Raw genomic sequence first — 144,179 nt, 5'->3', positions numbered from 1 at the left:
TCATTGAAGTCCAGTGGCAAGACAAAAGTCAGAAAGACTAGTGATGGCCCAGGATGCAATGGATGACCTTGGCATCTTCGATATCTGATTAAGCTCCATGTGCTCCACAGTACCTGCTTAAGTCACCTTCATGGTCGGTTGGAACAAATTGTTTTCATCTGGTCATTCTGCTAAAGAAAGTCTTGCATGCTTGGGATAGATATCCTCCTCACAGGGTAGGAGGCTTGTTTAGCCCTCAACTTTGTTTAGCCCATCTGCCAAAGTTTTATTTATAGTGTTATTGGGTTGTGGCCACTGTGCACGCTATAGTTTCTTGGAACCATAAGTGAAAGTTGGGTAAGAAGTGGACATCAAAGTTGGATGAGTTACCCCTGAAAAGAGTTTGGCAAGCTCTCACATAGCAGGTCTATTCCTCTCTGAACACCCAATATACCTCAGAGATATGAGACTTAGGACTGAGTTGATTATGATGAGATGATTCTAAAAAATAAAATTAGATAGGGAGAGTTAAAATACAGCAAATTGTCTCAAACAAAAAAGGTATAAATGGAAGAACTGTTATAGTAGAGGGGAGAGGGGATGAAGGGAAGTCAGTGTGAATACCTTATTCTCATCAGAATTGGTTTAAAGGAGGAATAACATATACATCTAGTAGGGTATAAAAGTCTTTTTAATTTACAGAGAAATGGGAGAAGATAGGAAGAAGGAGAGACTCTTAGAAGAGTGTGCAGATTAAGGAGGCAGTAATCAGAAGGAAATTAGACTCCTCAGGAGGGACAGTGTAAAAAAACGGGGGGGGGGGAGAAGCTATAAGGAAAATAGTAATTGTAACTAGTAATTGTAACTTTGAGTGTTACTAGGATGAACTCACCCATAAAACGGGAATAGATAACACAATGGATCAAAACTAGAAAATGACAATATTTAAAATTGAGAAACATGTACAAAGTAAAATAAAGGGTTGTAGTAAAATTTATTAGCTTTCTGCAGCTATTAAAAAAGCAGGAGTAGCAGTTATAATCTGACAAAATTAAACTAAAACAGATTTAATTATGATAAACAGGGAAGCTACATTATGTTAAAATATACCAGAGAAAATGAAATAATAGCAGTATTAAATACACATGCATCAAAAGCTTTGGCATCCAAATTTTTTAAAGAAACAGTAAATGAGTTACAGTTAGAAAAAGATAGCAAAACAATAACAGTGGGGGGACCTCAGTCAAATCTAACCAAAAAATAAATGAGAGTTGTCAAGGAGATTAATAGGTGTGTATTGGCTAGATATGTTTGGGCAGCTAGCTGGTGCAGTGGATAGAGCACCAGTCTAGGAGTAAGGAGGACCTGAGATCAAATCAGGCCTCAGACACTCAACACTTACTAGCTGTGTAACCTTGGTCAAATCACTTAACCCCTGCTTGCCTCACATCCAGGGTCATTCCCCAGTCATCCTGCTCCATAATTGACCACTGGACACAGAGAACTGTAGAGAACAAAGTGAAGCTGGTGACTTAGTATAGCACCCTCCCTCACTCAAATGCAACTCACATGATTGTCATGATATCACCCCCCTGATGTCATGATCTTCTTTGAGAAGAAGGAACAAACATCATCATCAGATGTACTAGATATCTGGAGAGAACTGAATGGGAATAGACAGGAATATACTTTTTCTCTGTGGCACATGGAATCTTTATAAAAATTGATCATAAAAACTTTATAGTTAAATACAGAGAAGCAGAGTTATTGAATGAAACTTTTTCAGATACTAATTCAGTAGAAATTGCATTTAATAAAAGACTATGGAAGCACAGAATATAAATTAGATATTAAATAACCTAATATTTTTAATTAAAAGGTTTTTAATTTAAGACAATAGGGTTAAGTGACTTGCCCAAGGTCACACAGCTAGGTAATTATTAAAGGTCTGCGGTCAAATTTGAACTCAGGTCCTACTGACTCCAGGGCCAGTGCTCTAGCCACTTTGCCACCTAGCTTCCCCCTAAATAGCCTAATCTTAAAGAATGAGTGGGTTAAAGAACAAGTTATAGAAACAAATCATTTTATTAAAGAGGATGCTAATGAGATAACATACTAAAATTTATGAGATGCAGCAAAAGCAATAATCAAAAGAACATTTATATCTCTAAATGATTAAATCAATAAAATAGAGAGGAAGCAGATCAATTAGGCATACAATTAAAAATAGAACAAATTAAAAACTCCAGTTAAACAACAATTTGCAAATTCTAAAAATCAAGAGCGAGATTAATCTAATTGAATATAAGAAAACCATTGAATTAATAAATAAAACTACGAGTTGGTTTTATGAAAAAATCATTGTTTAAATATGATTAAAAAGAGAAAGAAGAAAACCAAGCCATTGGTATAAAAAAATGAAAAGAATAAATGTACCACTAATGAAAATGAATTAAAGCAATAATTAGATATTATTTTGCTCAATTTTTACACCAACAGATTCAACAATTTAAATTAAATGTAATATTACTTACACAAATATAAACTGCCCATATTAACAGAAAAGGAAATAGAATACCTAAATAAATATATTTTAGAAGAAGAAATTGAACAGGGCCATAAATGAGCTTTCTAAGAAAAGCATCAGGACCAGATGGATTTATAAGGGAACTCTATGAAACATTTAAAGATCAACTAATTCCAATATTAAATAAATTATTTGGAACAATAAGCAAAGGAAGACTACTACCAAACTCCCCTTATGCAATAAATATTGTGCTGATATCTAAACCAGAAAGAATAGAACACTTTCACTAATGAATATTGATGCAAAAATCCTAAATAAAACACTAGCTAGAGAACTACAACAATAAGTCACAAAGATTATACATTGTGACCAAGTGGGATTTTGTACCAGGAATGCAGGGCTAGTTCAGTATAAGAAAAAACTCTTAATATAATTGATTATATCAATAATAAAACAGTCAAAATGATTATTTTGATTATATCAATATGATTATATCAATAAATGCTGAAAAATCTTTTGAGAAAATGCAACAATCAATTTTATTATAAATATATGAAAGCATAGTTATAAATGGATTTTTCCTTAAAATCATAAGAAGTCATTTATCTTAAACTATCAGCAAGCATTATCTGTAAGGGGAATAAGCAAGAAGCCTTATAAATAAGATCATGAGAGAAGCATGGATGCCTATTATCACTAGTATTATTCAATATTGTTTATTTGTTATTGTTTGTCCTTTATTCTCAAAGAAGACCGGGACATCAGAGAGATGATGCCAAGACAAGTAAGTACATGAATTAGATTTGAATGAGGAGTGGCTGTGCAAGGTTACTAGACTCATTTTCTACTCCTAAATTATATGGATCTAGTGGTCAGTTTAGAATCAGGACAACTGGAGTTGTCTCTGGATGCTAAATAGTCAGGGTTAAATGACTTGCCTGTGGTCATACAGCTAGTAAGTGTCAAGTATCTAAGACCACATTTGAACTCAGGTCCTCTGACTCCAGGGCTAGTGCTCTATCCATTGTGCTATCTAGCTGCCCTTTCAATATTATACCAGAAATATTAGCAACAGCAATAGGAGAAGAAAAAGAAATTGAAAAAATCAGAATGGGTAATGTGGCAATAAGCCTCTTTTGCAGATGATATGATGGTGTCCTTAGAAAATCCTAGAGATTCAACTAAAAAGTTAATTGAAACAATTAATAATTTTAGCAGATCAACAGGATATAAAATAAAACTGCATAAATATCATTATTTCTATATATCATTAACAAAGCCTTGCAAGAAGAGATAGTAAGAGTTAATTAATTTAAAGTAACCATAGACCACTAAAAATAGTTGGAAATATGCCTGCTAAGCTAATCCTAGGAACTATATGAACACAATTATAAAATACTTTTTTATAAAAGCATTATATTTAAATTTGGAGGAAAATATTAATTGTTCATAGGTTGGCAGAGACACAAAAACCAACTCTATTGAGCTACAAAAAATAATAAAATTCATTTGGAAAAACCAAAAGGTCAAGAATAACTTAAGAATTAATGAAAAAATGTAAAGGAAACAGTACCTAGGTCTTATGCTATATTATAAAATAGTAATTATCAAAACTATATGGTACTGGAGAATGGTGGATCAGTGGAATAGAATTAATATCCAATATATAATAGTAAATAATTATAGTAACTTGGTGTTTAAATGTAAAGACTTAAACTTTGGGGATAAGAAGACATATATAATAAAGAATAATCAGGAAAAATGGAAAACAGTCTGTCAAAGACTAAGTATAGACCAATATCTTAATACCATTTATCAAGATAAGGTCAAAATGGTTAATTGACCTAATCATAAAGGGAGCTATTATAAATAAATTATAAGGCCATGGGATTTATGGAGAGAAGAAGAATAGGAATAAGCAAGATATAGCAATATGAAATATGAAATGGATCATTTTGATTATGTTAAATTAAAAAGGGGTTGTATAAATAAAACCAATGTAGTCAAGATTAGAAGGAAAGCAGAAAACCAAAGAAAAAATTTTAGACAGTTTTTCAGACAAAGGACATATTTCTCAAATATATAGAGAACTTTGTCAGATTTATAAGAATATAAGTTATTCTTCAATTGATATATGATCAAATGATATGAATGGGCAATTTTTAGAATAAGAAATCAAAGTGATATATCACTATATGAAAAACGCTCTGTCATTATTGATTAGAAAAATGCATATTAAAATAACTTTGAGAGACCATGGCAAACCTATCAAATTGAATAAAATGATATAAGGGGAAAATGATAAGAAGGAGTTGTGGGAAAATGGGGACTGATTGTTGAGTTATTCAGTCATATCTGACTCTTTGTGACCCCATGACTTGTCACACAAGAGGTGCTTCACTATCTCTCAAACTCTGTTCATTGTTTCTTTGATATCATCTATCTATTTCATTTTCTGCTGTCTCCTTTTCCTTTTGCTTTCAATTTTTCCTAACATCAGGATCTTTTCCAATGAATCACATCTTCCTATTATGCGGCCAAAGTATTAAAGCTTTAGATTTAGCATTTAACCTTCCAGTGAGTAGAGAATAAAGAATTAATTTCTTTAAGTATTGACTGATTTGATCTCCTGGCTGTCCGAGGGGCCTTCAAAAGTCTTCTCTAGCACCAAAATTTGACAGCACTGACTCTGTTACACCCAGTTTTCCTTATAGATCAACTCTCACACCTACATATTGCTACTGGAAAAATCAAAGATTTGACCATATGGACCTTGTCAGCAAGATGATGTCTCTATTCTTCAGTATGCTGTCCAGATTTGTTATAGCTTTTCTTCCAAGGAGCAAGTGTCTTTTAATTTCATGGATGCAGTTGTCATTTGCAGTGATCTTTGAGGCCAAGAATATAAAATCTGACACTTCCCCTTTATTCTCAGTCTATTTGCCAGGAAGTTATGGAACCAGTTTCCAAGATCTTGGTTTGTTTGGTTTTTTTTTATGTTACGATTCAAGCTAGCTTTTATATTCTCCTCTTTCACCCTTATCAAGAGGCTTTTAACTTCTCCTTTACTTTCTGCCATCAGAGTGGTATCATCTGCATATCTGAGATTTTTCATATTCCTCCCAGCAACCTTAATTCCAGTTTTTGAGTCATCCAGACTGACTTTGCACACAATATATTCCACCTACAAGTTAAACAAATGGGGGCAATATAGAACTTTGTTGTACTCCTTTTCCAATCTTAAACCACTTGGTTCTATGTTTGATTCTAATTCTCTTCTTCAGAAAACAAGTATTGATCTGGGACTCCCAACTCTTTGCCTGTGGGCTGTGTTGTGATCCACATAGTCAAAGGCTTTAGTGTAGTCAATGAAATAGAAGTAGATGGGGTTTTTTGATACTCCTCTGTTTTCTCCATAATTCAGTGAATATTTGCAATTTGGTTTCTAGTTCCTTTCCCTCTTCAAAAACCAATCTGCTCTTCTAATAATTCTCAGTTCATATATGAAGCCTAGTATGCAAAATCTAAAGCTGAAATTAATAAAATTGTATGGTAATTTGAATATTACTTCTTTAGGACTGGGAAGTAAACTGATCTTTTTCAATTCAGTGACCACAGGAAAAGGAAATGCAGATTTGGAACACTAATATACTGTTGGTGGAACTGTGAATTGAACCAACCATTTTGAAGAGCAATCTGGAATTATGCCCCAAAAGTCATAAAACTGTATATACCCTTTCACCCAGCAATACCACAATTAGGTCTGTTTCCCAAGGTGATCAAAGAAAAAGGAAAAGAATTTATGTGTTTTAAAATATTTACAGCAGTTCTCCTTGAACCAGAACTAGAAAATGAGGGGTGACCATCAACTGGGGAATGACTAAACAAGTTGTGGTATATGATTGTGATGGAAAATTACTGTACTGAAAGAAATGATGAGCAGGTTGATTTTTAGAAAAACCTTGCATGAAACAAGGAAGAATGAAACGAGTACTACCAAAAAAAAAGAACATTATACACAATAATAGCAATATTGTTTGATGAATAACTGTAAATGACTAAGCTAGCCTGAGGAATATGAATATTCAAATCAAGTACAAAGGACCTAAGAAGGAAGATGTTAATCACTTCCAGAGAAAGAACTTATATATATATGGAAATATGTATTGTGTGATTTCACATGTTTATCTGTATGAAATATTGGCCTCTAGTACAGGATTAGGAAGGAGGGAGGGAGAGAACTCAGAACTCAAGATGTAAAAAAATTAAAAGAATAAACATTTAAAAATTTTTCAGGAATGGAATGGAACACTAACCAGAAAGTCTATCTTCTACCTTATGAGCTCTCCCTCCATTATCTTAGTCAAGAGAAAAGGTTTTAGAATTCAACAGAAACTTGATTTTCCCCCCTCAAGAAATCTCCTTTTGTCTTTAAAAGTTGGAATTCAGAAAAGAAACTATCAACGTAAGGTTCAGAAATTCCCCCTACTTGGCCACATGGTTTCTTATTCCACAGCTGCTATCTCTTAGGATAAGAATCTACACTATTGTCTGTTCATGAATGTAAAATTTCAGCGTCCAGGTACTTCTTTCCTCTAAATCTAATGAAACCAACAGTGGTCTCTGGAGAGGAGGTTCTACACTATCCAAAGACTTTGTTTTAAGGAGGGCAGTTAGTGGATAAAGTGAGTAAAGCACTGGCCTTGGAGTCAAGTGTACAGGAATTTGAATCTGTCCTCAGATACTTGTCACTTACTAGTGATGTGACTTTGGACAAGTTACTTAACCTTGATTGCCTCATATCCAGGGCCATCCCCAGTAGTCCTGACCATATCTGACCACTGGACCCAGATGACTCTGGAGGAGAAAGTGAGGCTGGTGACTTAGCATAATATTACATTCAAATCCAATTCATGGGTTTGTCATGGCATCACCTCCCTGATGTTGCGGTCTTCTTTGAGAATGCAGGACAAACTCCGTCATCATTTATTTTAAAGACTGAGCCTCACAACTTGTCCAGGACACAAAGGATACTTACTTGGGTTTAATCCCACTCCAGATAAACTGCTTTGATTGGCACTTTTTCCAATGAGTCAGTTGTCTGTCCCTTCTTTAGGCAACCTGGTTCTCTATTCCCACTCTACCCTATCCCCTTTTGGGGATTCACCATATTGATTCCAGGCTCAATTTGTGTCCACCAAAGCTCACAAATTCCAAGCTCAAGATCCACTAGTTCCATTCTCCAAGGTAGCTCATAAAAGTGCACCACCATGAGCAAACAGAAGATCCTTGAATTTTTAACCACCTAGAGTCTAGAGCTGATCTTGACTCTGTTGCTCTCTGGTCTATGCTCTCAGTTTTCAGCTCTCTTAGGATCTATCTTTCTGAGAAAGAAAATTGACTGTGAAATGCCTTTGTCCCCAAAAGATACATCCATTCCTTTCATTGAAAAATACAAAGTTTAAAACAAATGCTCATTTAAGTTTATTAAGTTGAGAAGAGGACTTCCTGGATTAATCCTCTTAATATATATAGCTCCCTCTCAGGTGCCTCCCTCAATTCACAGGCATATTTTTTAGATTGAATTTCCAAAAGGTTGTTGCTATCCTGGATTTTAGGGGAAATTCCATAGGATTATATTTCTAACAATATCGCTCACCAGCTCTCACTATTGTGCTTCCTTATTAACAGGCTACCAGTAGCTCATATCAAAGAGCTGGTAAGCATTTACTAAGATGGCATAGTAATAATAGTACCTATACAATATTTCTTCTCTCCCTGCCTGAAACCTGGGGTACACTCTCCCACAGATATATGTATCATTTATAGCAAGAGCAGATACAAATGTGGAGGACAATGCTATTGAGACAAACATGTAGAGCCCATATGGCTCAAGCCACTGGCAACAGTAGGGGTTCAAAGTCCTTTCTCTAGTTGTACAGTTCTCTTGAAGCTCCGTGCTAGGTTGGGCATGGTACTGAGGGGTCTGTGTTATTCCCTTGCTACATAGTGTTTGCCTCTCCCTGGTTACCATGTCTTGCTAAGTGGGTTTTTCAGTTGGACCACCTGGAACACTTTCTAATCATAGCTGGCTCTCTTTGCTGCCGGGGATCCTATTCCTCAAAGATAACTTCCTCTCTTGAATGACTGCCTGTGTTTATGGATGTTTAAAGTGAATGTTTCTGCTTCCTACAGGATCTATCCTACTGTGATATCCTACTGGCTGAATAGTTCCTCTTCAAAGCTGCAAGGCTGAGAGGAAGGAAGGAGATTCCCTTCTCTTCTCTTAACCCTTCTTCTCCCTACATACTCCCTGGTTTGTCATCTTTCCTGTTTTCTCTAATTACACTGAAATTTATCCAGGAATTAGTTATTTAAATCTTCCAAAAATCTCCCAAAGGCTTGGCTTATTTGTCACTTTAGCCAATCCTGTTGTTATCTTCTCTGCTTAGACAAGGTATTTTCCTTCATAAAAGAAAAAGGACAAATCTATAATAAATTTAAGGCATCACTGACATTCTGTGATTATATTCTGGGCCTTCTGATGTGGATGGAAAACTTCTTTTACATGCACAACAACTATATTTGATATTGTGGTCAATCCCTCATATTCAGCATTTGTGATTATTGTAAAAAATGTGAGACTTGGAATCAGGCATCAGGGTTCCAGGTTGGCCTTGATATTTACTAGACATGTAATTCTAGAATGATAGATTTAGAGATAGGAAGATTTGAATTTGAATCCTGTCTCAGACATTTGCTCTGTGACCCCAGGCCCATTATCTCAATTCTCTGCCTGTTTCTTCATCTGTAAAATGAAGATTTGGACTCTGTGACTTTTATGACCTTCTGCAGATCTAAATCCATGATTCTATGAACTAAACTTAAGGCTTTTTGTGCAAAAAGCCCTTGAGAAACAGAGAAGAGCATCATCATTATTATCCTTCTAGAGTACAGAACCTAAATATTTACTGAGCTGAGTAAAATAGGGTTAAGTTGTTTGTATCAGGGCAAGGAGCCAAAAATCTCAATTGAGAGGCAATACCTCATAATGGAAAAAAAGCAATGAACTTGAAATCAGAAAGTTTCATAAGATAATAGGATTATGGGTCTAGAATTAGAAAGAACCTTAGAAGTCATCTAGTCCAACCCTTTCATTTCACAAAAGAAAAGTAAAGCCCAGTGAGACTATAACTAGCCCAAGGTTATAGTGATAGTCAATAGCAGTATTAGGATTTGAATTCGGGTCTTCTGAATTTAAGTTCTATAATTTTCTTTTAATTTTTTTCTTTTATTTTGTAATTACATATAAAGGTATTTTCCACATTCATTTAAAAAAAAATGAGTTTCAAATTATTTTTGTTGTCTCCTTTCAAACCTCCCTCAGTTGAGAAAGTAATTTGATCCAGATTATATCTATGCAGTCATGCAAAATTTATTTCCATATTAGTCATGTTGTGAAAGAAAACACAGACCAAAACAAAAACAACAACAAAGAAAAATAAAGATTTAAAAAATGCTTCAATTTGCATTCAGACTCCATCAATTCCTTCCTTGGAGGTGGATGACTTTTTCATCATACATCTCTCAGAATTGCCTTAGATAACATTGTTGAATCCCTTTTCCAGACTTCATATGTTGAGTCCCTTTCTGGACTCCTTCATCTTCCCTGAGTTGAAGGGGCAGGAGACAAGAGAGACAAGAGAGACAAGAGAGACAAGAGAGACAAGAGAGACAAGAGAGACAAAAGAGAAACAAGAGAGACAAGAGAGACAAGTTTCTCCCTTTACACCATGATCTCTAAGGTCTCTGTTTATTTGAGCCAAATGCCAGTGCTTAAATACCTCCCAAGTCTTATTGGCACTTATTAAGAAAAGGCTGTGGTGCTCAAGGACACCAGGTGAAGATAATTTACAGTGCTCTCTCACACACAACAGTCCCCAACAGATCATCATTTTATTGACAATAGCATTCACAATTGATCTTTGTATAATACTGCTATTACTGTTTGCACTGTTCTTTTGGTTCTGCTCACTTCACTTTGCATCCCTTTGCAGTTTTTTTCAGATTTTTTTTCTGAAAGCATCTTGCTCATCATTTTCTATGTTATAATATTATTCCATTATAATCATATATCACAACTTGCTCGGCCATTCCTCAATTGACAGATATACCTTCAGTTTCTAGCTCTTTGCCACCAAATATTAGTCATTTTCCTTTTTAAAAAATAATCTCTTTGGGATACATATCTAGTAGTGGTATTACTGACTCAAAGGGGATGCATAATTTTATAGCCTTTTCAGTATAGTTTCAAATTGCTCTACCACAGTGCTTTAGAGTCCTAGTTTTCACACATTCTCTCCAACATTTGTCATTTTCCTTTTCTGTCATATTATTCAATCTGATAGGTATGTGATAGTACCTCAAAATTGTTTTAATATGAATTTCTCTAATCAATAATATTTTTTCATACAACTATAGATTTCTTCATCTGATTGTATTGATTTCTTCATCTGAAAATTGCCTGTTATCAATTGGGAAATGACTTGTAGTATTATAAATTTGATTCAGTTCCCCAAATATTTGAGAAATTAGTCCTTTGTCAGAGACTTCTATTGCCCCCATTTTCTTTTTTTCCTTCTAATCTTCCTTGCATTGGCTTTGTTTATGAACATCCTTTTTAATTTAATATACTAAAAATTAATCATTTATACATAATAATGCTCTCTATCTCTTGTTTGATCACAAATTATTTTCTTATGCATAGATTTGACAGTTCTCTCCTAATTTGCTTATAGTTTATCACCCTTCATGTATAAATCATATAATCCACTCTGCTATTCATTTCTGTTTTATGGGTAAGTTCATACCATTCACATTCATAGCTATAATGAATGTCTGTCCCTTCATTCTATTTTCACCCACATTTTGTACTTTTCTTTCTTTCTTTTCACTCTGTGAGTCCTTAATAACTGTTTTACTTCTAACCCACTGCCTTCTCCAATCTCCCCTCTATTCTATGCATTCTATCATTCACCCCCTCACCTCCTCTCTTTATTCCTTTCTCCTCCTACTTCCTTGAAAGGTAAAATAGATTTAGATACTCAATGATATATATATTATTGAGTATCTAAATCTAAATATATACTCATTTGAGTATCTCTCTCTCTCTCTCTCTCTCTCTCTCTCTCTCTCTCTCTCTCTCTCTCTCTCTCCAGATATATATTCCCTCTTTGAGTTAATTCTTATGACAGTAAGGTTTCAATGTTGCCTGACATCTATTCCCATTTATCCCTCCACTATAAAAGCTCTTTTGTAGTATTTTAAAATTGTGAGATAATTTATAACTCTTCTACCTCCCCCTTTCCCCTTCTCCCAGTTAATCCCCCTTTCTCATGCCTTAGTTTTATTTTATTTTATTTTTTTGCATACTATCCCATCATAGTCAACTCATACTAATTCCCTTTGTCTTCTTCTAATTGCCCTAATAATAATCAAATTCTTAGGAATTAAATATACTATCTTCCTTGGTAGGAATGCAAATATGTTATTCTTATTGAATCCCTTATAATTTTTATTTCTTGTTTTCTTTTATATGCTTCACTTGAGATTTGTATTTGAAAACCAGTTTTCATATTCAGCTCTGTTCTTTTCATTAGGAATATTTGAAAGTTCTCTTTTTCATTAAATATCTATTTTCCTTCTAAAGCATTACACTCAGCTTTGCTGGGTAGAAGATTATTGATTGTAATTGTAGCTCCTTTGCTTTTGGAATATCATATTCTAAACCTTCCAGTCCTTTAATATAGAAGATGCTAAATTTTGTGCTATCCTGACTATGACTCCATAATATCTGATTTGTTTCTTTCTGACTGCAAGCAATATTTTCTTGATCTGGGAACTGTGGAAAGTGAATATCATGTTTCTGAGAATTTTCATTTGGGGATCTCTTTTAGGAGGTGATTCTTTTAAATTTCATTTTACCTTCAGTATTTAAGATATCGGGGCAGATTTTCTTGATAATTTTTTTGAAATATGAAGTCTAGGTTCTTTTATTTATCGTGGCTTTCAGGTACAATAATTCTTCAATTATCTCCCCTTGAGCTATTTTCCAGGTGAATTATATTTCCAATTAGATATTTCACATTATCTAATATTTTTCCATTCTTTTGATTTTAATTGATTCTTGATATCTGATGTAGTCATGAGCTTTGACTTAGCTAATCCTGATTTTTAAGGTATTATTTTCTTTATTAAGCTTCTGAACCTACTTTTCTATTTGACTAATTCTACTTTTTAAGTAGTTGCTTTCTTCAGTGAATATTTGTAAAACTTTTGTCCATTTAACCAATCCTATTTTTCTAGATATTATTTTCTTCAGTAATTTCTTTTTTAATTTAATATTTTATTTTTTCCTAATTACATGTAAAATCAATTTTAATATCCTTTTATTTTTCAAATTTTGAGTCCTAAATTCTCTCTCTCCCTCCTCTGCCCCTTATTCTTTAGTACATTTTTACACCTCCTTTACCAAGCTTGAGTATTTTCCCCCTGTGATTTATTTACATCACCTTCAATTCTTTCCCTAATTTTCCCCTACCTCTCTTATTTGATTTATGTGAAGAATATGGGGGTGTTTGGCCTGCTCCACATTAATATAATGAGCAGGGTGGGGGAAAATGTATGGAAATAGCAATTAGATTGTGACCCTGGCCAATGATTGGCATGAAGAGGAAGGAATACACTTTTCAAACTGCATATAAGACCCAGTATTGCCATGATTTGGGGTCCCTTTCCTTATAAGAGAGTTGGTCCTTCTTTGCAAAGTTGTATCAATAAAAGACATTTTAATCACTTTGGACTAAGTATTTATAATGGTGAGCCATTGATAACAATTTATAAAAACCCTTTTGAATTCTTGCAGGAATTCTTACTGAGGCTTTGAATATAGCTGTTTTGACATTGTGTTTTGACCTTCACTATCACCATAGTAATTTTCTATTGTTAGGTTCTTTTATTGTAGTTGTTGCTGTTTATTCATTTTTCCAGCCCATTACTTTACTTTTTTATGTTCAACCTTCTTCTTATGTTAAAGTTGGGCTCTCCTCCCAGACTAGGGGACACTGTCTCAAACTTCAGGTTTTTCCTGCTTTTTTTCAGAGCTAGTTCTGGGGTTCTGTACATTTTCAGTTCTTCCAAAGTGATATGATCAAAGGAGAAACATAGTCACTATTCTTCTGACCTGTGTGCTTTTCTGTGAGTGACTACAAGACTCTTTTCCATTTTGGAACTGTTATGGAGTTTTTGGAAGTTGATGCCAATTCAATTGCCCCCAAAATCTGCTGCTGGTTTGCCAGGTGCAGTCTGCACTGGACTGAGTTACCCTCTTATCACAGTGAGACAGACTGTTTCTGCCAATCTTCCAAGTTGTCTCCAACTAGAAAATTGTTTTCCCCTAGTCCTTTTGTTGGTTCTACTGCTCCAGAATTTGTTTTGAGGCATTAAGAATATTATTTGAAGGTGAATTTGAGATAGCTTGGGAAAAACTCTGCTTTTACTTTGCCATCTTGGCTCTGCACCCAAAAGGATAAGAATTTTATGGGAAATGATAAAAAAAATGAGAAGGAAAAAGGGCCTAGTAGTGGAAGATCTCAAACTCTTCTATAAAGTAATAATCATCAAAAAAGGGGATTGATCAATAGAACACATTAAACATATAACATATTTAGTTGCCTAGTTTACAGTAAAATAAATTAATAAATAGCTAAATAAGTCAGTGAAGCTGAGTAGGCCACTAATATACATAAGTAAGCAAACACAATACATTAGTGTTCAATAAAACCAAAGATCTCATCTACTTGTATTCTTCACTATTTCAACAAAAACTTCTATGAAAACTGGAAAGCAATTTGGCAAGATTAGGTTGAGAGCAACATTTCATACATGATACTGGAGTGGTTTTGCCATTTTCTTCTCTGGCTCATTTCACAGATGAAGAACTAAGGCAAAGAAGGTAAAGTAACTTACCCAGGGTCTTACAGCTAGTAAATGTTTGAGGACAGATTTGAACTCACAAAGATGAGTCTCGGACTCTAGGCCCTGCATTCTATTCAGTCACTTAGGTAGAAATTTTTTTAACCATCCTTTTGTTGGTTCTGCTCCTTCAGAATTCATTCTGTAGTATTAAGGTAAGGTGGGGACAGAGAATGGGAAAGTTCAAACAAGTCCCTGCTTTTATTTGTCATCTTCTGTTATTGTTCTGCATATTTTTTTCCTTGCATGCCTATGGAGCACTGCATTAATTCCATCAAATCCTGGAGCTTTGCCATATGCTGTCAATGATTATTGAAAGAAAGATATTTGTCCTCATGATCTCCTTCTTTGTGAAATATTTACGATGTTACCTTTGACATCTCATCCGGGAGAATGTAAACTCTTTGAGGGAAGGTATCATTGCATTTTGGTCTTTGCCTCAACAAAGGTAGCTAGCTGGTGTCACAGTAGATGGAGTTCTCTGCCTAGAGTCAGGAAGAGATGAGTTCAAATCCAACTTCAGGTTTTTACTAGCTGTGTGATCCTAGAGGTTAAGTGTTTATCTCCATTTGCTCATCCCTAAAATGGGGATAATGATAGCACTTACCTCACAGGATTATTCTGAGGATCAAATGAGATAATATTTGTAAAAAATGCTTAGCAGGGGCAGCTAGGTGGCGTAGTGGATAGAACACTGGCCCTGGAGTCAGGAGTACCTGAGTTCAAATCTGACCTCAGACACTTAATAATTACCTAGCCATGTGGCCTTGGGCAAGCTACTTAACCCCGTTTGCCTTGCAAAAACCTTTAAAAAATGCTTAGCAACAGTGCCTTGCATCCAATATGTGATAGTCTTATATTTTAATATATATTTATATTTATGTATACATATATAGTGAATTTATAGATCTTACATACACACACACACACATACACACACACACATATGTGTGTGTGTACAAATAAATGCTCATTCTCTTCTTTTTCCTTTACCATCCAGGGCTACATACAGTGACTTGTGAATAATAGATTCTTAATAAATGTTTTTCAAATTGAATCAAGTTATCCACAGTGGAATAACCATTGAAATGAAGAACTCTTATTGTATAGACTATGAACTTCAGTTTAGATGGATGGGTAGACCATCCTTGAATATATAGTTATTAATATATTCTGAACAAACTATGTAGATGACTGATGAGTTGTACCCAGAATTGAAGAATAGGGAGAAGATTAGGCTTAGTCTTATTTGGGAAACTGGGTAGTGCCTTCAGTAATTCCAAACTCGTCAGTACCGTAAAAATTCAAATCTTTACATCATTATTCTCATGGGAATGCTACGTAACTGTGAATCACAGAACACTATGATCTTGGATGAATCAAAATTAAAACATAGCACAAAGTGCAAGAGAGATGCAGGGTAGGTATAGTGATGATGATTGTCCTTCATTCTCAAAGAAGACCATGACATCAGGGAGGTGATACCATGACAAGCACATGAATTACATTTGAGTCAGGGAGGGGGCTATGCTAAGTCACCAGCCTCACTTTCTCCTTCAGAGCCATCTAGATCTAGTGGCCAGATATGAGCCAGGTCCTATAGATGACCCTGGATGCTAGGCAGTCAGGATTAAGTGACTTGCCCAAGGTTACACAGCTAGCAAAGTGGTAAGTGTTGGATTAAGGTTGGATTCAAACTCGAATTCTCCTGACTCTAAGGCCATTGCTCTATCCACTGCAACACCTAGTTGCCCCAAGACTGGGTGTATGTAATTTGCTCTATATTAACTTTGATGACTTACTAGGATGAAGTAAAATAAATGACATTGATGACAAGTATGACTTTAGTCACTGAGAACAGAACTATGTCTAATGAGTGGAAGATGCCTAGAAGCAGATCTCAACATAAGCAAAAACTTCCCAATCTTAATGCCTGAGGGGAGGGAGGGAGAGTAGATCATCCATTGCTGGAAATTTCAATAAGGTGATTGTAGGTGAAATTCATGGTTAGGTTTTGGTTAAAATAGATGGTTTTTGAGGTCACTTCCAACTCTGAGACTTAATTGAGAAAGCCAAAGTTCTGAGGGGCTTCTTGCTCAAACAACTAGTAATAGACTAGACTCTAGACCTCTTCTGACTATAAATCCAGAAATATTTTTACTATACTTCACTGTTTCTAAAGAATTCTTAGAATTCTCCAATTGAGAAAGAATAATACTCATGGGCCTTTCCCAAAATAAACTTTGTCTAATTGGGAAAAGACATATTTTACTAACTGGGAAAAGACATATTTAGCCAGGTACAAATATTGAGGACTAACAATGCAGAGAGCAGTGTCTATAGAGGTTTAGAATCATAGACTATGATGATAGGAGGAAGCTTAAAGAATCTAGTCCAAGTACCTTCTCAGTGCAGGAATGCTCTCTTCAGCTTCCCTTGACAGAATCTGGACCAGAGAATGAACTGATCAAGACTGTTTATATAGAATTGAGGCTGGACAGATAGCGAGGTAGTACTGTTTGTGAAAATTACTTCTGCTGGTCCCCTCCCCCTTCTCCTTCTCCTTCCTGGTTTCATTGGTTTTCTTCAAGTCCCAGCCAAAATCTCACTTTCTACAGAAAATCTTTTTCTGATCTCCCTTAATTCTAGCACTTTTCATCTGCTGATTATTTTTAGTTTGTACTGAATATACCTTATTTGTATGTAGTTGTTTGCATGTTTTCTTCTCCATTAGACTGTGGACTCCTTCATAGTAGACATTGTCTTTAACCTTTTTTATTTTTTTTTTATTTTTGGTATCACCAGTACTTTTGTATAATGCCCCCAGCACATAATAGGAACTTACCAGATGTTTATTGACTTATTCTCTAGTTCTATTTTCACAACTGGAAGGTGAGGGAGGAGTTTCAGGAGATGGTTGAGTGGATGCTCCATTCAGATTCTTAGCTTATGTCTTTTTCACTTTCTTCCATGTCTAGTAATCTAGAAAGCCCCAGTAAACTGAGTCATTAAGTTCCTGAAAAGGGGAATAGAGAAAATAGAACCTATATCCTGTGGGGGGAAAATGCAGATACAGGGTCGGTGCAAATTTTAGATTTAAAATTTTGGAGCGATATTTCATTTTCATGTCCTAACCTAAATTCAGAACCTGGCCAGCACCAAAGTGGAAATTTGTGCAATATTGGGAGAAGAAATATGAGAATTTTCAGATTGAATGTTCTCTGGTAGTCTGTGGAAATACGGAATCATTTCTTTGGTTTTTATTTTTTATTCTTTAGCGATACCAGAGCAACTTTCATGGGACCTCTTGGACTATGGTCAGCGACTTGAGTCTGGTGCCACCTGGTGGGCCATTTAGATACACTCCTTTGGATAATTAACATGGTTACTATTAGTATAGAATGTTTAAATTAGTTAGCACGAGAGATAGTGGAGCTGGTAGAATTACTACAGTGGCCAGGTGTCAAACACAGGCTCAACTTATATAATATCTGTAACAGGAGAATAATGATATTTACTTAGCTCATGGGGTGGTTGTGAGGAAAGTGCTAGATAAACTTAACTGTGTTATAGAAATAAATGAAATTTAAACTGAAAATAGAGCACAGAATTTAAGAGTTGTATGGGATTTTGAAATATTTGTCCAACGGGGATTTATTAAGGATTTTTTGGGAGTCACTTTGTTCTGGGGATTAATGTAAAACAAAACACCAGGCTATACCTTTAGGGAGCGTATTTCCTATTGGAGGGAATGATATATTTACAGAAAAGTAAATACAAAATGTACAAAGTAGATATTAAGTCATTTTCAAGGAATAGATAGCACACTAGTAATAGAGGGATGAATGTAGACCTCATATAGGGGTTTACCTTTGAGTTGATCCTTGAAATATGCTAAAAATTTTAAGAGGAAGAGTTGAGGAGGGAATGTATTCCAGTCATAGGAGAATGACTACCTATGCAAAGGCATAGAAAATAATCATAATAATAATAATAATAGGCCAGTTTTGCTGGAACATAAAAAATGTGAAAGAGAACAATGTGTAATAAACATGAAAAGGCACAAATTAGCTGATAAAGGCCTTTAAAATTAATTAGGGAGATATTGGAGCTTCTTGAGTAGGAGAGTGACAAGATCAGACCAATGTCATTTTATTTTAGAAATTAAGGTGGAGTCAGGAGGACCTGAGTTCAAATTTGACCTCAGATAGTTAATAATTACTTAGTGGGCAAGCCACTTAACCTTATTTCCTTGCAAAAACCAAAAGAAAAAAAATAAGGAATATCAATTTGGCAGCTACACAGATCAACTGAAGACAGGAAACAGACCAATTCCAAGGATACTACAATTGTCTAGATGAGAAGTGATAGGGCTGGCTCAGATAATATTAGAGCTGAGAAACATTTTATAGAGAAGGAGACAGTTTTAGGAAGAAGCAACTTGCTCAAGTTTACACAGCAAGTCAATGTCAAAACTAATTCTAGAACCCAGGCTTCCTGACTCTCCAACTTAACCACACTCACACACACACACACACACACACACACACACATACAGAAACTCATTGTACCCATTTTTCACACATACATTTATCTGTGAATCACACATACATTGTTCACTCTTACTAATACATTTATTCACAGACATATATTCTCACATTTGTTCTCATACACACAACATATTTATAAAATTCACATCAACTCTTCCCCCCACACTCTCTCTGTTTAAAGTTATATTTCTGGGGTGGCAAGGTGGCACAGTGGATAGAGCACTGGCCCTGAAGTCAGGAGGACCTGAGTTCAAAGCTAACCTCAGACATTTAATAATTACCTTAGGCAAGTCACTTAACCCCATTGCCTTGCAAAAACCAAAAATAAATAAATAAATAAATGAATGAATGAATAAATAAATAAATGAATGAATGAATAAATAAATTTAGGTTTCTATTTAAAGTTATGATTTGATTCCATGCAAAGATTTCATGGGGCTGCTGTGTTACTGGAGAAGAAGTGCTCCTAACAGCATGTTAGCATGTGCCAATTCTTGGCACCAGAAATCACTGTCTGAGCCCCAGTCACCCAGTATCAGCCGGGCCTGGGCTGTGATCTCCGACTCTTGGCTGCTCTTTCTCTCTACTCTTTTTTCTTCTGTCTTTGTCTATGTGTGGATCAGTTCTTTTTTTCTTCTCTTTGTCCCTCTCTTTCTGTTTCCCTTCATCTCTTTTTTAATTTTCATACCTTTTTCTCTTTCTGTTGGTCAGTCTCTCAATGTAGGTATTTTCTCCTTTGTAAAAGAGGGGCTGAGCTAATCATCCTTTCTTTATCCCTTTATTTCTTCATTCCTTTTTTCTTTTCTCTCCTTTTCTTTCTTCCATTCTCCTGCTTTTCCTTCTTTCTTTCCTTCCCTTCTTCATTCCTTTCTTCCTTTCTTTTCCATTGCTCTTTCCCTTTCTTCCTTTCTTTTCCCTCCTTGCCTTTCTTTATTTTTTTCCTTCTTTCCTTCCTTAGTTGAGATTTTTATTCTCTCTTTTTCTTCACAGTCACCCTATTCATTTTCTCTGTTCACTTGGTCTTTGACTTCATTCTGTCTTTCTCTCTCTTCTCCTTCCATCTCACCTATTTTCTTTTCTTTTCTTTTCTTTTTAAGTTTTTGCAAGGCAATAGGATTAAGTGGCTTGCCCAAGGTCACACAGCTAGGTAATTATTAAGTGTCTGACTCCTGACTCTAGGGCCAGTGCTCTATCCACTGTGTCACCTAGCCGCCCCCCCCACTCTTTTCTCTGTTACTGTATGTCTATCTTTCTCTCTGTCACCTTCTTTGCCTCTATGGTTATGTCTCTTTCTTTTCTCTGTTCTTCCTTCTCCTCTTATTCATAACTTCCTCCTCAAGGGTCTCTCTAACTTCATCTGATCTCAATTTCTTCTCATTCCATGTCCTTTCCCTTTGTTTTTCTTTTTCTTCCTTTACTTAGCCTCATTTAGATTTCTAGGCCAAGAGTCACAGTTGTTGAAGCAATGATGTTTCATGTCATGTTCCCAAAGTGTATATAGAAAGATCTGTTTCTTCTTGATCTGTGGAAAGCCCAGTCCTATGCCATTGTCTACATCAGATGGGACAGGCTCCAGGGAGCAGTTAATGGAACTTCTGAGAAGACCTCAGATGATCTAATTCTAGCCCCAACCAAAAGCTATCAATTGGGAAATAAACTACAGGGAGGTCCTCTGTGTGTGTTTGTCTGTGTGTGTGTGTATGTACATATGTATGTACCTCTCTCTGACTATCTCTCTCTCTCTCTCTCTCTCTCTCTCTCTCTCTCTTCCCAATTATAGTAGCTAGCCACTGTATTGTTTCAATATTTCTGTTGGACTTCAGAATCCAATAGAACACCAAAGATTAGAGTATTTGAGAGGTAGAAAGATTATCTTGTCCACTCTTCTCTCTTCCTATAACACTTTAAAGTTTAATTGCATCCATTTTTTGTCTCCCTGGACACATGTCCCAATATCTCTATACTTGAGTTTCTGTGGCCCATGAAAACCTCTAACCAATTAGGTACCCAAACCAATATTTTGGTAATCAACTTTTCTAAACTTAGCTAGCCTGGTTGTCCAACCTCAGACACAACGCCTTGAAACCTTCTGAGCTTCTGAGATAGGATCTGCTAGAACTTGAGTTCCACCAACAGAACCTTCAAGAACTCATCAGAGCAGGACTTTAGTAAAGCACAGGTAAAGCCACATAAATTCAACTCAAGAAACTTTATAACTTTATCTATTTAGAGTATAAGTTCTTTGAAGACAAGGGCTCTTTTTCCATCACTATATTTCTAGAATTGCACAAGAACTGATTTTCTCAGTAACAAGGAGCAATATCTTCACAGTTTTAACTAGTGGTAATAATATCTGCAATTCCCTTCTTCAATCCCATGCCTGCAAGGAAGACTCCAAGAGGTGAAAGCTAAAGGGACAAATGATAAGGTATAAAAAAAATTGTGGGCATTCATTAAGGTGGTTGGAGTTCTGATGAAAAAACAGTTATGGAAGAACTGGTTGTCCTTTCTCCCTTGCCCTACATGACTTCACTTGGGTGTGACTGGCACCTGTTTTTAATCATGTTCTTTTATGTAATTAACTGCTCTAATCTTCTTTGTCATAAATATTTGTGGTTGACTCTATCCCTTGTCTTTCCTTGTGTCCCCTTTTAAGTGAAAAGAGGGCATGGGGTAGCTCTGGGGGGCAATGTAGGAGAAAATGATCTTTACTAGCTCAGGACCCTTTCTAACTTGGAGCAAAAATATGCAAAAGTTGTCTCCTTCTTTAAAACAGGAACTTCTGAGGGCATGAGCCAACTTTTTCCTAGACTGGATTATATTCTTTTCTCTCTCTACTAGTGGGAGGATATTTTGTTCCAACTATACCACAGTAGTAAATACTCTTTTTGAAAACATGACTAAGCCTGGTTGGGTAATAATCATGGTAGAAAGCACACCAGCGGGGTTCTTGAGCTAAAGTATTCAAAAGGCAACTCCCTAGTCCTCAGAGCTAACCCTCAAATTCCGAGGGGACCTCTGAAGACTTAACTTTTGAGTGAGAGTGGGAGTTGGGCAACCTCTCCAGAACAAATATTATAATAAATGGGGGAGGAAAACAGTTGAAATTTATGAAATTCTTAAGGTAGGATAATCCAAACCAGACTAGCAAGCATTGTCTCAGGTCCCCAAATTCTCTTAGTTCTTATCTAGGAGTAGAAAGAAAAGCAAGAGAGATGGTTGATGTTAGTGGTTAGAGTGATGGAATTAGAGTCAGGCTCATATCCCACCTATAATACTAGCTCTATAAGCATGAATGACTTACTTCTCCATGAGATTCACTTTCCTAATCTATAAAATAGGAGTAGGAACACCTTGTCAAAATTTGAGAAGTTTTTCAAAACTATATTCCTGGTAAAAGATTGATTTCTTTAGAGAGTACTCAGTTTTTATATTAGTCACTATACAAGAAGTCAAGACCCCTGAGCATCTCCCCCTTGTTAACGACAAACTCAGGAAGACAATGATCAGGATGCTAAAAGACTTGTCCTGTCAGGAAGAGACAACAGGAGATCAGATAGGACTGTACAAGGATGATAGTCTTTGAGGAGAAATTTCGGCAACTTAATATGCAACCTTCATGGTCAGGTCACAAAGAAAGTTAATAATTTTCCCTATTCTCTGTTTTTGCATAAATATTTCCCCCTCTTTCCAGTTTGAGTGTGGTCATTACCTTAATGGCCTCCAACTATAGGGTAGAGGTAAGATCCTAGAAAAGAAAACTTTAAATATCTAATTTATATTTTTCTGTCAATTTTGTTTTAACCCTATATTTTTAAGGTATTTATAGTTTAAGGGTTCTCAAACTGTAGTACCTTCTTGAGGAGAGTGATATAAAAAGGTCCAGTATGTGTTAGCTATTTAAAAAAAATTAAAATCAAATCTCTAGTAAGAAATTTAGTAGCATCTAGTAATTTTACTAAAATAGTAGATAGAAAACAGTAGCAACTAGGAATGGGAGAAGAACTGTACCAGAGTCAAGTTTCCCAAGATATTTATTTAACCCTCCTTGACTTTGGGCTGGGTAAAATCCTTCCTAACCAGTAACCCCCTCATTCTTTTCCTGTCTTCCCTTTTTCATAAGCAGAAAGTGGTCAACTAAACTCTGCTTTACGATCTTAAATGGTAAGGATACTGCCTCTCAAAGCATTCACTTCCAGTTTTATAGAGTTCCAGTCATCCAAAACCCTGAACCTTAAAGTTGAAAGGGATCTTAGAAGACATCAAGTGCAATCTCTTTATTTTACAGATGAAGAAACTGATGCTCAGAGAAGTGAAAAGACTTGGCCAAGGTCACACAGTAAAAAGTAGAACTGGGATTTAAGCCCAAATGTCCTCTCACTTTCCCAAACCAGTGTTCTTGCCACTAAGACAATCATTGCAATTTTCCTGGTGTAGGATTTTAGATGAATGGATTCATGAATCACTATAATGTCCTTGGGGACAAACTCATGTTTTTATGGTTCTCCTAATTTATAAACTAGGAATGAAAATGATTCTATATGGTTTAGAAAGTGAATGCTACAAATTGCCTCTAGTAATATTTTCCTAATTTTACAGGCATCCATTACATAGTTACTTAGGTCAGAGTTAAATATGGACTCAAACCTGAATCTAAGTAAATAATTCTTTCCTTTGTTCTTTCTGGGAGATAGTGATGAAAAATGCTACACTCAGAATTGGGAAGATTTAGAATTAAATCTTGCCTCTGGCTAGTCTTAACTGTTCCAAACCTAAGTTTCATTCACTGCAAAGTGGGGACAATAATACCTATGCTACCTATTATCAGTTGGGACTCAATTAAGATCACGTGTAGAAGGAAAGCACTTAGCAAACCTTAAAGTGTTTTCTAAGTGTCTGTTATTATTCTGCCACTGCTTCCTCTCAACTACTATGCCTGAAATTGTGCCATTAGACATTCACTTATTTGATCTTGAAGTCTTTTCCTATTGAAATTCACATTTGAGTCTTAAAATTCAGGTATCACCAAATGAGGTGGCAACTTAAATTTGTTTGTTAAATTCAGAATTTCAGAGTTGGAATAAAACAGCTGATCTAACTCTTCCTCCAATCCCTTCTACAGTCCAGCTGACAAGTGATCTTTCGGTCTATACTTGAAGACTCCCAGCAAGACACACCTCCAAAGCAGGCCATTCCATTTTTGCATACTTACTGCTATGAAGAAGTTTTTCCTGATGTAGAGCTGAAATCTGACATTCCCTAATTCATTGATCCTACATCTTTCCTATAGAAACTAGAACCAATCTAACCCTTCTTCCACAACAATCCTTCACATACTTAAAGATAATCCTCATGTTCCTCCAGGTCTTTTCTTCTCTAGGTAAAACATCTTGAGAGAGGGAAATGTTGGGATATGAACTAGGTTTGGGTTCAAGAAATATTTAGGGACAAAAAAGATTTATCACATATTACTTTGATTAGCAGAAGCTAAGGGAAAGAGAAAATAAAGGCAATTGAAAGTGACTGATCCCCTAAGGGCAGCTTCCGCTACTACTTTAACTGCTTCACTATCAGGGAACAAGTAGCATAAAGAGGGAGAGCGGCATAAAGAAGAGAAATTAGGGACAGTTGCAAGATGTTTGCAACTGGGCAACAATCAGTAGGGGGAAAAAGATCAAATTTATATAGGGGAGCAGGGCAGGTCTAAATCCTGAGTAGAGAGAAAGTAAGGATTAGAGGAAGGGGTTGAGGTAATTCTCCCCTTATCAGTGAGTTTACATCTCAGTATCCCTTCTGGTGGTGTAGCCTTTGATGTATAGTTTCCAGGTGGCCCACAATGGAGCTATTTAATCTAAATAACAATGGGATGTAAATCAGATGCCTACAAGATATGCAAGCCAGCACAGATAGAAATGATATTGGCATAACATTTTTCTCTAATATTTTCTCTTCTTCACTAGAATTTAAGGGGGATCAAATGAGATAGCAAATGCAAAACATTTTGTGAAACTTAAAGCACTGTATAAATGTTAGTTATTATTCTAGTAGAAAGAAGCCTGGCTACAAAATTAGAAGGTTTGAGATTGAGTTCATGGTTTGGATAACATGCTGTACCACATTTTTATCTGTTCTGCATTTCTTCATTGCATCTTGGGTTGATGTGAGAATTCTGAGACCTGTTCCTGATCTCTGTAATTCTAAATTCTACAAAAGGTCAAAAACCTTCTTAGAGCATATAGTTATAATTTAATCTCTCTCCTTCACTTCAGGCTAACTAGAAAAAAATCTCTAACCAGTTCCCCAACTTCCTCAAAGGCTACATGCTGTATTCCTTATGGATTGAATTTTGTATAACACTCCCCTCCTCCATTGTGAGTTCTCACTTAAGTCATTAAAAATTATCCCCCTGAGAGTAATAAAATTAAAAGCAAGAAAACCATTGGCCTAATAAATAAAACTGAGTTGATTTTATGAAAAACATCAATGAAATAGATAAACCTTTAGTTAATCTGATTTTAAAAAGAAAACCAAATTACCAGTATCAAAAATGAAAAGGGTGAACTAACCACCAATGGGGAGGAAATTAAAGAGATAATTAAGAACTATTTTGCCAAACTATATGCCAATAAATTTGATAAATGAGTAAAATAGATGAATATTTACAAAAATATAAATTGTCCAGATTAATAGAAAAGGAAATAAAATACTTAAATAATCCCATTTCAGAAAAATAAATTGAAGAAACCATCAATAAACTCTCTAAGTAAAAAAACACATTTTTTAAAAAATACAATAAAATAAAAAATCATCTGCCCTTTGGAAAGTAAATTCCTTTAGGTCAGAGACTGTTTTCATTTTTGGTTTTGTATCTCTACCATCTAGAGCAGTGCCTGCTGGGTGGTAAATGCTTAAAAAATTCTTGTGGATTTGACGCAGAGAATTATGAATGGAGAAAATTTATAATCAGAAATAAGTTCTGTAATCTTTAATGCTGTTATATCTTCTTAAAGGTTTTGCTCTTGAGATGTAAATTGACCTCTTTGTTTCATTATTAAATGTCAAGTTTGTATCCTTTCCCCTCATTCCCAAACCCCAATTTCCAAACTTCTACCTCATTTTGGTGGGGGTGGGGTGGATTTCCCCTTTTGCCTTCAGTGCCCAGATAATGGCCAAGGCTATAAAACCTGAGTTGAACCTTTGCTAGGCCCATCTGATCTCTGGTCCAGTCAGCTCTCTGACTGTCTTTCCCTTTATCTCTCTCTCTCTCTATCTCTGTCTTCATCTCCCAAGCATCCTCTCTTAGCCTTTTGTTATTTACCCTATTCTTAGGTGCTTGTTGACTCTCCAAGAGGAGGAAAAGTTTTAACCTATTTACTTTGGAATAATTTTTTTTATTTCGTTTTCTCTTTTTTTTTACTTTTTCATTTGCATTTTTATTTATTAACACATTACTAAAAGTCTTGTTGTAAGAGTAAGCATGATACCCCTCCCCCCCATAAAAATAAAGAACCTCACAAGAAATAAATTAAAAGAAAGAGAAAAAAAATGTGCTTCAGTCTGTGTTCTGATACCATCAGCTCTGACTCTGGGACAGATCCCATTTTTATTATAAATCCATCAGAGAAGTTACTTCCATATTTTTCCACAGTTGATGTTGCTGCTTGTAATTCCCTCCATCCATTTCTCCCCACTACAAATTATCATAGTTTCTCTCTCCTTTCACTCTTCTATCTTCAAAAGTGTGCTGTGGGACAGCTAAGTGGCACAGCAGATAGAGCACCAGCCCTGGGGCCAAGAGGTCCCAAGCCTATCCCAGAGACCCAGCAACCACCCAGCCCCATGGTCCTGAACAGACCCTCCATTCCCACTACTTTGCAAAAAGTAAAAAAAGAAAATATATTATATCTGATTATCCTATCCCATGATCTACCCTCTCCTCTATCCCCTACATCCCTCCTCCCTTGCCCCCTGTCCCTTTCCCCCATCCCCTTTCTCTCCTTTTTCTTCTATATTTCTCTTCCCTATCAAGTATATATGTTGTTTCCTTTCTGAGCCATTTTTGATGAGAATGAAGGCTCTCTCAAACCCCCTCACCTTCCCCCCTTCTATACCATTGTAAAAGTTATTTCTTGATTCTTTTACATGGAATAATTTGTAATAAAATCATGAGCAGTTTTAAAATCCCAGGGAGTACACGAATTCCTTTGTCTTTCAGTAACCCTCCATTTCTATCTTTAATTGGTGACCCCCAAATCCCAGTGGCTACAGATTGATTGATTTCCCTAATCACAAAATCCAATGGTCTTCTTTAGTCCTTATGCCTGTTCACTTTTCTGTGGATTTTGTAACTGGTGACCACCCCTTCCTTCAGGATACTCTCTTCACCACTAGTTAAAGAGGATCCATGCTCCATGAAGAAGGCAGGTCTCCTTCCATCTCTCTCCCCCCTTACTTTTTTGCTTTGTTCCATGGTAGCCCTTTCATTTTTAAAATTTTTGAATTTAAAATATTCTCCCTCATCCCATATTCCCACCCCTAGGGAGTATTTTCAAATACAAAGTAGAACACTAGAAAAGAATTGTTTATAAAATGATGAATCTCATATCATTTGTCTTTAAGGGAAGCATAAAATAAATTCAACCTGTCTCTTTCAGAATTTTCCACATGTTTGAGTATATCCTTCTGAACATTCTTCTGTTCTCTCACATACACATTTTAAAATGTTTCAATGGTTCTATTCTATTTTCTTTCACCAAAAGTGACTCCCCAAGGCTATTTCCTTCAATCCAATTTAATCTATCAAGGTTCATTATCCTTTTTGTACTCTATATTCTTTCCTTTGAAATCTCACTCACTTCCCTCAATTTTACTACTTCATCTACAATGATGACTCCCAAATCTATCTCCAGACCTGATTTGTCTCCTGTGCTCCAGATCTGCAACTCCAATTGCCTATAGAATATCTTCACCTGGGTTTGTCATTACTGCCTCAAACTCAACCTGTCCAAACTAGGGATATGCTGGAGTTGACTTTTACAAGTCTGTGAAAACCAATTGCTAAATTTTCAGGGTTTTTATTTTTTTGGAAAGATTTTATTTATTTTGAGTTTTATAATTTTCCCCCTATTCTTGCTCCCCCCCCCCCAGAAGACAGTCTGTTAGTTTTTACATTATTTCTAAGGTATACATTGATCTAAGTTGAATGTGATAAGAGAGAAATCATGTCCTTAAGGAAGAAAAATAAAGTATAAGAGATAACAAAATTACATAAAACTTTTTTTCTAAATTGAAGGTAATAGTCTTTGGTCTTTGTTCAAATCCATAATTCTTTTTCTATATACAGATGGTATTCTCCATTGCAGATAGCCCAAAATTGTCCCTGATTGTTGCACTGATGGAATGAGCAAGTCCATCAAGATTGATCATCACCCAGGGTTTTTATTTTTCTAATTATCCTTGAGGTCCAGTACTCTGGACCATTGTGTCTAGCTACTACTTGAATAAACACACAAATAAAATATCTGCTAGATTTTATTGCACAGTCTCTCTGAGACCCAGAAACCTCCAACCCCAGGAATTCTAGGAAATCCACAGGTCCATTTGCTTGGTCCCTGTGGTTATTCCTCTGAGCAGGGAGAGGAATATGCACAGTACAACCCAGTTCAAAATGGAATATGAAAATGATGATGGGAAATTTAGTGTCCTCAGGGAAACAGGGGACTTAAAGATTGGTTTTGTTCTAAGTGAAAAATTCAGGCAGACCATCTGACCTGGAGTTAAGAAAGATTTTTAACTCATAGGTTGCACCAAGATTCACAATGCACTACAATATTGACAAGTTACTAAAAGTCCACAAAAGCTAATAGCAAGGGCATTTAAGAAAGGAAAAAGAGGTAAGAAAAAGAAAACAGTCATGAGGTGTGACTGAGCTTAGACCCATTTGAATCCAGTAATCAAATTAAAAAGGGAAAAGAGAAAAAAGCTTAAGAGGGAGAAGAGAGATAGCAGAACTAGCTTCTAGTAGGGGGAAATGCAAGCAAGACAGGCTGGGAAAGGAACGGTCAAGTTAAAAAGGGGGAAAAGGAAATGAGAAAAGAAGAAAAGCTTGGGTCAACATGGATCTAGTCTCATGGAGCTGAGGCCATATTGGTCCAGTCATGGGCAGATCAAGGTGGGAAAAAGGGAGAGGGAGAGACAGACAGATAGAGGCAGAGAGAGAGAGAGAGAGAGAGAGAGAGAGAGAGAGAGAGAGAGAGAGAGAGAGTTTGCCTATGACTAGAATGGGGGAAAGCAAGATGGAAAAGGAGAAAGAGCTTGATGGAAATCTGCTCAAACCTTTCTGGTGAGTGGGACAAGGGTGGTGGTCAAGGAATGGTTTAGCCCTTGGTTCCAGGTACTCTCCAATGCATTTGCCACAGGGGGCAGTTCCCAAGAAGTGACTAAGACTGAACTCATTGAACCATGTTGATGGCATGTTCTACATACTAGGTATGGGAATTTTCCTTGAGTCCAATGTGGTTTAGGAAATGGAGAGAATGGAGAATGCCCTCCATAATACAGAAAAGCCTCAAAAGATTAGAGCATTCTCTGTTCCCTGCTTCAGTAAGATTGCCTTTGGTTTTAGCAGACTATAGTTTAAAAAAATTCTATCTCTGACACTCCTTATGTGACCTTGGGCAAATAACTTTACCTCTATTAAAAATGTTTCTAAACTTGTCCAGTCATGTCTGATTCTTCATGACCTATTTAGTTGTTCTTTATTACTGAAGAAAACCAAAATGACATCACTATGTTTAAGACAAATTAAGTACACCCAACTATGTTTGATGAGTACAAAATGAACTTGGAATGCTCTACCACAGATTGGACATAAATTGTCCATGTGAACACCTAGAGTATACTCTAAACTTATATATTTCATTTTTCCTTTGAGCTGCTTCAATTCTGCCCTTCTCATGGAGGGCAGCACCCTCACTGAAGAGATCATGCCTTGCTGAACGGTCCTGTGCTAGTGCTTCCCATGCTGCACAATCAATTCCAAAGTTCTTAAGAGAGACCTTCAGGATGTCTCAGTATCTTCTTCTGACCTCTTTGTGAGCACTTGCCCTATGTGAGTTCTCCATAAAATAGTCTTTTTGGCAAGTGTACTTCTGGCATTCTAAGAAAATGACTAGCTCATCATAGTTGCACTCTTTGTAGTAATGTTGGAATGCTAGGTAATTTAGCTCAAGAAATTACCTTGGTGTCTAGTGTCTTCTTCTTCCGCTAGGTGATCTTTAGAATCTTCCTAAGACAATTTAAATGGAAGTGATTCAGTTTCCTGATATGGTGCTAGACTGTCCATGTTCCACAGGCATGTAGCAATTACGTGAGCACAATGACTCTGTAGACCTTCACTTTGGTTATTAGTTTAATACTTCTTTCCCACATTTTTTTGGGAGTCTCCCAAATACTTAGGTACCTCTGGCAATGTGGATGTCAACTTTATTGTCGATGTGTACCTCCCTGGAAAGTGAATTTGTCCACAGTACTCAGAACTTCTTCATTTACTGTAACCAATGGTTCCACATATGGATGGTTTGGGGCTGGCTGAAGGAGCACCTGGGTTTTCTTGGTGTTAATTGTTAGACCAAAATGAACACAAGCACCAGGGAATTGATCCATACTTTGCTGCATCTCAGCTTCAGAGGCTGCACTGAGTGCACGGTTGTCTGCAAACAGAAGATTACGCACCAACACTCCCACTACTTTGGTCTTGGCTTGTAGCCTTTTCAAGTTGGAAATTTTGCCATCAGTGCAGTGGCTGATCTTGAGGCCATGTTCATCCTCATTGAAGCATTTGATAACATGGTTGAAAACATCATACTAAAAAGTATGGGAGCCACGACACATCTTTGTTTCACTCCATTGGTGACTGGGCAATCTCCAGCATCATCCTGGAACTATCTGGAACCCAGGCAAGCATGAAATTGATTTACAATATTGATGAACTTCTCTGGCAAACAAATTTTGATATAATTTTCCATAAACCCTCATAACTGACAGTATCAAAGTCAAATCTACAAACATTGTATACAAATTTCTGTTCTGTTTCTGGCATTCTTCCTGGAATTGTTCTATATCTACTGTTCCTCAACCCTTTCTGAAGTCACATTGGCTCTCAGGGAGGTGACCATCTTCCAGGTGAAGTATCAGTCAGGAGTAATGGTCTCTGGCAATAATCTTACCAGCAATGACTGAAAGAGAAACACCCCTGTGATTGTCACAGGATAATCAGTTCCCTTTATCTTTCTAGAGATGGACAATGGAGGCATCCTTGAATTCTTGGGGGGAATAATCTCTTCATGCCATATAACCTGGAAAATTTCAGACAGCTTTTGGATGAGCAATGGACCCTCCACCTTGTGGATCTCAGCTGGAATATAATCAGAATCAGGTGCTTTGCCACTTGAAAGGAGCCTAATGGCATCAAAACCTCTTCTTCAGTTGGAACTTCAGCTAGGGACTGATTGACTTCAACTTGAGGTAAATGGTCAATGGCTTCTACATTGATTGATGTTGGTTTGTTAAGAACACTTTGGAAGTGTTCAGCCCATCTCTCTAGGATCGTGTCTCTATTGTTAATCAATGTGGATCCATCAGCACTGAGGAGTTGAGATGCACCATGGGTCTTTGGTCCATAAATAGGCTTCAGGGCATCATAAAAGCATTTTGGTTTGTTACTGTCTGCATAAAACTGAATTTCATCAGCCTCCTTACTGAGTCAAGAGTCCTGCATCTCTCTAAACACATTCAGGGTTTTCTTGGCAAAGATACTGGAGCAGTTTAACATTTCCTTCTTGGGCTCATTTTACAGATGAGGACACTGAGGCATACAGGATTAAGTGATTTGCTCAGGGTCACAAGCTATTAAATATCTTGGAGTTGAATTCAGAAAGAGTAATCTTCTCAACTCCAAGCTGGGTATTCTAACCACTGTGCTACCTATCTTCCCATACCATTTAGCTGTTTTGTACCAAATTAGATCATCTCTAAGGTCCCTTCGAGCTATCAATCTGTGATCCTATGATCTATGGAAAACCATAGACAAGAGGAGCCCAGATTGAGTAGGCTCAGAGAGTTGTAATCTGTAACAGTGAAGGGAGCATACACACCAAGGAAACAAGAGGTGTTACAGTGGAGAGAGCACTGGCCCTGGAGTCAGGAGTATCTGAATTCAAATCCGGCCTCAGACACTTAATAGTTACCTAGCTGTGTGGCCTTGGACAAGTCACTTAACCCAATTACCTAGAAAAATCTAAAAAAAAATCATTTCTACTTCAGTTAATTTTGTATGTGGAGCATCTATCTTTCATTCTCCAGGACAAACAGGAGTGATATCTTTTTTTTTTTTTTTGGTTTTTGTAAACCAAATGGCTCCTCCATTTGTTAATTTGGGGACTCTTTATCTTTCCAGGGCTCATTTTCTTCCTCCTAAAATTCTCTTTAACTCTAAATTTGTGATCTTGTGATGATTAACTCCCACATCCAATCATTAAGTGAAAATTAGATATTTATCTATTTCCAGGATGACATGGTCTCTAAGGCCTCTTCTAGTTGTGACACGTTATGATTCTGTGAAGATGGAAGAATATGACTGTCCTTAGGATATACATGCTATTGAATTAGACTGATTAGTGACCTACTTTGGAAAAGGTGCCTTGGAAAAAGTTAGATCTAAAGTCAGAGGAATTAGGTTCCCTACTCTGTTACTTGATGTATGTACAGCCTTGGGCAAATCACTTAACCACTGTAGGTTTTCATTTCCTTAGCTGTAAGATGAGCAGGGAGTGTGGTATGGTTGGAATTTGAACTAGATAGCTGCTAAGGTCCCTTCCAATTCTGAATCTATGATTTAGAGATCCAGTTCTGATTTTGGGAAAGTGCCTGTGACAACCTAATGTCAGTATATCCCAAACTCAATTCATTCTTTCTTTTATTCCTCACCCTTTCCTAATTTCACTTTTATTGTTGAGGATATCATTTTCCTCCCCATCATCCAGGCTTGCCACCAAATTATCATTTTTGAGTCCTCACTCTCTCACCCCTCAAATCCAATATGCTGCAAAGACCTGCTGATTTTATCTTCAAAATTGGGTAGCTAGGTGACACAGTGGATAGAGCACCAACCCTGGAGTCAGGAGTACCTGAGTTCAAATCCGGCCTCAGACACTTAATAATTACCTAGCTGTGTGGCCTTGGGCAAGCCACTTAACCCCATGGCCTTACAAAAACTAATAAATATATATATATATATATATATATATATATATATATATATATATATACATCTATATGTACATATATATTATATCTCCTATATTCTCATATATGTTTGCTGATTTTCTGCTATAATTGTTGAGTCTAACTCTCTTTGTATGACCCCTTTTTTGTAGGGTTTTTTTGGCAAAGATACTGGAGTAGTTTACCATTTTCTTTTCCAGCTCATTTTGAACAGAGCACAGGCAAATGGTGAAATCTGTTGCCAAGCTGGACTTGAAGATCATGCCCTTTGGGACAGGAAAGACTAATGCATAGAATGTTACTAGCCATATGCAAAGAGTACCGTCTTAACCACTCCTTGGGAGTTGCCCCTGTAGCATATGCATTGGAGAATACCTGATGCTATACTCCCTAAGTACCACCCTTATCCCACTCACCACGGGAATGCATTTAGGCAACGTCCTCTGGGGTGGAGGATTTTTTCCTTCTTTGGATTCCTGGCAGGACTGTCACATTTTTTCCCCTTTCTAAGCTAGAACCAAATGCTCTGACCTATGCTGCTGGGGCAATATGGTCCCAGCTCCATGTGGCCGGATTTATGTTGATCCAGGCTTTTCTTCTCTCCTCTTCTTGGCTTCCTGCCAGGTCCTCTTCTTTCCTCTAAGTTCTTTGCTGGATCTATTTTCTTTCTGGCTTATAACTAAGTTCCTTCCTAGACCTATGTTAATCTAAGCTTCTCTCTCTCACTCTCTCACTCTCTCTTTCTCTCTCTCTCTCTCTCTCTCTCTCAATGAAGCTACTTCTTTTTGAGTCTATAACTAACAATAATGACCCAGCTCCAGGGCTAAATCCCATCATTTTTTTATGGCTGTTTTCCTTTTACCTTTCCCTCAGACTTTCTTGTCTTGACCTTTGTTATTCAAATGGTCCTCAAGTAGCTTTTTGTCTCTCCAAATGAATTAAATCTCATGAACTGTTTGGGGTCTGTAATATATATATATATATATATATATATATATATATAAACTTTGCGGGTCTATGAATAAAAATCTGAACTTTTTACACTTCCAGGATCAGATTATGAGTTCCTCACTTAAAGTGCTCTGATCTTTGGGATGGTATAGCCCATTCCCCATCATCAGTTTTACAGATGACAAAACTGAGGCAATCAGGGTGAAGTGACTTGCCCAGGATCACATATGTAGTAAATATCTGAGGCCAAATTTGAATTCAGGAAGATGATTCCTCTTGACTTCAGATCTATCACTCTGTTCACGGTGCCCCTAGATGCTGGCTCTGATTTTACCTACATAATATCTCATATGTGTCTTTCTTCTGACTCTGTCACTATCCTGGTATAGGTTCTTATTACCTCAGTTCTAGACTATTGCAATAACCTTCTGATTGGTCAGCCTGCTACAAGTCACTCCAGTTTATCCTCTACTCATTTGATAAAGTGATTTTTCTAAAGTGCAAGTTTGACCATGTGGTCCCCTTATTCAGTACACACTACTGACTCCCTATACCCCCAAGAGCAAATAGGAAACTCTCTTTAGCATTTAAAGCCCTTTATGACCTGCCCCCTCCCAACATTCTAGTCTTCTTACATCCTGTTCCCCATACAGTCTTTGATCCAGTGACAGTGGCTTCTTAGCTGTTTTTCATTCCAGTCACTGTGTTGCCAACTGGAAGGTCAACTAGGGGCTTGTGAAAGACTGTGTGTTCCTTAAAATGAGGAATGAATTCACACAGCTCTCTGACCCAGGAGTGTGAGAAATTACAGCTTTTATTTCATGTGTTTCTGCAAATGTCTAAGGTAACAAGTATCAAAGTACAGAGATTTGGACAGCAAAATGGGCTAGATTTCCCATAGAATAATATAGCAGCAAGGTAAAGGAAGTGAGTTCCTCGAGAAAGATAGTAAAGTAAGAAAAGAGGGGAAGACAGCTACCAGACCATGCAGCTGAGCTGGTAAGAATAGCAGTATGGCAGAGAGGAAAGTCAGAGTTTTTAAAAGGAGCCTAGCATGCTGTCTGTGTTTGGAGGGGTTCAAGGGGAGGAGTAAGGGTGGTGCTGGGAAGTTGTTAAGGAGTGGCTAACACCTGAATGTGATGGGTGTCAGACATACATCTTAGTGAGGGGAGCAGGACATGGTACATGCTAGAAGATGGGGATGAGATTGAGGTTATCCCTATTATTTCAGTGGATTTACATCTCAGAAGTAGTTGAAGTGATTCTCACCAAATATCTCAGGTGGGTTTGGAAAAGAAATTAAGGCTTTAACATTTTAGTAAGATCTTTGTGGTCAAAGAAACTACGGCTTTTACTTTTAGCAGGATCTCTGTGACCTACAATAGGGCCATCCATCCAGATAACAATTGGATGGAAATCATGAAATGGATATGCCAGGTGAGTATGATGTTTTTTTCTTATTTCCCCTTCATCATTTTCATCTCTTGAATCTAATATTTGTTCCAGGTTTCTTCTTTCCTAGAATTCTCTCCCTCCTTGTCTTTACCTGTTTTCTTTCAAGTCTTAGTTAAAACCCCAATAGAAGTCTTTCCTGATCCTCCTTGTTGCTAATGTCTTCCTTCTAATGATTATTTCCAAATTATCCTATATATGACTTATTTGTACATGGTTATTTGTAGGTAATCTCCTCCATTAGACTTAGTCCCTTGAGAGTAGAAACTATCTTTTCCCTCCTTGTATCCCCTGTACTTATCATGGTGCCTCACCCATAGGGGGCACTTCATGTTGATTGGCTATTTTAATGAATATACATGATGGATGATGGGATGGGAGAGGCTGGAGGCAGAGAAATCATTAAAAGCTGTTCCAGTCATCCAGGGGAGTTGTAGGAAGTCCTGAACTAGAAGAGTAGCTGTGGAAATGAAGGGAAGTAGACAAATAAGAGTTTTTAAGGAATAGCAGAGAGAACTGGATCACATATGATTGATGAGAGAGGAAGGAGCAATAACCTCTAATTCACTGAGCTAGCTTGTTAGACACTCAAAGAGAGGTGTATAATAACAGTGATAAGATGGCAGTATGGCATTAAATGCTATGAGATCTCCATGACCATTTCAGTTCTATCTCCCTAGACTTGATCCTGGCAGAGACCTACCTTAGACTCAAAGAATATCCAAGCTGTCCAGGACTTTAGAGGTCATCTTATTCAGTCTCCTCCAATGATAGAGGAGGAAACTGAGACTCCGAGAGGAAAACTGATCTGCATATAATTACCCAGAGAATTGGTGTTAGAGTAAAAAATTCTGACTTGAAATACAGTTCTCTTTTTTGCCACCTGGCACAGCCCTTCCTTGGTTGTTTTATGGGAAGGCTGGTGGGCTCAAATGAACAAAAATTTCAAATGAAAATCAACAGCATGTTGATTTTGAAAAAAGAATTCTGAAGAAAGTAAAAAAACCTTGGTGATGCTTTATACTCCTGGTTGGAAACTTCCTCAACCTTAGTGCAGACTTGACCCCTGGAGTAATTTTTTTGTTTTTCTCTGGTTATCTTTTTTTATGCCTTAAAAAAGCTGGGACTGGCTTTTTCTCTTACACTGTATTCTGCTCAGCTTCTCCCAAACCAGCCCCATGTGTGGGGGGTATAAATCGGGGGCCATAACCATCAGGATGATTAAATTCAAAAAAAAAAAAAAGAGAAACCCTGACTCCCAAACTGCAACAATACGATTGCAAATTTAAACACACAGACGTCAGGAAATGTTGAAGTTACAGATCTCATAAAAATGTTAATTTGTTCCCATTTTACACATGTTGCACTAAAGATTACTAGCTGGTCTGTTAAATGCATACTTAATAAATACCATATGGAGTGCAGATGAGCTCACTTAGCTCAAAGCTGTTTACATCCTCAGAGAACCTTCCCAATCACAGAAAACCCTTTGCCTCCCTTTCCCTCAAGCATTCCTTATTCTTAAAGAATCTTCTGTAACTCAGAAGAGCATCTTTAATTCCATTCAAGCCTTCTGATACCTTTGTAGAATCTTTTACATTCTTTTAGAAGCTTCTGAATTCTCATCTACACTTCTACAGTCTTGTAGAATCTTTTGAATACTGGAAGAACACTTGGAATTCTCCAAGCTTCCACTGACTCAGAAAAGATTCTGCAGCCTTGTAGAACATTCTAAATTTTCCTCAATCCTTCTGTATTATTATAGAATCTTCTAAACTCTAGATAAATATCAAAATAGAGATCTGACCATGACACTCCCCCCCCCACACAAAAACATTCACTGAAACACCTGCTGTGGTTCTCTATGATCTCAGGGACAAAATGTTAAGTTTCTCAGCCTGATATTTTAAACAGGAGCCAATCTAGCTGCTGAGTAGTTTTCCAGCATCATTTTACTTTTCTGCCCTTTATATTCTTTTGTTCTAGTTAAACTGGTCTTCTATCTGTTGCTTGATGTCACGCCACTCTCTCCTCTGCTGCTCCAGGGAACAAGATGCTCCTCCCAAGTTAAACTCATCATCTCTAATCTCTTCACCAGACAAAATTTGACTAATATTGTCTCCTTCAACCTCCTATGATTGAAGGACTGGAAGGTAGAATATCAAATTCCTCCCAGTTACTTCCTTTATGGAAAGCAAAAATTGGATTTTGACTCATTTCACTCTGCAGCTTTTACAATTCCATGGAACAAGATGCCCTTGTACCAGATACCCCCTGGTTTCTCCTGCCTCCTTTTGTGTGTTATCTTTCCCCATTTGATTGTAAGTTCTTTGAGAGCAGGGACTATCTTTTAGAAAATTATTTATCCAATACCTAGTCCAGTGTGTGGCACATAGTAGGTCCTTAATAAATGTTCATTAGATTGGATTGGATTTGCATTCTATCTCCTGTCTCACTGCCCGGGCCCCCGTGAAGTCCAACTCAAAATGTCCATTAAGTGATTAGGGATATGTGACTGGAGCTCAAGAGAGACTGAAGCTGCAGTCATAGAACTGGGAATACTATGCAAAGAGATGATTATTAATGCATGGAAGTTGATAAAATCATTAATAGAAGGCTGTAGACAAGGAAGGCAGTCATGGAGTACCTTCATTGTTAGGCAGCAGGCAGTCCGATATGGATGGTGAACTAGCAGAGTGGAGTAAGAAGTGGGGAGCTAGACAGGAAAGACAAAGAGACAAAAGAAGGAGGAAAAGGAGGAGAAGGGACAGACAGACAGACAAAGAGAGAATAAAAATCCACAAAATAAAGAGCATCTTGGAGGAGAGAGTGGTCAAGAGGATCAAATACTGCAGAGAAGTCAAGAAGTATGAAGACTCATAACAAGCTATCAGATTTGGCAACTCTGACTTTGAAGGGAGCAAGATACATTGAATGTTTATGCCAGAAAACAAATTATGAGGGGTTGAGACGAGAGAGGAAAAGTGAAGGCAGTCAGTGTAGAAATTTTTCTAGGAGACTGGCTATGAACTAAAGAGAAATATAGGAAGATAGCTTGTAGAAAGGGGGAAAGTCAAGTGAGATTGCTGTTTTTTTTAGAAGAGACTTGAGTGCTTAATAAATTTTCATTATATTGAACTTCAGATTATCTTTGAATTTACAAAACTTTTATAGAAAATTTAAAAATGTCTCCCGAACCTCCATATGTCATAGATTTTTGTTTTCTTCCTCAAATCACTCTGAATTCTTCTTTTCAAACCATTTATAGTCTCCAGGGGCTTCTTGCATTCCCGCAGAGACTTTCTGAATTTCCTCCTCAATCTTCCCTTTTCTTACAGAATTTACCAAATTTTTAAGCCATTTTCATTTTGGCAGAACTTTCTATAGCTCCATAGGAAACTGGGCATTTTCTCTGTAGAATTTTCTAGAGATTTCTTTTTAGATGAAAGTCTAAATCTTCCCTTTCTTGTGAAATCTTTTCTATGTTTCATAAAAATGTCTATATGATTTGATATGTGGAAGGCTTACTATGAAAAACAGGTCAGATAAACATTAAGACAATAAACATTTTTAAGCACCTGTTATGTACCCCCACACTATTCTAAAGGCTGAGAATACCAAAAAAGAAAGCAAAAGGCAATATTTGCTCTCAAGGAGCTCATAGTTTAGTGGGGACTTAACATTCAAACATTTATGTACAATAAATATACAGGATAAATAGGAGATTAATACAAAATACAGAGGGAAAGTATTCACATTAAGATGCATCATAAAAGTAATTTGTTAAAAATGAGATTTTAGCTAGAATTTGAAGGAAGCCAAGGAAATCAGAAGTTGATCAGGAGCAAGAAAATACCAGAACTGGGGATTGCCAGTAAAAATTCCTGGAGACAGGAGATGGAGTGTCTTGTTTAAGGAACAACAAGACTAGTGTCACTGAGTTACAAAATACATGGAGTGGAGAGGAGTAGTAAGGGGTGAAAAAATGGATAAGGTAGAGAGGGTTTAAGGTTATGAAGTCAAATAAAGGATTTCATATTTGATTCTGAAGATGATATGGAGCCAGAAGAGTTCATTGAATAGTGGGAGTGATGTGGTCAGACTTACACTTTAGGAAGATCACTTTGGCGGCTAAGTGGAAGATGAATCAGAGTGGGGAGAAATAAGCCAACCAGCAGACTATTGCAGTTGTCCAGCCATGACATGTTGAGGATATTTCTGTAATAACAATTCTATAATCATACTGAATATTCCATAAGAATGAGGAAGGCAGGAAAAACCGAACCAGTATATGTCTTACCTTAAAATATATCATGTTTAGTAATTACCTACAGTGGTATTTTTATTTTTCTTCTCTGCCTCATTTGACAGTTAAGGAAACTGAAGTAAAAAGGGTAAGGTGACTTGTCCAGGATCACACAGCTAGTAAGTATCTGAGATTAGATTTGAACTCAGGTAGATGAGTCTGGTACTCTACATCCTCTGTACCATGTAATTACCCCTAAGATACACGTATGCTCCTCAAAGGATGCAAAACAGGGGACAGGTAACTGGTGCAGTGAAAAGAGCACTGGTCCTGGAGTCAGGAGGTCCTGAGTTCAAATTCAGCCTCAGACATTTGATACTTATGAGCTGTGTGACCTTGGGCTTGTCACTTAACCCCATTTCCTTGTAAAAATAAATTTAAAAAAGGAAGCAAAATGGATCTTATAAGTAACACTGAGACTTGGTGGGATGAGATTGTTAAAAGAAGGGAGAGTAGAAGATTTCATGTTATGAAGTTATATTCATGTGAAGAAATCCAAAAATGAGGGCAAGGAAGAGGAAGCATGATAGAAAACATTTGACAGCTATTCCCCACCTTATAAGAGACAGAGATGGCAACTGGAGTGCTGAGGAAAGCTTGTCTGCTATTTCAATTCAATGAACATTTATAAAGTGTCTTCTAGTGCTAGTCACTGAATCTAAAAATGATATAAATGAAACATTCCTTGCTCTGAAGGAGCTTCCATTCTATTAAGAAAACATGTCCCTCTTTCAATTCCTTCACAAGACAGAGTACTTATTGCCTAACATTTCGAATGTAGAAATCAATTCCTCTTAGCTGGTGTGAATCAGATCCAGCATAAAATTTTCACTTTTTGATTCCTCCATTTTTAAAGAATGGAATTATCATTAAGGCAAGTCAAAAAAATTAGTATTATTTTTGGTGTATAGAGAAAGGAAGGAATGAAGAAAAGAAAGAAAGGGAAGGGGAGGGAGTGAAAGGAGAGGGAGAGAAGGAAAGGAAAAGAAAAGGGAAAATGAAATAGAGAGAGTCTGAGAGGGGAAACAGAAAGAGATAAAGGGAGGGATTACCTGGATAACTGACAATCCCCATTGCTATTATAGCATGCCTCCATTCACAGTCTGTGATTTATTTTTTGTACTTCTCATCTATTTCCTTGTGCTATTTGGGGGGCCTAAAGTATACTCCATTGACAAGGTACAGGATGCCTTCATTGCCTAGAGATGAGATGGCAATAACATGTGAGAGAGAGAAAAGGTAAATATGCTCCTCTTCTATTTTGGTTTTGCTTTCCTTATCAAGGTGACTGGTTTTTGGATTAGAAAAGACAGAACAAAAAGTAATAATGGAGAAAAGACACAAAAGATCATTAAGGGAACTTATGTATGCTTGATCAGTAAAAAAAAATCACTTAAGTCCAAAAGAATTAGAACTAGGCTGCTGAGAGAATGGAGATGGGATTAGCAGAAATCACTTGGTGACTTTTGAAAGACTGCAAAGCATGGGGGAAATGCTTAGGATTAGAAAAGGGCACCCACTCTATTGCTTTTCTTTTTTAAAAAAAAATTTATTTAGGGGTGGCTAGGTGGCGCAGTGGTTAAAGCACCAGCCTTGGAGTCAGGAGTATGTGGGTTCAAATCTGCCCTCAGACACTTAATAATGACCTAGCTGTGTGGCCTTGGGCAAGCCACTTAACCCCATTTGCCTTGCAAAAACCTAAAAAAATTTTTTTTTATTTATTGAAAACAATGGGGTTAAGTGTCTTGCCCAAGGTCACACAGGTAGGCAATTACTGAGTGCCTGAGGTCCTCCTGACTCCAGGGCCAGTGTTCTACACAACCTAGTTGCTCTCTATTGCTTTTCAAAAAGGGGACAAGAGTGGAAATCTGCCAGTCATAGGCTGCTGATTTTGACATACATTCAGATACAATTCTAGAACATGATTTTAAAAAAATTAATGATTAATTAATAAGATAGTATTTCTGACATTACTAGGGTCATTTCATCTCTCTGAACCTCATTTTCTTTGTAAAACAAGTGCACAATGATCTCATGGAATATTTTTTAGAAGACTTTGAAACCTTAAAAAGCACCACAACGAGGGCTACTGGTATTTTTAGTCATCTAGCAGTTTTCTTTGTAAAGTGTTTGAGTATGGAACATGTTAGCATTTGAAGGAGTCAATTTTAGAAAATCTTAGAGTCTAGAACCTGGAATGCTCAAGCAAAGTACATCTTGGATTAGTGTCTGGGCTGTATTTTCCTGCTGGGTAAAATGAAGGTGACTGAACTAGATAATTTCAAAGGTATCTCCCAAATCTGACAATCTGTGTTCTGTGATCTCTTTCTACCTCTGATATATAGTTCTGAGGTTCCATGAAACATCATAATGTCACGAAAAGAGATCCTGATTCAGAGTTAGAGGAACTGAGTTTGAATCTTAGCTATGCGGTTCAACTAATTGTGTAACCTTGGGCAAGTTATTGAACCTCTTTGGCCCTCGATTTTCTCATCTGTAAATTGAGGTAGTTGGACTAGATGGCCTCTAGGGTACCTTTCAGCTCTAAATATTTGATCCTTCAACTCCTCTAAATGTTTTCCTTTTTAAGGAGCAGAAACAGAACTCTCAGCTCACTGTACTTTGCATCTGCTGGGTTCCAACTCCTTGGATCAAGATGCCTCTATGCTAGGTACCCTTCAGTGTCCACCCTCCTCCAGATGCTTTCCTACCTCCTTTTGTGCATTGCCAGCTTCCCCCCACCCCCAGATTGTAAACTCCATGAAGGCAGGAGCTAACTTTCTTTTTTATTAATTGCATTATTAGGACTTAGGATCCTGTCTGATATCATAGCAGACACTTAATAAATCCTTATTGGATTGGATTGGAGCTCTATTGTTTAAGAGCCTATTTAGGGTTTCCAACATCCTGCCCCTGGAATGATACACTGTGAATTCTTTTTGTATTCCTTTAGGCTTTAAACATCCAAAGGTGGGGTCAGCCTCTCTTCTTGGTACAATCTGTCATCTTCAGGCAGCAAAACCTTCTTCCCTCAGCATCCTTTTCTGGCTCCACAATGTCAGAGAGAGTGGAGATCGTGCGCCCTCTGCTGGATAGTCTTCAGAATGTAAACCTTGAGAGAGCAAAATCTTAAGGAGGTCAGGAGGTAGAGAAATTATCCCCCTATTCCCCTTTGCCCCAGAGAGAAAAACTAGACATACTAGAGGAATGATTAGATAAACTGTTGGAAAAGCTGTCTTAGTAAGTCACATTTTTTTCCTTTTTAAAAAATATTTGCCTTTAAATTTGGTAACTTGTAGCAAGGGGGGGGGGAACCCCCAATACACCAAGAATTCAAATATACAAACATAAGATTTTAAAATATCATAACTGAAATTGAAAAATCCATTATTTAGTTTGCTCAAAAATGACTACTTTTTGTACATTTTTAAAAAAATTACCATCTTCCATTTTAATATCATCTTTTTTCCCCCAATGTGTACCTCTGATATCTTTCAGTCAGAGAGCGATCTCTTAAAACAAAAAATTAAGAAAGCTATTCAGCTATACTGAGCAATGAATACTGATAGTGTTTACTGTATTCCACGCCCATGATTCTCTTCAAACAAAGGAGAAAAATGCATTCTTATATCTCTCCTTTGGGGTGAAGCTTGGTCATTATAATTATACAATGTTCTGCTTTGATTTGTAAAATAAGTATATTAATTTTCATAAGATAATCAAATTGAGACATCTGATTATTAAAGGGAATAGAGTATTAAAGTTGGAGTAAGGAAAACCTATGTTCATATCCTGTATCAGAAACCTATTAGCTATATGATCTTGGGAAAATCACTTCCATTTCTCCTAGCCTTAGTTTCCTCATCTATAAAATAGGAATAATAATAGAAAATGAGATAATACATGTAAAGTGTCTTGAAAACCCTAAAGGATGATCTAGATGCTATTTTTATTATTCTTTCCTCTGTGTTTCCAGGGCCCCTTATAAACTCATCTTGTTCTGTGTAGTTTTTCCTTCAAATTATAGTGCTAAAATTATTATTACAGTTGCCAAAGGGGATTGGAGCTACACTCCATAGTCACATAGGCTATAATACCTGTAATATCTCTTTTTTTCTTTTCTTTCTCCTCCTCCTCCTCCTCCTCCTCCTCCTCCTTCTTCTTTCTTCTTTTGTCAGCAGGCACATTGAGAGTGAACTTTGAAATGAGGAAGATTTGGGTTCAAATTCTGCCTTTTAATAAATACATAGGTGTCCCAGGCAACTCTAAGACTATAAGATACAATATTCCACCAATCAAGACTTGGATTAGAGAAGAGACATGAAGCAGAGATGTCAAGCACATGGCTAGTCTGTAGTTTTATGCCCTTGGCAGATTTCTGCCATATGGATCTGTGGCTTCCAGTAGTTCAGTCAGTTTCTAGAGACCAGAGTAACTTTAATGGAGTCTAAAACTTCAAGAATCCTTTCAGGAATGAGGAGGAGGCCCAGGTCTCAGATTTCTACCCTTTTGGTTAAGACTGAAACAAGAAGTAAGCTTCTCATTTGGTTATACAAGTTATAAAGCCTACTGATAAGACTTGGCAAACCAATGTAGAGTAAGGACCAGGAAAAGAGAGACAGGGATGTTATACCCCCTCAAAAATTCCTACTGCTCTACTTGACAGAGAAAATTTCCATTTCAACAATATTTCATGGTTTGCAAAGCACCTTTCCTGTATGGTGGGTAGTATAAGGATTATTATCCCCATTTTACAGACTGGAAAACTGAGGAGCCTATAGGTAAGATGACTTGCCTAAAGAAACAGTAAGTGAAAGAATTGTGACTCCAAACAGTTTTCCGCTTGTCAGGTTAGTTGTTGACCATTTCATGCTGCCTTTCACAAACAAATCTGCATATTTTGAGAGAACATGGAAGGAGAGAAGGAAGGAGCAAAATAAAAATGATTCTTCCTAAGAAGTTTGGAGATCAGAATTAAACTGTTCCATAAACTTGCTGCAAGACTTGGACAAACTACTACTTTTGTGATCCTCAATTTTCTCATCTTTCTTTTCTTCTTAAAAACTTTTTATTCAAACCAATATAAGATCAAAATAGGTACAGGATTTAGACATAAAAGACAATATTATAAGCAAACTAAGAGAATAAGGAATAGTTACCTGTCAGATCTATGGAAAGGGAAGCAGTTTATGACCAAGGAAGAGATGGAGAACATCATTAAAAACAAACTAGATAATTTTGATTACATTAAATTAAAAGGCTTTTTTGCACAATCAAAACCATTGTAACCAAAATCAAAAGAAATGTAGTAAATTGGGAAACAATTTTTACATCTAGTATTTCTAACAAAGGACTCATTTCTAAAATATATAGAGAATTGAGTCAAATAAATCTATTAAAAAGAAAGCCATTCCCCTGTTGACAAATGGTCAAAGGATTATGCAAAGGCAATTTGCAGATGAGGAAATCAAAGCTATCCATAGCTATATGAAAAATTTCTCTAAATCATTACTGATTAGAGAACTGCAAATTAAAGCACCTCTGAGGTACTTCCTCACACCTCTCAAATTGGCCAGTATGACCAGAAAAGACAATGATCAATGTTGGAAGGGATGAGGGAAATCTGGGACACTGATGCATTGTTGGTGGAGCTGTGAACTGATCCAACCTTTCTGTTTGTTTGTTTTTTTAGGTTTTTGCAAGGCAAATGGGGTTAAGTGGCTTGCCCAAGGCCACACAACTAGGTAATTAAGTGGCTGAGACTGGATTTGAACCCAGGTACTCCTGACTCCAAGGCTGGTGCTTTATCCACTATGCCACCTAGCCACCCCCGATCCAACCTTTCTGGAGAGCAATGTGGAATTATGCCCAAAGAGCAATAAAAATGTGCTGAGTCTATACCCTGAAGAGATCATGAAAAAGGGTAAAAATATCACTTGTACAAAAATATTCATAGCAGTCCTGTTTGTGGTGGCAAAGAATAGGAAATTGAAGGGATGTCCATCAATTGGGGAATGGCTGAACAAACTGTGGCATATGTATGTGATAGCACACTATTGTGCTATTAGAAACCAGGAGGGAAGGGATTTCAGAGAAGCCTGGAAAGACTTGCATGAACTGATGCTGAACAAGATGAGCAGAACCAGAAGAATACTATACAGCAACATGGGGGTGATGATCAACCTTGATGGACTTGCTCATTCCAACAGTGCAATAACCAGGGGCAATTTTGGGCTATCTGCAATGGAGAATACTATCTGTATCTAGAGAAAGAATTGTGGAATTTAAACAAAGACCAAAGATTATTACCTTCAATTAAAAAATGAGTCATTTTATGTACTACGTAATTTTGCTATCACTAATATTTTATTTTTTCTTCAAGAAAATATTTTTTTCTCTCAACACATTCAGTTTTGATCAATGCATAGCATGGAAATAATGTACAGATTACCAGATTGCCTTCTGTTGGAGGGGGGGAGAGGGAAAAGAGGGAGGAGGAAAAAGTGTAAAATTCAAAACCCCACCAAAAAATGATAGGTAGAAACGACTATTGTATATAATTGGAAAACAAATAAAATATTTATATGAAATGTTTATTCATTTTGTATTTGTGGCAAAAAAAAAGCATTTCCATAGCACAGCTCAATAAAAAATGATTGCACATGAAACTGCAAGTCTATTTTGCATAAGTTGCTATTCCATTTAAATAAAGAACAAAGTTATCATGAATTTTTCCCTTTCTTTCTTCCCTCTTCCCTTCATCCTAAAGATGCTTACTATTAGGCACAAATAAATATATATGTAAAATCATTCTATTATATATACATACATACACACACACACACACACCATTCTATATTTCTATTTATCAGTTCCTTCTCTGGATGCAGATAGTGGATAGTGTCTTCCTTCATGTGTCCTTTGTAATTAATTATTTTGGGTATTTATAATAGCCAAAATGACATTCACATTCTTTTTTTTTAATAAGACAATGGGGTTAAGTGGCTTGCCCAAGGCCACACAGCTAGGTAATTATTAAGTGTCTGAGACCAGATTTGAACCCAGGAACTCCTGACTCCAGGGCCGGTGCTCTATCCACTGCACCACCTAGCCACCCCCATTCTTTTTTTAAGAAAGATTTTTATTTATTTTGAATTTTACAGTTTTTACAGTTTCCCCCCATTCTTGCTTCCCTACCCCTACCCCACACAGAAGGCATTCTGTTGGTCTTTACATTGTTTCCATGATATGCATTGATCTCAGTTGAATGTGATGACAGAGAAATCATATCTTTAAGGAAGAAAAATAAAGTATGAGATAGTAAAATTACATAATAAGATAATGTTTTTTTTTTTCTAATTTGAAGGTAATAGTCTTTGGCCTTTGTTCAAAGTCCATAATTCTTTCTCTGGATACAGATGGTATTTTCCATCACAGACAGCCCAAAATTGTCCCTGGTTGTTGCACTGATGGATGAACAAGTTCATCAAGGTTGATCATCACCCCCATGTTGCTGTTAGGGTATACAGTGTTTTTCTGGTTCTGCTCATCTCACTCAGCATCAGTTCATGCAAATCCTTCCAGGCTTCCCTGAATTCCCATCCCTCCTGGTTTCTAATAGAACAATAGTATTCCATGGCATACATATACCACAGTTTGTTAAGCCATTCCCCAACTGAAGGACATTCACTTAATTTCCAATTTTTTGCCACCACAAAAAGGGCTGCTATAAATATTTTTGTGCAAGTAATGTTTTTACCCTTTTTCATAATCTCTTCAGGGTATAAACCCAGTTCACTCAGCCATTCTTTTTTTTTAGGTTTTTTTAAGGCAGATGGGGTTAAGTGGCTTGCCCAAGGCCACACAGCTAGGTAATTATTAAGTGTCTGAGACCAGATTTGAACCCAGGTACTCCTGACTCCAGAGCCGGTGCTTTATCCACTGTGCCACCTAGCCGCCCCCACTCAGTCATTCTTAAAACAAAATTGCTATTTCTGTATACAATGTTATTTTGGTTCTGCTCATTTCACTTTTCATTATTTTCAGCAAGTCTTTCCATATTTTTCTAAGATCATCAAATATATCATTTCTTACAGCATGATAGTATTCTATCACAATCACATACCGCAACTTGTTCAGCTATTCCACAATTGATGGGCATCCCTGCAATTTTCATTTCTTTGCCATGACAGAGTATTGCTACAGTTTAGAACATATGGGTTCTTTCACTTTTTTCCCCAATCATCTTTTAAACATATTTAAAATGAGAATAATAATATCTGCCCTCACTCTCACCTTTGTTATGAGGATTCAAGTGAGATTGTGGTTAGGAAAGGATTTTGCAAATTATAAAACTCTGTGCAGACATGAAGGATTATGAATAATATTGATTAATCATCATCATCATCATCATCATCATCATTACTATCATCATCATCATTACCACCACCATCACCACCAATTCCTGATGTATGTGTTGGACAAGACTTGTGATTTCACTGATATAGTGAATCTCTGCTACCAGCACTCTGCAATTATTTGTGTACTTTTTCCTCCCTTTCTTCACATAATTAGATTACAACTTTTTTGAGGCACAGATTACATTTTTATCTCATTAGTGTGTGCATAAGGCCTTGAACAATGATGGTACTCTTTAAGTATCTGTTCAATTGAATTGACATAGAATGATCTCTTAAAACTCATAATATAGATCTAGGGCTAAGAAAGATCTAAGGGAGGGGCCAGCTAGGTGGTATAAGGGGGCAGCTAGGTGGTATAGTGGATAGAGAACCAGCCCTGGAGTCAGGAGGACCTGAGTTCAAATTTGACCTCAGACACTTAATAATTACCTAGCTGAGTGACCTTAGGCAAGTCACTTAACCCCATTGCCTTAAATTTAAAAAAATTTTAAAAAAGAAAGATCTAAGTGATCATCAGGTTTAATCTTTTAATTTTACAATTCAGAAAAATGGACCTTGGGGAGGTCATGACTTTCCTAAGGTCATACAGATAAATTTCAAAAGGCAAAATTTGACCTTAAGTCCTGACTTCAGAGTCCATTGACCTTCCCCCCATTATATTTCTATCAGTGGCTCCCATTACTCTGAGAGTTCTAGAGCCTTCCTCTGTTCTCTAACCTCTTGGTTAATTGAGTGAATTGAGAGCATTTCAAGGGATGTGATTTAAAGGATCTGGGGAAATTTTACCTGGAAAAAAGCCCACCAGGAAAAAAAGTTGTTTTTCTCTTAAGAAGGATAGGTTATATTGAACCATATAACTCCTTAGACTGGCAGTTGAGACCTTCCATAGTCTGCTCTAAGATTCCTTTCAAATATTAGAGTACTGCCCTTGGAATCACAAAATTTCAGTATTTTAAAAAAAAACCTCAGTGATTTGTCTAGACCCTCTCCCACCTGTCTTACAAGTAGTCATCCAGGTTCTTCTTGAAAATCTTTAGAATTGGGAACTCTGCTGCTTCCTGATGCAGGATAGGTCACTTTTGGATTCTAATTCAGAAACTTCTCTGATTTCTTCAACTACCACCATTGTTCTTAGTTCTGCCCTCTAAGGTCAAACAGGAAATGTCAAATTCCTTTACTATATGACAGTGTTTTAAGTGTTGAAAGCAATGATCATATCCCCCTGAATATTTTCTTCTCCAGGCTAGATACACCACCCCCACTCATTCCTTCAACTTATATGTCCTGGAAGCAAAATCCTTCAGTAGCTGGTTGTCTTCCTCTGGATACTTTTCAAGTGCTCAATATCTGTTTTAAAATATGGTTCCTATAATTAAACAATACTCCAGACAAGATATGACTGTGTCAGAGTATAATGGGACTATAATCACCTTTATTCTGAGCCCAAGATTATAATAGCATTCAATGGCTTCCATATCACACTGATGAATCTAATTGAGCTTGTGGTTCACTAAAATCACCAAATCTTTTCCAGATAAAGTTAGGGTTAGGGTTAGGTATGGAAGTATGTTTTACAGGACTTCACATATATAATTATATCATATTGCTTGCTTTCACAATGGTGGGGAAGAAGCAGGAGGAAGACAATTTGGAACTCAAAATTTTAAAAAATCAATGTTAAAAAATAAATGAAATGTTGATCAGAAAAGTGTGTTTGATTTATTTTCATTGACTTTCAGTAGACCAAGCCAGGACATAGCATCTTCCATCCTAAAAAGAGTAAAAGACAAGATCATCTAACACCTTAAGTCTATAGATGAAGAAAGTGAGGCCCAGGAAGGAATACCTTAGTCATTATCATAAGATTAATTTAAAAAAAAGAGTTGAGTTTCAAGTTCAGTTTCTCTAACTCCAAATTCAATGCTCCTGATTCTTGAAATTATAGCAAGGCATATTTCAACTTGATGTAAATAAAATTCTTAAGAAAGAAAGCTGTCCAAATTTGAAATGGACTACATATTGGAGACCTTTCAACAAAGACTGGATGACTTTGTCACAGATTGTCTAGAACTGATTTTTATTTGGGTACAGTTTGGATTAGAAAACCTCTGATAAGGGTGGCTAGGTGGCAATGTGGATAAAGCACCAGCCCTGGAGTCAGGTGTACTTGGGTTCAAATCCGGTCTCAGACACTTGATAATTACCTAGCTATGTGGCCTTGGGCAAGCCACTTAACCGCCATTTGCCTTGCAAAATCCTAAAAAAAAAATCCACCTCTGATATCCCTTTCAATTCTGAAGTGTTAACATGCCAAGAGCTCTTCTCCTGGGCAATTTTCTTGGTCCAGTTCACTCTCTTCTCTATTACCAGTAAGAAGTTGTCTGTCCTTCTCCTACAGTGGATAGAGCTGTCCATGGTGCTGAAAGACTGTTCAAGTTTGTTCCTGTCCTTTCCCCACTTTCCCACCAGAATTCCCATCATTAACTGCTGGAAGAATATTTGGCCTTTGGAGTTCATTTTTCTGGATCATTTATGCTCTCCTGAGGTTTAAGGCAAGGTCAAGAAGGAAGAGATGAGGTAATCAACCTCATTTAAAGAACATATTGCAGAGAGCAAAGCATAAGAACTTCTCAGTGGTACCTAGTGCCAGAAGGTTTCATTTGAGTGGATCAGCAGCTCACTGTGCAGGCATTTGGACAGAAAATCAAAGGAAGGAATGAACTGCAGCTGCAGATTGATTGTGATTCCCTGCAGCAGCATAGTGGAAATAGCCAGGGGTCATTAGGCAGTAGTCCCAATTGTCTTGACTCCTGTCCTTGACATACTGTATGACCTTAGGCAAGTACCTTCCCCTTCCTTTGACCTCAGTTTCTTACTCTTTCAAGAGGTGGACTAATTGACCTTGAAGTTTTCAGCTCTGGCATTCTATGACCATAGACTCAGATGTGGAGTACTTTCAGAAGCAAAACACCAGGGTCACCAAGACTAGGTGAGATAAATTTGGATTTGGGATCCAGACATGGCAGGTAAGTGTCTTGAAATGGGGGCAAAGGGGATAACTCTATTTCAGACCTATGAAGGACACTCTTGACTGCAGCACACCCTCCCTATGTTTCCAAAGTCTCTGAATAACTTGAGCTCTATTTCTAAGTGTTAGATTTGGGGCAAGTGAATGGTAGAATATGGAACAAAATAAAGGATGATTCTAAGTTGAAGACTGGAATTGCTTTGATAGATCTTACTCTGCTTATTTTCTTCCTTTTTTACCTCTTCTACTTTTCTCCCTCTTCACTTTTCCTTCTTTTTTTCCCTCTTTTTTTTCTCCTTGCTCTCTGGCATGAATCCTTCCTACATCTCTGACAAGAAGTTAAATCAACAGCCTCTGTTTAAATTGCCTGGAAATTGCCAGACTCCTTTTCATTTCAATTTTGGGTAGATTTAATTGTTAAGAAGTTTGTCCTTATATTAAATTGAAACCTGCTTTGATACAATTTCCAGATTAAGAATAGTGAATCTGGAGTTAAGAAAACTGGATTTAAAATCCAGTTCTGCTTTTTACTAACTTGTATGACAATGACTAAGACACTTTACCTTTCTGGGCCTTAGTTTCTTCATCTGTAAGTTGAGGATGTTAGATGAGATGATCCCTTACTTTTGGCAAGAAAGTAGACAGTAGATCAAGGTTTGCTATTGAAAGCCAATCTGAACAAATCCAATATCTCTTTTATGTAATATCCATCTGAGGAATGAATTAGTGTTTTGGTGTGCCATGATGCTTTGCTAATTCATATTGAGCTTTCAGGCCACTAAAACTTCCAGGTCATTTAATATATTATTGTTTAGCCATGACTTCCCTTTATTTTACTTGTGCCCTTATATTTTTTTAACTCAAGTATAGGATTTTTCTTTTGTGTCTACTAAATTTCATCCTATTAGATTTAGGTTGCCATTGGTCTAACTCTAAGTTAATTTTCAAGGAGTGTTACCTAAATAAGGTTTTGCACCTTCTTCTCTAAATTGTTTATTTTTTCAATTCTTTCCTCATGAGTTCTCATTTCCTTTCCCATTATTTTCTGTAGAGGCCTCATTTCATTAAGATGATCTTGCATTTCTTCCAGGAGAGTTTTTGGCACACCTATGATTTTCTTTGAGGCATTACTTGTAGGTGTTGTGGAATTATTTTCTTCTATTGAATTCTGTATTGTATATTCTTGATCATTAAAAAATCAGTGTTTTATTGTGCTTTTTCATTTTTGCATCTTTAATTGTTGAATTTGGACCTTATTTTGGGACCAAGTTAAAAGTGGTATGGGCTAGAGGTAGTCGGTAAGAAGGGACCTATACTATTGATAATGATTTTTAACCTCACAGTGAAGAAGAGATGAAAATTAATCCCAAGCTAACCTGTAGGGTGACTAGTGGATTGTCTATTTGGTTCTATATAAGGAACCCTGGTGGGACCCTCCTTCATCAAAGCCACTAGACTATAAAAATCTCTCTACCCATACAGATGCCATGAGAGCTGAAATTTTATCATTAGAGTTTTTCTCCTTTGGCAACCCTCCACCTTTAGTGCATCTTGAAATTCCAAATTCTTTGAAATGGTCAGAACAATAACCCACATTTTCTAGTGCTCTGTGATTCACAAGCCACTCTCCCTCCAGAACCCTCTGAAGTAAGTTGTGCAAGTTTCATTTTCCCCATTTCATAGAAGAGGAAACTGAAACAAAGATAATATAAATGGAAGATATCAGAACTGAGACTCCACATATTCTGACTCCAAGATTAATGGACATTTTTTTACATTGGGCTTGTTATAGAATAAAAGACCCAAAATTGGGAAAGGATTTGTGAGGTTATCTAACACAATTTATTCCTGAACAGAAATAAATAAGTATACCTCCTACTAATTTCATTTCCAATTCAGTCTGACTCAGACACCTTTGCTATTTTAATCCCTGATTTTTTATCCATCTAGTTTATCCAGTCTTTTCATAAAGTAATATACAATGTCAGGAAGCTCACTACTTTTTGAGATGGCTGTTCTCTGACCTATCTATTTGGGCAGAAACCATATCTTTTTTTTTTAATTTTTGCAAGGCAACAGGGTTAATTGACTTGCCCAAGGTCATATAGTTAAGTATTAAGTGTCTGAAGCCAAATTTGAACTCAGGTACTTCTGACTACAGAACTGGTACTCTAGCCACTTGCCCCTAGTTGTCCCCCAGAAATCATATCTTAATCATTTTTGTATCATATGCAATACATTCCTACTCACAGTAATTGTTTAATAGGTAGTTGTTTAATGAATGAACAAATGATTGACTGAATGAAATTAAACACACTTCAGTAATAGTGGTATAGCAGGCCCTGGAAAGCACATGAAGGAGAAAGAGAAAGGAGTTCCCTTTTCAATAAACTGAGTTATAGACAACCCTGAGTGATAAATGGTGCAAGTATCATCACCTTCATTATAAAGAAGAGGAGAAATGAAGGCATGTCTCCCTTGCAGTTACACAGTTAGTAAGTGGTAGGGCCAAGACTAGAATCTAGGTCTCCTTATGTCTAATCCAGTGCTCTTGCCATTATGTTGTCATGAGGAAGAAGGCATTCTCAAATTCTCTTCCTTTTTTGCCCTAAATCTGACTTGGTATAGGACTGCCCCCAGGGAACAATAATGGTAGAGTTTCATATACTGTGGCCCTAAGTGGGGGGAATATATTCTATCACTGAGCAAATGGGAGAAGGAAAAGTCTTTCCAGAACCCTTCATTCAGTGCACGTCTACTTTGCCTTTGGGTAATGATTGACCCAGGGAACTTTGAAAATTCATTCCAGGCAGCTAGGTACCCCTGGATTATGAGGAAAATACTTTGTAAACCTTAAAGTACTTCAGAAATGTGAGCTATTATTATTATTATGACTATCTTTTGTTAAGGTTTTTAAATTTTGTAAACCCAATAAGGTATTTAGTGAATGCCACTAAATATGTGGAGGAAGAAGAAACAGGATATTGACAGAATAGGATGATGGGCAGAGAAAATTTAATGGGCAAGGGAGGAAAAAGAGAACACTGTCCAAATTAGAGTATATTACCTTTATAATATACTATTATAAAGATAATCATAGCTTTCATTAATATAGCACCTCATATTCATTATCTCAAGTGCTATGAACTTTCCTGGATTATTACATATATTTTTCAGAGAAGGAAACTGAGGCTCAGAGATGGAAAGTAACTTCCTCAGTTTTCTACAGCAGAGGCAGGTTGCAAAATCAGGTCACTCAACTCTGAGTCCAGTATTCTTTCCATTTGACCTTATGTTGTTGATAGTAATGATATTAATTATTTTTGACACCATTGGGAAGGACAGGAAAGGGGCAGGGCCAGCTTTAACCATAAGACGGGGGTGGGGATGGGGAGGAAGAGTTGTCACCAACTGACAATAACCACAACAACTTTATTTTACATATGTTGTATCCTTTGAACTTCACAACCACCCTATAAAGTACTACTATTTTTATTATAATTTTTATTATTGTTTTCCATTTTTATAGGTAAGGAAAATAAGACACAGAGATAGTCCTTTGCTCAGGGTCTCATCTAGTTAGTAGATTAAAGGTAGGATCAAACTTATCTGACTCTTACTGAACTCAATCCAACACACTAGTCACTATGCCAAATTGGATTATAACCAAGAACTGGTATGAAGACCCTAGAGCCCTGGAAGAAAACAGGGTAGCAGAGGGAATTTTAAAAATTATTTCACCTATTTCACAATTTTCCCTCCAATCAGTCCTACACATGGTCCCAGATGATTAGAATAAGTGAAATAATTGCCAATTAATCTTGGGCATGTATGAACATATATTCACGGGCAAATAATCATAATTAATATCCATATTGTGCTCTCAAAAAAAGGACTTGAATTCCTATTATAACTTTAATATTAACTGACTCTGAGAACCTATGCAAGGCACTTTCTCTTTCTAGGACTCAGTTTCCTTAGTTGTAAAATGAGCATAATAATTCTAGTTTAGACTCCCTCATAGGGATCAAACAGTCATTCCTCAAGAATTCATTCAGGCTTATTATGTGCTAGGTATTGTACTAATTGTTAAGAGAAATACAAAAGGAAATAATGCCTGCTCTCAAGGAGCTTATATTTTAATAAGGGAGACAACATGCATGAATATAAATATAAATGTCAATATGAATATAAATAAATATAAATATAGAAATAATCTACTCAAAATGAATATAGGTAATTTGAGGAGGAAGGGCACCAACTAAGGCATTTAAGATAGATTTCAAACTTAGCCTGACATTTAATGCTTTATTATAATCAGTCCTCAACCTATCCCTCCAGCCTTATCTCTTGGTATTCAACTTCACATTTATTCAGCGTTCCAGACAAATTGAACTAATTTCCAATCTTCTCCTTCTATCTTTACCAGTATACCTTAGCACACAAGGCTTCACATGCCTGAAATAGATTCTCTACATTGCATCCTCCTTCATCTATTGAACTTTTCCTTTTTTCAATATGCAGTTCAAAGTCTTTCTCTTTCATGAAGTCTACCTTGATTGTTCTCAGCTATAACTGAATTCTTCTTTTCCAAATCCCTTTGACCAGTCCATTATTTCTTATATCCTTAAGTATATCCTAGACTGTATTGTGCTGATTTGAGCATGTTTCATTTTCTTTAATAGATTTCAACCCCTTTGAAATTAGAGATCATTGGTTTTTTTGCTTTCTATTCTCAGCATGGAGAACAGAGATGAGCATATAGTAGGAACTGAATTACTAGTGTTCAAATAAATGAAAGAAATTATGGGGATGAGATGAAAAGTACAAAGCTCATCTTCACTTTGGGTCCTCCCTTGAAAGGAAAACACGGCCAAGTAGGGATTACTATTTCCACTTGACCAATGGGGAGACTCATCAAGAGTACATGCTGGGGAGGAGCCAAGATGGCGACATTAGGAGCTCTCTGATAAAAACTCATAAACTAAGGACTCTAAACTTTCAAGAGACAGAACCCACAAAGGGACCCAGTGAGGCAGTTCTCCTACTCAAGGTAACCTGGAAAAGAGCAGAAAGGCTCTGCTCCCCGGGGTCAGAGGGGCGGCCCACCAGATGGGTGGCCCGCTACAGCGAAAGAACTTCAGCCTCCTGGAGGCAGCCCCAGGGCGCTGGGAGCCACGGCAGCGGGGGAGTCTCCTGAGCTGCACCCCGGGGAGCACCGGCACAAAGTGGGGGACCTCTGCCAGAGTGAGCACGTGGAGCCCAGCCCTCAGGGCACACAGCAAGCAGCTTGATCTTTCCCCAGCCCTGATCCAGGAAACAGAAGCAGGCGGAGCCGGTAAGCAGGAGCCCCCAGGGCATGAGCCCATTGAGCTGAGGGAGGGGAGTGAAGAGAGAGAGAGACTGCACAGCTCTGTCCTCTGCCCCTGGAACAGGACTCTAGGGCTCTGACCACATTCAGATCCTGATCCTAGTCTAGGCCCCCCCATAGAACAACAGGGCTGCCCCATAGAACAACAGCCCCCCCCCCCCACCTCGGCCCATGGCAGAGGGGGGCGCTTATGTTCATTCACAGACCAGGAGGGAGGACAGAACCTCACACACTGAGACCCTTGTGGGAGTGTCCTAAAAGCTCAGGAAGCACCCCAAAAAACAGGCTTAGGCTGGGAAAATGAACAAGCAAAGAAACAAGAGGAAGACCATTGAGAAATATTTTGCAAATGAGCCCAAGAATGATCAAAATACTCAGTCTGAAGATGAGGAAGCACAAGCTCCTGCAGCTAAAGACTCCAAGAAAAACAGAAATTGGGCTCAGGCTATGATAGAGCTCAAAAAAAGACTTTGAAAATCAAATGAGGGAGTTGGAAGAAAAACTGGGAAAAGAAAGGAGAGAGATGCAGGAAAAACATGAAAATGAAGTCAGCAGCTTAGTCAAGGAAATCCAAAAAAAAAAAATGCTGAAGAAAATAGCATGCTAAAAACCAGCTTATGTCAAATAGGTAAAACAGTTCAAAAAGTTATTGAGGAGAAGAATGCTTTAAAAAAGCAAAATTGGCCAGATGGAAAAAGAGATAAGAAAACTCTCTGAGGAGAACAAATCCTTCAGACAAAGAATAGAATTCAGGGAGATTGATGAATTTACCAGAAATCAGGAATCAATACTTCAAGACCAAAAAAATGAAAAATTAGAAGAAAATGTGAAATATCTCATTGAAAAAACAACTGATATGGAAAACAGCCTTAGGAAAGATAATTTGAAAATTATTGGAATACCTGAAAGTCATGATCAGGAAAAGAGCCTTGACATCATTTTCAAAGAATTACTACAGGAAAATTGCCCTGATATTCTAGAAGCAGAGGGCAAGATAGAAATGGAGAGAATCCACTGATCCCCCCCAGAAAGAGATCCCAAAAAACCAACCCCCAGGAATATTATAGCCAAGTTCCAGAACTCCCAAGTCAAAGAGAAAATATTACAAGCAGCCAGAAGGACACAGTTCAAATATCGTGGAGCTGCAGTCAGGATCACACAGGACTTAGCAGCAGCTACACTGGAAGCTCGTAGGGCTTGGAATACAATATACCGGAAGGCAAAAGAGCTTAGAATGCAGCCAAGAATGAACTACCCAGCAAGGCTGAATGTCCTCTTCCAGGGAAAAAGATGGACTCTCAATGAACCAGGGGAATTTCAAATGTTCCTTTTGGAATGGCCAGAGCTGAACAGAAGGTTTGATCTTCAAATACAAGACTCAGGTGAAGCATGGAGATTGGAGGAGAGGGGGGAAATGTGAGGGACTTAATGAGGAGGAACTGCATGTATAGAAAAATGATACTGATAATATTCATATGAACCATCTCAGTTAATAGAGCAGGTAGAGGGAGCTTTTATAGTTGAAACACAGGAGAAAGCTGAATTCGAAGATAAAATATGGTGTAAAAATGGAGTCAATAGGAAAAAAGGGAAACGGAATGGGAGAAAGAAAAAGGAGAGGGGGAATAGTCCAAGATATTTCACATAATAAGATTTTTTTTATTACAATGAGCTATTGCAATGATATGGAAGGGGGGAGGCAAGGGGGAATGAGGGAACCTTTGCTCTCATCAGAGATGGCTAGGAGAGGAAATATGCTCAATGGGGTATAGACATCTTGAGTAAGAAGGAGGGGGGAGCAGGGGGAAGGGGTGGGGATGTGAAAAGGAGGAGAGGATGGACCATGGGGGGAGAGTGGTCTGATATAACACATTTTCTTTTTTACTTCTTGCAAGGGGCTGGGATTGGAAGGCCTGTCCGGGACCATAGGGCCAGGTGGATTCTGGGCCTAAGGGGTGGTATGGGGGCTCAGGGCTTCTTGGCCCCAGGACCAGGGATCTGTCTGCTGAGCCACTCAGCGACCCTACAGCAGAGTCAGAGTGAAAGGAGAGAGAAAATATAGTACATGGTAGTGGAGAAATAAGAAAGGAGGGAGTTGTGATCAGCAATAGCAATGTTGGAAAAATATGGAGGTAACTTTTGTGATGCATTTATCATAAAGAATGTGATCCACCCATGACAGAGTTGTTGGTGTTGGAACAAAGACTGAAGCACATTTTTTGTTATTATTATTTGGGGCAGGGTGCAGGGCAAGTGGGGCTGGGTGGCCTGCCTGGGGCCACATAGCAGGGTGATCTTTGGGTGTCTGGGGCCGGATTCGGACCCATGTGCTCCTGGCTCAAGGGCCAATGCTCTGTCTGCCACCCAGCCACCCCTATTATTACTATTTTATTTTATTTTGGGTCTTTTTTTTCCTTCTTTTTGGTTTTTGCAGGGCAGTGGGTTTCGGGTGGCTTGCATGTCACATGGCTGGGTGATTATTGGGTTTACGAGGCTGGATATGGACTCGGGTGCTCGTGGCTCCAGGGCTGGTGCTTCGTCCATTGCACCACCTGGCCATACCTACAATTATTACTATTATTTTTTTAATTTTAATTTTTTTTCTCTCCCCTTTACTTTTTTTCACCCAAGCAAGTCTATCTATATTCATGGGGGGAGGGGAATTTTGTTTACTTGTAAACAAGAATATTTTATTAATGTAAAAAAAATTTATACAAAATGAGAATAAAAAATAAATTAAAAATAAAAAAAAGAGTACATGCTTAGTTTAATTGGAATCCTAGTGTTATGACTTCTGTTCCAACCTTTTCTTCCTTTAATTTTTAATTGAATTTTTTTATATTTCCTTAATTTCCCAATCTATACTCCCCCCAATATCAGAGAACTATCTTTTATAGCAATGAATAAAATAGCGAGGTCTGGTGGTGTATGTCAGTAAGCCCCCTGTCGTTGGCTTGCCTGAGGATGGTAGATCCCTTGAGTTCTGGAGTTCTAAGCTATAATAGGGTTCAGCAGCAATATAACGAGCCCCCTAATGAAGGGGGGGGTCAAGTTGTCCAAGGAGTGGTGAACTAGCCCAGATTAGCAATGGAGAGAGTTAGGTTCCTTTAGCAATGGTTTCCTAAATATAGGATCACTGAATTCTATATTTAGAATTAGAAGGGACCTCAGAGACCATCAAATCCATTGTTTTTACTTTATAAATGAGGAAATTAAGGATTAGAGAAGTTAAGTGGACTTGCCCAGGCACATGAATGCCTTGTTGGTGGGACAAAGCCCCTAAACTGGATATTCTTGGGTTTTCACTATTAGGTTTATACCCTGAAGGGATCAAAGAAAAAGGGAAAGGACCCAGATGCATGAAAATATTTGTAGTAGCTCTTTTTGTGATGGCAAAGAACTGGAATCTAAGGAGATACTCATTATTTGGTGAATGACTGCACAAGATATTACATGTAATGGACTACTATTGTGCCATTAAAAATAATGGAAGGGATGTTTTCAGAGAAGTGAGAAGCCTTGTATGAATGGATATAAAATGGATTGAGTAGAATCAAGAGAACAATTTATAGGATATCAACAACATTGTAAAGGCAAGCAACTTTAAAAGACTTAAGAATTCTGAGCACTTTAATATCCCATCATGAATGATGGGGACCAATGATAAAGAATGCTACCTTGTTTACACATAAATGAGGGGGAAAATAAAAATAAAATAAAAATAAAAAATAAAAAAGAGTGCTACCCTCTTCCTGACAGAGAGGAGAAGAATGATATATTTTTGCAACTGTACAATGTGGGAATATGTTTTGTTTGACTATGCATATTTGTTGCAAGTGTTATTTTATTTTTTTCTTCTAAAATGGAGTAGTGGCTGGATGGGAAGGAAAAAATACATTCTTGTTAATTGGAAAATTAATATTTTTATAAATTAAATTAAAAAGTTACTTATCTATATAGCTAGTAAGTCTCCACTTGCATACTCCTCTCTAATTCCATGCTGTCTCAGTATCTAGATTATCAATGAGTTCTTTTCAAGTCAGATATTCTATATCTTATATTTTAAGGTCCTTTTTTTTTTTTAGATTTTTGTTTTGCAAGGCAAATGGGGTTAAGTGGCTTGCCCAAGGCCACACAGGCTAGGTAATTATTAAGTGTTTGAGACCGGATTTGAACTCAGGTACTCCTGACTCCAGGGCCTGTGCTTTATCCACTGTGCCACCTAGCTGCCCCTTAAGGTCCTTTCTTGACCTATGATTTTATATTTTGATATCCCCTCCATCTCTAAATTACATGTTCTAATAACCCTTCCAGTTTTAAACATTTATCTTCTATATTTGAAGGCCCCTTCGAGTTCTAAATATCCCAAAACATAGACAATGGGAAAGAAAGTGAGACAACTATTCTATTCCTGAATCCATCTTTGAGGTAACCTGTGGAACTCAATTACTCTTCCAGGTTTCTAGGATACCAGTCAGTACAATACTACTGATGAATATTATCTAGTTCCACTATGACTACATTTTTGTAAATCCTAAGGCATTATCAGGGGAGGCTTTAGACACTGGAGAAAATAAAAACATAGCATATGAAATATATGAGAGCTGGAAGGGATATTAGAACATGGAAAGTCAGAGCCGGAAAGGTTCTTAGAAAATGGAATATTAAAGGAAGGAAGCACCTTAGAGCTTATCCAGTCTAGTTCTTTCATTTTACAGTTGAGACAAATGAGACATATTTCAAAATGAGAAATGACATGTTTTAGATCACTTGATGTATTAGTTAGAAACTTAATCCAAAACTCAAGTCTCTTAGTCCAATCCTTGTTCAAGATTTCACACTGCAGAATGGTCTACATTTGTAAAGGACAATAGATTCAGAACCAGGGATGTGGGTTCAAATCCCAGTTTTGTCATCTACTTCAATCAATAAATCAATAAAAATTTGCTAAGCCCATTATGCACTAGACACTGTACTTACTTCCCTATATGAAACTGGGTGAGTCACTTCTTACCCATCTGGACTGATGTTTTTTTATGTGTAAAGTGAGGAGAGTGGACTATAAGATCCCTTTCAGTTTTAAATTTATAGTCCTAAGAAGGTTTATTTATTCAGGAAAAAAAACTCAGGCTAATTTCCATTAAAAAAAAAAAAACAGTTCCTCATTGTACACCCTAACAGCAACATGGGGATGATGGTCAACCTTATTGAACTTGCTCATTCCATCAGTGCAACAATCAGGCACAATTTTGGGGTATCTATTATGGAGAATACCATCTTTATTCAGAGAAAGAATTGTGGAGTTTAAACAAAGACCAAAGATTATTACTTTTAACTTAGAATAAAACTTTTAATTAAAAAAACTATTATCTTATTATGTAATTTTGCTATCTCTGATACTTTATTTTTTTCCCCTTAAGGATATGATTTCATTCAACTAAGATCAATGTATACCAATGTAAAGACTAACAGACTGCCTTCTGTGGGGGGTGGGGGGGAGGGAAGTGAGATTAGGGGAAAAATTGTAAAATTCAAAATAAATAAAAATGAACCATAAAAAAATAAAAAACCAGCTCTTGAAAACATATCAATGAAATTAGATTCTTTCCTATGCCAATCCAAATCTTTAAAAAATGATCAGATATCATGTATTTCCTTCATGGAAGCACAGTCCAAGATCTCCTTTGTTTGAAATCAGAATGAATGGTCGGAGACAGACTTTGCCTTAATAGTTTGAACAATTTCTTAACAATAATAGTTGGGATAAAAAATGTCATGGGCCTGGAGGTGGGGAGTTTCCTATCATAAGAGGTCTTTCAACAGAGAAAGAAGGAAAGAGCATTTATAAAGCACTAACTATATGTTAGGCACTATACTTATTGCTTTATAAATATTAGTTCATTTGATCCTCACAATAATTCTTGGAAGTAGTTACAGTTACTATCTGTATTTTTAGAGTAAAAAAAAAGTGAGACAGATATAAGTAATTGATTTGCCTAAAGTCACACACAACTAGCAAATGTTAGAGGCTAGATTTGAATTCAAGTCTTCCTGATTTCAAGCTTGCTGCTCTATCCACCTAGCCATCTGTAGGCTATGTGACCACTTGTTGGAGATGTTTTAAAGGGTACTCTTGTTCAGGAATAGATTAGATTAGTTGATTTCTAAGTTTCCTCTGAAGCCAATGGGAGATTCTGAGAATCTTTAACTTCTTGAATACAAAAAGTTGACCTAAGATGTCTCTGAGGTTCCTTCTATTGTTGTTATGATTCAAAATCATTCAGAATTACATAATCTTATCCACTTGGTACTTCTGTCCTATGTTGTGTGATTAGCTATCTTTCTATATGTTTATAATTAATGTCCCCAAACAGATGATCTATTCTGTCTCCATAATTTCCCCTGAATTGGTCTCCTTATCTCAAATTTTCTTCCACTTTAACTCTGTATAAATATTCCACCCCACTACTCATCCTCCCAGGAAAATTTTAAGTTTCTAGTGTCAACATAGTTTTATTTCTTGATTCAATTGGCCTAGCTTAGGGTCTGGCAGTTAGTATATAGTGGGGATATGATCATATTTAATTGACTTAAACTGCACACACCACATCTTTTCTCCTACATCACCAGAGATATGGATACCTTACTTATTGAAGGTGCTCAACAAATTGTTGATCATTTGGTCATTCAATAGACACTTATTAAGGACCATTTGTGTATATGATCCCATTCCCAGGTGATAAGGCTTTACCCTCATGGAGATTATGATAAAACAGATGTGGAAATAAGATAATTGCAATATAAGATTGGATGTGGTAAGTGCAAGGCAGATGTATTCTGGCTGGTGGACTCAATGAGACCATCTAAGAAAAACCTTTTGTTAATCTGTAAAATACTATAAAGATGTTGAATCTCATTGTCATTGCTATTTAGTAAAAAGAGAACTTTTTTTAAAAGAATAGTATTCAAGTCAGGAGTACCTGGGTTGAAATCTGACCTCAGACACTTAATAATTACCTAGCCATGTGGCCTTGGGCAAGCCACTTAACCCCATTGCCTTGAAAAATCTTAAAAAAAAAAAACAAGAATAGTATTCAGAGGAGGGTTCCAAGAGGAGATGGCACTTGAATTTGGTCTTGTAGAATGAGTAGGATTTCAAGAGGTAAGGATAGATATGAGATGAAGGGATAGTTCATTCCAGTGAATAGGGAACTCAATAGACAAAGGTATGAAAGCTATAAAGTACAGGTATGTTTGGAGAAAACCAAGTTCAATTATTTTTCTAGTTAGAAATAGTATTAAAATACAGTTTATAGATTAGGAAAAGAAATGCTTCCAAAGATCATTGGAAGCTAAGAAAACCCCCTATATCCAATGCAATAGGGAAGGCTGTTTCTTGGTTAATGTATCCCAAGTTACTTCAATCCTTCAAAGACATGTGATTATCTAAGTGTGGCTTCTCCCTTCACAGATGCAGAAACTGTCTTCGGAGTCTTACTGACTCAGTCCAGCTGCTTTTTTCATCTTTGTTTTTCTTTAGTTCAATTTCCATTTCCTCCATAAATATCTGAGACTGGGAAATAAGAGTCTAAATGAGGTGGTGCACCCTGTGAGAGCCCAGAAGAGAGGCCAGGGAGAGCCACTATCCTTGATAATAAGAATTTGAAATCAAAATCTTTGAAAATGGTTTCCTTAGTTTGTCTATTTGTTTAAGTTTCATCCTTAAATTCTTTTGGGTTATCTTTCATTAGTGCATTCTTTCATCTAACTTTCTCACCAGAGCAGATCTCTTTGCAGCTTCTTACAATGTTATTCAAGGTCTTCTATCATTCTTCTGTGAAAAATTTTATGAAACAATTTATATTCTTTGGCTGGAATCCATCTTTCTTCTTGGAAAGTAAACCAAACATTTGCTGACTATGGTGATATTTAGGCTCTTTTGATTTCTAAATTATGGGGAATTGATTTACATGAGTTAAACATCTGTATGAAATTGTAATCATTGTCAGTGTCTTTTCCTCCATCCACTTCCCATTTTCTTGGCATCACTTACTTGCTTAAATAGGCCAGGATTCAGTTCTTTTAATAGCACACCATCCTTTTCTCAGTTTTATTATTTCTAGCATTGTAATAGTTTGAAGATTTTTTCCTAATGTGAAGGTGCTTTGACTGTATTTGGGTAAGTTTCCCATATTAGAAACATGCTGTCTCCTTTTAAAATATAATCAGTAACATTTTACAGTGTTTTCAAGTACTTTTCATGTTTACCATCTTCTGATTCTTTTCTTTAAGAAAGTATTCATAACATATAGGCAGGAGGTTTCTGGATAGTATATCAGTCCTCATTCTCTCTTTACTCATGTTTTTCAACATTTATTTGCCATCTTTCCCTAGTCTTGCCTTTGTATTGAGGTCACTGAATATCAGTTTCTACCTCTGTCCACTTGGGGAGTCATAATCCTTACAAGTGGGTGCTTTATCCAAAGGAATATAAATTTTGATTACTTAAACTTAGCAAGGGATGTTGGAGTTTGGGAGTTAGATTATTTTATCTTCCCTACTTAACTCTTTTATTTCATGTAGTTTTAATTTACGATTCCTAGAGAAATATAATCTCTGGAACATCAGGCTTTGGTAAAACCCATTGGGATTCAAATAGAGCTACTTGACAATGCCTTAAAACCCAAATTACTCTGGTTCTCACTGATCTGCCAATATATAGGTCCCAGTCCAAGTCTCACTTGCTCATTGTTTGACTTTTGATGACTCAGAGTAAGTGTAAATAGCAATTGATTTTGTTCTGACTAGAAATTCTGAGGGTCTTCCCTCCCCAGACTTCCCTCCCCAGATATTTTTGTGAAGGCAGACTAGGTCATTTTTTGCCTCCATTCTTTAGCTACTGAATAGGTGTTCCCTCAGACAAACTAAGATCTAGGAAATACCTTAGTATAAGAAAACCAAGGTTTCCCATTTCATCCAGGTCTTGACCTATGTCTTACCCATAGATTCCTATGACGCTGGAAGAGAGAGTGAAGCTGATGACTCTACATAACTCTGCCTTACTTAGATCTAATCGTTTGCAAGTCAAAAAGTCACCTTCCTGATGTCTTTGGTCCTCTTCCAGAGGAAAGGACAATGGACAACTGAGAATTAAAAATAAATGTTGGTTTCATTTAGAGGGTTTTCCTAGAATTTCTTTAGCTCTCCATCATCTAAAATATATGTCAACACATAAAGTGAGATTATTTTCTTGGTGGTCTTTTTGCAAAATTTTATTTAAATATTGCAATACAAGATTACTGAATGACCTGTGAAATGTTGCCTTGTTGATTGCAATATAAAACCAATTTCTTTATCCACCTCCTTCTGCAGGAAAGCTTGGGAAATAATCCTTGCATTCAATTGCAATATTCTTTTGTCTTTTGTCTTTATTTATAGTTATACCAAGATTGATATGATTCTTTTCCTCTAGGATTATATTCACTTGTTGTCCATTGGGAAAAGATTCTTAGAGGACTAATAATAATGAAGTTAATGCTTATAGAAATCTTAAAAAACTTCTGTTCTTGGCAACTCCAACACTTATCATAATGACTGGTACAGAGTAGATGTTAAAAATACATTTATTGATGACAAACTGATCCTCCATTCTACTGTGATGACTGTCAAATCAAAAGATGGCTTTATAAGCCATTCCTTGTTTTGTGAGTTAGAAATATGGTCAAAGAATAAAATCACCAAGTATTGATAAACATGTATTTGGCTAGGTTGTCACTTGGAAAGTAGATGGTATTTTTCTGTGACCATACTGGGGCCATATAGTTCTAACTTAGTATCACCCAGAGGTTATGACTCTTTGGCCTAGTCTTTGATAATTTAGGTTCATAGCCACACAATGTACCAGAATAGGATCTAGTGAAGAGATTAGAAAAGTGAGAGTATTATTGCCCACTGATAAAGAGAAACTCTAGATACCAATTTTAAATAGTAGTACTTTTGTGATAGCAAGACATTTGAAACAAATTTGATGCCCATCAATTGAGAAATGGCCACATAAATTGAAGTATGTGAATTTAAGGGAATTTTATGGTGTTGTAACAAATGACAAACATGAAAATAGAAGCATAGAAAGACTTACATGAATGAATGATGTAAGGAATTTCTGCCTAAGTATGAACTTGACTAGTTATTTTGAAATTCTCCATCAAAATTCCTAAAATTTGATGGCAATCTCCTCCTTCCTACTTTAGTCTGAGTTGAGTATGGGTAGGATTATGAATAGGAGAATGACTTTGACCTTGCTTTTTGTTATCTTTCTTAGGACCATGGGGACCCAAGACACCTGAAGCTTCTCTCTGGGGCTGTCTGAATGTAAAGACCCTGAACCTTCTTTGTGTGGACCACCAGGGACTGTGGTTATGGCATCTCAGACCCTTATGGGATTTTCCCTTCAGCTTTTTGAGGGCCCCATGGCTAATGTTACTTTGTATTATGCTATGCTGTCTTCTCCTAAGTGCTCCTCTGAGCCCTAACTCAACACAGGATGATAACTCTTTCATTGTGGGGGTACTGGGTCCATGGGAGTGTGACCCCCTTTTCACCAAAGCCCTCCCCCATGTAGCTGCCCAGCTAGCTATCATGAGAGCCAAAAGAGACTTTTTGTTGGAACTGGGCGCCCAATTAAATTATGTGATCCTTGAAGAGGGTTGCAATACTGCCCAGGCCCTGGCTGCTTTTCTCTCCTATAGAGGTGCTGTGTCCACCTTTGTGGGGCCTTCCAATCCTGGCTACTGCCCAGCAGCAGCACTCCTGGGCCAGAGCTGGGGCAAGACCCTTTTTTCCTGGGCATGTGGGGCCCCAGAGTCAGGAGGAACATTAGTCCCAACTTTGCCTTCCACCATCCATATCCTGTTGGCTGTCCTGAAACACTTTGGTTGGGCTCATGTGGCTGTCATCTCCTCTCACCAGAGTGTCTGGATGGACACAGCCCAGCAGGTTACCTCAGCACTTAGAACACATGGACTACCTGTTGGGCCTGTAATCTTTCTGGGGCCTGAAGGTCAGGGAGCTATAGGAGCCTTAAAGCAGCTTCAAGACACAGATAGGTTGAAAGGTAAGTAAGTTTATGGCCTGTTCCCTCAACTATGGTGAAAGCTGTTTTTATTTTGAGGCGGGGTCAGATATCATCCAATTTAATCAGATGTGGATTGTCTCTCAATATTCTGATATAAGCTAGATGAAAATATAATTAAGTGAATGCAAAATATAATGAATGACTAAACCCAGAGACCATATAATAATGACCCAATGACTTATCCTTGTTTCTTCAATCAGCATATAAATCAATGATTTAGATAAAGACATAAATGGCCTACGTATCAGATTTGTGGATGTATGAGAAACTTGGAAGGATAGTTAATATGTAGGATAACAGAATCACAATTTTTAAAAATGTCAATAGCTAAAAGTGACAGACTGAATCTAATTGTATGAAATTTAAAGGGAATAAATGTAAAGCCTTGTACTTGAGTTTAAAAAAAAAAGCAACTACACAAGTACTAGATGGAGGAAACATCAGTCAGTCAATGAGGAAAAGACTTATTTTTAGTGTGCTGAACCAATAATGTAAGATGGACACCAAAAGGCTATATTAAGAAAGATAAGAATTGTGTCTTAAAAAAGGAAAGTGGCAATCTTATTATCTTATAGAGTAGAAAATTTAGACCAAAGAGACAAAAAACTTTCCTAAAATTGTACAGCACATTGGTTGTATGACCAGGACTGGATATGAAGTCTACAAACTCTATTTTTTGGTTTAATACAAAGAATCTCCTCTAAGATTCTTTTACTAACTTGGGTCTAGGAGTTGGGGATGGGGATGAACATTGGGCCTGACACTCTTTGGCCTCTGTTTTGCAGTGGTGGTGATGTGCATGCATTCAGTTCTTGTTGGTGGTTCTGAGCAGGCAGTCCTGCTTGCCCAAGCTCATGCACTTGGCCTGACTGATGGCAGGTATGTCTTCATCCCCTATGATGCACTACTTTATGGGATACCCTATCGCAACCGGTCCTACCCAGTGCTGAGGGATGGTGGTGGCCTGCAGGAAGCATATGATGCCGTGCTGACCATCAGTCTGCAGTCTGATACAACTGACTTCGATGGAGCCTTCTCAGCTGCGAGGAAGAGTGGGGAAATCACTGCTGACACAGAGCCTGAGCAAGTCAGTCCCAATTCATGGGGTAAACTAATAGCAAGTGGGGGGGGCAAGTTCCCCACCGTCTAGACAACACTAGGCTTTCCAGACTCCAAAACCCTAAATCTTACTCTGTGCATGTATGTGTTTGAGTACACCTATATGTGTCTTGCAAGTCAGTGTATATGCTATTTGGTATGTTAACTCCCCTCCTCCTCCTCCTCCTCCTCCTCCTCTTCTCCTTCTCCTCCTCCTCCTCCTCCTCCTTCTTCTTCTTCTTCTTCTTCTTCTTCTTCTTCTTCTTCTTCTTCTCTCTCTCTCTCTCTCTCTCTCTCTCTCTCTCTCTCTCTCTCTCTCTCTTTCTCTTCTTCCCTTCTGGGAGTAGTTTTTTTTCTTTTTTCTTTGATAGAGAACTCACCTTAAAACCAGTGAGACCTGGGTTCAAGACCTGTCTCATACATTTTGCTTTTGTTATCTGGGGCAAATAACTTAACTTCTCAATGTTCTAAGACTAAGTGATTCCTTAAAAATATAAACTGCAGAAATGGTGGTTATATGTATTGGTGGAGGGGGTCCCTATACCAATAAAACAGGTATATAATAAATAAATCATCATTTTTGGTAGGAGCATGTATTTTTTTTCTTTAGGTCTGCTTTCTTCCCCTTTCTATCTCTTTCTAAAGCCAGAGAAAGAGGCTCTTGGTTTCAACTCTCTCTGTGTGTCTCTGTCTCTGTCTCTGTCTCTCTGTCTCTCTCTCTCTCTCTCTCTCTCTCTCTCTCTCTCTCTCTGTCTCTCTCTCTCTCTCTCCTTTTCCCTGTTTGTCTCTACTTGCTTCTGTCTCTCTCTTATCAGATTTTTGGGAAAGGAAGGAAGAGAATGAAATGGGAGCAGGGGAATGAGGAGTGAGGTTTCTAATATTATTTCTGAAAAGAAGAGAGGGATTTTTCTTTCATCCTAAATGTTTTTACTTGTTTTGCCTTTAATCACATTCATGAAACAATTGCTAACCCCATTCATTTAATTCCATGTATCTTTTTCATAACAGAGATCAGAACTGGGATTTAAGGGCAGGGGCTTGAGAATGGGTTTGGAAGGCAAAAAGGGGGAAAAGAAAAGAATAAAAATTTATTTCCTATCTACTATATATAAGGCACTGAGCTAAGTATTATTTACAATTATCTCACTGGTAAAAATTTAATGATGGGGTAGAAGTGGTAATAATGATAATATGATAAAGATAAGAATGGTGGCAGTGATCATCATTGGATGGCAATAAGGGTGTGATAGTGATGGCTGAAAATGACTATAATGTGATGATAGTGATGGTGGCAATAATGATGATGGTGGCAGTGGTGGTAATAATAATGGCTATTGATTACAGTGATGGTGGTGATTATGGCATTTGTAAGATGTAATAGTGATGATGTTGGTGGTGATGATGATAATGATTCTGCAACTGGTGATGATGGAAATGTCTACAGGTATTAGTGATGTTGGTGATAACGATGGGTATTATTGATGATGGTAATAGTTATGGTGGTAGTCATAGTGGGTAATGTTGATGACAGTGGTACTGATGATAGCAATGATGGCAGGGATGGTGGCAATGGGGATTGTTATTGTAAAGGCAATAATAATGTTGTAGATTTGGAGAATAGACCTAATAGTCCTAATGATTCTTATGATGAGATCAGGTCAAACCAACCAAAAAGAATACTTAGAGAGAGCAATGAAGGTAAAGCTGATGATAATGAATGCAAATGACTTGAATCCCTAGATATTTAAGCAACCTAAGGCAGGAAATTTTTTGTTGTTGTCTGTTGGACTAGTAATACTGCCTTTGATCTCCCAGGTGTCCCCACTCTTTGGGACTATCTATGATGCCATCTTTCTTCTGGTGAATGCTCTTAATGACTCCAAGAAACAAGGGGGTCAACTCTCAGAAAACCATCTTCAGGATCATATTATGTGTCTGGACCTGGCTGGCTTTAGCCAGAGGATCCAAACAGATGAGAGGGGAAATAGGTTGGCCAGATATGTGATCTTAGACACAGATGGTCAGAAGAGCCAGCTTATTCCAACCCATTTGCTGGACACATCCACTCACTTAATACAATCACTGGGCAGACCTATTCACTTTCCACGAGGAGAACCACTTCCTCCTGACTCCAACTGTTGGTTTGATCCAGACACCCTTTGCACAGGTAATTCATTTATTGATTCAATGATTCCATTATTCTCTCAACCAGTGTTTATTAAAATGTTTTCTGTATGCACAACCCTATGCTTTATCATACTGAAGAGGAAACAGGAAAGAAAAAACACAATCCTTGCCTTTGGGGAATTTGCATTTTAAATAGGGGACCCAAAATCAACACATACAAGAATCACATACAAGAAACTCATCTAGAAGGATTCAGATTCTAAGTTCTAGGGAGCCTCAGAAGAGGGAAAGCTCATTGAGGATTAGAATAGTTAAACAAAGCTTTCTAGAGAAGGAAATGACTGGGTTAGACCTTAAAGAAGAATTTGATTAAGCAGAGAGACATGATTAGGAAAGTTCATTTCAGGAAGAGGGAAACATAAGCAAAGGGCTTGGGGGGATATATTTAAGTCATTAAGAAGGGAGAGAGTGTGAGAAGTTCTATAAGATTAGCAATTTCTTAGAGAATTATTGAGAATTTTGAGGAAGAAGAAAAAAGCTGTATCAGTCTTAAATATAGGCCACATCTGAATGTAGGTCATAGTCTAATCCTTTAAAGTATAAAAAAAACCTAGAGGTATATACTCAATAACATTATTAATTAGGAGTCATATAGAAACATTATCAGGAAGAAATGAGCGAATTGTTAGATCTTTTTTTAAATGTTGTTTTTATTGGTTTTTGTTTTTATATCACCTCTTCAACCTCTGCAAAAGATGAGAGATATATGCTATCTTCTAAAAAGTTGCATGGGTAGAGTTACTTTCCTCTCTTTCTTTCTACCCTTTGACCCTACTCCTGAGTTTTGTTTCTGTGCTTTGATAGTTTCAACTGAACTTCAATAAGTTAATTGATTATGATGAACTCCAGACTATAACCTTTACCAGGGTCATTGGCATAATATAGGCCTTCAAGATCAAAGATCCATCCATTCCTCAATGATAAATGGTCCAAATGAAGACACTTCTCAAGGGAAGAAATGCAGAATAAAGAAAATGTTTCAAATAAGTAATAATTAGAGAAATGTAAATTAGAGCAATTATGACCATCTTGACCATCAGATTGTCAAAAATGTAGGAAAACAAGCACACAGGAATATTAATGCACTATTGATAGAACTGTGAGTGGATCTGACCATTCTAGAAAGCAATTTGGAATTATGCTTTAAAAGTTACTAAATAGTGACTTAATGATAAAGCTTTTGACCCCTAGATCTATATCTCAAAGAGATAAAAGAAAGAGAAAATAGGTCGAAGCTATAATATGGGAATAATAAATACTAGGATTTCTAAGGTTTAGAAGACCCTTCCTGGGACCTAACCATTAGAATGGTTGATGCTAGAAGAAGACCACAGGCAGATGATTGCATTGGATAGACTCTCAAAGATTCTTCCTTTCTTCATATTTGACATGGTCTGACTGGAGAGTTGAGTATTGAGTGAATTTATTCAATAGATATTCTCTGAGAACATGCTTTCTGCAGGGTCATAAGCTTGGTTCTCTTTGTGTAGGAGGCATAGTTAACTAAGACAAAGGTCCTGCCTTTATGGAATACATTATATAATGACAGATAACTACTTTATAAGGAAGAGTATGATAAGGACCAAAGAGAAGGTCTTGAAAAAGAGGTTTGAAGTTCAGACTAGAAATTCTCTCTTCTGGACTTGGGGAAATTGGAAAGACTGTCTGGAGAACAAGAAAGGGATCAGGGGAAAATTAAGAGTAAAATTCTCTTAAGGGCACTTTTTTAGGCTGTTAAAGGCTTTTATCTGAATCCTGGAATGTGGAATATAAGGAAAAGAATCCTGGTCCAGGTATCAGAAAACCAAGATTCAAGTTTTGGCTAATTATTAGCTATGTGACCTTGGACAAGTCATCCTCCTCATTTACTAATAATCCTTACCAATTTAACTGTTGCCCATAATAGTAGATATCATTAACCAGAAAAATAAAACAAATTTTTTAAAAAATGGGTTTAAAGTCTAAGCTTCATGGCAGCAGGAGAGGAAATAAACAAACCTAAAAGAAGAAATCAAAATCACATAGGAAAATGATGAGATGTTTGTCATTCCTGTAATCTTGTGGGCTATTGGAGTGTACCAAGGACAGGATGGACTAAAATCTTTGTTTTTACAAAAAAGCATTTACTTTATCCTCCTGAACAATAATTCATAGAACATTAACTATAAAAGCATAATAGTACGATAGTAATTGGTCCCTGGGCTGTTTTTCTCTGAATTCCTTGAAAAAGATGAGAATGACATAACAATAACTGCAATAATAACAGCAATAGCAACTGGCATGTTGTTTTCATGATGTTTTCAAAGTGCTTTAGATAATATTATCTTTGAATGTAAGTTTTCTCATCTTTAAAACGTGATCTCTCAGATGCCAGCCACCTTTGATATTTTATATTCTCCAAAGAATAAGATATACAGCTACTATTTAAGGTTTGGGAAATATTTTATTTACATTTTGCAGATTAGCAAACTGAGTTAAATGACTTGCCCAGGGTCTTATAGCTAGTAAGTATCTGAGATACGATTCCAACTCAGTTCTTCCTGATGACAATTTCATCCTTCTTTTCATAATTCTCTTTATGTTTTTAGGTTCTTTTGAGTCCTGACATTTTATATTTTACATTCTAAGGTCCTTTTCAGACATAGTGTTTTATTTTTCCAAGTTGCCTACTAGCTTTGGCATGCCATAGTCTGTTCTAAATAATTTTCCTATTCATTATTATATTAATACAAGATGTCTATTGAACAGAATACTTATTTTTGGCATTTGCACATGGTTACGGTGGAAGAAATCTCCAGAAATAATCAGATCCTTTGGGGGTTAAATTCTGTATAGCTTTTTATTAACATAAGGTTCCCTAAGGGTTAAAACTTTCTACTTTACAAAATTGCTTACTCTTCTTTCCCCTTTCCTCCAAGGCATGCCATAGGCTCATTATACCATATTAAAACATATTAATGTATTCTGATTCTTTCAAACTCTCCCAGGTAACTTCCATGAATTCTTCAATGGGAAAAGGACAACTCTTTCTGCTTAAATGGTTACTTGTCTCCATTATTGACACAACCCCCTTGCAGCCCCATATCTTTCTAGTAAAGTGCTCCCAACCTTGAGATAACTCTTAGTCAAAGAATGTTTCCTAAAGGCATATGACTTTTGACTGATAACAGGCTAGCTGAATTGTAGACAAGTCTGTCAAGAATAGTCCTAGTCATTGATGGGGGATTAACAAAAAGGCTTAATATTAGTTTTTAATTTACATTTTTAAGTTGAAAGCTATTGACATTCTAAAGATTAAAAAAAAGTAGAGTTCACAGAGAGTAAGTGACTAGCCCAAGTCACACAGCTTGCAAGTGAAGGGTTGGGAGAATTTGAATACAAGTCTTCTGACACCAAGTTCTGAACTTTTCTCACTGGACCACAGATACCTTCACTAATTCAGTCTGGGCTTTTACCCACCTTTCCCTTGGTTACTTCTATAACACCAGTCAACTATATCAAAAAATCAAGGACCTATCTTGTTGGTCACTTACGGTCTTAGGGAGTTTCCTGAGGCTGTGTGACTTATTCATGATTATATACCTAATAAGCGTCAAAGGAGGGATTTGAACCCACGATCATCCTAACTCCAAGACCCACCTACACTTTATGCACTTACTTCTTCTCTGATCCTTTGGTTATTATGACAAAACAGGGATTTTTAATCTTGTGGTCTTGGTTGAATGGTCCCACTTCTCTTCTATGGGTTCTGGGTGTTACCTTATGTGGGAGTAGTCCTGAGCAGACCTTATTACCCTCAAGATGTAAGAAAATTGGTGAATGGAACAAAAGTCTCATTTCTTCAGTGATAGCCTCAATGCAACTCACAGCTCTAAATAACTTTTTAGAAAATCCTGAGGGACAGCTGGGTTAGTGCAGGAAGGAAGAGTCTGCACAGTGAAACAGGGTCTGAAAGAAACAGGTTCTCTTTGCTCTACTTTCTGTTCCCAGAGCCAGGAAAGAGCATCTTACCCATAGTGCAGTAGAAACTGCATTACTAAGATTCTCCTCACATTCCCCCCCTCCAGGGACCAAAATAATAGAATGTTAGCAAAATCATCCAATCCAAAATTCTTCTTTTACAGAAGAGGAAATTGAAGCATAGAGAGAGGAGGTGATTTATCCAAGGACACACATTAAATTAGTGGGAGAACTGAACCTAGAATCCATTATCTCTTGACTCCCAAGTCAATGTGCATCATAGCTACTATCACGAGGGCAGCAACTTACCCTCAGATGCAGGTCCAAATAGTCCTACCCCAGTCTCACTTTCTTTGAGCTCTCTATGGATATTCATGACAAATGACAACTCTGTTCTCTGGTCCCTCTGCAGAGGAATGGTCCTTGGTTCCCCTTCTGACTCTGATATCAGTGTCTACCATAGTGCTTGGAGGCCTGGGTCTCATTTACCTCATCAGGTAAGAATTCTCAGAAAAAAATTAAAACCTTACATGTGAAGATTATTTCTTTATCCCCTTTAAAGATCCCTTTTCATCCTCTTCAACATTTGTCTCATTGATTTATATAATGTCAGAACTGGAAGGAATCTTAGGGATTTATAAGAGCCTAAATCAGAGAATTTCAGAACTAGAATACACCTGAGAACTTACAATGGTTTGCTTTTGTTTTTTTGCAAGACAGTGGGGTAAGTGACTTGCCCAAGGTCACACAGCTAGGTAATTATTAAGTATCTGAGGCTGGATTTGAACTCAGGTCCTTCTGACTCCAGGGCCAGTGCACTATCCACAGGGCCACCTAGATGCCCTGAACATGCAATGTTAAAATTGAGAGGGACCTTAGAACACAAGAGAATGTAGCATCTCAGAATATAGAATAAGAAATGTCAGAGTTTGATTTTAGAATACAGAACATAGGATGTTAAAGCTAAAAGCAGCCTTAGAACATAGAATCTTAGATCTGAAATGGATCATAGGACATAGAATGTTAGAGCTGGAAAGAAATTCAGAACATAGTAGAGGACTGCAGAACACAAAAGATCAGAACTGGAAGGTATAGAACACAGAGTATTCGAGCTGGAATGTCTCTCCTCCAATCAGGATGCTTCAGTTCCAGCCTGGAGGAGGCCCCAACAAGATTATACTGACCTTGGTAGACCTCACCTTCACCCATCCTCGACTGAACCAGCGGGTAAACTCAGAAACTCACACAGGGACTCTGGGGTGAAGGATGGGGAGGCAGTCGTGGCTGTCTAGTTGTCCTGAGGAGCTGGTTCTGACCTTTGATCTGGCCTCCCCAGAAACTCACTCTGGACACTCTCAGCAACTCCCGAAGCCCCACAGATGGCAAAAGCCTCAGCTCGGAGATCCAGTCTCCAGGGAGGGCTCTCCCAGTCACCCCAGAGACTTCCAACATGGCCTTGTACCAGGTGAGGCCTCACACATTCCCAATCCTTCAGGGTGAGCATTTGTAAGCAAGACACTTGCAATAGTTTGTGGAGGTAGGTACTATAGACATATTATTGCCATTTCACAAATAAGGAAGCTCAGTCAGGTGAAATGGTTTATCATAAAGCTTTTAAGTATTAATCATTAAGGAGAAAAAAGTAAATAAATAGATATTTATTAAGTTTCCACTATGTGAAAGGCACTAAGCTAAGTAATCAAGTGTTCTACAAATATTGTCTCATAACCCTATGAGGTAAGAATTGTTCTTATCCCCATTTTGCAGCTGAGGGAACTGAGATATACAGAAATTAAGTGACTTTAAGGGTCATACAGCTTATATATATATATCTAAATCTGGATTTGAACTCATACCTTCTTGACTCCAGCATCAGCACTTTAGCCACTAAACCACCTGGCTACATTAATATTAGGATAATAATACTTCAAGAATCAATGATCCTGTCAATATGATTCCTTAATCCACTGATTCAGATCAGACTTCAAGTTGCTATGGCTAAGAAACTCCATCTGATGTGGTGTCCAACTCTCTGGGGATGATCCTTGGGGTTATCCTCTATTCATTGAGCATTCCCTTCTCTCCACTTAACATTCTCTGTTTCATTTTTCTTTCACCTTCCTTAATCATGGAATGAGCATTGCCTCATAAAACAAGACTTTAGCTTCAAAAGGCCAAGGTCTTCTACCACATCCAGGGCCTTCTACAATTATCCTGAACTCTTTCTAACTGCTGAACCCAGAAGGCTCTGGAGGAGACAGTGAGGCTGGTGACTTAGCACAGCACCCCTCACTTAAATCCAATTCATGTGCCTGCCATGGCATCACCTCCCTGATGTCATGGTCCTTCTTAAGAATGACCTAGTTCAGGACATTGTCACCTCATTCCTGTTCTATTACAGTGACTTACTAGATAGTTTGCCAGTCTCAGAATTCTCCATATTTTCACTTGTCTGTCAAAGGGATTTTCCTAATATAAAGGCTTGTTCATGTTACTTTCCAATCCTTTTAATGAGCTCCATTACCTCCTTGTAATTCCTAGGGAGTTCAAGGGTGAGTAGAAAGAAGAGATTTTGTGAAAGTACAAATGCTAAGATCTGGTCTCAGATGGCATAGGTGGGGTGAAGGAGATTGAAAAAGGGAGGATGATTCTCAAGATAGCCATCCCAGGTGATGATTACATAGGTCTTTGAATGATAAGAGTCCTGAGTGCCCAGGCAGGACATATCTTTGGGAAGGTTGGGCCTCATGAACCCTGCTGCTATCCATCAACAGGGAGACTGGGTTTGGCTGAAGAAGTTCAAGGCTGGAACATCTCCTGAACTCCGTCAGAATTCTGTGAAGCTACTGAAAAAGGTACAACTGTGGAGGGGCTGAAGGTGGGAGTGAATGGAGCAGGTATGGGGAAAGAATGCTCAGGAAAGCCTAAAGTCCTGGTCATATCATGGATTTGCCTTTGGGGTGTGTGTGTGTGTGTGTGTGTGTGTGTGTGTGTTTGGGGAACCCTGTGCGTTGAAGGAACTTCTGATGAGAGACAAGGCTAGCTTCAATTACTTTCTAACTTTCTTTTCTCTAAGAAAGTCCTGTTCATGATAGGAAAGTCTGTCTATAAATTATAACTCTCTTCATCATTACTACCAGTATGTAAATAAAGGTCATAGCTCTAGTCTTGAAGTCAGGAAGGCACAGGATCAGGTCTCACTTCTGACACATCCTGTCTGTGGGAGCTTGAGCAATTAACTTCTCAGTGCTATAGACAACTTTCATTTCTCTTTTTTAAAATAAATTTTAATTTTATTTTTGGTTTTTTAAATATCAAAAAAATTCTCCTAGGGTTCCTCCCTTTCTTCTCACCCAGAAAGCCATCCCTTAGAACAAATATTTTTTAAAAAATGGAAAAGAAAAAGGAGAAATCAGCAAAGCCAAGCAATACATTGAAAAAATCTGAAAAGCTAGGTATGTATTCTTTGCAATCCAGAAGCTGAGGCTAGTGAATTACTTAGGTTCAATTACTGAGCTCCAGTGGGCTTAGCCAATTAGGTGCCCACACTAAGCATGGCATCAATATGGTGAATACCCAAGAATGGTGGGACACTAAATTGTCTAAGGAGGAGTGAACTAGTTCAATAGGAAACAAAAAAAAGGTCAAGGATCCTGTACTTATCAGAATTTGATCAAGACTATGAATAACTCCTAAACTTCTAGCCTGGTTGAGATAAGGAGACCCAGACTTAGCAAAAAAGTCTGTAAATATACATAACATTCTATTCTGTGAGTATAGTACTTTTGCAAAGAAATGAGGGAGCTTTAATTTTATATAGTCAAGTTTGTTCATTATAGTTTTGCAGTATTCTATGGTGTTCATTTTGTAGCTGTTCTTTCCATTTACCTAATTGTAGTTATTGTGTATGCTGTTTTCTTGGCTCTGCTTACTTCACTCTGTTCATCAGTTCATATAGACCTTTTCTTGTGCCCCACCCATTCCCACCCTCCATCCCTCTGCTCTGTATTCATTACATAAATCATTTCTTACACCATAGTAATATTGCATTACATTCATTATCACAATTTGTTCGGCTATTTCCCAGTGGGTGAGCATCTACTTTGTTCCCAGTTCTTTGCTACTACAAAAAGTGCCACTATATAATGTTAGTGAAAATTAAGACTGTCTTCTTATCAATGGCATCCTTAGAATATATCTAGACAGCTTTTTAAGAGTATAAGTTTAAAAAAAAGGCAACAACCTGTATTAGTAGAGGGAGTTTCCTCATTTGAGAATTCTTTGTATAAAAGAATTACAGATCCAGTCTCTAGCCCTATCTCTGTGAACAACAGTATTTCTATAAGCATCACCATCATAGGGTGTTCTATTTTAAGTCAGAGTATCTGGGTTTGGATCCTAACTATGAAATACAACTTTTGTGAAATTAAACAAGTCAGTTCATCTTTATAAGTCTATAAAATGAGATTTGGATTAAGTAACCTCTAAGATGTCAATGAACATGAATATTCTATGTCTGTGATCCTGTGGCACCCTCATCATTACCTTCATAACCATTCCTTAAATTAGCATCAACAGCATTGCAATTGTAATAATCATCACTGACTTCATCATCAACAACATTGTTAATCTCATCCTCATTGTTACCTTTGAGAATCAAAAACTCAGAGCAACGCAGAGCTAGAAGGAACCCTAGGGATAAAGAAGGTGCCTAAGCAGTTATCTCAGCTATAACATCCCAGACAAATGCTTAACCAGCCTCCATTTTAAAGTTTCCTAAACCTGTTCTCTATATTCAGTCAAAATCCACCTCACTAAAGCTTCCCATTCACCTATTGTTCCTAAATCTACCATTGGGAGCCAACAAACAAAAATCAAATTCCTTTCCCACAAGGCAGCAATTCAAAAACTTGAATTGACTCCATATCCCTAAAGTCTTCCCTTCTACAGTCTAATTGTTCTTAGTTTTTAAATTGATTCTATTATGACATTCTCTCAAAGTCATTCATGATCTAGTCTTTCATTATGCTCTCTTCAGCAATGTTTTAGTATGTCAGTGTCTCTCATAAAATGTGGCCCTATACTCCCTAAAGGTAGGGTTATTCATTCTTTGTTCTTAAAGAGGACCAGTGCTATCATGGGGAGAAGTCTTGATTTACGTGTAAATTTGATTTAAGTGAGGCAAAGCTGTGTAAGTTATCAGTCTTACTCTCTCCTCCAGAGTCATTTAAAGTCCAGTGACAAGACAAAATTCAAGGTATTTGGTTATGGTCCAGGATGCAGTGGGTCAAAGGTAGGGTAATCAAAACAAAGAACACCAGGCCAGTCACTTTCTAGTTCTGAATGCTCTGCTATTCTCTGGATGCTATTCACATATTAAGCTTTGCTAGCTAGTCATGTGTTGGTTTTTTCACATAAACTGCTTTCTGCTTGTATCTCCTACTGAAATATATGTGTACATATACACATATGTGTATATGTTTCTATATCCATAACTATGTGTATGTATGAATGCATATACATGTGTGCATATAAATACATGTATGTGTGTGTATGTATATAGGTGTAAATAAACCTACTATATGCCAAACACTACGATAAACACTTTCACAAATCCCTCATTTAGATTTTACAACTACCCTGGAAGGTAGGTGCTATAATTTGTCCCCAATTTATCATTAAGAAAACAAGTATCTTAGGTGGAATTTAAAGTCTTGTATTCCCGACTCTAGACCCCTCATTCTATCTACTGCGTTACCAGCTGCCTCAGTTGATTTTTAAAAAATCCAAATATTGGACTATATACATTCATCCCTAAAAACTTTCATCTTATTAACTTGAGTCCAATATCCTCATCTCTGCCATTATATATTTTATGGTCAACATCACTCCCATCATCATTACCAGTGTTTTTATTAGGCAATAGGCAAAGCAAATGGGCATCAAGCTATTAATAAGTGCTCATGATGGCAGGCACTGTACTAAGCACTGGGAATATAAATACAACAAAAAGAAAGGAGTTTTCATTCAAATAGGGGAAAATAACACACAAAAAGGGATCTGGAAAGTTGGACGTTGAGGGAGAAAATATACATATGAGGGAATGGTAGTTAAACTTAAAGATCCATAGACAAAAAGAGAGCAAAGGAAATGAAGCACAACCAGCCTGGGCTCATCTCTAAAATGGTGGCTCCCAAAAGAGTTCAGTAATGGGAGAAGAGGGTAGGCTTGGCAGAAGGATATTCCAGGTTGAAAAGACCCAGTTAATAAGGAAAGTCTGAGGGTAAAAAACTGTAGCATGCTAGACACTGATATCAACATCATTGTCAGTACTTTACCAATATGATGACCATCATCAATAATATAAACATAACACATATAACTATCACCAATGTCATTAGCACAATCACAACTGACCACAAAAATCATCATCAAAAGCACCATAAACACCATTACAATCACCACTGCCATTATGGTTGCCTTTACCATCATCGACATTATTACTAACATCACCATCATCAACTGTCTCCCTCATGATAGCATTTTGGAACTCTACACTTAAACACAATCTCTTTTGTATTTAATAATTAATCTCTTCTACTGTAAGTTCCTTGAAGGCAAGGATCATGGATTTTTCCTCTCTATATCTCCAGTAATGATCCCATCTCAGTGTTCACAATACATGTTTTGTTTCAATTCAACATCGATTTAATGAGCACCTATTAAAGGTGTCCATGAACTGGACTGGTAGCTGAAGATAGAGATGAAGGTCCCTGGTGTGTGTGTGAATGAATGGGAGAATAAGAGAATGAAAAGGGAAAGTAAATACTTAGTGAGTGCTGTTGCATTGGAACAAAATATAAATTGCGTCCTCTGTGCACTGAACAATGGAGTTTTCAGAGCCCTCTCTCCACTAGGGCCATGAGGATCATGGGGAATTATAAGCCAGAAAAGTGCTGAGAAAAGAAGCCAATATAGTCAACAAGGAAAACTAGTCATTAGGAAAATGATGTGGCTATATACTCTCATCAGTGACTCCACTTCCCCTTTTCATCTAGCTTTCCTCCCATTAACCCATGTCCATACTTGGGATCTTCAAGTTCATTCATCTACTGTCCCATTTCTCTTTTCATAGGAGAAAAGTATTTTTATTCAGAGGAGAATTTTATCTTTAAAATAGATTTTTCAGAGAAATAAATGATTACATCAAATTACAAATCATTAATAATAGGTTTTAGATATAAGTGAATGGGAAATTTTTGGATGTGGATGAGGGGTTCGACTGAAATTGGTGTTGTACTTCAAAGACATTGTAGGTCTACTCTCTACATGCATAACAATGGACCCATCAGCAAGAATTGGAGACAGTCTTTCTGTGTTCCCAACCCAACCAAAGGCGAATCCCATTCTTGAGTAACAGTGTGGTATAATGGAAAGGGCTTAAATGTCAAGGGAGTCTTGACTCTGTTGTGAATTTGCTATGAGACTTTGGGAAGTTATTTTTCATTTGGAGTTCTCAATTGCTTCCTGTAACGTGAGAAATTAGAACTAAGGGCTTTTGACAAGTAATAATAGATCTTAGTAACTTTGGAGAAAGAAGTTTCAATTGAATAATAAGGTGGAAAGCCAATCTGTAAGGAGTTAAGAAAAAAAATGAGAGGGGTAAAAGGTAGAGATGCATATTGTAGACAGTCTTTTTAAAGAGTTTAACTATAAAAGGGAGAAGATATGTGAGAGATAGCTAATTGGGCTGGATGGATCAAGAGGGTTTTTTGAGCAAAAGAGACATAGATATGTGTGTGTGGGCAGTAGGGAGGCATCCAGTAGACAGGGAGAAATTGAAGATAATTGAGAGAATGGGATTGAAAGAGAAGGTAATCTGATGGAGAAGATAGGATAGGATTGGATTAGACCATTTCTAAGGTGCTTTACAACTCTAGGTCTTATGATGTCTCTTAAAATCATTCCAACTCTCACATTCTAAGATACTTCCATGTTTCCTCCTCTCTTGCCTCTACAGATGAGGGACCTAAGACACGAGAATGTAAATCTCTGCTTGGGCTTCTTTATTGATCTTGGTGTTTCTGCCATTGTGTTTGAGCACTGTTGCCGGGGCAGTTTGGAGGACCTGCTGAAAAATGAGGCCCTTCGGCTTGACTGGACTTTCAAGTCATCCCTCCTGATGGATTTGATTAAAGTAAGGGAAACAATCATTTAGATGTCTGTGGTCATGGCCCCATGTCAATGGTTGAAATTGAGAAGAAGAAAATAGTATGGTGGACAATGGTCATGTGTGGCCATTTATTTAATATAGGAGGGGATTTTCTTCTATACCTCTCCCTCAAGTTAAAATAGAAAGGAAAGGTCCAGAATGTAAACATAGAGTATTAATAATATATTAAACTGAAAAAGGACACACTACTTCTTTGATCCCTTTGTGAATACTAACAGAAACTCTTACTGAGTCAATAAGGGAACAATGTCAAAGGTCTGAGCAAATTAATTAGTCACATATCTAAAGGATTTAAATGGCTAGGCCACCCTAAGAAAAATTCAGCACTTATGAGTGAGGGAAAGATTTCTAGCTGGTAGCTACATTGTAGAGGCTTATTCAAAATAGTTTTGAGGTGCTCTATGCATTTGCTGAGACTCATTGGAGACAATTTTCATCCAGAACTTTTCTTCTTGAATACACTAATTTTGCCAGAATCTACTGTTTTCTTTTTCTGTGATCACAGTCTCGTTTCCAGTAAGTTTTCTTTATATGTAAGACTATTTTATTGAATCCTTATGTGTTGCTTTATTTTGCATATTGGCAATCAAAGTCAATATGAGCATATAGAGTTTGTACCCTTGAAAATGTTGTATCCCTAGCAATTCATCAGGAGTACACTTTGGGATTTCATTGAAATTCAGTATTTAAGCAGATCTTATTTTGACAAGACAGCAGATAACTTATCTGAGATCTTTATGGTCTATAGGTCCAAAGGACAGAGTTTGTGTATTAACATAGAAATCCTGAATAATCAACCCTAAATTCTTAATCCCTTTTGGGGATTGTAATTTGCCACACATCTTTTTTTTAATTATATTTTATTTTTTCAATTACATGCAAAAATAATTTTCAACATTCATCTTTCTGCAAGATTTTGAGTTCACATTTTTTCTTTTTTAAATTTTTATTTAAATATTTTATTTGTTTTCCAATTATATACAATAGTTTCTACCTATCATTATTTGGTAAGGTTTTGTATTTTATAATTTTCCCCTATTCTCCTTTCCCTCCCTTACCCCACATAGAAGGCAATTTGATAATCTTTACATTATTTCCATGCTATGCACTGATCAAAATTGAATGTGTTGAGAGATAAAACATATCCTTGAGGAAGAAATAAAATAATAGAGATAGCAAAATTATGTAGTATATATATATATAAGACAGCTTTTTAAAAAAAATTGAAGATGATCTTTGGTATTTGTTTAAACTCCACAGTTCTTTCCCTGGATATAGATGGTATTCTTCATCACAGATCCCCTAAAATTGTCCCTGATTATTGCACTGATGGAATGAGCAAATCCATTAAGGTTGATCATTACCTTCATGTTGTTGTCAGGGTATGAAATGTTCTTCTGGTTTTGCTCATCTCGTTCAAGCAGCAGTTCATGCAAGTCTTTCCAGGCTTCTCTGAAATCCCTTCCCTCCTGGTTTCTAATAGAACAGCAGTGTTCCATCATATACATATACCACAATTTGTTCAGCCATTCCCCAATTGATGGTCATCCCCTCAATTTCCAATTCTTTGCCACTAAAAACAGAGCTGCTTTGAATATTTTTGTACAAGTGATATTTTTACACTTTTTCATGGTCTCTTCAGGGTACAGAACAGTATAGGTATTGCTGGATCAAAGGATATGCATATTTTTGTTACCCTTTGGGCATGATTCCAAATTGCTCCCCAGAAAAGTTGGATCAGTTCACAGCTCCACCAGCAATGTATTAGTGTCCCAGATTTCCCACATCCCTTCCAACATTGATCATTGTCCTTTCTGATCATATTGGCCAATCTTAGAGGCGTGAGCCACACATCTTTGTGGCTAGTATATATTACAGACAAGTCCAAAACCAGGTTCTTTTATTGCAAATCCAATGCATTTTTCCACAAGCATAATCCTCTCAGTAGAGAGCATATTCTAATTGGGAGGGCCTTAGTCAGAATGGGAGTCAGAAGATCTGTTCTAGTCAGGGCTCTGGCATTAAACTTGGATGAATTACTTATCCTCTGTGAATCAGTTTCTTCATCTGTAAAGAGAGGAGGTTGTTCTGGATGTCTAGAAGGTTCTTTCACCTCTAACATTCTAGGTTCACAGATCCTTTTCTAGCTCTGACATTCTGTTCTAAGATCTCTTCCAGCTCTGAGTGTCTCTTTTCTAAGGTTTTCTCTAACATTCTAGTTTCCAAAGTCCCTTTAGGCTTTGACAGTCTATGTTTGAAGTTTCCTTCTAGTTCTGACATTATTGGTTCTAAGGATCCTTTGAGTTCTGATATTCTATACTGTATGATTAAAACAATCACAAATATTATTACTCTAAACTCTATCCTCTCCTTGAGGCTCTGTCATTCAATGAGGATATGAAACATGCTGGACTTGAAGATCCCTTGTTAGCTCTACAGCATATTACAGGGGAGCATATTCTCCTCATCTTTTAGGGTGTCCGGTATCTTCACCATCGGGGGTTTGCTCATGGTTCCCTCAAGTCTCGCAACTGTGTTGTGGATGGGCGCTTTGTGTTGAAGGTCACAGACCATGGTTATTTGGCCCTCTTGGAGAGGCAGCGGGTTCCTTGTTCCAAGTTCCTGCCAGAAGGTCAGTGTCTACAAGGGGCCATTTGTAGCTCCCTTTCCCTTCAATTCTCTTATTTATAGTAGGTAATATCTTGATAAACAGAAGACTGAAATTCTATTTCGTAGAGAACTTTGACCAGGTATGTATTTCTTTTTAATCTGGTGGTTAGGGTCTGTCCTTAGGAATTACAGGTGATCTGTTCTAATTCATGAAGTGATATAGGGCAGTAAGCATACCCCTTCTATCAAAGTTTCTCTTTCAATCATTTCATATAATTCCTTGAAATTTCACTCTTCAAATCATTTAGTGAATATATTGGAAGACCCAATGAAAAAGTGTTCTGTAATTTAATCTAACAAGCATCAAGTGCTTGTTTAGATTAGACTCTCCCTTCCCATATTTAATTCTTCACAAATTTGTGTCATACTTGCACAGGGGACTTGCTGATCTTCTCTATATAGTTCCAATTTTTGTACATGTACTGCTGAAGTGAGCACCCCATATTTAATTCAAAGTCTCTATAGGGAGACAACATAGCCCAAATAACTGTAATGTATAACAAGAATACAGTGCATGCTACTAGAAAGAAGGGATCCGGAAGACTTCCCAAAGGAGATTGTGGGAGCCCTCTAAAAACCTGGTTTCTTTAATGTTTATGTCTAGTTCCACTCTCCTCTTAGGTGACCTACTGATTTTCATCATAACTAAATACTGTGAATCAAGTGGATAGAGCAATGGACATGGAGTAAGGAGTTCAAATCTTGCCTCTAACAAATCTGTGACCCTCCTCATCTGTAAAAGGGGCATTTCTTCCAGAGTTGTCATGAGGATAAAAAGAGATATTTTAAAAGTGCTTTGTTAACCTTGAAGTGGTCTACAAATGCTAACTATTATTATTCTGTCAAGAAACAAATACTAATCTTTTGATCTATAGTGTTAGAGTGATGAGGAACCTTTGAAAATACCTAGTTCAGGGGCGGCTAGGTGGTGCAGTGGATAAAGCACTGGCCCTGGAGCCTGGGTTCAAATCCAGTCTCAGATACTTAATAATTACCTAGCTGTGTGGCCTTGGGCAAGCCACTTAACCCCATTTGCCTTGCAAAGACCTAAAAAAAAAGAAAGAAAAGAAAATACCTAGTTCAATCTCCTCATTTTTAATGAGAAAAAAAGCGAGGACCAGAGATGATTGCATATGTGTCACCTCAAAGAAGTAGTGAGTAGTGAAATTTGAATTCAGGTCTTATGATTCTAAATTCATATTGTTTTCATTACCCCATACTGAGTCCCTGATCATAAAGAGTTTATTATCTACAACTTGAAATAAGCTTAGGGAATACCTTTCTCACTTCCTTGGAATTATAGAAAGTTGGAAATATACAGTGGTTTAGAATATTGGAAAACTAGTTCATTCCATGGAAAAGCTAGATTCATTCCATAGAACAAATCTTTCATTTTATAGAGCAGACTCGGAGAGAGGAAATGAGTTTCACAAGGTAGATCAACTAGTTAGTGTCAGAGCCTGGACTTGAACAAAATTTTCCTGATGCCTGGGTCCAATTATCTTTTTACCCTTTCCTATTGGACTTCTGCTTTCTTTGCAGAGTTGTTATGGACTGCACCGGAGTTGCTCAGAGGGTCTGAAGGACCATGGAGAGGCACTTTCAAAGGTGATGTCTACAGTTTTGCCATCATTTTGCAAGAAGTATTGACTCGGGGGCCCCCCTACTACACTTCAGGACTTTCTGCAGAAGGTAGGATCTCAAGGCAGCTAGGTGGCACAGTGAATAAAGCACAATCCTGGAATTAGGAGGACCTAGGTTCAAATCTGGCCTAGCTGTGTGAGCTTGGACAAGTCACCCATAACCCCATTGCCTTAAATAAATAAAACTTTTTTTTAAAAAAGAAGGTAGGACCTAATTTATCCTCTGCCATTTTCTTACCTGTTTTCCTGTTAGATTGGCCTTGTGTATCTGGGGAGAGGACACTTGCCACCTCTCACAGACTCAAAATGATTTTTCCCACTAATACCTCAAATGCCACCATTAGAAAGCTCTTCTCTGGAATTAATCCTGACCTTGGTGGCCTCTGTCCATTGTGCTGAAAAGAGCTAACTACCACTGAGAATTGACCTGTCATTTTGGTGTTTAACACATACTTAGTCATTTCAGTTGGAGGTCATTCATGAAGAAATGTCCCTCTCCATAAAATTGTTAGGAACTGCAGATGTTGATTGTAATCATTGTATTGTCCAGTGATTCTATTGTAATACAGATTAGAGAAGCAGTGTAGCCTAGAAGACATTGGGTTGGCTTCTTGGCCAGACACATCATTTCTCTTTGTTTCCCTGGCAATTCTCTATTCAAGGTACCATGAGAGTTTTTCAAAGAGGATGCTTTCCCTCCACTGACCAGGATCTTGCTAGTGAAGAAGCCTTCTCTAGCCACAAATAGGCAGGTTTGCAGATGATAAATAACTAGTCTTATTACAGCTGGACCTGAACACAAAGTCTTTATAATTTAGTAGGAAGGAATTCCTAGAGATTGTTTTTTTTTTTTGCTCTCCTGACATAGTCTTTGAGTTTCCATTGGCATCCTCACATAATGTGGAGGTCTTGAAGAACCCTGGTATATATATAACAATGCAAAGCAAGGGTTCCAAAATTATAAAGTCAGAGAAATTATAATCATTCAAAAATGTTATCCATCTCCTTAAAAAAGAACTGGTGGAATCTGAATATAGATAAAAACATACTTTTTATTTTATTTTTCTTAGGATTTTGGGGGAAAGTTCTATATTTTCTCTCACAACATGGATAATGTGAAAATATTTTTCATGACAACACATGCATAACTTATATCTCTTTGCTTTCCTTCTCAATGAGGGGAAAGGGGAGGGAAGAAGAGAATTTGGAATTCAAAGTTTTAAAAAAATTGTTTAAAATGTTAAATGTTTAAAAAAACAAATGTTTGCATGTAATTGGGGGGAAATTATAGATAAATTATTTTTAAAAGGAAATTATATTTATTCAGTCATATACAAGCCACTTTGACTCATGATAAGAAATTCCATTCCCATAATTCCTTACTATTCACAAATTCTTTTCTCCCCTAACAATTCTATGAACAAAGGAAATTAAAGGTTATTATCCCCATTTTCAGGGACAGATAGACAGTTTAGTGGATTGAGTCCTGGAACTAGAGTGAGGAAGACCTGTGTTAAAATCTGGCTTCAGACATGTGTTAGTTTTGTGATCACAGGTAAGTCCCTTGATCTCTGTTTTAATCTACTGGAGAAGAAAATGACAAACCACTCTGGTATGTTTGCCAAGAAAACCTTTATGGAAGCTATTGGTGTGCTATGGTCTATGTGGTCACACAGGGTCAGAAATAGCTGAACAACAATATCTCCATTTTATGGGGAATAGAGGCCTAAGTAGGTTAAATGATTTTTCCCATGGTCACACATTCATTCATTCTTTCATTCATTCAACGAGCCTTTATTTAACACTCAGTAAATGACAGATAATGTGCTAGAAGCTAGGGGACACAAAGGCCAAAAGAAATAGTCCTTGTTCTCAAGGACTTTTTATTTTAGGTAATAAGTGTTAGAAAAATAGTCCTCAAACTGAGATTTCCTGAACCTAATTAGATGTAGTGTTTCTTGTACTATTCTGTGCTGATAGGGTATCAGATAATTGTGAGATCTCAGTAAATGATATCTCATGGAGGTGGTGTTTATCAGTGTCTGTCAAGGTCCTTCAACCTCTGACTATAAAGCTCCTCTGAATCTGACACTGACAAGTTCTAAGAAACAAGAAAGGAATATTAAAGATTCATTCACCTTATTTATTAAAGCTTCATCATTCATGACCAAAGACTTGTGCACCTCAGCAACATAGAAGAGGATACATAATTCTTCAGAGAAACTCACAGAGAAAGGAAACAAGCCAACAGTAAGGAAAGAGAATCAATAAACCACTGACCACACACGAACTCTCAGTCCCACTATAACAGATTCTCACCTGACTTCTCTCTCCATCTCCTACTACTGAAGGACTCTGAGAGGTGGCTGTCAAACAGTAGCATGTAATCCTGACTCCTCCTTGCTTATGTTTGCTGTGAAGGTTCACACTCTCCTTAGGGGTATAGCCTCACTACCAACTCCAGAGGACTACAAACTCAACATGAATCAAACCCTTGTCAAATTAAATTCAAATTCAATTAAATAAATATTTATTAAGTATTGGCTGCTCACAAAGAATTGTGCTCAACTTTTTATTTTCAAAATTTTACTTTCAACATAATTTTTTAAACTTTCATTTCCAAATTGTTCTTCCTTCCTCTAGCCCCTTTCCTACCATCCACTAAAAAGGTAAACAATATAAAATCCATTGTACATGTGAAATCATGCAAATTATATTGCTATATTAGTTGTGTTGCAGAAAAAAAGCAATAAAAATTAAGTTTAAAAATGTGCTTCAATCTGCACTCAGAGTTCAACTGTTCTCTTGCTGGAACTAAGTCCTTTGGAATTGTCATGGATCATTGTATGGATCAGGTTTGCCAAGTCCTTCACAGATGATTATCATTACAATATTGCTGCTTCAGTATGCAGCATTTTCCTGATTCTGCTCATTTCATATTGCATCACTTCATATAAATCTTCCCATATTTTTGAAACCATCTATTTCATTATTTCTTACAGTATAATTATATTCCATCATAAATATATACTACAACTTGTTCATTCATTCACCAACTGCCCCTTCAATTTCCAGTTCTTTGACACCACAGAAATAACTGCTATAAACATTTTAATATATGTATCCTTTTCCTTTGATCTCTTTGGGATACAGACTTATTCATGGTATAGTTGGAACAATTTTATAGTCCCCTGGAAAGACTTCCAAATTAGAATTGTGGTAATACTCATAGTTCCACTCTAAATAGAGTTTAGAATCCAATAGAACTTAAACAACTTGAAAAATCTAATGTATTAAGTCTCGTGTCTAGATCAAGGGACTCTATAGTTCTATCTTCTGCTTTGGGGACCTGTGACCATAGAAGATAGAATGTCAGAGCTGGGGAGCATCTTAGCACATGGAGCAAGGAATCTCAGCTTTGGAAGGGATCAGAGAGCACAGAATGTTAGAGCTTGAATGTGAGAGAATACAGCATTTCATGTCTGGCAAGGTCCTCAAATAATAGAACATAAAATGGCAGGTAGAATTGGAAGAGAACTTACAATGTTGACTATTGCAATATAAAACATAAATTGGAAAGGACCCTTCAAAATAAAATACAGAGGCTGGAAGATCCCTTAGAAATGATCTGAGTCAATTTTCTTCATCTTTTAAATTTTTTTCTTACATTTTTCAATTAATAAGCATTGGTTTTCTCTCCCTATTACTTCCCTACCTCCTGCAATGAAAAAGAAAAAAGAAACTAAACTCTTGCAACCAATATACACAGTGAAATAAAATAAAATAAATTGATTTTGGCCAAAATTCCATTCTATATTCCGAATTGATTGCCTGCAACCCTTCTCCACTAATAGATGGGAAAACTGTGGCCCAGAGAAGGGAAGTGACTTGTCCAAGTTCACACGGTAGGTAAGTGAGATCCAGGGTCTGATGACTCTTGATCCAAGTTTCTATTACACTATAGTCTTGACATTATGAGAAAATAATGAACTACTTTGCTGCGGTTTCCTGGTCTTTAAACATTCTTCTCTCTATTAGCCTCAGATGTCAACCTCTGACCTGGATGCTTGGGGAACAGGCTGAATGAAACACTACATCCTCTTTCATCTTATCCATCATGGCAGTTATATTGTCAAGGAATCCCCATAGACTAAGCTCAGCATGATCTCTACCCCCTGCTTGGGTCCACAACCTACTTTTCCAGATGTTACCCTACTCCTCTTCTCCTGTCCCACCCCCCAGCAGAGAATTTTCCCCAGGCAGATGTTAACCTCTCCTCACCCAGCACAGGGGGGAAAGCAGAGTTATGTTTGCCACCTTTCAGATTTGTACATCCATCCCCTAGGCTGGGGCAATGAGCTCTGGTCACCCCTCAGCCGCTTGGACTTCCCTCTCCCATCCACAAACACTCACCCAGAGGCAAGAATGTGTGTTCCAGGTGCTGTGTCTCTTGCCAAATATTTATGAGGTGGAAGAGAAGGAAGGAGGAAGGGATTTTAAGCAGTCATTTGTCCAACAACCCCCATTAGGCCTCCAGAGGTCAATCCCAAAGACTTAGAAAGGAGGCCAGACATCACTCCTTGGAAGTTCACATAAAACTGAACTACTTATCATTAAATTAGGAAAATAAGGAAAATGTCATTTGCAAAGTCAACTCAACAGTCATTATTAAGCACCAACTATGTGCTTAAAACATGGGAAATGGAATGTAAGGGCCAGGAGCAATTTAATGTTTGTGATGGGGGCTTTGTGCTAGCTGCAGCTGCTGCAAAGGCAAAAATGCAACAGACTTTGCTTCCAAGTAGTTGATATTCTTTTGGGATGGAGGAATATAGCATGACTACAGATAAGCCAGAAGAATGGCAATTTAAAGTAGGAGAGAACACTAAAAATTGGAGGGAACAGAAAAGGCTTGCCTTAGGAAGTGATTCCTTACAATACTCTAGGTAACTCAAGTATTATTGTGCCCATTTTATAGAGCAGAAATGATGCTTGCAGAAGTGAGGTGAGGCACAAAACCAGTCATCACAATAATAACAACACCCATTTCTATAGTACATTAAAGTTGATGAAACACTTCGCTCATAACTGTGTAATACAAGCAATATAAATGAAATTACATTCATTTTATAGATGAGGAAATTGAGGCTCAGAGCATTCAAATTTATTTAGTACCTACTATATGACAGTAATTGTACCAAACACTTTACAAATTTTATCTCATTTGATCCTTGCTATATAATCTTGTGGGTAGGTGCTGTCATTATTCCAGTTAACAGCTGAGGGAACTAAAACAAACAGAGGTTAAGTGACTTGCCCAAGGTCACACAGCTAGTAAGTATCTGATGGCAGATTTGAAATTCAGGTTTTCCTGACTCCAGGATCAGAGATTTATCTCTGGAGTAAGCAAATATATCAAATAAAACTTCTATCTAATCTATCTATCCATCCATCCATCTTTCTATACATTTATCTATCATCTATCTATCTTCCATCTATCCATCCATTCATCCATCCATTCGTCCACCATCATTCCATCATCTATTCATCATCTGTCTATCATCTAGCTAGCTATCTCTATCTCTCTATTCATCTATCTGTGTGTACATACATACACATATATATTCATATTTACATATGATTCTTTAAAAAATTACCTTAGCAGGGTATAATTATTTTGATCTCTTATTTTAATCAAGAAATGATTAACTATTTACTCTTTATACTGTGATCATAGGTATTGTCTCTATATTTTTTATATTTTGTCATTATTATTAGACAGATATTAACTATATACATTTTAAGAGTTATTTCTTTTGTCATTAATTATTTTTATTTTATTCATAATGAAATTTTCTGACTGGAAATATATTCAATAAAATTGGGTATTAGCTTTTTAAAATACTAATTAAATAAATTCAAAAGATTAATTCTTCATTAAAGTTCCCTCTGGTGTTTACTTCTGACATGAAGGGAATTCTCCATTTTCCCAAAGACTATGCTAGATGTATACAAGTATTAGCAGGTCCTACCAAACTGGAAAGGGTTCAAGGACTGGCCCATCAGTAGACTGTGTTTACTATTTGAAACCTGGCTTAGCTAAGTATGGAGAGGTTCACCACCAGAGGGCAGACTACCAGGAATGAATTTTTCCACCACAGGAAACAAAAAGACCTTCCACTAAGGTTTTAGCATTTGAGCTGGTAGATTTTTTTTTTTTAAGGTTTTTGCAAGGCAGTGGGGTTAAGTGGCTTGCCCAAGGCCACACAGCTAGGTCATTATCAAGTGTCTGAGGCCAGATTTGAACTCAGGTACTCCTGACTCCAGGGCCGGTACTCTATCCACTTTGCCACCTAGCCACCCCTGAGCTGGTAGATTCTTTTTTTTTTTTTTAGGTTTTTTTGCAAGGCAAATGGGGTTAAGTGGCTTGCCCAAGGCCACACAGCTAGGTAATTATTAAGTGTCTGAGACCGGATTTGAACCCAGGTACTCCTGACTCCAAGGCCGGTGCTTTATCCACTACGCCACCTAGCCACCCCTGAGCTGGTAGATTCTTGAGATAGCTGCCCATAGCAATGAAATCCCCAAGATGCTGAAGACAACAAATAAATTCAAACAACATTTCTTAAGCGTCTGTCTTGTGTCCTATTCTTGAGCAATGGAGACACAATAGTGATAACATAAATGTTCAAAGAGTTCCTTATTATATTAAGCAACTGTTGTCTATACTAGATCTGGAGGGTTGTGTAACCTTGTACAAGTATTTTTTCTCCCTAAGCCTTGGTTTCCCCATCTGTGAAATGAGGTAAATGGATGTAACAAACTCCTAGGTCTTGTCTAGCTGTAACTTATTATTTTGAGGTCCCTTCTGGTTCTGATGTCCTACATTTCACTGTCCTTCTCTGAAAAAATGAAGGAGGGTGATGGCATAGCGTTAAAAAATTCAGGATCATTTCTGCCACAAGTGGAATCTGATGAAGACCTTAGTAGAGGAGCTCTACTTTACAGATGGAGTGAAGAAACTGAGACTTAGATAAGCTCTTAGAGAGACTTAGATAATACCCTAGGTTATACCACCAATAAGAGTTTAAGATGGGGATTCATATTCTGGTCTCTTAAAGTCTAAGTCTTGGTGACCATTTGCCTTCCCTCTATTATAATCTAATTGAATGTTAGGGGAGGGGAGGGGAGGGGGTACATGTATGGATATGCACACAAATAAATATGACACAAAATAGAATGTATTGAGGACTAAAGAGATCCATGTGAATCACATGAGTAAGGAGAGATAACCTTGAACTAAGGAGGGAGGAGAAGAATCAGGAATGCTTTGTGGAGTAGGTATCATCCAAGCTAGACCTTAAAGGATAAGAAAGATTTTAATGTGTCAATGATGAGTGAATCCATTCCAAACATGGGTTGGGGAGGGTCATCCACATGAAAATTCAGAAGAGATATCCCTATGCATCTCTCCTGCAGAAATCATCAGGAAGGTGGTATCTCCTCCTCCCCTCTACCGTCCAATGGTGTCTCCAGATCAGGGGCCACCTGAGTGCATCAAACTGATGAAACTGTGCTGGAGTGAAAATCCAGAAGATAGACCTAACCTGGATGACATCTTCAGTCAGGTAAGTCACCAGTCCCTCCTCTCATCCCTCTACTGCCTTTTATTAGCAACCTGTTCTGCCTTCTCTTCTCCATAGCACTATGATGAAGGGAAAAGAGAATTGGGTTTAGAATTAAGAGGCTGTGTTTTGAAGAATGGTTCTTAATAGATGTGTGACCCTGGGCCAATCATGTGATCGGTGATTTAGGTCTTAAGGTCTCTTCTTTTAAAAAAAAAAGATTTTATTGGGGCATCTAGGTGGCGTAGTGGATAAAGCACCGGCCCTGGAGTCAGGAGTACCTGGGTTCAAATCCGGCCTCAGACATTTAATAATTAACTGGCTGTGTGGCTTTGAGCAAGCCACTTAACCCCATTGCCTTGCAAAAACCTTTAAAAAAAACGAAGATTTTATTTATTTTGAGTTTTACAATTTTCCCCCTAAACTTACTTCCCTCCCCCCATTCCCCACAGAAGGCAATTTGCCAGTCCTTACATTGCTTTCATGGTATACATTGCTCCAAATTGAATGTAATGAGAGAGAAACCATATCCTTAAGAAACATAAAGTAAAAGAGATAGCAAGATCAGACAATAAGATGCCATTTTTTTCTAAATTAAAGGTAGTAGTCCTTGGTCTTTGTTCAAACTCCACAGTTCCTTCCCTGGATACAGATGGTATTCTCCATCGCAGACAGCCCCAAATTGTCCCTGATTGTTGTACTGATGTAGTGAGCAAGTTCATTGAGTTTGATCATCACTCCCAAGTTGCTGTTAGGGTGTACAATGTTTTTCTGGTTCTTCTCATCTCACTCAGCATCAGTTCATGCAAATCCTTCCAGGCTTCCCTGAATTCCCATTCTTTCTGATTTCTAATAGAACAATAGTTTTCCATGACATACATATACCACATTTTGCTAAGCCATTCCTCAATTGAAGGACATTTACTTGATTTCCAATTCTTTGCCACCACAAACAGGGCTGCTATGAATATTTTTGTGTAAGTGATGTTTTTGCCCTTTTTCATCATCTTAGATCCCTTCTATGCAAAAATATCCCCCCATCTTACAGATGAAGATACAAGTTCATAGTAGGTCTGTAATTTTCCCAAGGTCACATGGGTCATAAAGAACAGGTCAAGATTGAAACTCTGGTCCTCTGTGTTCTTTTTGCTAAACTGTGATAAAAAAAATGAATATAATATTTATGCTTATCTCACAGTGTTATTTATAAGGCTACAAGTAGTGTACAATAACAAGAATAGTAACTCACATTTATTCATTCTGGACTTGTAGTGCCATCTGTGTAGGGAGCTCCTGATATACAGAAACTCTCCTCCTCTCTTGGCTATGGATCAGTCACCAAGTCTTGAATGTATGTCTTTTTTTTTTTTAGGGTTTCTTTTTTTTGCGAGGCAAATGGGGTTAAGTGGCTTGCCCAAGGCCACACAGCTAGGTAATTATTAAGTGTCTGAGACCAGATTTGAACCCAGGTACTCCTGACTCTAGGGCCGATGCTTTATCCACTGCGCCACCTAGCCGCCCCTAGAATGTATGTCTTTTAAGAGCCATCTGTGTAGGGAGCTCTTGATACACAGAATTGGCTATAGATCAGCCACCAAGTCTTAAATGTATGTCTTTTAAGAGAATAAGTGGCTTCTCCATGGTCACATGGCTAACATTTTCAGAGACAGCATTTGATCCCAGATCTTCTTAATTTCAGTTCACTTCTATCCACTACCACAGGCTGCCTTTCTGGCTCAAACTTCTATAGCTGCCATGGTGAAGGGTGGTCACATGATCTCTGTCCTTCGAGACATTCCTGGGTGATGGAGACAGCCCTAGTCTGGATCTGGTCCAGTCTCTTCCATTGAGTGACTCCCTCTGTGACCTTAGGATCATAGCTCTGAAGCCAAAAGAGACCTCCGAGGTTATTTATTTCGTACACCTCATTTTATAGATGAGGAAACTGAGTCCCACAGAATTTAAATGACTCAAGGTCACACGCAGATTGTTAAATATCCAAGGTGATGTTTGAACCCAGATCATTTGATGGCAGCACCAATGCTCTTTCCATTATGCCATACTATCTCCCCCATCCCTTCCACTCTCTGGACCTCCATTCCTTCTTTTATAAAATAAGGGGCTTGGACAGCTTGGTCTCTGAAGTTTCTCCGAGTGCTAACATTCTTTAATTCTAATCCTAGTGAGACCTTAATGTTGTAGTCTATGATGGAGCAGCCTCAGGAGGGCAGAGATTAGGCGGGGAGGGGACCCAACAAGTTTGAGCATGTTCTATTCCTCATGGTGATGGATGGTGTGAGACTGACTGAGCAGGGTAATGATTCCTGGGGGATTGGCTGATTACATTCAGTATGACATCCTCCCATGATTCCCCTTCTCAACCCCCTCCCTCCTCCTCTCTCTCAACCCCACCTGGCCTTAGGAAAATTGATGAAAGCAGGTTAACCAAGTGAGAGAAGGAATGCAGTCAGAGGCCTGGGCTAGAGGAGGGAGAGTAGTCCCAGCTCTGCCACCGACTCCCTGTGTGACCTCGGGCAATTAATTTTCTTTCTTTGAACCTGTTTTATTTTCCATAAAATGAGGGGGTTGGACTACAAGCAGGAAAGAGTTCTTAACCTGAGGTTATAATTTCAAGGTGTGTTTGTGTGTGTGTGTGGGGGGGTGTCTATGAACTTGGAAATTTTAATATTTTAATGATTGTTTCAATATGGTTGGTTTTCTATATGCTGTTTAATTGACTTTGCTTTGTATATGGTTGTTACATGTTGTCCTCCCATTATATTTTTTAAAACTCTTTGAAGACAGAGACTGTTTTTGTTTGTTTATTTGCCTTTTTGTACCCCAGCACATAGTAGGTGCTTAATGACTGGTTGATTGGAAATATAAATATTTCCTGTGTATTTTGTTTGAAAATATGGTTTTGAAATGGGGTCCATAGGCTTGTGAAAACTGCTGCCAAAAGGTATATGACTAAAAATTGTTCAGAGTTCCCAGACAAAATAAATTTCAAGATCCCTCCCAGCTCCAACCATCAGTGATCTAAAGCTCCCTCTTAGCTCTGACATTCTGATCCTAAGGTCCCTTTTAGTTCTGAAATCTAATGCTCTAAGATCCCTTTTAACTCTGTCACTGCATCCTAAGGTTGTTCTCAATTCTACCATTTTCTGTTCTAACTGAAAATGTGTTCCTAGGTCTCTCCTGGTTCTGTCTATATTTGATTCTGTGTTATGTATCTCTATTATCTTTATAATCTCTGGGTTCTGTCGGTGACTATTGATTCTGTATCTGTGTTTTGTCTGACTCTGGTTCTTTTTCTGTTTCTTTTATCTGTTTCTTTTTCTCTCTGTCTCTGTGTCTCTGTTACTCTGTCTCTGTCTTTGTCTCTGGCTGTCTCTGTCTCTCTGTCTCTTTATGTTTCTTTCTCTGTCTCTCTGTTTTTGTCTCTATTTCTCTGTCTCTGTCTCTTTGTCTCTCTCATTCTCTCTTCCACCCTCATTCCCCAATATATGTAATTACTTACATTTCAGGATTATTGCACAGACCAAATAAGATCATTTATACATAACTCTTCAAAAGTGTTAAAATGCTTAATAAATGTTATGGTGATTATTATAATACAGCATTGCTACATAAACTGCAAAATGCAAATGCTTTGCTACTTGTGAAACAACTTTGGGACTCTGTAAAACCTTTTCCAAGCTGGAGAGCCCAGGCCAATCCCCAAGGAAGGGGTCCTGCTTTTTCATTGGGGGAACTGATCTCCATCTCCTTCCCATCCTTAGTTTAAAAGCATCAACCAAGGCAAGAAGAGCAGTGTGGCCGACTCAATGTTGCGGCTGTTGGAGAAATACTCCCATGACCTGGAGGATCTGGTCCAGGCGCGGACGGAAGAACTGGAGCTGGAGAAACAGAAGACAGAAAGGCTGCTCTCGCAGATGCTCCCCCAGTAAGTAGGAAGGTTTAATCAAATCTTTGTCCTTAGCAATCAGCAAGACTGGAACCCATCCCTCCATGGCTATTTACTTGTGAGACTCTAGGTAAATTCATTATTATTACTTGTAACAACTTCTGTTAATTAATTGGGGCAGCTAGATAATGCCAGAATGCACACAGTACTGGGCTGGAGTAAGAAAGACTCAACTTCCTCAGTTCAAATCCAACCTCAAACTCTTACTAGTGTGGCCCTCTCACTTAATGCTGCTTACCTCAGTTTCCTCATCTGTGAATGAGCTGGAGAAGGAAATGACAAACCACTCCAGTATCTTTGCCAAGAAAACCTCAAATGATACCATCAGACACAACTGAAAAACAGCTAAACAATAACTGAAATAAATTAAATAACTTTCTTCTATTTGCTTTGTTTCCAAAGTACTCTCCTTCCAACTTCTCTGTGTGAGGCAGGTAGTGCACATATTGTATCCATTTTATAGATGAGCAGAAGAAAAATGACTCCAGAGGTTTGTGGTTACATGGCTAATATGAAGCAAAATGAGGATTCAAGGTTCCTAACTCCAGATCCAGGGTCTCCCAAATAAGCCCCGCCCCCAGAGGGCTCCTGGGGGTCTTGATCTGGGAAGCCCCTGGAGCTCGGAGGAGGAGGTAGGATGGAGCATAAAGCATAGAGAAATTTGAGGTTGGGAGACTAATTAGGAAGTTATTATAACTGTCTAATGTATGAAAGATGCTATGGGGAGATATGTAATACAACCTCCCCATTCACAGACTACTTTAAAGCAAAGCCAGTTTTCCCCTAGACTTGGTTTGATTCAGAGTCAGAAAAATTGGCTTCCCTCATGCAAACTCTGACACTGAATAGTCAAATAAGCAATCCATAAGCTTTTAGTAAGTGCCTATTGTGGGTCATATACTATGATAGGTGTATGTAGGGGGAGTTACAAGACAAATATGGATTCATATAAATAAATAGGCTCTTGAAAATATGAAAAATATACAAAATAATTGGGGGGCCCACCAGTAACAGGGGGTCTTAGGAAAGGCTTCCCATAGGACTTGATACCAAAATTGATCTTTCAGGAAAAGTAAAGAGTCTATGAGGCTGAAATAAAGAGTAAATACATTCCAAACACGGAGAGATCAGCCAATTTAAAAGTAGAGTACTGGAGACATAATAGAATCTAAGAGGACCAGGAAGTGGATTGTAACTGGGTTCAAGAAAAGGAATAATGTATAACAAATCTTGAAAGATTGGCTGGAATTAGAAAGGAAGGGACTTTAAATACCAAATGGAGATGTTTCTATTTTGTCCTAAAATCAATAAAGAGACCTTGGATTTTTTTGAGCAGTATTGTGACATGGTCAGACTTGTACTTTAGGAAAATTACTTAGGCAGGTATGGATTGGAGAAGAGAGAAGTTTGAGGTTGGGAGACTAATTAGGAAGTTATTATAACTGTCCAAAGGAGAGAAGGAAACAAATGTATGAAAGATGCTATGGGGAGATATGTAATACAACCTCCCCATTCACAGACTACTTTAAAGCAAAGCCAGTTTTCCCCTAGACTTGGTTTGATTCACCCTCTTCTTCTTCCAGGTCTGTGGCAGAAGCTCTAAAGGCTGGGACCACTGTGGTCCCAGAGTACTTTGATCAGGTAACCATCTACTTCAGTGATATCGTTGGCTTTACCACCATCTCAGCTCTGAGTGAACCCATTGAGGTGGTAGACCTGCTAAATGACCTCTACACACTGTTTGATGCTGTGCTGAACAACCATGATGTGTATAAGGTGAGCTGAGCATAGTCAATTCGATCATTTAATTCAACAAATGCTTGTTTGTCATCTAAGTATACAAAGGTTACCTACTTCTCTGATACTTTAAATTTACAAAGCAATTTCCTCATAACTGCTCTGTGAGGGAAGGAGGTAACAAAGGGATTAGTATATCTGTTTTAAGAATGATGAAATAGGGGCAGCTAGGTGGTGCAGTGGATAAAGCACCGGCCCTGGAGTCAGGAGTACCTGGGTTCAAATCCGGTCTCAGACACTTAATAGTTACCTAGCTGTGTGGTCTTGGGCAAGCCACTTAACCCCATTTGCCTTGCAAAAAACCTAAAAAAAAAAAAAGAATGATGAAATAAGGGCAGCTAGGTGGCGCAGTGGATAGAGAACCGGCCCTTGAGTCAGGAGGACCTGAGCTCAAATTTGACCTCATACACTTAATAATTACCTAGCTGTGTGGCCTTGGACAAGTCACTTAACCCCATTGCCTTGCAAAAAAGAAAAATGATGAAACAGGATCCAAGAAAGAAAGTGACTAATCTAAGATGACACAGCAAATAATCAGTAATAATCAAACCACAACTACAAGACAGAATTTATGTGCCAATTAAAAAAACCCCAACAACAGCAAAACAACCTTCAAATAGCCAAGTGGATTTGTGATTTTATCCATTTGGGAATTCCCTCCAAAGATGCAAGTTGTAACCCATCCCTCCATACCTGCTTCTCTTATGCTGCTTTTGCCCATGCTGTCCCAAAAGTTCACCCTAAAATGCCCACCCAGTGTGCTAAAGACTTGCTTCACTTTCTCCTCAAATCACAGGCTATCAGTAAAGTATGGTGGTTGTTCATCAAAGAGTCACAGAATTTTAGAGATGGAAGGGACCTTAGAGATCACTGAATTAAACCTCCTCATTTTACAGATGAGGAAAGTGAGACACAGAAATTCTTGAGACTTGCCTAAGATCACATAGCTTTCTTTCCTTACTCTTTTTAAAGTCTCTATGATCTAACTTTCAAGTGAAATTACTCTTCCCAAAATTATCTTAATTGCCAAATCTAATGCCCTTTCTTAGTCCTCATTCTTCTTGACCTCTCTGTAGCCTCTGACACTGTGGATCTCCCTTTTCTCCTTGATGGTCTCTTTTCAGTAGGTTTCTGTGTCACTACTTTACTCAGATTCTCCTCCGAATCCATCAGACTACTCCTTCTCAGTCTCCTTTGCTGACTCTTCAACCAGATCATGCCCATCAATATTGAAAGTTCCACAGAGTTCTGTCTTGAGATCTCTTTCTTATCTCTCTGTCCTATTTCCCTAATCCCTTCCAAGGATTTAATTATCATCACAATACTAATGAGTCTCATTATCCAACCCTAACTTTCTCCTAATCATATTTCTAACTGCCTATTGGACATCTCAAAACAGAAGTCCCATGGATGCATTAAACTCAACATATGCCATTCTGAATTTCATTATCTTTCCCCCCAAATTTTCTCTTCTTCCAAACTTCCCTATTACTGTTGAGGATATCATCATCTTTTCTGTCATTCAGGCTGACAATCCAGGTGCCATCCTCAGTTCCTCTCACTTCCTATGTTTTATCTCTTGAAAAACCCAATCATTTCACCTTTATAACAACTCTTGTATATCCTCTTCTTTTCTCTGGCTTTATCCTGATTTCCTCCCATATCACTATCCCATTCAGTAGGCTCTAGCTGCTCCCTCAATTCAAAATTCTTAATTACATTCCCTCCACACCTTCCCAGTCTTCTTACATCCAATTCCCCAAACCCCTGACTCTGTAACCCAATGACAGTGTTCTCCTCTTGTTCCTACAACAAGACAATTCATCATCTGACTCTAGAAATTTTCTCTGCCCTCTTCCAATGCCTAGATTGCTGTTCTCTTCTCATCTCTGCTTCCTGGCCTCATTGGCCATCTCAAGTCCCAGATAAAACTTCACCTTCTACAAGAGGCCCCTCTTGACCTCTGGAGACTCATGAACAAGCCATTTTCTCAGCAGAAGTAGCCTACCTCCTCATTAAATGTCCTCCAATCAGGGCTGAGTTTCACTTATCAGAGGAGTTCCCTTTCAGAAAGTACTTAAGGCATCTCAGGGTCTCCCTTGGCATCTATGATTATTGAAAGAAATCACTGACCATCAATTTATTGTCTTCTGGCTAGCTTAATAAATGAATTATTAATTACCCAGAACTCTGTCTTTTGGTGGTTTTTTTCCTTCTTCTAAGAGCTAGGACTTCAAGCAGAAAGTAAGGAAGAAAACCTGAATCACAAATTAATAATTAGTTATTAATAGAATGTTGTTTGCATACTGCCTCTCCTATTGGACTTCTTGGGAGTGGGACAGGACCTTTCTTTTTATCCTCCAGCCTGGTTATAGAAAGTACTTAAGAAATGGTTGCCTGGTGTAGCTAGTAAGTGGCTGAGGCAGGATTCAAATCCAGATCTACTTGTCTAAAAGTCTGTATCTAGCCAGTAGACCATACCACCTATCACACTTTTCCAAATCATTCCTCAAAGCAATTCCCACTGCATATATCTACCTAATGGTTGTCCAAACCACTGCTTATAGACCTCAATGAGAGAAAAGTCATCACTTTCTGAGTCATATATTTTAGTTACTGATAACCCTAATATAGTGCTTTTGCCATAAGGTAAATAACACAGATACTAATTATCCCTGCTTTACATATTAGAAAATTAAAGTAGAGAGTCTTGCTCAAGTCACAGAGTTAATATGTACAGAGACAGATTTCTAACCCAGGACTTCTTTAAATCTAATATATTTCTATTACACTATTCTATCTCCCATTAGACCCTTTTTGTTCAATCGTTTTTCAGTCATTTTCAATTCTTCACTACTCCTTTGGAGTTTTCTTGGCAAAAAATACTGGAGTGGTTTGCTACTTCCTTCTCCAGCTCATTTTACAGATGAGAGCATTGAGGCAAACAGGATTGAGTGACTTGCCCAAGATCACACAACTAGTGAATATTTGAGGCTGGATTTGAACTCAAGTCTTCCTGATTTCAGACCTGGTATTTTATTCGCTGTAATACCTAGCTGCCATTAGGCCCTTAGCCACAAATTTTGAAAACATCATAGAATCTCAAAGTAGGAAGGAAACTTAAAAGCTTTCTAAGCTGATCCACACCCAGCCAAGAATCCTCTCTATGGTATAACTCTTTATTGCTTGCTGATCCTTTTCTTGGAGACGGTTAGTGAGGGGGAACACCTCCCCCCATTCCTCTCCTCCCCACTAGGCAGCTGATTCCACTTGTATATAGGGAAATCTTTCCTCTTACAAAACCTAAATCTGTCATTCCGCAACTTCCCACTTCTACTCTCATGGATAAGAATAATAAATCTAATCTCTCTTCCACATGACAGACCTTCAAATATTTGAAGACAGCCAAATGTTTGTACTATACCTTCTTTTCTCCAAGCTAAATAAATGTCCCTAATTCTTTCAACTCTTTGCTAAACAGCACCATTTTCCTGGTCACCCTCTTTGGGCCATGCTTTATTTATAAGGTTCTATGTGACTTGTAAGATGTGGTGCCTACCTTCAAGGATTTTACAATCTAGTAGAAGGATAAGATTCAAATATCTATGATACCAAGTCCTTGAATATTTTTAGACCTCTCATTTCATCTGTATAGATTTTCAAACCTCCCTTCTTTAGTAGAAGACAACCTACAGAGGTTTCTACAATGACTGAAAAGATAACCTTTAGTTGCTTTTAAAACAAATCATCCCTGGGTCAGCAAATCCTCAAAGTTGAGAATTCTAGGAGTATAGGAAGGCTGGACCTTGATGATAAATCTACACCTGTCTGCCATCACAAGCCTGCTTGCCAAGTCTTTCCAAACTGGATGGACCTGCCCAACCTTATGCTATGCTAACATAACCTCCAAGAGGAACTCAAGATCCTTTCTATACCGCTATATGATATTAGAAGAACTTTCATGGAAAAACCATGTTGTAGGTTTTGATTGCAATAAACTGCAATAAACACAAACAGTTCAATCGACTCCCTCTTCCAAATGGATTTGTACAGGAGTAGAAATTGAAAAAATAGAATTTTGGAGACAGAAAGAATATAGAATGGTAAAGCAGAAAAATACTGGGATGTAGAATGTCAGAACTGAGAAATTCTTTTTTAGGATATAGAACAAAAGAACAGAAAAGAAATCTAGAATTGAAAATATCAGAACTGGAAGGAATCTTAGAACAGAAAATATAAGAAATGGAAGAGACTTTAGAACAGAGAATATTGGGGTGGGGAGAGGATCTTTAAATAGATAATGTAAGGGTAAAAATGAGTTTTAGTAGAGAGAATAGAGAATACTGAAAGAGACTTAGAGAACAAGAACTTCCCTCTCTCCTTTTATAGCTGATAGCAGTGAGTCCTGCAGAAGGAAAAAGACTTTCCCTGGATCCTATGGCACCATTCCTCAACTTCCCCAGTCATGCCCTCCAGACTTTGATGCAGTACTGAGTCATTCCTACCCCCACCCTTAGCCAGTCTGGGGTCAGTTCATTCTTTTTGTGTTAATCTTTTCTTCCACAAAGAACTCCTCTTTTCCTGAATCATCCCTCCTGCTGCCCTTCTCTGATCTCTCTCCAATCACTCTGTAGCTTTCTGCCAAAGAATGTACACCATTTTCCAGATGTCCAGAGGCCCATTCCTTCCAGCATGAGAAACCTTCCTTCACAGCTCATGCCTCAGGGCTGGACTTGCTCTCCATCGGGATCTTGTTACTGTTTATCTGGTACTGTTTGCAAAGCAGGCTGGAAACCATTTTCAAGTGTTAATCCCCACAGTAGTTCTAATGGGAGAGTGTAGGATGAATAACTCCATTAAATATGAGTTTTTGTAACCAAAATGGAGTGGAATGAACACAGAGAGACTTGGCACTTTGACCAGAGTCACATAGCACATTTATTACCAAGATAAAATTAGAACTCTGGTCATCCTGCAAACTGCACAGTCAATTTTCTAGAACTCTATAATCCATTCTTTTTCTCCTTTGTCTTTATCTCTCAATTATTACTATATATGATAACTATTGTTATAATAAGGCATAATAACAGTTACAAACTTCTACTTTTATGGTATTTTTAAAGTTTATAAACCTTACTCAAAGCAGTTCTGGGAAGTAGAGAGGACAAATGTTATTATTCCTATTTTATAGAAGAAGAAATTGAGTCTCAGCGAGTGAAGGACCTTGATCAAGGTCACGTGGCTGGTTTGTTGCAATGCTAAAATTACAACCCATGTTTCTTCTGTTCTTTGACTATACCACCTTTTGATTCCAATGTACTTTACATCACTGTCTTAAGTGGTTCTCTCCACAGTTCTGCTGTTTATGTGGGATTAGAATCTCAGATTTAGAAGAGAAAAAAGAAGTCTTTTTCAACCCCCATTAATTCCAGTGCTTCCCTTATGCTAATTACTTTTTATCTTGAAAATATACACATATCTATATCTTGCTTTGTATATATCTGTTTACATGAAGCCTCCCCATTCAATTGTAAACTCTGTGAGGGCAGAGTCTTTTGTCTCTTTACATCCTAGAGATTTAGCATCCTGGCTACTAGAGGGTAGGCACTTAAATTCTTATTGACTGATTAATTGACTGAGTTGGGAATCTCAGAGGCTATCCATTCTTTTGGAAAACACAATGTTAGAGATAAAAAAGGACTTTATAAACCTGAAAAAAATATTTTTCTTCAGCCTGACACATAGTCCTTTGGTTTCCCTCAAGACCTTCAGTGAAGGGTAGAGGGTGGAAGATTCTTTTTTTTTAAGGTTTTTACAAGGCAATGGGGTTTAAGTGGCTTGCCCAAGGCCACACAGCTAGGTAATTATTAAGTGTCTAAGACCAGATTTGAACCCAGGTACTCCTGACTGGAAGGCCAGTGCTTTTATCCACTGCACCACCTAGCTGCCCCTGAGGGTGGAAGATTCTTACACTGGAATGGAAAGTCTGATATTACTGGGTACGACTTCAGAACATAGAACAGAGGATCTCTAGCTGGAAGGAACTTTAGAATACAGAATGTCACAGCTGGAAGGGACTTAAGAAAAGAAGAACGTTACAGCTAGAAAGGGCTTTACCACAAAGAATTATAGTATGTTATAGCTAAAAGGGACTTTAGAACACAGAATGTCGCAACTGGAAGTCTTTTGAACAAAGAACAGAATTATTTTATGACTTGGACTTTAAAACAGAGAATGTTACTGCTGATAGGAACATTAGAGATCATCCATTCTGCTACTTCATTTTTACAAAAGAGTACTAGAGAGGGAAAGCAACCTGTCCAAGACCACACAACTTTGTAAATGTTAAAACTCTGTATTTCTAACTCAAATCTGGAGTTCTTTTCATTAAACTGTAGTAGTTGAGTCTCACCCTCTCAACCATGAGACTGTGGGCAGCCACAAGGTTCTTGGGCTGCAGTCATGTGCATTCTTGTTTCTCAAGTCATTTAGTGAAAGGAGTGAGTCAAGTTTGACTTCAAAGTAGCTGAAGGTGAAAGTTAGCAGTTAGGAGTCTTGCTCCACACTGGTTAAGAATCACAATACCTAGCCCCTTTGAGATGCCTCAAGGGATGCTAATGGAAAACAGATAGAACTCTAAAGACAGCTGGGCAAGCCTGCTCTGGCAAACACAACTGTGTGGGACACTGATAAATTGGAATATAGCCAGAGAAGTGCCTGCTCTATAGGAAGATTTTTTTCCTTGGGGGGGGAGGTGAGGAGAGAGGCAGAGTTGAAGGTGGGTAAGCATGACAGCTGTCATCACAGAGGAGAGAGATTAAAATCGTTCAGTTTGACCTCAAAGGGTAGAATCAGGCAAAAAGAGTAGAAATTCCACGGAGGCAGATTTCAATTTAATAGAAGAAAGAATTTTCTATCACAGCTGTCCAAGAACAGAATGGGCTACCTCAGGAGGCGGCGAACTTTCAGCTTCACTGGAAACACTCGAGCTGAGGCTGGCTGGATGCTATATCCATCTATAAGGGGAATTTTAGCTCTGAGAATGAAGTTCTGCCAGTTGACCTTCATGGTCCCTGCTAGCACAAATTTTCCTGGGTCCTGTGTTTCTGTGGTTCTAAGAAGCTAAAATGCTGTTATTTTAAACTCCTAGATCTGTGGCTTTTTAAAAGTTATTAATAACTTTTATTTTTGTCACCTTCATTTCCAAATATGTGATTTCCCCTTTACCTACCCAGGGGTCATGAGTAACAGAAATCAAAAAAGAGAGGAAGAAAGTATATGTATATGTATATGTATATGTATATGTATATGTATATGTATATGTATATGTATATGTATATGTATATGTATATGTATATGTATATGTACATGTATATGTATGTGTATGTGTATGTGTATTGCATGTGTATGTGTGTGTGCGTGTGCACATGCACATGCACGTGTATGTGTATGTGTATGTGTATATGTATGTGCGCGTGTGTATGTGTATGTGTATATGTATGTGTATGTGTGTATGTATGTGTATATGTACATGTACATGTATATGTATATGTATATGTATATGTATATGTATATGTATATGTATATGTATATGTATATGTATATGCTGTGAGGGCTTGTGCCCTTTTCAAGGCTCATCCATCTTTGGTATCTACCTTCATCAACTCTTACCTGTGGCTCCAAGAAGTGGTAGCTTGCAGGGGCCACACTTGGCAAACCTTGGAAGACAGGTTAAATCAGGTGAGAGTAACTAACAAGCCTCAAACCAACCTATGGGTTAGGGAACATGTGAAGACTTCCCCTAGGGGAATGAATGGATGAAAACAATTTGTTTCAAACTCTGTGAAGAGCTGAGAGTATGATCAGACATTGAAGACACCAAGGTCACACCCTGCAACCCTGGGTATTATCAGTTTTCCTGACTTTTGTTCTGTCACTGGACTTTGATGACTTAGAAAGAGAGAGGGAGGCTGATGATTTTGCTCAACTCTACCTCACTTAAATCTAATTGATAGATGCCAATTCATCACTCCGTGTTATCACTGATCCTCTTTGAAAACAAAGGATGAACAACAAATAAAATGTATGTAGTACTGATAATGAAGAATCAATGCTATAAAAAAGAGAGATGAAACTGGAAAACATGATCAGCTGAACATTAGGAAGTTAGACATCTGCAAATACACTTCTGCACATCCTTGAAGATGGGCCCAGTCAAGGGTGGATCAGGAAATTGAGTGGAGCTCTTTGGAGAGGGCTTCCTGGAGGAGGTGGTCTTAAGCTGTAGGGTAAAGAAGAAGCAGACTGAAGGAGAGAGGGGCTTTCTGACCACAGTCTCTTAGATGATACCCCGATTGTCATGCAGGTGGAGACCATTGGCGATGCCTATATGGTGGTCTCCGGGCTGCCCAGACGGAATGGTACCCGACATGCAGCTGAAATTGCCAATCTGGCACTAGATATCCTCAGCTCTGTGGGGGACTTCCGTATGAGACATGTACCTGAGGTGCCTATCCGTATCCGGGCTGGCCTGCATTCAGGTAAGTAGATGCTGGTGAGTGGACCCAGGAGAGTCTAGGCCCAGAACTGAATGTGGGTGGGGATGGGTGGAGGTGGTAGGAGTCATAATGTTTTGGGGGGGGGGGACAATAAAGAAGGAAGGAAGAAAACAAAGACTAATTGTCTATTATATGTGAAGCACTTTACAAACATTATCTTATTTGATCCTCACAATCACTTTGGGAGGTGGGTGCAATTATTATTCCCATTTTACAGATGAGGAAACTGAGACAAAGGTTGAATGTCTTAGGTCACATAGTTAATGTTTGAGACTGGATCTGAACTCAGATCTTCCTGCCTAGGCTTCTATCCAATGTACCAAGTTCCTGTGATATGGTTTGTATAAAGATGGTTATTCCCCTTTGACAGATGAGGGAACAAGATTTTGAAGTGTATCCCATGGGTTCTGGAGTTCAAAACCTGCCTCAAATACTTTCTAGGTATATGTCTCTGGATCAATCACTAAACCCTCAGTTTCCTCAAATGTAAAATGTGGATAATCATAGCACCTGTCTCTCAGGGTCATAGCAAAGATCAAATGGTATAATGTTTGTAAAGTACTTTGCAAACCTAAAAGCACAATATAAATATGACTACTTTATTTTTTTAATAAAGTTCAGAAAGGTATCATAGTCCAAGGCCACCCAGCAGAAAGGGTTAGAGTTTAGATTCTAACCTGTCTCCTGGATCCATTTTCAGCGCTCTTCCCATTGTCTTGAGGGCATCTCCCAAACTTTTTACAATTTACAGAAGAGAAAATAGTAGTGCCCCCAAATTAAGTGCCTTGCTCCTTATCACTTATAGCTCATACTTAGTGACTATCAGAACTGAAATTGCAGCCTAATTTTCCTAATATCATATCCAATCCTCTTTCAATTGTTGAGTTCTCCCAAGTGTTGATGTTTGTCCTTTGTTCTTGAAGGAGATTATGACTTCAGGGAGGTGATGCCATGACATGTATGTGAACTGGATTTGAGTGTGGGGGGGCTGTGCTAAGTCATTAGCCTCACTTTCTCCTCCAGAGCCATCTCAGTTGTGACCAGATATGAATCAAGACAACTGAAGATGGGTGAAAGTAGGAAAAATGGCAGAGGGCTGGAAGAGGGAGAAGGTAGGAAGCAGTCTTGTGCTGAGCATCCAGTAAAGAGTCCAGGTTTGGAAGACTTGGACTGATCAGAATACCAAGATGATATTCCTTATTTAGCCTCAAAATGACAGTAACTCACTGTCTCTCCACCCACTGTCTTAAGCACCAGATGAACAGGAGGGAGACCCTAGTCTCATCTTCCTATATCCTGAGACCAAGGAGACTAGAAGAAGGATTTATAAAGTACCTACTCTGAACCAGATACTGGCCTAAGAGCTTTTATTTTATTTTATTTTATTTTATTTTATTTTTACTTAGTATTTTATTTTACTCTGGTTACATGGCTAAGAATTTTTTTAAATTAATTTTTATTAAAGATATTATTTGAGTTTTACAATTCCCCCCCATCTTACTCCCCCCCCCCACACACACGGAAAGCAATCTGTCAGTCTTTATTTTGTTTCCATGTTGTACTTTAATACAAATTGTGTGTGATATGAGAGAAATCATATCCTTAAAGAAGAGAAGTCTAAGAGGGAACAAGATCAGACAAAAAGATATCTGTTTTTTTTTCTAAATTAAAGGGAATAGTCCTTGAACTTTGTTCAAACTCCACAGCTCCTTATCTGGATACAGATGGCACTCTCCTTTGCAGACAGCCCAAAATTGCTCCCGATTGTTGCACTGATGGAATGAGCGAGTCCTTCAAGGTTGATCATCACCCCCATGTTGCTGTTAGGGTGTACAGTGTTTTTCTGGTTCTGCTCATCTCACTCAGCATCAGTTCATGCAAATCCCTCCAGGCTTCCCTGAAAGCCCATCCCTCCTGGTTTCTAATAGAACAATAATGTTCCATGACATACATATACCACAGTTTGCTAAGCCATTCCCTAACTGAAGGACATTTACTTGATTTCCAATTCTTTGACACCACAAACAGGGCTGCTATAAATATTTTTGTACAAGTAATGTTTTTACCCTTTTTTCATCATCTCTTCAGGGTATAGACCCAGTAGTGGTATTGCTGGGTCAAAGGGTATGCAACGTTTTTGTTGCCCTTTGGGCATAGTTCCAAATAGCTCTCCAGAAGGGTTAGATGAGTTCACAGCTCCACCAACAGTGTAATAGTGTCCTAGATTTCCCACAACCCTTCCAGCAATGATAATTATCCTTTCTGGTCATATTGGCCAATCTGAGAGGTGTGAGGTGGTACCTCAGAGAAGCTTTAATTTGCTTTTCTCTAATAATTAATGATTTAGAGCATTTTTCATATGGCTATGGATTGCTTTGATCTCCTCATCTGTAAATTTCCTTTGCATATCCTTTGACCATTTGTCAATTGGGGAATGGCTAAGAACCTTTTTTAAAAAATATTGTTTTATGTGATTCTCACAACAGCCCTGCAAGGTAGATGTCATTATTATCTCCATTTTACAGATGAAGAAACTGAGGCATACAAAGATCAAGTGATTTACTCAGTATCACGTAGCCAATATGTATCTAAGATCATATTTGAATTCAAGTCTTAATGACTGCAGAGCTAATGTTTTGATCTAGGTTCAGATTGCCACATTGCTGTTTGTCATCTTTTTGACCTTAGGCAAATCTTTGACCTATTCAGTAAATCTAAGGTGGTCTTTAAGGTCCCTTCTATTTTTAATTCCTGTGATCACTGGGGTGGGATTTGGGGTTTCAGGTCCATGTGTGGCAGGAGTTGTAGGTCTTACCATGCCTCGCTACTGCCTCTTTGGAGACACAGTAAACACTGCCTCCCGGATGGAGTCTACAGGAATGCGTGAGTAATGATGTGAATGAAAACAATATATCAATACTTTAAAAACCCTATGGTTTCATCAGCATAACTCTTTCTTCCATTGACATGGTTCACATTATTCATTCATTCATTCATTTATCTATCTACCTATCTATTTATTTAAGTATTGAAAATTTTCTTTGTTTCCAAACACCCTGAACAGCCACACTGAGCCTCAGGAGGTAGACAGTTCACTGACAGATTAATATTTGAAGCTCCTTTTTGAGCTTGGAGCCATTAGCAGACCCTTGGGGAGCCCAGAAGAATGAGTGGAAGGAGGGATTCAATGGAAAAAAAGATCATGAAAATCATTCCTTATACAGAAAGCCAGGTTAATTCATTCTTTTTCTTAATTAAACATACTCATGTCTAGCAGTTCTTTAGGCTGTAACAAAGCCATTCTTGGCGACAACATATGTCTTGTCGTTTGGTCACTTCAATTGTGTCTGATTCTTTGTTACCCCATTTGAGTTTTTCTTGACTGAGATACTGGAGTGGCTTGCCATTTTCTTCTCCAATTCATTTGACAGATGAGGAAACTGAGGCAAACAGGGTGAAGTGACTTGCTCAAGGTCAACAGTTAGCAGTTATATGAGGTTGTATTTGAAGTAACAGATATGAATCATTCTGACTCTAGACCCAGTACTCTATCTACTGTGCCACCCAGCTGCCCATGTCTCCTGACTCTCATTCTGGAGCTTTCTCATCATCAAGAGGACTGGATATGGGCTTAGAATATCTGGGTTCAAACCGCTGTCTTTTTTCAGAATTGCTGCTATTTAGCTATGCCTGACTTATCTGGTACTCATGAAGTTGATTTTTTGGAGCCCGTGTGAGACTTTAAATTTCTCCCTATAAATTTTACCTTATTAGATTCAGCTCTCTGTTCTGACTTGCCAAGATCTTTGGGAGTCCTCACTGTCATCCAATGCTATGCCTCCTCATTTGATGTCTTCTATCAATGTGATAAGCATGCCCCATCTAGGACTTTACCTGAGTCAGGGATAATGATGTTGGGCCTTGCACAGACCTCTTTATGTTCCACTGGACATCTATGTGGCACAGGGGGTAGACAGCTGGACCTGGAGTCAGGGAGAACTGAATTCAAAGCTAATCTCATACATTTACTTGTAGCATGACTGAGTAAATCTCATAATTTTTAACTGCCTCAGTTTCCTCATCTATAAATATAGACAATAATAGCAACAACCTTCCAGGATTGTAGTGAGGATAAAATTAGATAATATTGTTAAATGCTTTATAAAACTTAAAGAACCATATGAAATGCTAATTATCATTATTTTTGTAGACTTTCTTCTTAGATGATAAGACTATTAATGACTATTCTTTAAACCAGTTCTAAAGCTACCTAATTATATAACCCATTGGTGGGTTATAATTCTAGAAGAAATGAGGACCACCAAACTTGGATATATTGACTTAAAAAATCCAACTAACTAAAAATCCAACTACTGCCTATATTATATTATATTATATTTTTACTTATTTTGTTAAATATTTTTCAATTAGAGTTTAATCTGGTTCAGGCCACACAGCAAGCCTTTGAGTGAATCCATCTCTCCTTCTTTTCCTTAAGAATTGAAAGAAAGACTTTTATTAACTGCTTTACTAAAATCTAGGTAAATTGCCTCCACAGCATTCTCCTGATCTACTCCCAATCTAGAAACCCTGTCATAAAAAGGAAGTTAGTCTGGGATGACTTGAATCTGATGGAGACATCGCTGCTAGTATCATTTTTGTATAAAGCCTGAGTGTGTCCTATAATGATTTTATATTGTCCATTATCTACCGCTACACATTTTCCCCTGAAAATAGAACTCATTTTAGGGGTATGTCCTACATACACACATACATATATACATGTATACATTCTATGGTGGTCTGTTTTCCAGTCAATAGGGAAAGCCATTTTGTTTCCAAACATTATTACCATCTTGGGGGTTGCTCTGATTGTCATCAGCTGGAGTCTCTCTACTGGCTTAGCCAGAGCAATTGAAGGGGTGTGAAGGACCTTAGCTTCCTGAGAGCAAAAACCAAAGATACTTAAAGAGGTGTTAACGGAATTTAACTGCTCAGACAAAGTCTTCCAAGGCTCCCCCAAAGGGCACAGATCATGTTTTTGTATGCAATACTATACATGGTAGTCTACTCTCACTCAGCCAACACTCAACTGGTTTCAATCTGTCAGTTGACCTGCAGAATTGGGCTTCTCTGGACTCCATGTTAAGTAATTCTATCTCTCCTAAGAGGCTTAGAGAAGAGTAAATAAAGATTTAGAGATAGAAAAACCAAATTAAAATCCTGGCTCTGCTATAGATTGACTGTGTGACTTTGGGAAAGTAATTTATTCTTGCTTGGGCCTCAGTTTTCTTCCCTATAAAATGAAGAGGTTGAATTAAACACTAAAGCAGCATAATATTATAAATGTGCTAGAGGTCAGGGCCTGCCTCTTCTTCCAAAGACTTTGGTACTCTAGGGTATATACCTACCGGCTGTTCAGATATTACCTAGTGTCCTCCAAGTACCCTTGGTTCTAGGATTGTTTTAATGATCTTGAATGGAAAAAGTGGGAAGAGTAACCATGCCAAATCTTTCCCCAGAAGGATCAGAAACAGCTGTGGCAGAGAAGATGTAGCCTGAGAGTTCAAAAGGGGTCAACATCAGCTACAGGTTGCTTATGACAGCTAATAGAGAAATTAATCCCATAATGTTTAAGGCACAATTTAACCTGATCCTCACAATAACCCTATGAAGTATGAAGCAAAATGGTTATTTTCACCCATTTTTTGGAGGTGTAGGTTCATAGATTAAATCTGGAAGGGCCCTCAGTGATCATCTAGCTCAACTTCCTCAATTTCTAGATGAGGAAACTGAGGATTAGAGAGAGACAAATGGATTTGTCCAAGATGGTAATAAATTAAATAGTTTTGATTGGAATCTAGGTCCTATATCAAATTCACTGCACCATAAGGTAGAACCCAAAGGTTTGACGAGATTTAGCCAAGGTCACACAGTAAAGTGAAAACAGGCTCTCTGATCTCAAATTCAAGGTTCTCTCCATTGGTCAAAGTTTTATCAATATGAATGAACATCTTTTGAAAACAAAGCTTACCCATGTCTTGACTGTTTTCTATTCTCCTCTGTCAGCTTATAGGATCCATGTTAACCAAAGTACTGTCCAGGCCTTGGTCAACCTGAATGAAGGCTACAAAATTGAAGTGAGGGGTCAGACTGAGCTAAAGGTAAAAAGATTCTTCTAGGGAGATCTAGAGACAAATATATTGGCTCATGAGAGTCAGGGCAATTGTTAAATTTTTAGTATGAGCATTTACACCTTGGAAGTTGGCACATGTTACAAATAAGGATCTACTTTGTTCTATTGAGTTTTTAAAAAATGGTTATGTTATGTTTGAGTTACAGGTTATTTTTCTCTCAACCACGCATTAGAGAAAGCCAACATTTCACACACACACACACACACACACACACACACACACACAAAACCATATAATACATACTTCCATATATTAGTTCAGTTGTTTCAGTCATTTCTGACTCTTCTTTTTTCTTGGCAAAGATACCAGTGTGGTTTGCCATTTCCTTTTCCAGCTCATTTTTACAGTTGAGGAAAATGATGTAAACAAGGTGAGTGATTTGCCCAGAGTCAGCTAATAAGTCTCTGAGGCTGGAATTGAACTCAGGGAGAAGAGTCATCCTGACTCCAGGTCCCATTCTTTATCCATTGAGTCACTTGGTTATCCACAATATGTAAATATATATAATTAAAACTAAGACCACTGTTTTCTTTCACATACCATTTATCTCAGTGAATAATTCTCTATACTCAACCACAGAATTATTGACAAATTGGCAACTTTCAATCCCAAATTGTCCATATACCTAAGAAATATATTCTTCATCTACTTTGTTTTTCCTGTGTAAATTATAAAACTGATCTTCTGAATGGCCAGGGGCTTCCTTTGTGGAGACCTCTAGTGTCTTATAGTTAGTACAATTCTAGAGGTCAGGAGCACCTGGAGAGTCTCATAGATTTATTGATACCAAACTGATCATATTTATTACAAAGGTCCATGGCTGAGGAGTCCCTACTTTCTTTAATGATTGGTGGATGAAATTTTCACATTAATAAAACCTCAGATACTTGATGTATATGTGGGTTCCTCTGAAAAAATTTGATAAAAATAGGAAAAGTTGACTAGAAAGGATAGGGAGGAGGGTATCTGAGTCTATGATTCTAAAAATCTAAATTTTATGATTTTAAATTTTTAAATAGCTCTCAAATTCTAATAGGTTATGAGAGATGTTTTTCTTTATTTTACTGATGAAATTAAGTAGTTTCCTTTTTCTTCCAGGGCAAAGGTATAGAAGAAACCTATTGGTTGGTCGGGAAAGCAGGTTTCCCAAAAGACCTGCCTAAGCCCATGGATATCAAACCAGGGTGAGAATGGGGGCTTAGCAGTGGGAGTTGGTGGGTTCTTCCAAGGCCTGAATGACTGTGGCCAGGAAAGTGTGGTTTTATCCTTTATACTTAGAATATCCTTTATCAATCTCTTTATCTACTGAATTTCTACCCATCTCCTCCAGGAAAGTTGTCATGATTTTACCCTCTCCATCCAGTTGCTAAGAATCCCTTCATGCTCAATCCCTCCACATAACTTCTAGTTGGCATCTCTAGCACACTTTACAGGACTCATAGTTACTTATTTTGTCTTATTTGGTTCTCTTAGACTATAAATTCCACATGGGCATCTACCACCCCAGTGTTGCTCACAGGGGACTCACACAGTAGCAGTTTGCGTGATAAATGTTTCTTGAATTTTAATTGCAGTTCTAAACTTTGACCTCAGGGAGCTCACTAACCAGTAGGATCAAGAATTAATTCACCATAGATTATAGTTTGAGATAAATGAAATAAAAATGTTAAAAAAAAATCCCAAGGAGGTTTAGAGAAAGGAGGAATCACTGTGGACTGTGTTGGTGAAGAAAAGCTCCTGGGGGAGGTGGCATCTGAGCTAGACCTAGAAAGATAAATGGGATTTGGAGAAGAGGTAATCTTTTTTCTTTTTATTTACTTATTTATTTTCCCAATTACATGTAAAGATACTTTTCAATACTAATTTTTGTAACGTTTTCTCCCACCCTTCCCTCTTCCCATCCTAAGATAGCAAATAATCTGATATAGTTTATTCATGTACAATTTGTTCTACATATTTCTATGTTGGTCACACTGTGAAAGAAGAATCAGAACAAAAAGGGAAAAAACCATGAGAAGAAAAAGCAATAAATAAAATTACAAAGGTGAAGATAGAATGCTTTGATCTGCAGTCAGATTCAGTTCTTTTTCTGGATGTGGATGGCATTTTCCATGGTAGGTCTTTCAGAATTATCTTTGATCATTGTATTGCCAAGAGCTAAGTCCATCAAAGATGATCACTGCACAAAGTTGCTGTTACTGTGTGCAATGTTCTTCTGGTTCTGCTCACTTCATTCAGCATCAGTTGATGAAAGTCTTTCAAAGTTTTTCTGAAATCTGCCTGCTCATAATTTCTTTTAGAGTAATAATATTCCATTACATTCATATACCATGACTTGTTCAGCCATTCCCTGATTGTTGGGCATTCCCTCAATTTCCAATTCAGAAGAGATAGTCTTGTAGAATCTTCCAGAGCCAATAACTCCAAATGCTCCCCTAAGAAGGCTCAGTCTTAGTTTAAACAGAAAAGCAATGGTGCAATTGAAGACAAAACTTTGGGGTCTAGGGGAGACCAGTACTGCATTTTTTAGTCTCAAGAGAATCTCTTCTTCCTCTCCCTAGATAAAGAAGGTGCCAGGCCCAGGTGTGGGAGAATTTAGTAAAGGCCAGAACAGGGGAATCCCAAATAAGACCCAGGGAGGTGAAGGGGATAGGCGGGAGGGGAAGATTTGATTTCTACATGGGCTAGTTGGTCTTACTAGAAAGAATAAATGCTGTATTCCAGCCCCAGACTACCTTATTTCCCCATGAATAAAATGCTCCCATGAATAAGAAATACCTTCATTTGGGGGCCTGAAATGTGAAAAATAATATATTTTACATAAAGTTATTGAACTCAAGTTTTATTCATCAAGAAATTCAAGGACTTTCTGCTCATAGTTTTCAGGCATTTTTTGGGCAAGTCTGGTGTGTGGACGCATTCTGGTTCATGAACCTGAAGCACCAGTTGTGTCCTCCTTTGAAATCAGTCACGTCTTTTTCATCAGCAATTCTTCTTGCCTCCAGCTGAACTATCTTTGTGGACATAGGAATTCCACTTGACCTTTGCTCTTCAATCTATCTCTTCAATTCCCTCTCTACATCAGGCCATTTGTCTGCCTGGTCTCTCATGGCCTTCTTCTGTGTTTTCAGTAGGGTTTCTTCTTCCATAGTCAGTCTTGGATTGTTTCAGTTAGAGGAGGACCAAATTGACTTTCAGCAGAATGATTTCCATTCACTTTTGCAAACTGGATCACTTTGAACTTGAATTTATCACCGTACGAAAATCCTTTCTGAGTCATTTCTGGGCAGAATGTGACAAAACATAACCTAATATACTGGTAATAAATGTGAAACAATGAGCGCAAAGACTAGTGTGAAAAAACAGGAAATGCAAGTATAAAAAATCTACAACCACTATATAAGACACCCCCAGTTTTTAGACCCCAATTTTTTTGAAAAAGGGTGCATCTTATACATAGGGAAATATGGTAAGTCCTGACTAGCCCTATTTTGAAGCCTAAACTTAGGACCTAAGTTGATCTGGACCCCAGAATGACCCCAGAAACCATATAACCCTGATGGTTTTTGTACAAAAGGCAGGATATTATTGAAAGTGGGGATGGAGTAAGAAAGTGTAGATGACTTTATGTGAGGCATCCTTACTCCTGGATCAGTCCTATTAATGGGGAGTAGATTGCTACCATATCTGTAGACCAGGGTTTCTTGACCCTTTTTATGTCATGGATTCCTTTGATAGTCTGGTGAAACCTAAGGAGATTCTATTTCTCAAAATAACATTTTTAAATAATTGAAAGAAATGCTAAACTTCAGTTGTTATTGTTCAGTCATTTTTCAGGCATATCTACCTCTCTCTGACCCCATTTGTAGTTTTCTTGGTAAAGATACAGGATTGGCTTGCCATTTCTTTCTCCAGTTCATTTTACAGTTGAGGGAACTGAGGCAAATAGGGTTAAGTGACTTGCCCAGGGTCACATACCTAGTAAATGTCTGAGGTCACATTTGAACTCAGGAAGATGAATCTTCCTGACTCCAAGCCCAGTATTCTATCTACTCTGACTCTAATATACAGTTAGAGATTAATAAAAATAAAGATGCCATTTTTTCTGTCCATGTTCACAGAAATATATTTTAAACTCTATCTCTCTGTAGTCACATCATTTATTGTACCACGTTAGTGTATCATTAAGAGGTAGAGTAGTAGATAGAAAACTAGTCTTGGAGTTAGGAAGATTTAGATTCGAGTTCTGACTCCAGCACATATTGGGTGTGTGACCCTGGACAAACCACTTAACTTTCAAGTCCCTGGGTGATTCTCCAAGAATTTAAGTTGTTCAGCATGTGACAATCGGCATTAGAAGAGGGTGATTTCCAATACCAATGAAACTGAGGTCTAAACCAGGAAAGGAAAAAGGCAGAAAGTATAGAGAGGTAAGGGAGGAAAAAAATGGCAGGAATAATATAGACTACTGAAAATTCTGGCCTAGGTCTAACTGTTTTCCTGTTAGGTTTCACCCCCGGGGGCTTCCATTTATCACTAGGGCTTAGCTAGAAGGGTGTAGGGATGGGGAAACCAAATGGACAGATTAATGACAGGAGGGCGGAAGACCCTGTTCCCCACCTCCCTGACCTCAGACAGGGCTGGACCTTCACTCAAAGGGCCCAATTGTTTTCTCTGGGTAGAGGAAATTTACATCAGTCTGTACTTCCGTCCCATGGATGCTGATGAAGGGTGCCAAGGCTACAAGGCTATAGGGCTTTGGGTGGGAGGTGTGGGAGGGGGGAGCACTTCCTGCTGCCTGAGCAGTCTGGGCAACATGCCCCACAGGCCTGGATGCTTGAAGGTGGTCCTCCAGTGGCTGGGGGAGGGGTGGTTCCCCAACCCTTTGTACCATTTTTTCTTCAACTTACTCCTATTTGTTTTCTTTGAGAATAATTACTCCTAGAATTGCAGAATGTCATATTTTGGACATCTGACATCTTGAAAACAGGGAAGACTCTAGCACAGATCACAGATTTATACACTTAGAGACCTTGTGGTCCAACACCCTTGTTTTACAGAGTAGGAAACTGAGACCCTGAAATAAGATATGGCTTAAACAGGAAGACATAGCTAGTAGGAAGCAAAGATGGGATTCAGATTCAGGTCTCAGTCTATGAATCTTTCCACTTTAGTAGGGAGGAAGCACTAGATTTGGTGTCAGAAAGACTTGATCTCCCAACCTGCGTCAAACACTAGCTCTTAATTTGGGGCAGGTCTTTAGCCTATTTGTGTCTTAGTTTCCTCACCTATAAAATTAAATGACAAGCACTTAATGTGAGGCCAGGTGGTCAATGAGATATTATTTGTAAAACACCTGGAAAATGTTAAAGTGAGTCTTCCCCTCCATGTTTACCTTCCATATATTCTGTACATATGCATCTTGTATGTACCTAATTATTCACATGTTGTCTCCTCCATGTAAGCTTCTTGAGGACCGGAATTTGCTTGCCTTTCTTTGTGCCCCCAGCACTTTGCTAAATCAATGTTTATTGATTGATTAATTAATAGATGATCTCTAAGATGCAATGCTACTTTAAATGCCATGATCCTATGAGTTTGTATGGAAGATTATATAATGTTTGCATAAATGTGTTTGTATATGTGAATTAGTGTGATTATATATTAATATTGATTATCATTAATGTTAGTTATTATTATTTTGTGCAGCTAGGTGGCCCAGCAGATAGAGTACCAGGACTTTAGTCAAGAAGACCTGAGTTCAAATGTGACCTCATATACTTACCAGCTGTGTGACCTTGAGCAGATCACTGCTTCAGTTTCCTCATGTTTAAAGTGAGCTGGAGACGGACATGGCAAATCACTCTAATTTCTTTGCTAAGAAGACCTTAAATGAGTTCACAAAGTGTTGCAACTAGGTGGAACAATAGATAGAATGTTGGCCCTGGAGTCAGGAGGACCTGAGTTCAAATCGAGCTTCAGATACATACTAGCTATGTGACCCTGGGAAAGTCATTTAACCCTGTTTGTCTCAGTTTTTTCCATCTGCAAAATGAATTAGGGAAGAAAATGGCAAACCACTTCAATGACTCTGCCAAGAAACTCAAACAGCATCAAGAAGAGTTGGACATGATTGAATGATTCAACAACAACAAAATTATTATTCTACACACTTACATAAGCATTCACACTGAAACATTCATTTCTGCACATTCATTCACACTCAGGGACATCTGTTAGCCTCCCATTCACATCTGCACACACTTTGACAAATGATTTCATTTACATGGGCTCATACATAGACCCTCATTTCTTTCTTATGCTTATACATAATAAACTTTCACATTCACATGTTCACATGCACTCTTGTACATTTTCACTCATGGTCTCACATACACACAACACACACACACACACTTCCCAACCACTGAGAGTTCTCTGAGGTCAGAGAACTCAGGGGCTTATCTTTATCTCCCCTCTAGCCCCAACCTGGACACATAGTGGGCCTCAACTAATCCTTACTGTTTGATTGCTGTGTGTGTTGTGTGGTAGCTAGAGTCTGGCTCATACCAAGAATTAGCCAGGGTATTATTGAAGGAGATGAATGGCACAATGGATATATGACTGTACCAATGTTCAAATGCTGCCTCAGAAGATATCTAGCTGGTTGACTCTGAGCAAGTCACCTAAACCTCTCTTAGCTTCAGTTTACTAATCTGTGAAATAGGAATAATAATATCTTCCTCAAAGGGTTTCATTACTTACCCAATCTAAAGGCAATACATAATACATAATAATTATTTTTTAATTTAAAAAATGTTTATCTTTACATTTTAATTTTATTTGCATTCAAGCAAAATTTTTTAACTATTTTTTAAAATTTTGAGTTCCAACTTCTCTTCTGTCCTCCCCTCCCCTCTACTTGTGAAAGAAATTTTATATAGTTTTAATATTGATATTGTTTTCTATTGCCTTTTATAAATTTTAGAAATGTTGATCCCCAGTATATGCCCATTCCTATAGGATGTTCCTTTTGCCCTTCCCATTATAGAAGACTCCAAAATCATAATCATGAGGAGTAGTTTTAATAATAGTCATTTCTGACACCAGGATTTCAAAGTGGAGGAGATGATTTTGGTCCAATAGACCCTTCTGATTTCTCCAACTAGAGTCCCTGTATGTTTAGTTCCTGGTTCTGCCCCTAACTGGGACCAGTCCTTTCTCTAGCTTCACCATATGCAAAATGAGGGATTTGAAAAATTTGAGCTCTAATTTTTTTTAAAGACTGAGTTTCCCCTTCTTGTTCAGCCTGAAAAAGCAAAAATTACTCATAGGACCAATCCCACTCTAATCACTTGGGAAGTCTGACCTGCTTCATTTCCTCCCTGGATTGCTTCATCCCCTACTTTGGCAACCCTGTCCCATGTTTCATTTCCAGAGATTCACCATATTGATGCTAAATTTAGTGAAGACACCCTTTCAGCATAATTTATTGAAGCTCAGATCTCTCAAGCTCAAGAAATACACCACCCTCAGCCTAACTGATGGCAAGGATTACAAGCATTCACTTCCACAACCAATAGAGTTGGTGATTGCAAAGTTCCCTTCCTGTCCCAAATCTTTGCAGCAGGAAAGGTAATTGGGTGACATGGAGTGTTCTGGAGACTTGGTTAATCTGACAGATTGCACAGTCATCACCAGAGTGCTGTGGAAAAGAGACTAGTAGAGATTGGGAGGGCACTTTGTTTTTCTTGAATTACTCCTCCTGTGTCTTCCATGTTCCTTGTGATGTATGAAACATAGTCACAGAAGCGTCAATGACAGGTCCAGTTCACCAGATGATTACTGCTGCTACTGATTTCCTTCCCATTCAAGCACATACCCATGTGGGGAACAAGCAATAATGGAACAATGACATAAAATATAGTCTATACTAAGTAAATATCAGTTCTCAAGTCTACAGGGATATAGCATTTACAATATTGTTTGCTTTACAACACTTCTGTGATATAGACAGTAGAAATATGATTATTCCCATTTTACAGGTGAGGAAACTAAGGTTCTGAAAAAGGAAGTAAGTTGCCATAGATCACATAACTAGTGCCACCTATCAGAAATACATATAATGAGTTGGCTGTTGACTCCCATCAGAAGGTGGTGTGGCTGCAGAGGCAGTGATGGCAATGGAGATTAATAATTTCGGGGTACTTAATAACTTAAGTATTTCAAAATCCCTTCACATTTATATTTGGAAGATAAAAATGGACCCCTTGGACCTAGCTCTGAAGGTTAGAGAATATTAGGATTGGGGGGCTGAGGAAGGGAAAACATTTACCTGTAATCTTAGCTTTCCTACTCCTTTGTTGTTGTTCAGTCATTTTTCAATTTTGTTGACTCTTTGTGAACCCATTTTAGATTTTCTTGGCAAAGATACTAACGTGATTTGAATTTGAATTTTCTACCCCATCCACAATGAGGACTAGAGCATATAGGAGTAAATTAGTTCTCATCCAGCTAAAGGATATTTTTTATATGTAATTAATTTCAGGATATCCAAATCTCTCATCCCCACACATCCTAGAGAAAGGGAACAGTCCATCATAGGCATCTAGGAGGTGAGGTGAACAGAACACTGGATCTAGAGTCAGGAAGACCTAAGTTCAACTCCAGTCTCATACTTAGTAATAGGGTGGTCCTGGGTAAGTCATTTAGTCACTGTCTGCCTCAATTTCTTCATTCATAAAAATGATAATAATAGTTTATCTCCTCAGTGTTGTTGTGAAAGTGAGATGTTTATAAAGTGCTTCACAAACCTTAGAGTGCTATAGATATGATAGTTATTATAATTATATGGCATAGAAAGGGAACCAGATTTGGAGTTAACAGACCTTAATACATGCTAATGACTAAGGGGAACCAACAAGGTGCAAGGAGGTGACCCACTTTTGAAAAGAATAAGTTGTGATGAGAGAGTAAATCAGAGACCCTTCCATGTCAAGTCAGGGGTCACCAGCATCACAAATCTAACAGGAGAGATGGGAGGTAGGAAATAGAGTTCATTCCAATGACCACAAAGCTTGGGAGTCAGCAGGGAGCCTCTCAGGGTGAGTGCACTACAGAGAGGATCATGTTTTGTGAGGGGAATATGCGTTTGTCTCACATGACTTCCCCACCCAAGATATAGTATTCTTCCACTGCTATGACATGCTCGCCATGCCCCCTACCTTTCTCCGATGCATCAATCCAGCCACAGACCCAGACACAACCTTCCCCAAGAGGCCAATGATGACATCTGGAAATTGCATTCAGCTCCTTGAATGGAAGGTGATTTGGACAGGTCTGTCAGAGACAGAAGTTGGGAAACGTTGATGGGTTTGCCAGATCACTTTGAACTCCCAACAAGGATTGATCTCTTTGGCATTGTCTCTTGTGTGAACCAATCAACAACTTCTCTCCAACTTTCTAACTCTTTGCCTAGGACATTTTGATGTCTTAATAATTCAAAGGTCAGTGGTTTCATTCATTCATTGGATGAGCATTCACTGTATACCTACTATGTACCAGACATTGTGATCTAGTTGATAGAGACTCAGCAGCTGAGCTAGAAAGATATGGGTTCAAGGTCTGTTCCTACTTGGTACTTTTACTGCCCAGGTCCAGGCAAATTTATGAGTGCCTTTCTTCTTGGAGTTTACTGATCCTGGGACTACTTACCACCTTTTGATGGAAGAATCTTAGGTTAACCTCCTGATCAGTGAACTCTGTAACAGATTCCTCACTTCCATATGTGGACATTATCATAGTTTGCAACATTAAGGTAGTTCACTCATTGGGTCTGATGTGAGGATGCTGACCTGTTAAATCCTTCTTTATAACATCTTCCCTGAAGTTATAGAATGTCTATTGGCAGGAATCCAAGAATACAGAATATCAGTACAAGAAGGGACCTAGAATATGGAATATCTGAGCTGGAAGGGACCTTAGAGCACAGAATGTTAGAATTGAAGGAATCAGAAAGCAGAACTGGAAGGCACCCTTAGCAAATAGAATGTTAGAGATGAAAGCATTTGGGGAATGTAGATTATAGCATCCAGAAGGGTCTTGAAAGAACATTTAGTTCAATTCTTTTCATTTGACGGATAGAGAAATGAAGGCCCAGCAAGCTAATTAGTGGTGAAGGCATAATTGAACTTATCCTGATACATGGGCCAGTATTCTGTTCATCATTCCATGCCATTATAATACTTGATGGATTTTAAAAAGCACTTTTAAACTCATATTCTCATCTGAGTCCATAATACCACGGAGGACATTAAATATCATTAATCCCATTGTGCAGATGAGGACCTTGAGATTCAGAGAAATGAAGCTCATCTGATAGCATCAGAGCCAGCACTAGAAACCAGGACTCCTGGCTCAAAGTCCTATAACATCATACAGAATGTGTCTGACTCCTCTCACACTGACCTCCTACCCCTTGGATGTTTGTCTCCTTTTGCAGAGATGCCTGGCAGGAAATGGTGAATCAAGAGATCAAGGCATCCTTCAAAAAGGCCAACCGAAGTGATGGCAGACCCAGGAGTTCCAAAAAGGCAGAGCCAGGCTCCTAGGGGAGAAGATCCAGGCATGGGACATGGCATGTGACAGAACCCCAGGGGAGCAGCTTCAGTGAACCTGACCTCACCCCCTCCCTTGCCTGGATTAATTATCCCATTTATCTTTCCCTTGGTAAGAAACAGATAGCTCATTAGCAAGTGTACTGCCCTGAGATTAATAAAATAGATTTTTCCCCCTCAAAGGAATTATCATTATAATATTAACAATTCCCATATCTATAGAACTTGGTTTAAAAGCTTTCTCCCATGTCAACCCTGGGGAAAAGGTAGTATAAGAATTATGTTTCTACTTTGAAGATTAGGAGACCAAGATTGAAAGAGAAGAGCCCAAGGTCACACAGCAAGTAAGTGTTCCAGCCAGGACTGGCCCCCAGATCTTTGGATCTAGGTCCAGTTCTCTTTTCAGGAAGCAAAAAGCATCTAAGACTCTTTGGAGAGAGCCCAGAGTACTGATCCCAGGACTAACTAGCACTGTGGACTTCGCCTGCTATAGATTCCTTTGCTTCGAAGCTCATAGGTAATAAAGATACTGCAATCCAAAGGTCAGGTGGGTTTGTCTAATCACATCAGTTGGGTACTGATTAGAGAGCATCTGGAGAGTCAAATTTTCTCCCTTGAATCCTCCTTTCTGGAGTCATAGGGATAGACTAAATGACTTCTCACCTGTTCTAGCTCAAATAACTCTTCCTCTCTTTCTCTAGGCTTCCAGAGTTTCCCTTAAAACTCCTTAATGTCCAGCCCTGATTTTGTCCCTATGCTACTTACCTTGCTTACTGGGTACCATACAAAGACCTGCCAGTCTAGGCTCTCCAAAATTTAACTTCAGCCCGATTTTACATTGTTCCCCTTTCTGCCCTTTAAGCCTTTGGCCAAACTGAATAACCTTATATCCATATGTTGTTTTCTGTCCACCATGATGTCCAAGCCACACACACACACACACACACACACACACACCAGTCTGGATTTCTTTCCTTTCTATCTGGATCTCACCCAAGCCTTTGAATGTCTAAGATGTGGAGTAGGTTCCTGATTCAGAGGCCTCAGTCCCCAGAGTCTCTTCTTGGTCTGTGCTCAGGACTGAAATGCCTTTCCCTAAAATGCTAGCTGTTGAAATACCATCTACCCTTCATGTCTCAGTTCAATTACACCTTGCACTGTCTTTTCCATGAAGCCTTTCTTGATACTCTCCACCTGGGAATAGATTGCTGTATAAAATTCCGCCCTTGTCCTCAGAACTGTGACAATATCTTTCTTTGTTTCTTTATGCCTGTAACTGCATTTTTTAAAATCAAGCATTTTATTGTTCATTTACCTTAAAATTTAATATGCCTCTACTCACAACTGTGAGCTTCCTGAGGACAACTACCCTGTCTTATTTGATCTTTGAAACTGTTCCAGGATAGAGCACCAAAATCTTGTAAAAAGTATCATAAGAGTTTGCTGACTAGGTGGAAAGAAAGAAGGAAGGAAGAAAGGAAAAGAAAAAGGAAGGAAGGAAGGAAAGAAAAGGAAGAAGGGAGGAAAGATACAAGGATAGATTCTCATGTGATATAGGAACATAGCTCTCCCAAAACACCATAGCCTATGTGCTTGCTGAGTTTTTCTCCATCTGAGGAGGGTGGTGGACCTAGAGTAATTATGATGTAGAAGAAAGGAGTCAGGAACAGAGTCAGGAGTAACTAGAGTACCAGCTATGTAACTTGAGTGGGCTTGTCTCTTTTTGCTCTTCCATCTAACCCAAAGTTAATTCTAGATAGATTCTGAGACTCCTTCCATGTTTAATATTCTATTCACCTTGAAAACACCTGAAGTCAATGCCTTCACCTCCTTTCTCTCTCATTCCTCTCAGTAGGTTGTTTGCTTCAATCATTCTACTCAAGCTTCTCTAGGTGATAAATCCATTAGCCTTTGTTCAGGCATGGAAAATCAGAATGGCCTTTTGACTCTGCCCCTCCACCTTAACCTAATTTTTTCAAACACAGATTTCTTTTACATAGGACTGGTTATATCACTCTTCAGCTCAAAATCTTTCAGCAACTCCCTATTGCCTTTCAAGTGAAGTTCAGATTCCTTTCCCTGGTCATTGATGTCCTTCTGAAACTTGTGACCACCAGTGTTAACTCATATTTTTACCCTTTATTATAATCTACATTCTATAAAAACTAGTCCTCTTCTTCTCCTACCTCCATGACTTTGCTCCAGCTGTTCCATACTTTTGAAGGCCCTCCCTTCCCTTCTTTGCCCATTAATTTTTTTACCCAACCTTTAAAGCAAACTTAAATATTACCTCCTCCCAATAATACTTCCATGACACCCAGCTAGTAAGGCCACCTTCCCTCCAACCTTCATTCAGCTCTTGAACCCATTTATTGAGCAATGTTGTGGATTATTTTTTCTGGGTCTGTGTTTTATCTCCCTATTAGATTGTCAGTTCCCAAAGAGCAGGAACCAGTCTTCATTTATGCTTCACCACAGCTTGCAGCATCAAGACATAAAATTATATAAATAGGAGAATTTAATAAATGAATCAATGAATTAAATCCTACTAGTGTCATGTCTTTTGAGAGTTGGGGGAAGAGTAAGAAATCTTCATCTAAAACTAGATGAAGGTTGTTTGCTTGGTATGGGATCCTTCCCAGCCCTATTGCCCAGGATTAAGCAGGTAATGTTTAAGAACTGACTTCACAAAAAACCCAAAATACCCCCAATCTTATGCATAAAACACACTTTTAAGTTTAATACATTATTGTATTTTCCCCATCATTTTATTAAAACAATAACAAAAAAATAAACCAAGTCCATATTTGTAGCATTTGCTGATTTCTGGCATATAAAGCTGATGAGATGTTCGCTAAAGGGCCCACCTTGCTTTAGGTTCAATTATAGGAGGAAGTATGAAGGAGAGAAAAAATATGAGTACCCTTTCAGCCAAAGTATCTGGTGGTCATTTATCTTCTCAGTGTCCTATGTCCAATTAAAAATAAAGAAAATCCAAATTTGAGTATGATCTGAAAAAAGGCTGGTGTGATTTGAGATTTGAGAGGAGGTTTTGCTCCCTTTAGAGATAGGAAACACACCCCCTACTTTGGTATAGATTAAGGTAAAGCAAGGGAGTAGAATACCTGGATCCATCTGAGAGACTCCAAGAAGAGAGGTATTATCATAGCCCTAGCAAGCACAAGTTTCTAATAAATATGGGAACCCCTCAGCTGAGTGCCATAAAATATTTTTATATAGCCCTAGACTGAATGGTGCTGGTGGCAAGTGAGAGATTAGCCTGGGCAGAACCAGTTTCCCATGGGGTCTTCAAACTTCATTGAATCAGGGCTATCCTTCATGTGACTTTGAGGAAAGGTACCATGTAATTCAGGCAGTTAGATGACATATGGATAGAGTGCCATGTCTGAAAATATGAAGACTCTAGTCTGAGTTCAAATGTGGCCCCAGATACTTACTACTTATGTGACCCTGATCAAGTCACTTAACCTTTGCCTTCATGTTTCCTCATCTATAAAATGAATTGAAGAAGGAAATGATAAACCACTCTGGCTTCTTTGCCAAGAAAGACCAAAATGGGGTCACAAAGAGTCAGATATGACTGAAAAGAACTGAACAAAATAGACTAATTTGTTATGTAATCACATTCTACCTACCCCTCCAAACCTTATACCTGTATGTCCTTCTTGATGTCCAAGCCACACACACACACACACACACACACACACACGTCTGGATTTCTCTCCTTTCTGTCCGGGTCTCACTCAAGCCTTTGAATGTCTAAGATGTGAAGCAGGTTCCTCATTCAGGGGCCTCAGTCCCCAGAGTCTCTTCGTGGTCTGTGCTCAGGAAATAGGGCAGTATGATATTGTGGAAATAATATTGAACTTATGATCAAATGATCTGAAACACACTCTTGACTTTTTCACTAAGCAGTTATATGACCTTGAGTAAAGTTAAAGGAGAAGCCCCCTCAAGAATTAACTTTCCCCTTCTTTAAAATGAGGGAGAAGAACTAGATGACTTTTAATCTTCCTCCCAGTTCTGACAGCCCATGTTCTAAGGTCCTTTCTAGTTCTATTCATTGTTTTAACATCCCTCCTAGACAAGTCAAGTCCACAAGCATGTATGAACCCTACCAATAAACTTGTATTAAGGGCCAACCATCTGCTAAGCATTGTGCTAACCACCAGGGATACAAATAGAGACAAAACACACTCCTTGCCCTTATAATCCAATGAAGGAGATAACACCCAAACAACACTGTCCAAACAAGTTATGAAAGAATAAACTGAAGGGGATCTCACAGGGAAAGCACTAACAAAACTCTTTTCTGTTCCTAAAGGACATTCCAGTTCTGACTTTCTAATTCTGAAATTCTATGTTCTTAAGTCCCTTTCAATTCTGACAGTATATGATTATATATAGAGGAACTGAGGTGAAGGAAGGGGTACTTCTGAGGAAGATGAGGTTGTATTAGCTCACAGGAAACAGTAATTTCTGACTTACAACAACAAAAGGACCCCTCTAAGCTGGCCTCAGACATCAAAGAGCTTTCACTGAATCCTTCTTCTGATGCTTGCCATGCAGACGAGCCAGAAACACATGGAACTGATTTCCCAATGATGGAGAGAAGGAAAGGATGAGAGCCAGGATATGGAGAAGAGGGAAAACTTGGGGGCTAAAGAAAATCTCCCTCATCAAAGGGGTTTTGAGATTTCGCTAAACCTTGAACATTTGGAAACTTATGAGAGATACCCTCACTGTATTATTTTCTCTAGCCATAAACTATCCCTTGGGTCCTTGTGTATGTGTGTTAATGTGTGTTTCTCTGTCTGTGGTTATACGTATAGTTGAGTCACTATGTGACTAGAACAATAATAATAATTCTTCTTATTGGATTCAGGATATGTCACTTCAGGATTGCTGGCATCCTAAAATCAAAGATAAATAGAAAGAACATATTTAAAGCCATTAACACTTATGAAATATCAGTCTTAATGGACACTTTCAGAGCTGTATAACTGACCACAGCAGATCTGGAAAGTACCCTCATAAAAATCCATGCAGTATTAACAAGACACAGGATGTATCTCTTTAAGACTGCTACAAAAAATGAAAGTTTCTTTTCTTCTAATTATGTTCTACTCATCCTTTGAAATTAGATGTTGACTCTATTTTTGGAAATTCTTATTAAATTCTTCATATTTCTTTAGTTCTTCTCATCCTTAACTCTACAAACAGACTTTTCTCTTCCTGGGAGTCTTTTTTTTTGTGAATATACATGATAAGCATTTGATGACCAAGCATCCTATGGAATCATTCTTATCACTTATGAATGCACAAATAATAAAAACAATCATCTCTTTTATATGTCTCTCAAAGGAGAATCAATTCACCACTTACCTATGAATTCCTTTTGATTTATTTTTTTATTGTAAAAATATTGATATGGATAGAATTCTGCTCTTTCAATAATATGCCAAATGGATAAAGAACTTATGTTTAGCATTCCAACAGTCAGTTAATCAATAACCATTTATTAAGTATTTAGTAAGGACTAGGAACTATACTAAGATAGAAATATAAATACAATCTGAAAGAAAAGAAAATCCCTGTTCTCAAGAAGTTTACATTCCAGTGGTGGAAGACAACACAGAAGAGAAAACAAAATAGGGAAGGAAGCTTTACCAAGGAATGATGGAGAATTCCAGAGTGCAGCATGGTAAGGAATGAAGTCCCCTCCTTAAAAGGAGGTTCTAGAAGGAACCACTTAAGGTAATCTCAAAGTTGAAATTCTAGTTCTGAAATGCTCTCATAGGATAAAAAAGGTCTCTGGGGAATGATGAAGTCCAAAGTACAATCTGGTGATAAATGAAGTGAAATACAATGATCAAATTCAAGTTTATATATAGCTTTAAAAACTAAATGATGTTTAGCACCTTCTGCCCCCTTCTTTTGTTACTCCAACATTGTAACTATAAAAGGGCCACTCTCCTGATAAAGGAGCAGCAGGGGCTCCCTAGTGCTTCTAGGTTAAAATACAAAGTCATCCATTTGGTCCTTAAAGCCCATCACAAACTGGATTCAAGTTGATTTTCCAGATTTAATACACATCACTCCCTTCATTGACTCCAAAATCTTGCCATTAACCTACTTGTTGTTCCTCAGATATGACATTGCACCTTCCTGAAATATGCATCCTTTTCTCACTTCTGCCTCTTAGAACCCCTAGATTTCCTTTAAACTCAGCTCAAGTGCCCCTTCTCTATGAAGTCTTCCTTAAGTGTCTTAAAAACAATACAAAAATCAAAATTTTTTTTCATCTAATCACATGCCAAAAAAATCCAGATGTTTTCTGATAGAATATAAATTCCTTGAGATCAGGGGCTATTTTTGGCTTTGGCTTTGTATTTCTATTGATAGAATATTTGTCCATTGATTGATGGACAAATTGTTTCATGAGTTGCCATGACCAATTCACTTACTTACTTGCTAGAGTTGAGCCTCTCCATACTCACTTAGGTTGGTCCTAAGTAGGATTACACAGCTTTACATCGACAGAATCAATCAGGATTTATTTTCCACTAGTTAAACCTTTGAGAGCCTAAGCTCAAGTCCAGTTATCAATAGGACTAACGTTAGTCATATAGTTGATGAATACCAGAGCTGAGCTTGAAATTCAGGTCTAGAAGGTTGTGGCCATGATAGAGTCACTGACTATCTGAACTGAACGGCAGCTCAGAGAGCAGTCAGTCCAACCACTTATCTATCCCCTTGCAGGGAATCTCCTCCACCATTTCTATGTTTGGAGGTTCAGCTGAGGAAGGGGGGAAATCATCAAACCTCTGCCTAACAGGAAACTCATTCTTTCCTGAAACCTCCCTTCTGAGGCAGCCCATTCCATTGTGGGATAGTTCTGAATCATTAAGTTTTTTTTTTAATGGAGCCAAAATGTGCCTTCCTGTGATCTTTCCCTCTCCCGACCCACTGACCCTAATTCTTCTTCCCCGTGAACAAACAAAACAAGTCCATGCATTCTGCTGCCACAAATTATGTATTTGTGTATTCCTGGTGCCATAATAGTGCCAAGGTGCCTTGCTAATATGGGAAAGGAAATCATACAAAGGTGAAGAGACTCCCACAGCATTCAGACCATCACCAGAAATCTTGTTTCCTATCAAATCAGGCCGGGGGTAAATACAACACATTCCTCACCATAATAAATATAACATGAAAGTCATGCATATTAACTTGGTTGGTGTGGTGCTTTTTGAAATCAAAAGATACCTATTATTTGTGTGTATGGGGGGGTGCATGTGCATGCATCTCTGTGTATGTTGGTGACCTGCATGTGCTTATACATTCTTGAATATGTATCTAGATCTGCTTTTCTACATGTGTCTCTACATGGGAGCTACTTAGTAAAGTTCCCTTGAACAGAGCAAGTGCTCAGTAAGTGTTTATGCCAATGGAACTGATCATCTTTCCCATGTAGACACCTTCTAGTTTACCAAGCAGTTCACACCTACATTAGTATATATCATATATTAAATTTATGTTCTGCACAATAGTACATTTGTGTCTATTATATGTTATATTTCCATTGTATTTATATCATACATGACATGATACATGTATGAATTATATATTATATTAATATTATATATTACATAATTACATTTTTATGCATGAAAATGTATTTTATATACTACATAATACATTTGTGTGTTATAGGTTACATTTATATTATGCAGGACAAAACACATTTTGTGTGTTACATATTATGTCTACATTATATATGATAGATATTTTATGTATCATTTATTACACGTGTCTCATAGCAGCATAGTAAAACAAGCAAAGATTTTATCTGTATCTTTTTGATGAAAAAACATATAACCTTGTGTTGTTGTGATGATGGAGTCACCTTCACATTTCACCTCTGATACATACAGTTTTTGTGATCTTGGGTAAGTTGCTCAACCTCTCAATACATTAGGGAACTCACTAAAATTACATATACATATACATATATACATATATACATATATACATATACATATATACATATATACATATATATGTATATACACCACCCTCTAAGCTCATTCACCAAATTTAACATATATTGGTAGATTAGGCTCCCTGCTTTCAATGTCCTAACAATTAATTCTATGAGTTACTCTCCTCCTAACACTAGTTTCTAAGCCCCCATTAATGTGTGTTCCCTTAGCAATGAGCCACCAGACATAACTCTTTAGCAAAGGCATTTACTCAAATGACATTGCAAGAATAGTAATTTATAAAACATTTTCCCCAGTACAGGACTGTACTCTCCAAAAGGACACAGAGAATCCAAGGAGAAATATGAGCATGAATTGAAAATACAATGGCAGCGAGACATACATGTATGGCATAATAAAACACAAGTCCAGAGCTGAATGTCTGTTCTTTCTCTGGAGGGTCCTCACAGAGGGTCAAGACATCTCTAAGTCTCTCATGACTGAGTTCTCATCTACCCTGGCTCCTTATAAGGCATGATGTCTTGACTGGACAGATCAATCTATTTCTGGACTGACTGAGGAGGTCACTAGACTGCTGTTCTGTACATGGCCACTAATGGAAAGGGTCAGTCAGACCACTCTTCCACTGGACAATCAGTGACAAACAACGTTTGACATCCTGTAGTTACTGAATGGTGCCAGGCAGGCTGCTCTCCTCCAGGAGAGGTCACTTAGTTTGTTCATCTCTAAAATGAGGGGGTTAATCTTGATCTCTGTGGCCCCTTCCTGTGATTCTGACTCCCAGTCAGTCTGATTTCCATTCCTACTTTATGGGCAGGATGTCCATAATGAGTTATCTGAAGGCAGGGAAGATTTTTGCCAATTCTTTCTATTACTGCTGAGTCTAGTTCATACTATACACTTGATAAATGCTTTCTGGTTCACAGTTTGATTGATTTGTGTATTGGAACACATGCACATAAAAGCTTTTCATATATGAACATACATATATTCATATGCTCTTTAAGATTTATAAAGAATTTTCCTTTAAATCTTATTTTTTAGAAAATATCCTATAAATCCTCTATGCACAGACAGTGCGGAGCTTATATAAATCCAGCATCTCAGAAGGAATTCACTGGCTGGTGGGGTCATGAAAGAAATAAATGGATGCTATTTGTCTGGCCCAGGGGAGGATCTGGGGGATGCTTGGAGCTGGTTTCCAGGCTCTAATGTTCCTATTTAGAGAAGGAGGGGATCTAAAGAGGCCTAGCCTATAAGAGAACTATAAAAAAGTCTTTTTTTCCAGCAGGTCCATTCATTCTTCCATCCCCATTTCCTGATAGATGCTATTCTCCAAAGCTCTAGATTTGGATTAGACTTCAGTTTAAAATCCCAACTCTGTTGCTATGTGACCTTGAGAAAGTCAAGTAACCTCTATAAAGTTTCAATTTCCTTCTCTATAGAATGAAGGGATTGGCCTTCATGATATCTATGACTCCTCAGTCTCCATGATCCCCTCAAGGGGCACTGGGCCCCAGAGCTCTTTGCCTGGTTTCATTCTGGCCTGAGAGTTGGAGTTCATTCTTTGTGGTGAGGTTGTCAGAACTGTAGATATTGAAAGATTGACTCTTCCCCACCTTCCCCCTCCTCCCCCATTGCATCTGACAACTGCCCCACTTTGGATGACATTATTAAGAAGAGAAAGTGCTCTGTGCTTCTGGCCCTTGGATTTATGTTCTGCCTGGAGCTTTCTCTGAGGGCAGATGCAGGTCTTAAGCGAATCTGCAGATAGGAGCTTGCCCTTTCCTTGGGGGATAGAACAAAGATAGATCAGAGCCTTCGGACTCCACATTTCACCAGCCGTTTCTCTCCTGAATCATCTTCCTTTTTTCTTCCCACTCCCTCAGCTCCAATGGGCCTGTATTCCCTGGAGATTCAGTGTTTTGTTTAATCTTAAATCATAGAATATAAGAATTTGGAGAATTCTAGAGCACAGAATACCAAAGGTAGAAATGACCTTAGAACTCAAAAAATGTAGAAGGTGAGACCTGAAGGCACTTCACCACTTTGGCCTCCATACAATATAACATAGAATGCTAGAAAGGATCTTGGGGCAGAGTGCTTAGAATATCATTGCTGAAAGCTCCAGAGTTCAAATTAGGGGGAGATTTGATAGTCCTAAACTCATATTATCTAACCCTGCACCTAACAAGGATATCTGGTAGGACCCATGACTGGCATTCACAGTTTGGCAAGTGAGCAACATATAGGGCTCATGAACTTAGTAAATACCATTGTTTTCTGACCCTAGCTGAGACCTGGTTCCAAATTTATTCATGCTCACCATTGACTCTGCTCTGCTGGGGGTGTAGTGTATTGAGTGCAAGGGCTGGGGTCAGAAAGATCTGAGTTCAAATCCAACCTCGATTACTTTTTTGGCTGTGTGACCCTGGGTAAGTCACTTCATCCCTTTTGCCTCAGTTTTCTCATCTGTAAAATGAGCTGGAGAAAGAAATAGCAAAGCATTTTCATATCTTTGCAAAGAAAATTGCAATTGGGTCACAGAGTCAGATACAACTGAAGCAACTGAAAAGCAATAACAAAGGATCCAAGACTGAAAGGTTAAATGATAAATACATTGACCACAAGGATGAGGGAATGGGGATGGCTCAGTGCAAACTGCTGGAAAGAAAATTCCAGGTGGGTTACATACTGACAGTGGACAAGAAAGATTTTCTCTCTATCTCTGTCTCTGTCTGTCTATCTGACATCTATCTGTCTTTCTTTTTCTGTGTGTGTATTTCTCTGAGTTTCTCTATCTCTCCAACTTTCTCTGTCTCTCTCTGTGTCTCTGTTTCTGTCTCTCTGTCGTCTCTCTGTCGTCTCTCTCTCTCTCTCTTCTGCCTTCTTGCACTAGCACAGCCAATAGTGCCTTGGACCCATAGTCAGAAGAACCTGAATTCAAATCCAGCTTCATACACTTACCAGCTGTACAACCTTGGGGAGAACACTTGGCTTGTTTGCCTCAGTTTTCTCAACTGAGAAAAATGGGAATATTATTTGATGATTGTTGTGAGGATCAAATTCAATAAAAAAAATCTTAGGAAAATACCTGGCAAATAGTAGATAACTATATAAATGTTAGTGTTTTTAAAGGGTTTGCAGCACCAATTCATATGTTTCATCCTGATGTTCTCTATTTCTGTGTGTGTGTGTGTGTGTGTGTGTGTTTATGAGTTCTCTGAGAACAAGGACCAAGACTCCTATACGTTTCTATTGTCTCACTCATGATAACAGAACTGATTCCTAGGGACTAGGTTATATGACCTCAGATGCTCCTTCCAATTCTAAATATCTAATTTAGCAAGCTCTACAGCAGCTAGGTGGTTCAGTAGATTGAGCACCAACTCTGGAATCAGGAGGATCTGAGTTCAAATCCAGTCTCAGACACTTGACTCTTACTAGCTGTGTGACTTTGGGCAAGTCACTTAACCCTGACTGCCTCCCATCCAGGGCCATCTCCAGTCATCCTGATTCATATCTGGCACTGGACCCAGAAGACCCTGGAGAAGGAAGTGAGGCTGCTGACTTAACACAACCCCTTCCCTCCCCCTTTACCCCTGACCCGCTCACATCCAATTCACTTGCTTGTCATGGCATCACCTCCCTGATTTCAAGGTCTTCAAGCACTTATTAGACATCGACCTACTGATAGGCAGGCCTCTGTCCTGATGGGTAACTCACTACCTTATGAGGTAGGCATTCTGCTTTTGGAAAGCTCTTCTCCCCCCCCCCCCCGATACAATGTTGTCCCTTTAGAAATTATTAATGAAGAAGATAAGAGGGGAGGGATGGTCAAGAGGTCAAACAGAGAGCTTATGAACCAACCCAGAGAGTTATTTGTATGTTTCTTCACCCCTTGTTGAGGCTAGTTTCCTAGGGTTGGTCCCATGGAACTAGGTCATGGAGAATGGGGAACCCGCTAAACTTGATGCTTCCTCTCCTTTCCAATAGGAAACCAAGGTTAATAAATATGAAGTGTATAAATAAAATACAAAGGAAACAAGAATATGAAATATTAGATGATTCATGCATGAAAGGCCTAAACAAATTTCACCTACAAAAAAAAAAGATTTAGGAAAAAAGAATTGGCTTCAAGCTAAAAAAAGAAATCCAGGAAAGTTAATAGAAAAGATACCTGAACCAATATCACTGACCTACAAAATTTTAGAGTTTGAAGGACTTTAGAGATCACCTTTACCATTTTGGAGAGGAAGCTGGAGCTCAGAGAGGGGTGAAATAGCAAACAGGACATAAAACTCAAACCTTCTGACTTCAAGCTCATTGCTATTCAAATTATCCCTGGGCTGTGCCACCTGGCACATAATCCAGCTGTGCCCACACCCACAGAAGTCAGCTGGGCCTTTGCACAAAGGAAGTATGTGATTCCCAGAGCTACAGCCAAACACCCTCCTGCCCCCAGTCACAAGTCCCCAGGGGCCACAACCATAATGCTGAGCAGATTCTAGAAATAACAGTCCTGAAAGGGTCTTGAAGGTTTTTAGTAATTCAGGCCAGAATGGTCCAAGGGTGAAGAATCTGTGACTTTCAAGTTCAGTCATGATCTATGGATTGCCTAAGGAATTCCCCCCAACTACCCAAATTACTTCTTACTAGTAATCACTTCAAACTTCCCATAAGTAGTGACTCTTCCGAGTATTCTATAAAGGTACTCTGATGGTTTGGAATTTTTGTTAGATGCTCATTTGACAGGTGGGGTAACAGACTCAGAAACCAGAAATGACCTACCAAAGGTCATTGAGCAAGGCATTGGTAAATCTTTTCTCTGTATTTTTCTGGGTCCAGAAGTCCTTTATATGCAGGAAGACAGAGGAAACCATGTTCAGGTGACTGAACAGTCTGTTTTCCTAGGACTGGCCCCATGGAACTAAGTCACAGAGCACAGGGAACAGGCTCAACTTGATGCTTTCTCTCCTTTCTATAAGGAAATCAGGAAAATGATTGAATTTCAATGTTTTGAGGTAAAGGCTCCATGGGTTCTGAAAGACACTAAAAGAAAGCAGATGGGGGAGGGAATAAAGGAGGCTAGAAAATGGATGGAAAATGGATGGAAGAATGGACAGAGGGAGGTTAGAAGAGAGGAAGGAAAAAAAGTAGGAGAAAATAGAGGAAAACTCAAAGATTTAGATCAGGAGGGGATCTTAGGGGTTACCTAGTCCAACCAATACATTTAAATTATGGTCCAAGGAGATTAAATGATTTGTCCAAAGTTACACAGGTACATTTCAGAGGCAAAAATTTAACCCAAGTAATTTGTGCCCTATGCCATTGCTCTTTTCCCTGAAAGAGTACAAAATGAAATGAAAGAGGAATGGAAGGAAGGATGGAAGAAAGAGAGGGAGGGAGGGAGGAAGAAAAAAGGAAGGAAAGAAGGAATGAAGGAAGGAAATAAAGGGATAAAGGAAATAAATAAAAGGAGAAGGGAGAAAAGGAAAGGAGGAAAGGCAAGAGGTATTGAAAGGGATGTGACCAGACATTGTCTTGGTTTTCTGATTCAGGTAGAATGAAGATTGATGTTATGGGAATTGAGATGGCCAAGGAAGGTGAGAGTGTCCAAATAAAAATGGGGCTGAAGTATAAGAAAAAGAATCAAGTTCTAAATATATTGGGGAGGAGGAAGCATCACCTGGAGGTAATAGCCAAGAGAAAAATTGATTAAGGCAGGATGGAGTGGGAGCTTTAAAGTAGGAGAGGTAGTTGTTGAGTGATGGTAGCAGAGGGAAGGAATGAAAGTGGTAGTGGGGAGCAAGGAATATGCTCCTTTTCCTTTCAGCCCTATGTATCTGGGATGTGAAAGAAGGTATAGCCAGTCCTAGAGAGGAAGGAGGTCAAAAGATGGGGTGTCTTTAAGGAACACAAAAAGATAGAAGGAATGGGAGAGGAAGTAGTCTCAGATGATAGAAAATTAACAATAGAGGGAAGTTCTAGAAGATATTCTCTAGCAAATTAAAAAAGTTTACTGATGAGTTGGAGAGGAAAGCAACTAGGATGGTAGAGTCTTGATATCTTGTCATGGAAGAATGGATTGAATGTTGAGTTAGTTGAATTTGTTTAATTTGTTGAGTTTGCAGAAGAGAAAATTTAAGGGGAAGAAGGTGGAACACAGGTGTTTTGAGTATTTGAAGAGCTATCCTATGGAAAAGAGATTAAAAACACCTCTGTCCTTTCTTTACAGATGTAGGGATTATGGCTTTGGAATGTTGCATGCTATCAAACCAGATTTTTGTGTAGGTTGGTTTCACTGAATGATTTTTCATTATTATGAGGGAAGGTTCACTTGAATTGGGGGGAGGAAGTATATTTGGAAATAATCAGGTAAAAAAAGTCAAGTGGTATCAATAAAACCATTAAAAAAGATACAAAGTACAGGGCGGCTAGGTGGTGTAGTGGATACAGCACCTGGAATCAGGAGTACCTGAGTTCAAATCCAACCTCAGCCACTTAATATTTACCTAGCCGGGTGGCCTTGGGCAAGTCACTTAACCCTATTTGCCTTGCAAAAACTAAAAAAAAACACAAAGAAAAGGAATTTTGACTTATTTCATTTGACCTTAGAGTACAGAATTAGGAGTAATTGGGAGAAATTGAAACAGAGCATTTAGTTTATGTATAGGGAAACTCTCCCTAGTAATTAGAGCTATCCAAAAGTGAAATGGGAATCCTTAGAAGGAAATGACCTCACTAGAAGTTTTCAACTGAAAGTTGAATATTTATAGAGACACTACTTATACAGGTATATATATTGGACACTTTGGGAGTTCATGATTCTGAGAAATAATGGTTCTGATACTTCCTAGTTGGAAATGAGTAAAATAATCTTTGTATTTCTTTCCAGCCAGGATCATTATAAAGAAAATATCCTTTCAGCCTTAAATATTAAATAACTTTGAATTATTATTAGTCATTCTGTTTGCCCTAACTGGAATGTCCTGATGATTTCCTTTTGCTTCTCAACATTCTCCCATCTTTCAAGAATTTGGTTATAAGTTCAAGTAGTGTCCTGGTCAGGAAGCCTTCCTCAACAACTGCAGCCTGCAACAATCTCTTGTCAGAGTTCATATAGCAGGTAGAGTCACCACCATACATTTTATTTATTTATGTATTTATTTATTTATTTTATGTTTTGCAAGCAAATGGGGTTAAGGCCACACAGCTAGGTAATTATTAAGTGTCTGAGGCCGGATTTGAACCCAAGTACTCCTGACTCCAGGGCCGGTGCTCTGTCCACTGCACCACCTAGCTGTCCCCATCCACCATACATTTTAGCCCTGTTCTCATCTAGGACATCAGAACAGGGACCAAGTATTACAGTTCTCCTTTTATGTCCCCTAAGACATAATGTCTCAATAAAATGTTTAAATTTAAGATAAAAAAGAATCTTAGACTGATGAATGATCTCACACTTAGAAGAGATTTGTGAACATTGACAGTGAGATCTGGAAGGGAGCTTTGAAGAGAGACAAATATGGCAGAAGGGACCTTAGAACATAGAATGTTATCAATATAAAAGTCAGAGCTAAAAACAAATTTAGAAATCACTTAGTACAACTCTCACATTTTACAGATGGACAACTGGGGTCTTAAAAGAAGAAATGACTTGCCCAATGTCACATAGTAGCATAGTGGCTAGGATTTAGAGGAAGTCAGATAGCACAGTAGAAAGAGTGTCAGCTCTAGACTCAGGAAGACCTGAGTTCAAATGCAGCCTTAGATGCTAATTAGCTGGTCCTGGGCAAGTCATTTTACTTGGGTTTCCCCATTTTACAAATGGGAATCATAATAGAACTTAACCTCCCAGGATCATTGTAAGCCTCAAAAGAGATAATTCCAATAAATAGCTTAACCCAAGGCCTGACACACTTAATAAATGGTGCTTAATACCACGACAGAATTTCAATGACATCTCATAGTTTGTGACTTATTCTCAATAAAACTTGATAAAAGGGAGAAGGGGAAACAAGAGCTATACTGAGAATCAGGATTTAATTAAAGAAATTTTGGCCTCAGGCATCTTCTGTTTTCCTTCTACTATGGGTTACCTAGTGTGTGGGTTCATGAATTATACAATTTTTTTGAAGCATCATGTAAAGTGGAGAGAAGACAGGAGACTCACTCCCATGTTTAGGTCCCACTTTCATTCTTCTGTAGGAAGAGGTGGACTTGAGGTGTTATTGAACTAGATGAGTGTCCAAGTTCCTTTCCATCAAAGGACTTTGGACCAAAAGTCACTTAACATATATAACCTTTAACTCAGTCATATACTATTACTAAACCTACACTCCCAAAAGATCAAAGAAAAAGAAGGCTTATCTGTATAAAAATACTTTTTAGCAACTTTCTTTTTATGGTGGCAAAGAACTGTAAGCTGTGGGCATTTATCAGTTGAAGAATGACTGAACAAGTTATCATACATGAATGTAATAGTATAATACTTTTAAAACTGGTAAAGGGGGTGATTTTAGAGAAATGTGGAAAGAGTTGTATAAACTAAGGTAGGGTGACATAAGCAGAACAAGAATGACAACAGGACATATAGGAATAAAGACAACTTTAAAAGACTTAAGAACTCTGATCAATTTAGTGACCAATGAATAACCCAAATTATAGAGGACTGATGACAAACTATATTACCCATCTCCTGACACAGAGGTGTCAATTTGTAGAATGAAACACTATTTTGGACATGGACAGTGTAAGTATTTGCTTTCCTTAACAAGGCATGGATGTTACAAGACATTTGCTCAACTTAGAAAGGTAGAAGGTAGGGAGGAGAGCTATGGCTAGAGAAGGAAAGATGATGGAAGGAAGGAAGGGAGGGAGGGAGAAAAGGGAAAGGAAGAGGAAAAAGGAAGGAGGGAGGAAGAAAGGAATGAAGAGGAAATATGTGAGCGAGGGAGGAAGGAATAGATGGAGGAAGGGAGAGAGGAAGGAGTCATTTAAATATTTTTTAATTGTACAATATAGAAAAAATCTTGGAGAAACAGGACAATTTTGAAAGTTACATGTAGAATTTATTACATATTTAAAAATGAAAAGAATCTGTGCCTAATATTCATTGTTGCATATATAAATCCCTTCTTCTGTTTTACTCTATGGAAAAGCTCATTTTATTTAGAGGTAACTCCATCCCATCTGAGTTTAATATTCGTCATTGATAATCTTTACGAGGCCACCAGGGGGCAGACAAGACATGTGAAAAGTGATTTCAAGATCCTGCCTACCAAACGATCTGCCAAAGTTGAAACAATCCTTACTGATCATCTAACTGATCATTCTAACGCCCTCATTTTATATATGAGGAAACTTAAGTCCCAAAGAGGGCCAGCACCTAGGTCTGGCTTATGCAACATCTTCAAGTCCTGATGACCCGGGCTTTTTTGACTCAAAATTCAGTTTCCTTCCAGTCAATCATTCAATGACCATTTATTAAGCATCTACTACATACCAGGCTCTGGAAATACAAAAAAACCAAAATAATTAAATACTATCTGCCTTCAAAGAACT

General features: G+C 37.9%; 1 protein-coding gene and 1 non-coding gene across 2 annotated transcripts; one reads left to right on the top strand and one right to left on the bottom strand.

Moving 5' to 3' along the window:
* Positions 1-67,391: 67,391 nt before the first annotated feature.
* Positions 67,392-126,838, top strand: GUCY2F (guanylate cyclase 2F, retinal). The gene is made up of 19 exons (XM_074188896.1): positions 67,392-68,013; positions 68,820-69,121; positions 70,948-71,299; positions 75,470-75,472; positions 75,692-75,776; positions 76,416-76,506; positions 76,616-76,744; positions 78,054-78,134; positions 83,300-83,476; positions 85,988-86,144; positions 87,725-87,874; positions 95,305-95,453; positions 99,233-99,396; positions 101,001-101,193; positions 109,580-109,754; positions 112,557-112,655; positions 115,842-115,936; positions 117,068-117,153; positions 126,471-126,838. Exons 1-19 carry the CDS (start codon positions 67,392-67,394, stop codon positions 126,577-126,579), a joined length of 3,219 nt encoding a protein of 1,072 aa, XP_074044997.1. The 3' UTR covers positions 126,580-126,838.
* Positions 86,516-86,620, bottom strand: LOC141510540 (U6 spliceosomal RNA). The gene has a single exon (XR_012475008.1). It is a non-coding gene; the product is annotated as a U6 spliceosomal RNA (small nuclear RNA).
* Positions 126,839-144,179: the final 17,341 nt, after the last annotated feature.

The sequence above is a fragment of the Macrotis lagotis genome, chromosome 1 (genome assembly GCF_037893015.1).
Source record: "Macrotis lagotis isolate mMagLag1 chromosome 1, bilby.v1.9.chrom.fasta, whole genome shotgun sequence".
NCBI classification, from domain to species: Eukaryota; Metazoa; Chordata; class Mammalia; order Peramelemorphia; family Peramelidae; genus Macrotis; species Macrotis lagotis.
This window is presented reverse-complemented; position numbering and strand designations above follow the sequence as displayed.

Bases quoted from the DNA above. Each gene is read 5' to 3' on its own strand.
- GUCY2F (XM_074188896.1), top strand. From the start codon at position 67,392: ATGCTATGCTGTCTTCTCCTAAGTGCTCCTCTGAGCCCTAACTCAACA. The intron at 69,122-70,947 runs GTCAGTCCCAAT...TTGATCTCCCAG, and splicing joins CTGACACAGAGCCTGAGCAA to GTGTCCCCACTCTTTGGGAC. The intron at 115,937-117,067 runs GTAAAAAGATTC...TTTTTCTTCCAG, and splicing joins GGGGTCAGACTGAGCTAAAG to GGCAAAGGTATAGAAGAAAC.